This window comes from Pagrus pagrus (genome assembly GCF_965226575.1).
Source record: "Pagrus pagrus genome assembly, chromosome: 16".
NCBI lineage: Eukaryota > Metazoa > Chordata > Actinopteri > Spariformes > Sparidae > Pagrus > Pagrus pagrus.
Genome location: NC_140200.1, coordinates 1,895,365 through 2,036,707, shown reverse-complemented (window position 1 = coordinate 2,036,707; position 141,343 = coordinate 1,895,365). Strand labels below are relative to the sequence as shown.

At 45.0% G+C, this 141,343-nt stretch overlaps 8 protein-coding genes and 1 long non-coding RNA gene across 11 annotated transcripts; 4 read left to right on the top strand and 5 right to left on the bottom strand.

Annotated features, from left to right (window-relative positions):
* Positions 1–20,915: 20,915 nt before the first annotated feature.
* Positions 20,916–29,902, bottom strand: ankef1a (ankyrin repeat and EF-hand domain containing 1a). Of its 2 annotated transcripts, XM_084378211.1 has the most exons (11): positions 29,654–29,902; positions 28,551–28,761; positions 28,117–28,278; positions 25,332–25,531; positions 25,086–25,235; positions 24,840–24,963; positions 23,754–24,579; positions 23,192–23,418; positions 22,878–23,026; positions 21,419–21,574; positions 20,916–21,048 (listed from the first exon to the last, which is right to left on the bottom strand). In XM_084378211.1, the coding sequence occupies exons 2-11, from the start codon at positions 28,738–28,740 to the stop codon at positions 20,938–20,940; spliced, it is 2,295 nt and encodes a 764-aa protein (XP_084234337.1). In that variant the 5' UTR covers positions 28,741–28,761; positions 29,654–29,902; the 3' UTR covers positions 20,916–20,937. The 2 variants fall into 2 exon arrangements, with proteins under 2 accessions (XP_084234337.1, XP_084234336.1); XM_084378210.1 differs by lacking the exons at positions 20,916–21,048; positions 21,419–21,574 and having other exon boundaries at positions 22,795–23,026; positions 28,551–28,758; positions 29,654–29,901.
* A 1,736-nt stretch (positions 29,903–31,638) lies between these two features.
* emilin1a (elastin microfibril interfacer 1a) lies at positions 31,639–55,881 on the bottom strand. Its single transcript, XM_084377812.1, has 12 exons — positions 55,569–55,881; positions 41,626–41,742; positions 39,535–39,740; positions 39,142–39,241; positions 38,592–38,700; positions 38,338–38,511; positions 36,490–37,767; positions 34,677–35,091; positions 34,217–34,342; positions 34,053–34,070; positions 33,819–33,953; positions 31,639–33,357 (listed from the first exon to the last, which is right to left on the bottom strand). Exons 1-12 carry the CDS (start codon positions 55,676–55,678, stop codon positions 33,038–33,040), a joined length of 3,108 nt encoding a protein of 1,035 aa, XP_084233938.1. The 5' UTR covers positions 55,679–55,881; the 3' UTR covers positions 31,639–33,037.
* A 14,250-nt stretch (positions 55,882–70,131) lies between these two features.
* LOC311271496 lies at positions 70,132–71,573 on the bottom strand. Its single transcript, XR_014624426.1, has 3 exons — positions 71,457–71,573; positions 71,010–71,175; positions 70,132–70,749 (listed from the first exon to the last, which is right to left on the bottom strand). It is a non-coding gene; the product is annotated as an uncharacterized lncRNA (long non-coding RNA).
* Positions 71,574–86,249: 14,676 nt separating this feature from the next.
* Positions 86,250–97,436, top strand: stmn4 (stathmin-like 4). Its single transcript, XM_084376667.1, has 6 exons — positions 86,250–86,359; positions 92,259–92,321; positions 92,572–92,667; positions 92,847–93,052; positions 94,413–94,604; positions 95,940–97,436. Exons 2-6 carry the CDS (start codon positions 92,309–92,311, stop codon positions 95,997–95,999), a joined length of 567 nt encoding a protein of 188 aa, XP_084232793.1. The 5' UTR covers positions 86,250–86,359; positions 92,259–92,308; the 3' UTR covers positions 96,000–97,436.
* A 2,016-nt stretch (positions 97,437–99,452) lies between these two features.
* On the bottom strand, positions 99,453–102,037 carry il17a/f3 (interleukin 17a/f3). Its single transcript, XM_084377167.1, has 4 exons — positions 101,822–102,037; positions 101,441–101,646; positions 101,196–101,339; positions 99,453–99,672 (listed from the first exon to the last, which is right to left on the bottom strand). The coding sequence occupies exons 1-4, from the start codon at positions 101,828–101,830 to the stop codon at positions 99,552–99,554; spliced, it is 480 nt and encodes a 159-aa protein (XP_084233293.1). The 5' UTR covers positions 101,831–102,037; the 3' UTR covers positions 99,453–99,551.
* A 4,056-nt stretch (positions 102,038–106,093) lies between these two features.
* mcm3 (minichromosome maintenance complex component 3) lies at positions 106,094–113,523 on the bottom strand. Its single transcript, XM_084377925.1, has 17 exons — positions 113,305–113,523; positions 112,904–113,016; positions 111,956–112,164; positions 111,727–111,857; positions 111,376–111,614; positions 111,186–111,294; positions 110,809–110,962; positions 110,577–110,708; positions 110,075–110,283; positions 109,811–109,985; positions 109,598–109,724; positions 109,289–109,439; positions 108,436–108,576; positions 108,221–108,330; positions 108,012–108,085; positions 106,920–107,016; positions 106,094–106,710 (listed from the first exon to the last, which is right to left on the bottom strand). The coding sequence occupies exons 1-17, from the start codon at positions 113,377–113,379 to the stop codon at positions 106,512–106,514; spliced, it is 2,445 nt and encodes an 814-aa protein (XP_084234051.1). The 5' UTR covers positions 113,380–113,523; the 3' UTR covers positions 106,094–106,511.
* Positions 113,524–114,262: 739 nt separating this feature from the next.
* On the top strand, positions 114,263–117,480 carry paqr8 (progestin and adipoQ receptor family member VIII). The gene is made up of 2 exons (XM_084377055.1): positions 114,263–114,414; positions 115,993–117,480. The coding sequence occupies exon 2, from the start codon at positions 116,054–116,056 to the stop codon at positions 117,131–117,133; it is 1,080 nt and encodes a 359-aa protein (XP_084233181.1). The 5' UTR covers positions 114,263–114,414; positions 115,993–116,053; the 3' UTR covers positions 117,134–117,480.
* Positions 117,481–121,282: 3,802 nt separating this feature from the next.
* On the top strand, positions 121,283–125,978 carry LOC311271419 (uncharacterized protein). Its single transcript, XM_084377063.1, has 6 exons — positions 121,283–121,351; positions 121,431–121,555; positions 121,789–121,928; positions 123,069–123,105; positions 124,248–124,332; positions 124,424–125,978. Exons 3-6 carry the CDS (start codon positions 121,804–121,806, stop codon positions 124,498–124,500), a joined length of 324 nt encoding a protein of 107 aa, XP_084233189.1. The 5' UTR covers positions 121,283–121,351; positions 121,431–121,555; positions 121,789–121,803; the 3' UTR covers positions 124,501–125,978.
* Positions 125,979–129,072: 3,094 nt separating this feature from the next.
* znf395b (zinc finger protein 395b) lies at positions 129,073–140,691 on the top strand. Of its 2 annotated transcripts, none has more exons than XM_084377139.1 (10): positions 129,073–129,355; positions 132,043–132,224; positions 133,571–133,725; positions 133,816–133,928; positions 134,931–135,130; positions 135,247–135,347; positions 135,868–136,159; positions 138,468–138,563; positions 138,741–138,847; positions 139,825–140,691. In XM_084377139.1, exons 2-10 carry the CDS (start codon positions 132,090–132,092, stop codon positions 139,934–139,936), a joined length of 1,311 nt encoding a protein of 436 aa, XP_084233265.1. In that variant the 5' UTR covers positions 129,073–129,355; positions 132,043–132,089; the 3' UTR covers positions 139,937–140,691. The 2 variants fall into 2 exon arrangements, with proteins under 2 accessions (XP_084233265.1, XP_084233264.1); XM_084377138.1 differs by having other exon boundaries at positions 129,075–129,355; positions 135,865–136,159.
* The last annotated feature ends 652 nt before the right edge of the window (positions 140,692–141,343 follow it).

Below are 141,343 nucleotides of genomic sequence, written 5' to 3'. Positions count from 1 at the left end.
AATAACACGGCTACAGCAAATATTTTATAATAAATATATATGTTTATATAACGCCTGTTACATAGTGATGCACATAAGTTACAGAAGTAAAGGCTCGACTCCAAACCAGGCGTTCAACCCACCGTCTTCCTGCAAAAACTTGCTTCTGGTTACAGAAAAGAACTTATAGTTAAACAAAAAGTTCTGTCTCTGTCGGACTCATGGGTGACAAAAACAGGAAGTTTTGTGGACATAACTTTGAGTTGAGTTCAGGATTAAACTGCTCGACCGATCCAAAACTCTTATTAAGTATGAGTCATTTACGTACCAAAACATGTAAACAATACCAGAATTGCCCAACATATAACTTTAAGTGAAGCCTGAACATTTTCCTTTTCTTAACCTTAACCAAGGTGCCTCTGCTGCCCAAACCTAACTACAGTGAACCAGCCGTGAATCCTGGATGTTGTCGGGACAGTCCGGGACGTCACGGTTCATAAATGTGAGTTTGTGTATCATTCAGTCAAAAGAAAGTCGCGTTGAAAGCCACAGAAACAAAATCAAATTTGTGTCTTTGCAGATGAATCCTGTCGATTATATTTTGTGACCAGTTCAGGTAGTGCTGCGACAGTATATTGACATTTCTGTCTAAATGTCAGTGTTGGTGGGGCGGCTGCCATGTAGAACGTGGGTGAAACTGTATTTTAAGCTGAGTGACAAACACAGCCGATTGCCGCTGTGCGAGGTCAGGACGCCCTGTTCTTCTGAATAACAGAGAAAATGTGATGAATGACACGAACGCTGATGTGCAGGAACTGATACGTGCGTCTGTGAAAACCCCATTGAGACGGTCTGAACAATGAGCAGCAGAGCCTTCAAGGATGTGAGATATTTCTGTGATTGTCAACAAACACAATGTAAAGACCAACAGCAACAGTCTGTTGGTCCGTCACCTCCCCGCCATGTCCGTGGCTCTCAGCCTCCATCGCATCGGTTCGTTAACAAGAGGCTACGCATGCACACGTGTACTTTTTAAAAAGTAAATAGTGGATCTGTTGGGGACTGTTTCCAGCTGTGGATTAATCCACATGTGGTGTTACAGAGCAGGACGGTTGATGAGGGACCGACTCAAAACAAACTACATGTTCACTGTAATAAAGAGACATGACGCCCAGCGTGACAGAGTTCACAGCAGAGCTCTGTGGCTCAGAGGAAGAAGATGTTTCAGCTGAATACACACGATACTTCTTAGTGGGATCCGTGTCGGAAAGTAACTGAGTACTGTACTGTAAAATCCTGAGGTACTGCACTTGAGTATTTCCATTCTCTGTTACTTTATTCCTCCACTTCACTACAACTCAGAGGCAAATATTGAACTTGTTTACTAGTTACTGCAGATTTAGTTTAAAAAGACAAAATCTGCATGACTTTCACCGACAACAGTGTTTCTACACTGCTACTTTTACATTATTACAGTATCTGAGCACTTCTTCCACCTCTGGATCAACACATTGTTAGTTCAGGTAATCACTGTAACCAACCTTGTTGTTTAAAACCTCGGTGGTTAAGTTAAGCTGCTGCTGAATATCGATCAGATTTCGTCACCATTTCAGAAACTGCCGTGGAAATGTGTTGAAAATGTTCTGTATAAACAAACATGTAGTATAACAGGTGATTCTGGTGGTCATGCGGTCCATGCCTCACTGTGCGGGTGACGACTGGAGGTTTCGAATTTCCAATCAATTAGTGAGACGAACTCACATAATGAGACCGATGTTTTCTCAACACGTCCACGCTGAATCGTCTGTGGACTCAGCGGCAGCGTGGGAACGTCCTCCCTCCCTCCGTCCCTCCGTCCCCCGGCTCGTCTCCTCAGCCGCTGCCTGGCACTGTAACAAATGTGTCTTCAATTGCTCTGAAGCGAACCTGTCTCCTAAATTAATGATAATGATAACTCTGCATGAAAAATCCATTTTGCAGAGGAGAGCCAGAGGAAAAGGAGAGAGGGAGGAGGGAGTGTGTGAGTGTGTGTGCTGCCTCTGTGTGTGTGTCTGCGATGTGTGTGTTATGTTCAAGATGTGCTCAGATGTGTGTGTGTGTGTGTGTGTGTGTGTGTGTGTGTGTGTGTGTGTGTGTGTGTGTAGAAAGTGAGGAGAATGAATCTACAGGTCGCTCGTTCATTCACTCTCCACTGAAACAATATTGCACAGGTAGAACGAACCACATTAGGAACGGGTGGAAGTGAAGGATTGTGGGTCTTTGTGTAGGAGTAACAGGGGTTTTTCAAACAGGGGTCCTTTAATATTAAAGGGACATTTCACTGCAAAATCTAATATATGTCTCTTTGCTCTCACCTGTTCTGCCAAGAAGAAGGAAGTGAGCGTTACACATGGACAAGAGGTTCAGTGGGATGTAAACACTGATGGCGCCCTCCTTGGCTGACCTGTAATGCTAACTGGCTAAGTTAGCTTAGTTAGCTAGGCTCTGATCCATGAGCAGATGCAAGCTTCCCTCTGCGCAGTGATACTGTTGTCAGGTGTACATCCTACACGAAACTGCTCTGAACGAGGTCTGTAGATCATCCTGAGTGAACGGGTCATGATTTTAGGGGAGAGACGTCGCTGTTTAGTTTTTCAAATGTATCTATTGGCGCTCTAAGGCACCACAAGCCGAGAGAGGGTGGACATCTCCAGAACCTGGCAACTCACACAAAAACAATGTAGATTTATTAATAGCACTGCGGTTAGAGGAACAATGTGTATTTTTGATCTTGGGGTGAACTGCCCCTTTAAACCATGGTTAAGAGCAAAAATGTACTCAAAGAGATTATTGTTTTTTAGCTCACACATTCAGTGAATACTACAGAAATGAAAATGTGTATTTTTGACACACTTGATCAGGGAAGATGTCTTCAGCAGCAGCAACAGTCACAGTGAGCATCTTTTCTACACGTTTAAATAACTAACGAGACTAACAGCCATGCTAGCAGCGCCGCGAGGCTGAGGCACGATGTTGAACATGCTCTCCATCTAACATTTGCTAACCAGCACTAAACAAAGAGCACAGCCACATACAGCCGAGGGGACTGTCACTACAGGCCATAAACCAAGGCTCCATCTAGTTAAAGGATCACCAGTGTTATTATAATTTTATCCCGAGGACGGATTTCATGACGATCAATTCGATATTTGCTGAGATATTTGACCCAGAACCCTGAATGGTGACCTCATGGTGACCTCATGGTGGAAAGGTCACAGGCTCATTTAGATTTCTCCTCTGGGAAATATTTCTACCAGATTTTGGGGCAATCCATCAAATTATTGTTGACATTTTTCAGTCTGATATTATGTTTTTAAATATGTTATTCATTTTGCATTTTTACTATTTTTACTCGACAAAATTACAAGTAGCCAGTGATTCCTATAAAGTTCTATTAATGGGTCGAAAATGCTTTGAAGCCTTAAGATCCTTAAGGGAAACTCAAACTCCTCACTGAAACCCAGACTAATTAAATTATTTATACAGTTAACGGCTCTGTGAACTCCGGCCTTTCCATGAAAAAGTATAAGAAACTCTGGAGTGCATTAACTAAAGAACTGACTGAGAAAAACATAAATAAAGAGGTGACATGTGCAGTAAAGTCCAGTTTTTCATGTTGAATCGGGTCAGAACCATCCGACAGAACTCTTCTCGCTGGAAACGACCCTGTTCACGAACACATCTCAGTGTAAGCACTGATTTTAAATCAGTGACTCAGCAGATTCATCCCAAACATCTCCCTTTTTTTCTACAGATTTGTGAGAGAATATTCCTCAGACCTGATTCAGGTTAATCCCACTTTCAGCGGCGTCATATTAACACTGTGAGAACTTTAAATGAATATTATCTTTTGTGTAACGGGGTTATCAGCAGTCTGAACCAGGCATCGTCAGCTCGCTGCCTGAAACGTCCCCGCGGCTTCTTATCTGTCAGTTCTTATCCTCCACAGAGCCGCTCCAGATTGAACGTGTCGATGAAGTCTTCAAACTGAAGGTTCTCAGTTTTTCCGGCTCGTGGTCTTTGGGGGTAATTTTGGTCACTGTCATTTAGCATTTGGGCCTAATATGATGCCTCAGGATGCTAACATGCTTGTGTACGAATAAAGTGAACGCTGTGATTGAGAGAGTGAAGCCAGAACAACTCGTCCTTTCTTCTTCTTCTCCTCTTGTCCATTAAAGCTCGCTGATTTCTTGCTTTTCGCAGAGATTAAAGAGAATGACTAACTTTTCAGACGAGGCCTTTGAAGTCAGAGGAGGGGTGTGTGTGTGTGTGTGTGTGTGTGTGTGTGTGTGTGTGTGTGTGTGTGTGTCTGGGGAACTGGGGATGGCGAGCTCGGCTTTGGCGGTGCTTCGTCTCACGGTCAAGGAGCAAAACACAGCGAGTGGAGGAGAAGATTAGCCGCAGCATTATCAACCCTGTAGCAGACAAGCTCGTGCACTCTGATCTCCCTCTCCCTCTCTGACTGATTTCGTTCTTAATTAAACTTCACAGGGAAAGGTGGGAGGCTGGCAGGAGGACGAGAGGATGGGGGAGGATGAGCTGTTAAAGAGTGACGAGGCGAAAAAAAAAACACAACAAAACAATAGACACGGGCTTAAAAACAGAAAGAGAGGTGTGAAAGAGCCGGAAAAAGGATGAAATCCACGGGGACAGAAGTATGGCATTAGAGACGAGGAGAGGCAGCGATGGAGCTCTCTCCATGGGATGTACAGAGAGAGAGTGTCTTTGAAGAGAAGGAGGGCAGGATGAGAGATGAAGCCAGTCAGCCAGGCTGTGTGGTTCGGTGTGGGGGAGGGTGCTGCAGCAGCAGCAGCAGCAGCAGCAGCAGCCTCGCTGTGACTCAGCACTAAAATCTGCCTCTCTCTCTCTGCTCTCCCTCAAATATCAGTCCTGAGTCATCGTACCAAAACACACCATCTCAGCTCCATCACAGCTCCATCTCAGCTCCATCTCAGCTCCATCACAGCTCCATCACAGCTCCATCTCAGCTCCATCACAGCTCCATCACAGCTCCATCTCAGCTCCATGTCATCAGCGCTCACAACGGTGCATTTCACATGACTTGGCTGCAGTGTTGAGGTGTCGTCAGGGTTGATTCCACGTGTGCTGTGTCTTCATGTGTTTTTGTTGTAAAGTACATTATTCAAGCACTGCATTACAGTGAATTTGTGTACTTTACTTTTGTACTGCTATTTTATGCTTCAGCTCCAGTATTCAGTTTGAAATGAAGCTTTTAGCTCCACTACATTCATCTGAGATGTTTATCTAACTGCTGAAGCTGCTTCTCCACTGATGATCATCAACACAACACAAATAATCAGCCCTGATATATAATATGTGAGAAGGATTTTAAAGGGGCACAGAGGAGTGTTTGACCACTAGTAGTGCTATGGAGCCATGTTTAAGAGCAGTGCCTGTTTTTTTAGTTTAAAGAGCAAAACAACAACATAAAAACAAAAGTAATACAGAAAGTAGCAGAACACCGTACACTAGATAATTTATGTATTTAAAACAAAACCGTATCGTATCGTATCGAATCGCATCGTATTGTATCGTATCGTATCGAGTCCATTATCAAAGTCTTGGAGGATTGATAGTCATATCCATCGCCAACAAGCAACAGAAGATCTTCAGCCAACATGGAGTTTAATTTACTGTTTGACAATGCATCATAATTACAGTCTTATTATAATGTTTTAAAATCTTAATCTGAAATTTGAGAAAATGCAGAACAATAAAAAAAATCACAGTATTTCCCTCTGAAATGTCGCCAAGTAGAAGTTTTAAGTGGCTTAATATTAAAACACAAAGAAGAACCAGAAGTTAATTTTAGTATACATGAGTAAATGTGCTGCGCCTCAATGATTTATGTACTTAAACACTTACATGTAGCATGTCAATCGGCAGAGTAAACGTTGGCAGTGTGCATTTCTGCAAGTCACTGAAACCAGTTTCATGTTGTGACATCACTGTGTTTATGGTCCGGTTGGGTTTAGGCGCAAAAACACTCGGTCAGGCTTAAAAAAGATCATATTTTGTCTGAAGTAGTTAGAAATATCCAGCGTGTTGCTGCTAGGCAGGTTCAGATAGTGATCTCTGGTGCGGCATGTGTTGTGTTAATGTCAATATGGCATGTACACATCTGAACGTACACATCTGCACGTACACATCTGAACGTACACATCTGCACGTACACATCTGAACGTACACATCTGAACGTACACATCTGGGTTTGCAGAGACGTAAAACGACAACATCTCATGATGGTGACTGGGCTGAATGTACGACATGCCTGCAGGCCCGTCGTGATGTTTTGTCTTTGCAGAGGCACTGAACTGTGAGCGAATCAACAAAGACGTGCGTGAAGAATAGCTTTCAGTCTCATCCAGCCCACTGGGGAGAGCGATATTCAATCAGATAATTGAGGTATTGATAAATTGCGAGTGAGTGGCGACATTGATAAGTGTGGGACTGAAGGTCTCGTATCCGATGGTGAGGATGGTTGTCAGAGGGAGAATCGATCCACATCGACCCGCAGCTCTACACCTCATTGGCCTCTTGTCTTTTCTATCCTTGGCTTTTCTATTTTCTTTCTTCTGTTTACCTTTTTCCTTGCTCACTTTCCTCACACCTCTCCTCTCCTCTCCTCTCCTCTCCTCTTCCTTTTGTCTTTTCCTGCTAGGGCAGCACATATAACAGGCTTTGGTTGATAAGGTGTAAATGTGAATCAACATAAAAGAGGAGCACTGACCAAAATTAGAAGCCTTGTGTGCAAACAGCTGAGCACAACCGTGTAGAGACGAACAGGACAGAACAGGCCGAAGCAGCCGGACAGAACAGAGAAGCAGAGCAGCACATGATGCAACATACGGTTACATAAGTCCTCCAGTGATCCTAATCAAACACAACAAAACATACACAAACCCCAGGTAGTGTTACACAGAGTAACACAAGATAAGCTAAGGTAACATATTGTCACACAAGGTAACGTAGCAAGGTAACGGAGAGCAGAGGGGGAAGAGGAAACAAACAACAGAAGTTGCGAGGGTGCACTGGCCCAGAAGCTAACGTCCCTCCTGGCTAACTCACAGGAAGTGGCACATTACTGCCAACTGAACTCAAAATGTGTGTACTCTCGATCTCCCATATGTGCCTATGCAAAACTCCATATAAATGTGTGTGTGTGTGACTGAACAGCTGAGATTGCCCTGCTGCATCACCAGGCTTGAAATGCCCACTGAGCAGAGAAATGCAATGAGCTCCGTATCAAGATGGGGACAGTAAGACAGTCCTGGGTTTTTTATGGGGAGGGGGAGAGGGAGAGAGAGAGAGAGAGAGAGAGAGTTAAAAATAAATGAATGTTTACCTTCTAAATGTACTTTCTCCTTGAATGCACATAATTACAAACAGTAGGGAACTAAAAGAGCTCGAGAGCATGGCTGCGCTGAAGAAGAAGAAGAAGAAGAAGAAGAATGAAATTTAAAAGCTCTTTCAGTCAATCTTCTACGGACACCGCTCATCTCAGCCTCTCCTACAGAGTAAAAAACTCAGAAGATCTCTAGAGCCTGTGTTTGGTTTCTTTGCTGTAGAAACATGGTGGTGCAACATGGCAGTCACCAAGGCCGGGAGAAGGTTTAAGGAATTTATTTAAAACACTAATAGTAAGTAGAGGACGGTAGCTCGGGCTCGGCAGGTGGAGTAGCGGGCCTCACTGTGGCGTTGACTGAGGCTCTGGTGAGTGAGACACGTGGACTGAAGGCTGGAGGCAGAGGTGCAGGCGGCTGGGTGGCAAAAGAGCTCAGAGGTGGTGAAACTCAGGGGAGAAGTCGAGGAGAAACAAAGGAGGCTTACACAGAGACATGAGAGCAAAAAGTCAGTGTACCATATGGAAGAGTGGAGAGAAGACCAGAGTATTTGAGCTGGTGCTGATGATCAGATGAGCTGCAGGTGTGTGAGAGGCACAGGTAGGCCACGCCCCTGCAGAGCACCTCTGAGAACACACAAGTAAAACAAAAGCAGGAGGCACCGAAAAATACCACACAAAAGTCTGAATCATGACAATAGTTCTGCACTGCGAGCAAAGCAGGGGCAATAGGGAAAATACTGTCATCTACAAAAGGGGCGCCCGACAGAGAACCACTGCTCTGAGCTAACAGAACACAACAATACATGAATGAAAAAATATTAATGTATATTATTTCCCATTTCTGCCCCTAAATCCTCAACACTGGACCTGTAAAGCCACCAAGTACAGAGTTTGGAAATCTCCGCCCCCCAATGGTGACATGAAAAACAGACAAAACAGAATAAAACAGGATATTGGGTAAAAAAACTAGGTGTGTTTATCAGATGTTTCATAATCTGAAAACGGCTTTTATCCGATAAATCATATCACATTGTGCTGTTTACATGAACACTTGAATGATCTGTTAACTCCATGAATCAGATACTGACCGGTTTATTACTGTGCATGTAAACGTGCTCATTGTGAGCATATAAGGACATTAGCATTTAGCTAAAAGCCCCACTGTGCTTGAGTTGTAGCAGCTAGCATGGGTGTAAACATGCATCTTCATCGTCAGCTTCACATGGTGACCCAGTCGGTGCTGGTTTGTTTCAGCCTGTGCTTCAGAGGCCGGCGCCACTCTCTGTTTTGTTGTGCCGTCTAAAGCTTCGCTCACCTCCCTCAACTTTTCCTCCTTCTTCAGCTCCTCCTCTCCTCGTCCTCCCCCCTCAACTCCTTTCCTCACCGCGCAGTAACCCCCCCTCCTCCTCCTCCTCCTCCCTGCCTCCTCCCTCCTCTTCATCATGTATTTCACCCCCAGGGTACGGATCAACACTCCCCCCCTCCCCCGCTATCTCCACTTCTCCTTTAATCTCCCTCTCCTGCCTCATCCCTCACCCCATCCTGTCAACTCCTTCTCATCCTCCTCCCGTCCCTCTGAGTCTTCAATGTGTCAGGCGTTTCCCAGTATGTGTGTGTTGGGTCAGGAAAGGTCGGGATCCTGGCTGGCCAATCACATTTCCTCTCCTCCTGGTACCGTGTTCATGCTGTATGTGTGTGTGTCATGGTGCATGCTCTGCTCAGCACGCCGTTCACCATTCATCTCAGCGTGTGTGTGTGTGTGTTTCCGTGTGTGTACATTAGGCTACTCACACTGTGATGTGCATGCAAATGTTTCACCTCAGCAGATCGAAAAGCCAGATTAGCTCCCAGTGTCTTGCACCTGCCTGTTGCTATGGAAACTGGGTATCCTCTGTGCGTCACCTGTGCCCATGTTTGGTCTGGTTTCCTGCTCGCTCTCTCTCTCTCTCTCATCCTGATTTATTGTCAGTGTCTCTCTACCTCTCTCTGTAGTCCAAACCACGCTTGCTGAAACAGAAACACACACACACACACACACCACACACACACATATATAAAGTACTGGACACAAACTGCAGCCCTGTTAAAAGAGTATTTGCACAAGCTACGCACAAAACCACGATCAACACACACACCACAATAAAACAGAATATAGTGAAATATAATGGAAACACGTGGATCACGAGGAAACATAATGTCGCTCTGGTTCGTTCGTCAACACAGCAAGGCTTTGGTTCAAACAGATGTGTCGTTCTTTATGAATCAGCAGCAGGAGACAGTGTGGCTCACATCATCAGCAGGGCTGTGAGCAGCGACACACACGGACAGTAGGTGTGTTGCAGTTGTATGAGGGGTTATACAACGGACTGTGAGTCTCAGCTGACGGTGAAGAAACAGTCCAGCGCATAAATCCCTGTAACGTTAATGTAAATGAACAAACTCAATTTTTAAAAAGTGTGGAAAATGTTGAACTCTAGTTTAACAAAAACTAGCCAGCTGAATCTGTCACTCTCAAAACTTCTGGTTTCACGGTACAAGCCGGTGCTGACACATTAAAATGCATTTATTTTGAGGCACACGGAGGAAGTGGTGTCGGATCGACAGCACAACGAGTTCCCCAAATGAAATAAGAAAATAGTTATTCGTCCAAGTCCTCTAACACGACACGGTGAAGTTTGGGGCAGGTTTCGCCACACAAAATACTTGGCTTGGTTTCAGGGACCCTCACGCAACAGAAATACATTTCATATATATATAAATCTAATATTTTTGCATTCTAGTTTTTTAGATAGCTCAGAGATTACTTTTAAATTTTTGGGATTAAAAAGTGGATTTATCTTCAGACCTGTTTATCAACCCGACTGCAGCAGAGCTGGCCTCAGTTTTTATGGGTGTTTATGTTCTGTAAGATTGACTGCCGGCTGGAGCTGGAGGGGAAATGTACTTCATGAATGTAACGTTACAGAGAGGAGAGGGGAAGAAGAAGAGAGAGAGGCTCCTATCAGCACAGAGAGGTGTCCTCGGTGTGTGCCGTTGCTGGCTAACATTAGCTCACTGCTAGCGTACAGTAAAGTAAACGGGCTGTTTGGGGCAGATAAACGCTGCATGAGTCGCAAACAAACACAAATGTTCCTGCAGTCGAAGTCGCTTCACTGTCGATGGTTAAACAACCAGCACTGCTGACGACCATCTGATGTGACTCACAATGTTCACAGATGAGCTCGGTACTTTTATTCCTCATGCCAGAAGTAGTGACGGGTAATTTCTCTACACACAACTCAACAACATACATAACAAAGGTCGTCTCTTTGTAGACATTTTAAGGCAAAATTCTTACATATTATATCTTTAAATAACAGATGTTTAAATATATATTACCAATGCATTATCAAAATGTCTTTTTTTATTTTGTAAATATATTCTTAAAGTAAAGTGACAATATATTGACATGAACTGTCGACATACTGTATGTGGACGTCTTCTATGTCCTAAAATGTATTTCTGATACATTCAATTTCATTTTTCAGTATATTTCAGTGTATGCTGGTTCTGTAAGGGGTATAAAAATGTGTTCTGGGTTAAATGTACTGCTTTGTTAAGGTGAGCGGAGCTTAGTCATGATTACAATAATATAAAATGAAAACGACGCTGACTTGCAGTTGGAAACAGGAAACAAACAGCTGTCCAGAGATCACATCTGATGTTTTGTTGACCCATCCATCACTTCACTTCCTCCTTTGCCACCTGACTTCCTCCTTTTTCAGTTGAACCCAAACAAATGTCGTCTTCGGGCTCTTACTGGAACAACAGATGCTGTTGATACCCTTCGTAAACATCACACCCCTGTAAATTTCCTCCCAGACAAACTCTGGAAGAAGTTTTTGTAGAAATTGTGCTAAGTTACTATTTGGCAGACGCTGATGCAGCTAATAAGGAAAAGTGTAGGTCTTGGCTCGCTGTGCAATGCCTGCACTCCTCATCAGAGGTTGCCAGATTAGTTGGGTTTTTTTTTGGACAGCGGGGCGCCAGGTATCAGCCACCGTCTGGAGGGAAATGAGGATAAGGACAGAAAGAGACAGAGAGTCAAGCAAAGACAGACAGACGAGACTCCGGTGAGAATGACAGCAGAGAGGGGGAGAGGGAGAGAGAGGGTCTATCAGTGTGAAGCAAGAGGGGGAGGACAAAAAGGCTCCACTGCAGTGAAACTACCCGACCAGGCTGACCCTCCTCCCCTTTCTCCTTTCCATTCCCCTCCTCTCCTCATCGATTCAGTGGTGCAGCAGCGGCAGCAGCATAACAAATCTCTGGCAAAAAAAAAAAAAAAAGCCCTCCTCACTTTCAGGCTCTGCAGTGGCTGCCCAGCTTTGGGAAACCACCCCTCTTTGTTTTTTTTGTTTTTTGTCCCTTACACTGCTGCGTCCACTCCTCACAGCCCCGACCCAACACCACCACCAACACCACCAACACCACCAACACCACCTCCCAAATCAGAATCACCTCCCTCCCAACTGCGTAGCGATGACAGGCCAGTATTTTACACAATGCACCTCTTCTCCTTTGTTTAATCCACTGGTCTATCCCTGTATCACACACACACACACACACACACACACACACACACACACACACACACACACACACTCTTGACCTACCATAACCCCCATGAAGATGTTTTTTTTCTACCCACCTCACTCTCCTTCTTCTCCACTGTTGCTGAACTTTAACTCTTTATTCCCCTCACAGGGAACAACGCTTCACCCACCGTGACCCTCCTCCTCCTCCACCCTGCAGCACATCTCTATCTTCACATGCACACACGATAACATCAGCAGCGTTATGAATATTCAGTCATGTTTGGTGTTCGGTTAATTGTTTTCTCTCGGCGTTCGCCGCTCCGGCTGTGGCGAACTGCAGCATCATTACCATGCAGCGAGAGAGCACAGTGAGAATGATGAATGTGATGTGCAGAGCTTTAAGGGAAATAATGCTAATGAGAAACTTAATCACAAGTGACAAAAACTCTTCAGACTCCTCGTTAGGCCTCGTGATGTTTTACAAGATAAACGCATCACAGATGGAAAACAACTCTCAGATAATAATCTAAACATTTGACTTCCAAAAGTAAAGAAAATAAATGTCTCGAGAGATTTTAATGTGATTATTGTGATTATTGCTTCTCATGAATGTAGGTTGCTACCAGTCGTGTGTTGATGCACAGAGGATTTCTTAAAGTTGTGCTTCCCCCTTGTCACCCCCTCCCCTTTTACATAACAAGCATCTCCATTATTTATATGCTGATCAGAAAGCCCTGCTGACAATTCCTTATATAACATTCATATTTTATGACTGTTTCCTGGTTGAGGTTTGATTAAAATGTCCTTCTTCTCAGGAAATCCAGCTACTGCTGAGCGATTAGCCACTGAGGAGGCTTTAATCAACAGGGCGAGTGTGTGTGTGTGTGTGTGTGTGTGTGTGTGAGAGAGAGAGAGAGAGAGAGAGAGAGAGCACCCATCTCCCCTTTCTGTTTTTTCTAAAGGACTGAAGCAGTCAGTTTGGGGAGGGTGCAGATGATACTGCAGTACCGAACAGAGCCAAACACTCAGACAAACTGTAACAGCTGTTAAACTTTTTCCAGCACAGCGGGCATGTTGCAGCCTGTGGGAACATCTAATTACATTGCCAGTTAATATTAATTATGAAATTTGGGACTTAAACGCATTAACCTACACCTCGCAGGTTCACCGGCGAGAGCACGCACCACACGTCCGGGCTGAATTCTGACCACAGCAGCCTGTGTCTCTCTACCATCACCATCAATGCAGCAGAGATGTCCAAAACAACAGTCCGATTGTCAGAACATTATACTGACATTGTATGTTTCTGCACAGTTTATGTATCATGCATATTGTAGGAAGATGATTACAGTACCTGTCATATTACGACAGATCCAAGAGCGTTTCTGTGCCTCAGCTCACGACATAAAACTGCAAAATGGACCTGAAGAGACACTGTGACGTGTGGGTGGCAGAAACATTGTCTTAAAGAAAGTTTTTATTTTGTTAATATTGTAAATCCCCTGTCAGCAGTTATAGTACACTGTTGTGTTTCTCTACAGTTCAAGACTTTATTGAATCTAATAGGAAACATGTTCATAACAAATGACGGTTCATAAAAAGGGAGAAGACGCTTCACCTCTCATCCACGAGGTTAGTGCAGTATATAATGAGAATATACATGTAAGACAATGTGACCTGTAATTATTAATGAGTCTATAATATAGAACGAGTCACGTGTACGAAGGTAAGTCCAGTTTTTACTCTCCTGTCATTTGTGGGTTTGTCTCCACCGACTCCTCAGATAAATCTTCTCCTCCTTTAGCTGCTCGACGCGTCGCAGCTCGTTGCTACATTTGTCTGTCTGCTATTTGGTGCTCAGCAGGTAGCATCGTTGTTGTTGTTGTTTTCAGAGCTGTTCCAGCTGTGGACGGACGTTAAACTGACGAGAGCTGAGAGAGTGAAAGAAAACAGTGAAAACAAAGAGCTGACAGAGAGTTAAATGTTAAATGTCTTCCTGCAGAGACTGGGGATGATTTGCTGTGGGCTAGCGCTACACCTTACACCGTTTATCCATTGTTACCAATGTTAATATAAAAAAATAAGTTTAGTGCAGCTTTAATCAAGACACAGAAAGTCATTACAAAAGCAAACACTTGTGGTAGAAGACAAGAGAATAAAGATGTTGTGATCTGTGCAGCAGTCATGAAGGATATCTGGAAATTAAACTTCTGCTGTTGTCTCCCTTAAAACCTGGCTCGTCTACTCACCAGTGTCTAGACTCCATCGGGGGCTTCATCACCTCCCCAAATGTCACTTCATCACGATGGACTTCCTCATTCTCTGTGTACACGTGGCAATAAAATCACGAGTCTGTCCTGACTGAACCATCATAACATCTGTTATTGTCATGTATCAGGTACCATAGGTCACCTGAATACTAGAGTATCAGGATTATTGTTTTCATCTTGACGCTGATGAAATGTCTCACATGAGTCAACACGTACACACTGACCGTTTGTTTCGAAGCAGCAACCTCCAGGTTTGTTTAAAGGTTTCAGTGCTGTATGAGGATATCGCAGACTGAAACAATTTCAATATTCACACTGAAGGCCAAAGTAAAATGAGGCAGAAACGACTGTAGTTTCAGACTAATGGCACCCCTCTGGTTTTCATCATCACTGCCAGCAACACTAACGAGCTGTTTTTTTCAGGGCAGAGGAAACTTCTGTTCGTACAATTTAAAGAAGGGCCGGCAAAGAAAACCCCAGTAATGTCGATGTATCTCTTCCTTAAGCAGCATAATTAATGACGACATCAAAGAGTTCAGTATCTCAAGTATTTCATGACGCTGGCCTGGAAACTGTTTCAAAATCAGCCTCATCTCAGCAGCGTCCACGAGCTCTGATTTCCACTCAGTTACACAACATGTCTACAGTAACTCAGATAAACTGAGATGTTCTTTCTGATCTTTTACAATTAATGCCATTTCATTTCATTTCATTTATTTTACGAAGGAAGTGGAGTCAGTAAAACGCTGCAGCCGTCGTCCATCCTGTGAGATATTTATTGGATCTGCTTTTGGTCTCTTTCCTAGGAATTAGGATTCAGTTTCTCTGAGCCAAGGACTCAGTCCTCTGTTTGCCACCCAGCGTTATTGGTCTCACTATGAAATTCAAATCAATATCCTCATAATAAAAGTCCCAGGCCTGCAGCAAATTGGAATCTATAGCGTTGAGAGCTGAAGAGATCTATGCACTGCCAAAGCTGCACTAACCAATGATGAATCACTGCGACACACACACACACACACACACACACATTACGCAAATACATTCAGTCACTCCTGCACAGGTAACAAACACACATTAACAAACCCACAAAAAAAACGCTAACACACGTCCAGCGTCCACACAGTCAGTCAGACAGTCAGTGACGCTGGTGTGAAACATGACTCCCTCATCAATAATGGATGGTGAACTAGGATCTCTACAACGTGGCCTTTGTTTCACTGTACGCAGCATTTCTATGGCCCTGCTACTGTGTTTACAGTTATCGGCTATTGTGGAAACAGACACCGTGAGCGCTGAGTCCATCTCAGCATGAAATTACACACAATGGATTTTCTCCAGACCTGAAAACTGTGAATGTTTTCTGTCAGCTGACTTCTGAAGTTAAAGACCTGCACTGTGCAATTTCATTACAACGACTGAATCAAAAGCAGAGAAGCTCACCACCACTTACCAAATCAGTGTCACTACTGAGGTACTGAGAATTAACTTAACATACAGTAATGCACAGTGGGGTTGCAGAGCGGTATCATTATCAAAGTATAAAAATGATGATTATTAGGGGTGCAAATCGCAAATTTCATCACGATACAATATCATATCGATTCTTTGTACAATGATACGATATTTGCTGATATCACAGAGTCTGCACGATACGATTTGATTGGATTCGATACAGTGGCCTGCGATCAATATGAGATGACATCATATGTCCATTTAACACAATCAGTTACATTTATATCAACTCGCAAAACAACTAAAATATGATTTGACAGTTTTATGACTTAAATATTATTTCATCAGTGGCTCCAGACATTTAAATGGAAACAATCTGTCGTCTTTAATAAAAACAAAGCTGTTTAGAAAGGAGCTGAGCCTGGAGGGAAACGTGACACAGACGTGCCGTGGGACTTTCAAAATGAAGGCGTATCTTAACGATGGCGGTGATATGGGTCGATGTTTTCACTTTGCATCGATGCTGTTGGATCGTTGATCAGTGAATCAATATATAGATCCGGATTGCTGTATCATTACAGCCTGAATGATGAACATACAGTGTACATTTGCTCATCTATGAAGACATGTTGTGAAATTATAATAAAGCATTTGTTTTATCAAAAAACCTTTGTTTTCTCTGTAATGGATATAATAATAATAATATCAGGGTTCCAAGTCTTTCCAGGACTTTTCCAGGACTTTTGACGATGTAGCTGGTGCGCCAGAGAGGGAGCGCGCCCTTACACTAAATAATGTTCTTTAATTAATACATTTATAACCCCAGTGCCTTTCTCTCTTGTGAGCTGCAGTGTATTATCCACGGCTGCCTGAACTTTAATAACTGAACAGCATGAACACCAGTAACAAAGGCTGCTGGAAGTTTGCTTTCATCAGGAGCAACAGTCAATATAGAAAAGAAAAAAAAAGACAAAACGAACAACTCACTGGTTTCCTTTTAATAAAAATCTACGTTTTTATAATAATATACAGTATTCTGCTAATACTGTGCTGTATTGTGTAGTTCTGGGGAGTTTACTCAACATTTTCCAGGACATTTTGCTTTTTCTCTCATTTGCATGTGTTTTCCATGACAACTGGTGTGAACGCTGATCAATGTTGCACTTCCTTGTTTCTACAGCAGCCCAGAGCGGACAAACCAAACACCGACTCTCCTGCCCCTCACTGCCTGATGCCACTAAATCCAACACACTGGCTCTAATTGATCGAAGGGAAAATAATTGGCAGCTACGTTCAGTTTTTACTTCCTATACTTTATCAGATCCAGTCCAATACAACAGCTCAGCAATAAATCCCACCGCTACGGATAAATCAATGTTTAACTGAACTCTGTCAGCTGATGAACACTGTCTTCCAGTTGTTATTTAATTTATGTTTATTACTGAGACAGTGTTCTGTAGTGGTGCTGAACTGGACTACAGTGTATTAACAAGTGTTTCCTCTGTTAAATGTTCAATCTTTTATTGTGCGTTTGTATTTAATTCAGTGTGTGAGTCCTGCCGTCTGCCTGGACCCTGAGCCTCTAACAAAGTTTGAGCTGAATCTAACTGAGTTAATGTTTGTCTGAGGGATGTTAGAGGAACATTTCAGATATAATGCAGTCCAGTACTACAGCATCACTGACAACCACGGCGATAATAAACATACATCTGAAGTGACGTCTCTCAGAAGGTTTAACTGAACCTGTGTTTGATAAAGGGTGAATATGTGGCAGAGTTGTTGTACTGAAGTATCCAGGGAGAGTAACATCATGATGGAGACAGACGCTGTGCATGAGGACGTCTGTCTGTATCTGCCTGCTCGCCTGCATAAGGTTCGTAATTACTGGATTATATGCATGTGTGAGCACATCTGTGCACGCATACATCCTGTAATAGATCGTAATAATAACGTGGTAAACAAAGACAATATACCAAGTGTGTGTGTGAGTGTGTGTGTGTGTGTGTGTGTGTGTGTGTGTGTCTGTGTGTGTGTGTGTGTCTGTGTGTGTCCCAGTGGGTTGTTTTGAGAAGTGAAGGGCTGGAGTGCTGAGTAAGCGGTGCAGGACCAGAGCTGGGAGACTGCAGTGCTGCTGGCAGCAACGCACATACTGATCTGAGCTCAGACTGATACTCAGCAGAGAGCGAGAGGAGAGGGGGAGAGAGGGGAGGAGACAAGGAGACAAGGAGAGGAGACAAGGAGACAAGGAGAGGAGACAAGGAGAGGAGAGGAGGATGTAAACCTGAATAATGTACCTTTGAACGTACACTATAAACACACATACACATGCCTACTCACACACATATAACACATAGTGCCACTGAGGCGCAGCAGAGCCCGAATGATGTAGACTTAGAAAAAAGGCCTACATACACACACACACACTACTACACACTACTACACACTACTACACACACATACATAAACGTACGATAATATCTGAGTCTTAAATGACACATCATGAATAAAATGAGCATTCCTGTGTGTAAATACAGCCAAATATATATCGGTGTGCCACTGCTGGTACAACAGGAATACATCAACACACACACGCACACACGCACACACGCACACACACACACACAAGCACACATGCTGCAGGACCATATAAGTCCGAGCCCACGCCCTGACAGACACACTGCGTCACGGCCGGCGATCAGAGGCCTGTTTACTCCTCTAACCTGTGTGCCACTTATTGTGCTAGAAAAGCCCTCATCGTCTCCTCTCGCCCACTCCTCCCCCACTCTCCCTCCCCATCCTCTGAGTCACCCTCCGCTGCTCTCTCTCCTCTCCTCTCCTCTCCTCTCCTCGTGTCCTTTTTCCTTCCATTCCCTTCCCCGTCCTTCTTCCTTCTCGCCTCATTATGAATGGCTGCGCTGAAGTTTCTGCTTTCTGTATATCATCACATACGTGCGTGGCTGCCGCCGCCTCCTCGTTCTGCTTTCATTGCTCTCTACTCTACTGCCTCTCTCTGTCATCGCTCTCATGCGCTGCCTCTCCTCTCGTAACGTGGCCGTGTATATTTAAACAATCCAGGCCCTGTGTTTCAAAACCTTAAAGCAAATACCCCCCCCTGCCCCCGCTGCCCGTATATTTGATTATATAACTGCGTCCCCATGGACCTTGAGGACACTGCAATCTAATTTTATCTGGTGGTGGTGGTGGTGGTGATGGGCGTGTGCATCAATGCGACATTTAACACAGATAAAGGAAGTCTATTTTCTCAGATGGATCCTGATAAGGACATCATCAGCTATAAAATAGGACCCACACACTGTTGTCACTGGACACCGGAGTCGTTCATGTGATCAGCTCATCAACAGAACGTGGAGGATGAAGGTGGATTTCGTAACCATCTTATAATAACATCCTCTCTCTATCAGGACTGCGTGTGAAATGCAGTTTCCAGTCGCAAACACTGTGGGAGAACAGTAAACACACACGGCTGCCATTTTGATGTCGTTCAGTGGCTGAAACACTCGAGCTCCCTCCAAGTTTTCTCCTCTCACAGCCTCATAAACAACAAAACCCTGCATTGCTAAATTTTGCCAAACAGCGCCGCACGCAGGTTTCAATGTGGAACTGCAACTGAGCTGGAGCGAGCAGATATTTACTGCCATCAGCTCGATGTGTTGCAGTCAGCTCCACCGACGTGAACGACCACCAGCAGGGAGAACAAGTACAACGGCATTAAAGAGCCACAGTGACACAACACTGAGGATCCGACTGCATTCATCACAGAAGTGGATGGATTTCCACTGTGTGACGTAGCACATGTGTAAATGCTCTTTCACACAGGGAGGAAGGAAGGAAGGAACAAAATAAAGAAGAAAGGAAGGAAAGAGGATTCACAGAGGAATGGAAGGAGAGATAACGAAAGAAAATAAGAGGATGCAAGGAAAAGAGAAAAGAAAGAAAGAAAAAAGGATTCACAGAGGACTGGAAAGAGAGAAAAATTGAAAGAAAGAATGGATGGTTGCAAAGACAAGAAAAGACAGAAAACAAAAGAAAATAAGGGATGAAAGAAAGAAAGAAGAAAGAAAGAAGAAAGAAGAAGAAAGAAAGAAGAAAGAAGAAAGAAGAAACAAAGAAAGAAAGAAAGAAGAAAGAAGAAAGAAAGAAAGAAAGAAAGAAAGAAAGAAGAAGGGGCAGCAGCTTCATTACGAGCAGCTTCCTGACTCTCGGTGTCTCTGACTGCAGCTGGAGCCTCTGCAGAGTCACTATCACTAACTCCCTGACTGCAGTATGTGAACTCACCCCAGGTTTTAATTCAGCTTCATATGATGCCCGTCTAACTGGGCCTACGACTGCTTGGATCATGTGACTCAGTTATGATGAGCAACTGTAATGAAATGAATTTCTGACTTCATCAGAAGAGTAAAAGATTGCCTCCTCCGGTTGGGGGGTGAGCTCCTGCAAGGGGGTTTAAGAGTCTCAGGGTGAAGAGGGAAGTGAGCTGGAAGGCAAAGCTCTCCATTAACCTGTCCATCTACAGTCCAGCGCTCACCTGTGCTCATGAGCTGAGGTTAGTGACCGAAAGAACGGCTCGGACATCCGGAGGAAGCTCAGAGGAGAGCCGCTGCTCCTTCGCATCGAAAGGGGCCAGCTGAGGTGGTCGGCGCCTTCCTCCTGAGGTTTTCCAGGCTCGACCAACTGAGAGAAGACCCCAGGGCAGACCTATAACCTCTGGAGATATTATACATCTCATCTGGCCGGGGGACGCCTCGGATCCCTCAGGAGGAGCTGGAAAGCCACCGCGAATAAGGATACCCCGGATAAGCGGACGGCGATAGATGGATGGATGGACCAAATCATTTTTGTGCAAAATCTTTATATTAAGTACATTTTCCAGTGTACTGACATGTATTTGTGTTTGCTGACACAAACTGTCCCTGCTGTTGTACAGTACTGACTGCTGAGTATACAAGAAATATCTTTACAGAGAAATGTAAGAAGAATTTCATTATTATTAAAAGCAGATTGTACTTTGGTTGGTGATTTCTGACTGTGTTGACACTGCAGGGTCTGATACTAAATGAGAAGGTAAGAAAACAAGAGGTTTAGTAACATGATGTCCAACTCTGTTAGTTAACGCAGCTGTAACAGATCTGATGTTACACGTGGCCGTGAGTATAACTAGAAGTGTCTGTCTCTCTCCGGCTAACCTCCTCTCAGTCTGGTCTTTGTTCTCTCACAGCTCCAGCACTTCCACGTTCTAGCTGAAAGGCATCATGAAGTCGTCGAAGTCCACCTCGAGGGATAAGGGCTCTTTCCGTCTCTCTATCTTTGACATGAGCTGGCCGGTGGTGGGCGGCTTCCCCCAAACCTGAGAGAGACAGACAGGTCACAGAGAGGTGCAGACGGGTCTGATAATTAAAGGTATTTGTTATGGCGGAGCGCTGAGGATGAACTGAGGAGTCTGAGGAGAGAAGCTGCTCTGCAGTCTGGCTGTACTGTAACGTAATATTTAATGCTGGCCTTCCTGTTGGCTTATTATTATGAAGAATTAACATATTATGACCTCTTTAAATATTTGGTTAAACCTGATGATCCCATGCTGCAGTAAAATATCAACAACTTGGTTAAAAATGTCAAAATGTATTTCAACGGTAGTTTATGGAAGATTTCCATTGGCATGCTAAGACAGGAAGTAACAACAGATGCTACATTATAATTAGGCGAGCTACAGTAAATACCGTCTTTGGCACGAAGGTGATGTCCACAGTGTTGGTTTTCCCCGCAGTGATCCTGCTGTTCTCCAGGAGGACGCTCTGTGAATCCTTCTGAGGGGACGTCTTCCCCGCCGTCACAGCTGATGTCTCTGCGTTCACCGCTCCGTCCACAGCGACAGCCTGCGAGGGACACCGAGCTTTTCACATCCGTCTCATTTCATCGAGGATCTTACTACAAATCTTCCCTAACACACACACACACACACACACACACACACACACACACACACACACACACACACACACTCACACACACTCAAACTTCAAGAAACTCCAGTTGTGACAACAGTTATTACTTTCCTTGCCTGTAGGTGGCGCACAGTCAGATGTCTACATCTGCATTTTTATCCTGCCTGGTGAGACTCTCCTGCCTGTAGGTGGTGTCGGTTGGACTGGTTCTGAAGGTCCCCTGCCTCTGCCTCTGGGCCTGGTCTCAGGTGTTTACATTAATGACACCTTTTCCTTGTTTCTAGCTTCAAACGTTCAGCTCTTGGAGCCACAAACTTCGACTTATAGTAAGAGATGTTTATATTAATCAGCTCCACATCGTACCTGTGTGCAGTCCATTCTGTTTATTGGACTTTTCCTGCCCACCAGAGTTGCTGCTTTCAGCTACACTGAACAATGAATACTTGCTACAGCACCAGCTGCTACTCTGTGAGGCCTGCTGACAAAATCAATACATTTCTCCAGGTTTTAACCTGATTATAGGAAATGCAAATTGAAGCTCCAGCATGTCCTCGTTGTAACGTAACACATCTAATTTGCTGCCTTCACACTATCAGAACTTTTCTACAGGCTGAGGGTTCTGCTGCGGAGAGAAGACGCCGGAGTCCACAGATAAAAACCCGGCTGAAAAATAACCTCCAATCAAATGTTGCTTAAGTTTTACTTGAACATGATTTTGAGGTACGTTCAGACGGAGACAGAGACGGTCGACGACTGAAGCTCTGGTAAACACACAGCGTTTTTTATTTTCTGCTGCATTCAGAGTTGAAGAAGACGAATGATATCAGAACATCAGCGTCAAAGTCTTGCATCTTAGTTATACTGTTCACTAACATTTCCTCTATTTTATGATAAAACCCACCATGACTGCAGCAGCTCACTACCTGAAAGCACCAAGAAGTCATATACTGTCGTAACATCTATGTGCAGTATATACACAGTATACTGCTGGATGTACAGGGCTGCTATATCTGCACTGAATGACCTTTTCAGGTTTATGACATCAGATAAAAAGGAAGGCTTTACTTTCACTGTGACTGCCAAGGTGTTGTCTTTTTCTCTGAATGAGCCTGAATGAGTTTTGTGGACAGCGAACAAAGAACAGAGTGACATTTCCATTTCATACGTGAAGCCACGAGACTTTAATCTGTTTGTAGCGGGCTGGTAAGAAGGTTCATCGGAGTCACTTTGGTACCTTTCCTTTAGCAGATTTAGGCTTTTGTGTTTTGCCCCCCTTTGCCTTCGCGGTCTCCTTCGGTTTAGGCAGAGAATCCATCTTGTCTCTGACCAGGTCGATCACCCTGTAGTCCCCAAAAGCTCTGGCGATGTCGAGGCAGTTTTGTTCTGTCGGAAAATAAAGATATGATCAGTCAAATAACCACAGAAGGCGCCGTTTTAATTATTTCCCATAATTCAATTCAGTTATATTTCCAGATGTTTACATTAATCTGTTAACAGTATAATAACAGATATCGTGCACTTTGATGTGTGTCAGATCTGCAGTCGAACCTTTTTTGTTCTCTGCGTTCACGCTGGCGCCCGCCTTGATGAGGAAGTCCACACAGGAGGGGTGCGAGCTCTCGATGGCCCTCATGAGCGGCGTCCCTCCGCCGAGGGCCAGTGCGTCTACGGTGGCCCCGGCCTCAACCAGAAGCTCCATGAGTTCTACTTGACCAGCGTGAGCCGCGTGATGGAGCGGTGTCCAGAAGAACTGGTCGCACATGTTCACATCGGCCCTGTCGGGGGAGAGGTGACGTCACGGTGTCTTTAAAGAGGCCCGGACTGCAGAACTGGATTTGTTACACACTGACAGTAAATCAGAACCACGGACTTCGTCTGCTGTCTGTCTTTAGTTTGCTTTTGGATTTTTGATAATATAAAACATGGAATAATTCTAGTCGCCAAACCAAGGACAGCTTTCAAAATGGCTCCTGCTCATACCATTCACAGTTGTTTCATATAACTGAGATAAAAAATGTAACTAAAAAGCACGTCTGTACTGCTCAAAGTGCTGAAATCTTTGTTTCCAAAGAGTAAGAGCGTGAAGAAAAGAGTATATGGTCTCTCTTACCCCCGACTGAGGAGGTACTGAGCCACCTCGTAGTTGCCACTGGAGCAGGCCGTGGTCAGCGGGGTCTTGTAAAACGGATCCTGAACATCCACAGGAACGCCCTGACTGAAGGCGAGGTCCAGTGACTCCAGGTCTCCACTCTTCACACAGTGGTTGATATCGATGTAGACCTTGTCCGGCTTTTCTATGTACCATCCTGAGTCGTTCATTATGGGATGTTCTGGCGGGTGATCGCGGTCGAATCGAAGCGTGTCCGAGCAGTCGCAGTACATCTCGATCATGAAGTGGGGCGGGCCTCCCTCTGGTCGCCGGGGCATCTGCTCCGGCGGGAGGGTGCAGATGGGCATGGGGACGACAAATTTACCCTTCTTCTTCCCCCCTTTTCCTCCCCTTTCTCCCTTTTTCTTTTTCGGCATGTAAGAGGACAGGAGGAATGGTTTCTTGATGTACTTGACACCTTTGATGAAATCATTAATGCTGATACACCCCTCTCTTCCCTTGCCGTGGGCTGAGACGACCGCATGGAGCCGGTCCAGTTCTACAGGAGCTTTTAGTTCTTCCATCACCGAAATAAACATCTCAGAGGGAACTATGTCTGATTTGTCCCCGAAGGCTTGCCGTAATTCAGCCTCATACTCGTGGGACCAGTCGTGGAGGTTCAGGGCCCAAAGATCCGACGAAAGGCCGCCGCCGCCGCCGGAGGTGTTGCCTTTTCCCTGCTGCTTCTCTGCTTTCCTCAGATCCTTGGCTGCAGCTTTGTGACCGCCATCTTTGGCAATCTGACGCGGGAGCAAGCCGTCCAGGTTCTTCAGTTTGGGGTTACAACCTGAACACAGAGCACAGCTTCAGGAGAAACACCAACACAAGGTGGAATGACCTCATTTCAGTTTGGACTGTGACTGTGAAGACAATTTAATATTCTGGCTCAAAAAGAGATGAACAGAGAAGAGAGACCATCTTGGCCCTGTGATGGCAAATCTTCAACATCAGGAGAAGTTATCAGAGTTATCTTTGACAACCAGAGAAGGATTAAATTCACTGCGTCGATATCAGGACGCCTGTTATTGTTCGACCGTCTCACTGCACCTCTCTGTGCCAGGAACTTGCAGCAGTTAGCATTGCCCGTGGCGGCAGCGTAGTGTAGCGGTGTGCATTCCTCCATGTTGATTACTCCCATGTCTGCTGAGTAGGCAGACAGCACCTGAATCACCTGGACAACAAGAAAACACAGCAGAGAAACACATTACAGAGTCCTACGTCTAACATCAGTGTTGCAGATGGTAAATACTGTAATCTGAGTTAGGGCCATCATCGTGTGACAAGATGCAACACCTCAAAAAAGCCCCCCATGGCGGCGAAGTGTACTGCTGCGAGGCGTTTTTTGTCCAGGGCGTTGGGGTTTCCCCCGGCCCGGAGAATGGCTTTAACGAGCTGCAGGGAGCCGGCCTTCGCTGCCTCCATCAATGCTGTGACGCCGGTTTTCTGAGGACAGAGGAGTTGCAGCATGAAGAGCATCACACCATGTTTGGTGAGTTATTTGTACAGTGCCTCAGCTCCCATCATGCCTCAGTCTTTAACCTGATCTGTTGCGTTGGGGTCGGCCCCTCCGTCCAGCATGATGAGACACATGGGGGTGCACTCCTGAGCCTTTTCACACATCAGCTGGAAGACGTGAGTCCCCTGTGCTGACACGTTGTTGGCATCTGCCTGGCACCGCAGCGCCACCTGCAGGCAGCGGCTGTGACACTTGGTGGGGCGAATACAGTAGAACAGCACACCTAAAGTGAAAGAAAGACAAAGATATATCTATATAAATCCACCTCGACTAAGCAAATGGGAGCTCCCAGTGAATCCTGCCCATTAAGTCATGAGAAAGCTGCCATTCGAGACCGACGGCCACCAGCTGGACGGCAGAGGAGACAGTCCTAAGGTGGTTTTCTTGCCGGGTTCGGCTCCTGGCAAACCGATGCCTAACGTTAGTCAGCTAACAGGGCCGCTAACATTAGCTGCATGACTAAATGAGCAAGATGGACCGTCTAACAAGAGCTGAGCTCTGTGAATCACCTCAGTACTGGATTCTCTGTCGTCAAGCCGATCTCAGAGTTTGTGTTCCCACCTGGCTGTGTTCCCTTCAAACAGTTAGTTTAGCAACAAGTAAAACCATCTGTTCACCAGGAAACTGTGTAAATCACAGAGCGTTCAGGCAGAGCAGCCACAGGACATTACAGAACCAGAAAATATCGTCTCCACTTTTAAAAACCTCTTTCCCTCTGGTTTCCTGCACAGACGTGAGTTCAGTATTGATTTGAGGAGGAGACGGTGTTTGTTACAGGTTGGATGCAGTTGCAAGATGTCACCGCGGCCGGCTAGGAGGCAGGGAGGCCGCGGCTTGGCCCTGCCAGCGTGGCTCGGCTCAACTCGGCTCAGTAAAACTGGTGACGGAAAGGCAAATCAGTGCAGCTCGGTCTGACTGCAAAAACGACACAAGGCTAACGGTGAGGTCGCAGATTGCCCTGGAGGAGAGGGTTCAAATCCCACATCTGACAGCAACTTCCTGATGCCAATCACTCCGACCAACCAGCTTTGTACTCGTGCTTCAGACGGTACTGAATGAATTACCGCTGTGGGGATCAACAGAGGCTTATCTCATCTGACACACACCATGGTTTTAATTCTGTCAATAAGCCTCCGTGTGTTTGGGCCAACAAATCTCTAACTGGCCATGCAGGGTAAACACCCACGTTCACATGCTGATATCCTCTTTTAGCTCTTATTTATCCAGAGAAGCTCCACTGGCAGCGCTTTCTTTTCCTTTCTCGTACTTTTTACACAAGTGTAAGCTGCCCAGAACAACCACAGACTGATCCGCTGGCCACAGAGTAGCTGCTCTGCAGCAGCTGGGGGTTGAACGCTTTGACCAACAGCACTTAAATCACCGTAATGAGGGAGGGGCAGGCGGCGCCCTCTCCCCAGCCGGCCCGCCTTTATAATGCTGAGGATAATACAGTAAACATGTGTGACTGGAGACGTTCGGCCTGCTGAGGAAGAGGCTTCGCTGTAAGTGTTGAGACTGGGCCGCGGTGGGGAGCGCAGCATCGTATCAGGTTACTCAGCGTGCTTCACAGGAGAGGATCACCATTAGTGCTTGATCTGTAATTAGATGTACCCACGTGGGCTGACACACACACACAACGGTGCACACACACACACACACACACACACACACACACACACACACACACCCTCTCTTTGTCTCTCCGCCTCATTCACTCACTCTCAAAAGAGTCCCATTTGAAGTAATTGATGCCTGGACACTCTAACACTGTAATTGGGGTCATTATCACAATCGGTCCTGAAGAAGAACTCAACACTCTCTGATTGGAGTTGTCCGGGAAACCGCCTCCTCATCAATATCTAAACAGAAACGCCATGCATTTTCATGAGTTGTAAGGAAAGGCGTTCAGAAACGATCCCGCCGGTCCAACTTGAAATGGAAAACACCTCCGTTTGAGAAATCGACACTTCAGGCTCAGATGAGAAAACATCAGTGGAGAGGAAGACGCTCCATCGCCCGACACGACTGAAGACATTTTGAAAGAGTTTAACTTAAAGCCAGTTGTGTCATCAGACCTGTCACTCAGTTTGCAATCATGCGTTTGATATTTAGAGGTCGGGCGACGCTCTCTTTCACATCTGGAACATGGATCACGTCTTCAAGGTGAGTCAGTAGAAAACAGACACAACGTCTTGTCGATGGGATCAAACTGGTGTGTGTGACACGGACCACGCTCGTCGTCAAACTCATCCTTTATATTGAACTCAATTACCTGTTGAGTATCATGACTGCATCTTGCACGGCTGCAACAAAATCTGTCCACAGACAGATAAACACTTGTTTCATCACGATACGACATCATATCGATTCTTTGATACGATACGATATTTGCCGATATCACAAAGTCTGCACGATACAAATTCGATTTGATTCGATCTGTTACATTTATATCAACTCACAAAAGCAACTGATTTTTAATTTGACAGTTTTATTACTGAACTCTTCAGTGGAAATATTATTTTATCACTGGGTCCAGACATTTAAATGGAAACAATCTGTTGCACAAAATAAAGGCGTATCTTAACGATGGCGGCGATCTGAATCGATGCTATATTTTATTTATATCATAAATTAATATATAAGTGATATTAAAAAAAACATAACTAATTATCACTTACTCAAAAGTATTCATTGACTTGTGCTTCTGCTTTTTCTCTGCAGACGTTTCGCCTGTTCTCTCTTGCCATTTGAAGATTTAACCTCAGTAAAAGAATAACATCTATCAAACACACATACGACGCTGCTCACCTCTGCCCTCGGTGTCCTGGAGTCTGAAGTCAGCACAGCTCTGGGACAACAGTGTCACTATGGCATCGTGGCCCAGCTCAGCGGCTAACATGACCGGGGTGCGGCCCTTCTTGTCCTGGACGTCAGGCTGCGCTCCCATGCCGATGAGGAAGCTGACCAGGTCTGGATGGAGTCAGGGACGAGGAAGAGACAATCAGCAGGGTGAAGTGACTCTGACACAGGACGTCATGGTGTCTGTGCTCTGCTTGATTTCTCTTGGGTTTAATCTTAGTCTTGTGAACATGCACTCATCACCTAGACAATACTAAGGCTAAAGTAATGAAGCATTATGATATAATCCAAGAATCAGCTCATGTTATGTAGTGAACAGTGAAGTTGTACTGATCATAGTGACTGTCCACTAACAGACGTCTGTATAAGAAGCGGCCCATCACCCTGATTTCGGGCTGAGACTGCCACATGTAGCGCCCCCGTGCCGTCCTGTGGCTCAGTGAGGTTGACGAGGTCTTCCACCCCGAGCTTCACCATCTTCTCTATCTGCACCTTGTCCCCTTGATGGACGCACTGCAGCAGGCGGTAGATCTGCAGGACCTGCAGGCGGCCCTCTGCTGCCCCCCCACTCATTATGGGGTCGGACAGGTGCTGCTGGGAAAACGAAGATGAAGGTGAGCTGTGACTTCAGGTGTGCGTGCTCACGACAGAGGGAGGAAGTAGATTTTTGAAAGACAGAAAAAAAATGTTGGTGTATTTGTATTTGAAGGATCTGATTGTTTTTCAGTGATGATCTAGCTGGTACGACAGACAGGGAGCGCTCATACACCAGTATGCTCTTTAATTAATTAATTAAGTTATAACTAATTTATATAATTACAGTGTTTAATCCACGGCTGCCTGAACTTAAATAACTGAATAGCATGAACATCAGTGACAAAGGGCTGCTGGAAGTTTTACTTTCATCAAGAGCAATAATAAATATATACGAAAGAAAAACTAAGACTCTTAAAACGAACAACTCACTGGTTTACTTTACAGAAACATCTAAGTTTTTATAATAATGCATATTAAACTGGCTTCAGTCACAAAATTACAATAGTTAATTGCACACAAATATGAATGTTACACTTTTATTTCAAACAAAAAAATTCTCCACTTCACCCGGCAAAGCAGGTTGGATCTGTAGGAGCCGGTCCTTGAACAAGAAAGCAGCTAAAGAAATACACTAAAAGTAAATCTCATCTAAAAAATGACAGAAGAGGCCACCTCATGACGTCACACTAAGACGTAGTAAATGCAACTGGGAAACGAGGTCTAATATTTTCACAATAAAATCCACATAACAACAGGAATTTCAAAATATAATAACTGGTTGGAAGTTGATATTTGTCTTCTAGAGCCTGACCCCGGATCAATACATATAACAACTCCTAATAACTCATCATTTCATGTTTATAGTGTTATTTAATTCCGTGTCTTTGTGTGTCCGTCTCGTTGTGTCTGTGTTGTGTTGAGGTCGCTGCAGGCTGACGGATGAACTCACCTGCTCACTGAGGTTGAAGGGAGACACCCAGCGTTTCCTGGTTTGACACGCGCTTCTTCTCACCACGCCGGAGGAAGAAAAAGTCCTTGAAAGTCCTTGAAAGTCCTTGTGCTTTGCTTCTTCACGTGCCTGCCAGCTGCAGTGACCCTGTGTGTGTCCGCGGGCTCCTTCTTCCAGATAAAGCTCGACCTCTCACTTTGTCCGAGCCGGAGGAGGAAAACAAACGGCTCCATGGCAACGGAGCGCGTCGAAATCCCGGGAAGGACGGTCTGGTGCTGCCTTCAGGTGCCGCTGATGGGCTCGGAAATGTGAACATTAGCGCCGAAAATACCACTACAGCGAGGAAAGACGTGTGTAAAGCAGACCTATTCAACCGGCGGCTCGTGGGCCAAATGCGGCCCTTTAACAACCTCATTCCGGCCCTCTGTTTATGTTGTTAGGAGCCCTTTGATTGGTGTTATCTGTCCATAAGCACAGAAATATGGAAGTCCTGAGCGGTCATGTGTCGATGATAACCAGTTCAATCCTATTTGTTTTCTCCAGATCACCAGTTATTTATGTCATTATCACAGAAGATCTGCAAAAGACAAACCTTTTTTAAAATATATATTAATAAATATAATAATAACATGTTTGACTCATGACAGTTCAGGGCTTCAGTGCAGAAATATTGTTATTTCATTTAAAAGTTTTAACCCAGACTGTTTAAGTAAGATGGTATTTACAAAAATCAAACTTTCTTTTTTGTTTTTTTCTTTAGTTTTGTATAATATTTATTTTTTTAATTGTGATCATAAACAAAGTGGAAGAAGAGCGTAAAATAAATAGTGCCGTGTTTTAACGCATTTAAATTCGGAGCTTTGCAGGTCGGGAATGTTTTTAAGTCACACATCACTTTGAAAACGAAGAAAATTGATTGTACCGAACACAGCGATGGAAAAATGTCAACATCCATTTTGTGTGTGTGTGTGTGTGTGACTAGCCGGTCATAGCTAGCTAGTGTTAGCTTACTGTAAAATTGGCTAATTTGTTGATACATGATAATATGTAACGTTACTTTTCCACACAATATGGATAAAACACACCCACACATCAATGTGCAAGTATGCTGTTGAAACATATTAAATATTTTCTGAAGTAAAAGATGAAGATAATTCTTACGAGTGTAGAGTTTGTGAATTTTCATGAAGATATCGCAAGAAACGACCTCACCGGGTCATTTTTGTGCATCGAAGTGTAAAACTGCAGGACAAAAACACACTGAACAGAAGTAAACTGAGTGAATATAAAGAAACGTTACGCCACGTTACTCACTGCAGCAGCACTTTGCTCCCTGAATGTCACATTGCAGCAACATTCAGGTGTCTTGTGTCGCAGCTATAATCCAGTTCACAATCTGAATTTTCTAGAATTGATATCTTTATTATTTATTCTATCATTATCTCCCACAGTGATCCTAAGTCTTCCTGGCACAAGTCCCATCTTATCGTGTGTTCTTACATCCTTAAGCAGCCTAGGTAGTATTACCGGTTCTTTGCCCTTGACCACCAGCATATAGATCATCTTACATTGTTTTTGTTTGTGTGAGTGACAGTGGACTGACAGCTACTGAGTGCAGAGACGCTTATAAAGAGACGTATAATTCCCATTGATAAGTAATGAACGTGCAAAGAATGGAGGACAAGTGATCCTCCCTCCTCCAGCAGTGACATCGCAGCCATGAGGGTAACGACACCGAACACAAGGTGTCGCTGAAGTGCAACACATGAGGCGGCTTTTCAACCGCCGCAGCTCCTTGAAGTGTTCAGCTAAAATTAACCTACTGAAGTCGAGAGAGAGGACATGAGAGAGGTTTGTAAGTAAAGGAGCCAGAAACAAAAGTCAGTCCAGCTGTGTGTATTTGTGAAAGCCAAAAAAGTGCCAGATTAAATAAGTGAAGTCCCGAAGCAGCCTAAACAGTGTGTAACAAAAAAAAAAAACTGGCACACACTCGCTCGTTTAATAAAAGAACACAATCCAGATAAAAGTGAGTTTGTTGACATCGGCTGTGTAACACTGGGTATCTGTATTTCAGGCACGTGGCAAAAACATAAAAGAAATATACAGTACCTGGCAATGTGAAGTGGTAACTCATTAACAAAAAGGGCACAACTGCTGAGGAATATTTACATTCTTTCAAGGTTATATAACGCATAGAAACATATAACATTACATTCCCACTGAACACTGAGGAAACATTTACCATAATGTAAATATGAAGCAACACGTCTGCTGTATTGTCTCTGCAGAAAATGTGCAATGTTCCTTTTATTTAATCCATTCAAGAATATCTACAAACTTCATGCAACATATTTTCTTCTGGGGGACATTTTAATTACATTTCAAAAAGGCAGGAAGTGTGTGTGTTCATGTCGTAGAGATAAGGCTGGTCGAGCTTTAATATTTGTTATTGTTAGCTTTACATAAAAGTAAAGATAGTAACAGCGTCTTAACTTAAAATACTTCATCCTTCACTAAGTTTAGATGCTCCTTATTAGGACGGAGGAAAAAAAGAAAAGAAATCCACACTCTTCCCGTAGGTCGTCCTCCACCTCCCTCTCTGCGTTTCTGGGCATAGCTGATGTCCTAAAATGGTCGTATTGTTTTTGCTGTTGTGTGATTTATATAAAATCCTGTGGCTTCTCCACTGAACTGTCAGTGACTTCATTTGAGCACTTCCTTCTAAAGAGCGGTGGTTTTGGACTGCGTCCCCTCCGCCTACATCACTCTGCTGTTTTTTTCTCCAAAACAATCGTTCGGGGGGTTTTGTTTCTGGGAATTTGCTTTTGTGGTCAAATTGAAACTGAGAGCATGAAGGGAATGAGCGACATTATAAACTCGGACATTTGATTTGCTATGGGTGGATTACACACACACAGACACACACACACACACACACATTCACACAAAACAAAAAACCTCAAATCCTTCAAATTCTTTCGTCCTTTCATTAACACAAGCGAGGCCTGAAGGCTCTCCTCGGTTTAATCAATGAAAGAATTCAAGTTTATAGCACGGTATGAAATGTGGACTTACAAGATAACCCTGCATCATAGAGTAAAAACACAATGGCTCTTTGCTTGAATAGTTTTCTTTAAAGCTGTGAAACACACAAAAAAAATAATTGTGGTTAAAAAAAAAAAGTATGTCTTCCTTCTTTCGGACGTAGAGTAAAATATAAAGTACTTTTCTCCTCGCTGAACGAATCCAGTCCAGTTACTTCAGTCTCTTTGACTGTCCAGCCTGTGGCTCTGTCTCTTACAGTCCAGCAGACAGATTAGACGCTCTCACGCTGAAGGTTTCACCCAGAGAGACTCGAGTACGACGAGACTGCTGCACATTCGATCAGATGGTTTCATACAGCAGCATCCCGCTGAAGATGGTCAAGGGTTCAGAGGAGTAGGCCAGTTTGCCGGTGACGAGGTCGATGCAGACCGTGTCCCCCTTCTCCATCGACAAAATGATGTTAAAGACGGCCAGAGCTCCGGGGATGTGTTTGGCCTCCGCCATGGGCTTCTCCAGGCCTTCAGGCTGATACCCAGCTGAATCCACCCGGGCCACGCCTGTGTTGGACTTGGACAGCACGGCCTCGATCTTTATGTTCTTATGGCCCGTGAGGATGCCGCTGAAGAAGTACTTCCCACTCACTGGAGCTGTGAAATAACCTGGAGGATGGAAATAACAAGGACAAGGACAAGGAAGACTTAATGTTGTATAGTTACTGTGTCAGACTTTCTTATTCCACGATGGAAACATCTGCTTGATACGTTACACTACTTTAAAGGGTCAAGACATCCTAACAAATATGCTTATTGTTTTTACTTATCTCAAGTGGTGCTCACATTATTGAAGTATCCTCGTTCATAATAAATATGTCAATCAGAGGCGTAACTAACACTTGAGACTCGTGCTTCACTGTTAGCTCGTGACCTAGCTAAGTTCGCACGTCAACTTACCGACATATCAACTCTTAAATCAACATATCCTAAACTGTTATCTGATTATGCAGAAGATCCATGTAATTACACCTTATCTAGTGTCTGTTTTAGTTTGGGCAAACTGACCCTTTAAACTAAAGATTTTTATTGCAGGCCCTTTTCCAAACTCAAGTGGATCTGGCACTCACCTGTTCGGGGATTATAGATATTGTTTTCATTGACAAAGACCTCGTTGAACACGATGGTTCCTGCGCTTCTCATCGGTCGAGTCAGCGCAGCCGAGAAAGAAAGGCGCGGCACGTGGGCATCAGAGCCTGCGAGACCTGATCGTGGAGGAGAGACGGAGAGTAGGAGTTAGTCTGAGACCAGGATCAAAGTGTCCTGAGCGCTTTGATCTGGTGTTTAGTAAGAACAACACATACCCTGTTCACCTCTGAGACCTGAGAAGTAAGATGAAAGATAAGAAGGGAGTTAATCATCAAACCGTGTCTTTCATGTCGTTTGTTTTTTCACTCTTATCACAATATATTGACAGTAGATGTAAAGAAGTGTGATCAAATAACAAGACAAAGTCCGATGTCTTTACCTGGAGGTCCAGTTGGTCCCTGCTTGCCCTCTCTGCCTGGAAGTCCCACCCTTCCCGGGGGTCCTACAGGACCCGGAGATCCACGCTCGCCTCTCTCTCCGCGGGGGCCTGTTAGACCAGGCGGACCTGAAGGAGGAGGATGTTTAATGACAGCTGGGAAACACCCTCCTGTTAGTCCTCTGTACCAGTAAGAGCTTAAAACATTCTGAAAACATTCACATGAAGCCAAGAAAGCTTAGACATTTAACCTGGAAGTGCCTTTTACCCTCGTGTTTACAAAACCTCCTCTTTCAGACAGATCGCAGACTTTAACAGGCTCTTTAAGTGAGCGCTTCTCAGGATGACAGCCTGGATTCTTTCTGTGGTCTGTTTTCCCCTCACCCTGACCTCGCCTCCTTTTCAAGAGGACTATCTCTTGTCCAAAAGTCAAATCCCGCGCACCCGTTCCCCGGCGACTCACCCGTGAAGTCCTGCTCGATGAAGCTGTGGAACTCTCTGACCAGGTCTACGACTGAGGAGTTCAGACTGTGGATGTCGGAGTGGACGTTCTCCAGCTGGACGGTCTGGATGTCGTGGATGAGATCTCCTTGAGACGTCACCGTGACATTGAGTTCATTAACGCAGCCCCACAGCCCAGACACATGTCGGTTCAGGCCCTCCTTGATCCTCTCCAGGCTGTCTGAAACAGAGTCGAAGCGTCCGCACAGTCCCTCCAGCTTGGAGAGTCTCCGGTCCAGGCCGTCGCTCGACCGCCGGCACTCACCGACCTCAGTCACAAAGTTGCTCCTTATTATCTGGATCTCTTTGCTCAGACCGCCGAATCGAACCTTCGAGTCGTCGACGTGGTCCGTCAGGTCCATCCGCAGATCTTCCACCTTGTAGAGGATGTAGATTCTTGTTAATGTGTGTACTCTTTGGTTGAGTTTCTTTTGACAAAGTTCGTATAAATATACTTTTTTCCATCTTTGCTCAAATTTATTTTCCTTTGGTATCTCATACACACAAAAATATGTAAGCATATTATCTGAGCCACGTCTGTCAAGAAGACTTCATATGTTTGTAATATGCTCAAATATTTTTCTAACTATAATAATATTATGTGGAAACACTGATGCCAAGATAAGCACGAGGCATGTTTGATTAACTTCTGCTTTTCACAGTCCATAAAGAAAAGTTATTTTTCAGTGTATACAGTTTAATAAAACAACACGTAGATCAGCTCAATTACAATCATCATTATAACAACAGTAGCTGGAGCTTTTCTGTTGGATTCTGCGGGTCAAGGCGGGAGCCACACCAGTAACTTTAGTCCACACTGAAATATATCGACAACTATTGGATGGATTGACATGAACTTTTGTACAGATATTCAGTCTCCGCAGAGGATGAGTCCTACTGATTTTGTTGATCGTCTGACTTTTCATCTCTAGTCCAAACATTCACTTCTCTACTACATGGATTTAGTACCGGCTAAGACCCAAAAACTCAGTTCAGTGTGCAGAGTTGGGGGAGATTAGGGTTGGGCCGATGATATCGTAACATCGTGATTCAAAAGGCTCCTCACCAGAGAGCACAATGAAGTCTCAGAGTTGATGTTGTTTGTGATATGTGGGAGAGGAAATGAAAAGAAGTATGTTGCTGCTCAGTCCAACATGACGTCTCCATGTCCCGTTTATTATTTTATTATTAAACCAGCTCAGTTGTGGCAGCAGTGTTTCTTTTCCCGCGGGCCGCTGTTTCTCTCAGTCGTGATGTTTTTATACAGTTTCCTCGGCTTAGCGTCCTCAGCTAATCAACCAACGTTGTTTTATGCATACGAGGCTGAACAAAGCTAAGTTAGGGACATGTGGTGAGGAGACGAGGACGCTTTTAAACCTGGCACAGCTACAGTGGTGAGCTAATAGGGGGGACGCGCTAACAACGATGTCATCGTCCAACCCCGATGTTTCACTGTAGTCATCGTCATATGCCAATTTTGCATCGCAGACATCGCCCAACCCTGGTGGAGATTGTTATTAGAGTTTAATTAGTTGTGCTGAGTTGTTACCTGCTCCACTGAAGGACAGCACGCCATGCTAACTACCAAAAATGAATGAAAAAAGTAGTATTATAATCCTGACTACGATCCTTTAAAATCTATTCGAACAGTCTGAGAAAGGAAACATCGCCTCAGCTTTAAGAGTAACACAGGCCAAATATAACACACACACAGTCATAGCAACAGCAACATCAGTGCCAGTCGTATCATCTTCATCATCACCACGTTGCCTTACCCCAGAGAGGATGTCGTCCCTGGTGTTGGTCAGATCCGTCAGCCTGTTCCCATGCGTCTGTACAGTCCTTCCCAGGCCCTTCAGAGTGTTGTTGATGGAGTTAAACGTGACCATGACCCCAGCCAGCTCTCCTTGGATGGACTTCACATCCCCTCCTAATCTCCCATTATGGACACTGTGGTCGTTCAGGCGTTTCTTCAGGTCATTGATGTTGACTTTACACTGCCCGGTACACTCCTCCACTTCCTCTCTGAGTCGGCCGACCTCCTCCTGAAGGTTGGAGCACACCTGAGAGCAGACAGATTCTCCTGAGTCCACCTTTCTCCGCAGATCCGTCAGTTCGGTCTGGCACCTGCCGAGGCCGCTCAGGGTGGAGTTGGTGAGCGAGCGTAGGTCCTCCTCCACACTGCTGCAAACAGAACAGTCCTCCAGGTCACGGCCCAGCGTCTCAACCTCCGTGACGATCCGGTTGAAACGCTCTCCGTTCTCCCCGGTCACTTCTTTTATCTTTTTGACATCGTCTACTAGGTTGATCACTTTGTCAAACAGAGTGTCCCCTGACACGGACAAATCCTTTAACCTGGTGTCAAACTTCTGGATCTCCTCCTGGTTGGCTACAACTCTCCACTCCAAGGTTTTCACAGTGTCGTCGGTCTTGCGGCCTTTTCCGTTCGGCCCGCAGGTCTCGTTGCACATTTGTGTGAGAGATGTCAGTCTTTGGTCCAGGAAGGTGGTGATGTTCTCCACCTGACTTAAACGCCGGCTGTGGTCCGTGACTGTATCTCCGAGAACAGACACGTCCAGCTCTATCTTGCCGATCTTGAAGCCGTGATCATCCAGCCGACTGAGCACATTGTTACGCAGCTGTGTGACGTCTCTCTGGACGTTGTCCTTCACGTTGTTCCCGGTGTTCGTACACCTCTGCTCCACCTTTCTCACAGTGTTATTCACCCTCTTCTCCATCTCTCTCAGTCTGCCGTTCAACCGGTCCTCCGTCACCCTCGCCTTCCCTCCACCTGTCCCGGCCAGCTCCTTGTCCAGCCGCCCTTTAATGGTGTCGCACTTGTTAGCTGTGGAGGTGACAAGGACTTCTACATCAGACAATCTCCTCTCCAGCTCAGTGACGGTGTTGCAGCAGGCCTGCGAGCGTTGAGTCTCACTGCGGGAGATGTCCAGGCTCTGCCTCAGGTGCTGATCCATGGAGCTGAGCAGCTTCTCCAGGGCTTGGATCCGCTCTCTGTCCCCTTGCTGCTGGCGCCTCAGGTCCTCCACACCAGCCTACAAAAAAAAAACAGGGATTACAAGAAGTTAGCTTGTATGTCGACTGTTTTATGAAGTTCTTGTGCAAATGTTTCAGCTGATGTTTACTGTGTGAGTACTGAAGGTAAAGTGAGTGTTTAACCATCAACAGAAACAGGCTGGGGGGGTTGTGGTCGGCAGCAGAAAGGGGTCTTTTATGTGTCTGTGCCCTGGAGCCCATGATTGTGCCTGAACATAATTAAAACCTCAATTTATACAAAATCTACCGGCCCTCCGGTTCTTTCTGGCAGATGGTGTTTGGCCTTCTCGCCCATTTTCTTTCTTTAACTTTTTGCAGTGCTGTTTTATTTTTTGTTGGTTTCTTTGAGATCACCGTCTTCTTGAATTATCGCCTGCGTGTGGTAAATATTTTTATTACTGCTTTCAGCAGCAGGAATCACTTACAGAAGCTCACAGAGAACAAATAAAACATTTTACAGCTACGCAAACTGCAGCTAGAAGTACTGTATACAGGGTGACATTCAAACAGCGCTGTAACAACACAGGAGTAACGTTCGTGGCTTGGAGATGTGATGTTTATATGTTCACCTGGCAGGCAGAGCAGGACAGAGTCACCCTTCTCTCCAGCTCCGTCAGTATCTCCTCCTTCAGACTGTTCAGCTGGTTTCCTCCGGTTCCTCCTCCTCTGGCCGCTCCGTCCAGCTCGTTGCCCCCTCCGTTCACCAGGTGGTTGTTGATGGTGAGCAGGGTTTGGTCATGGACCTGAGAAAACAAATGTCCACATTAAGTAAATGCTCTACACTCTACATAAAGACGGGTACAGAGAAACAGACGCTGCGTACCTGCGTCCTGTTGTACAGATGGTCCAGCTTTGTCTGGATGCTGTTGATGGTTTCCTTCATGTGTGGCTGAGCTGAATCAGCAGGGACGATGGCTCCGTTCAGACCAGGCCTGCACAGAAGGTAAGGAAAGATTAGCTTAACACGTTGTAAACACGTTGCTTAATTCTATATATATATATATATATATATATATATATATATATATATATATATATGTATGCAGGAGAGGAAGTGAGGAAACAAAGATTTAGTCTACATTCATCTGATTCTGCCAAACGACACCTTCAGTGTATTTACACAGCATCCCATGATGTTAATGTTGCGTTGAGCTATTTATATGTTCCTACCCCACATGAGCTCTGTATACATGCTAATAAACAAACGTGTCTCAATGACTTTCTACAATAAACATGAAATGATCTACAGTGTAATATACATTACACAGTGAAGCCAGCACATCTAAGTTTCCTGAATGTAAACAGGATTTTTGGAGTGTAGGTGAATGCACTCGCACCACGTAGAGGACGTATTGAAAACAACATTCACGTACAGCCTCTGGTTTATGCCGTGGATGGTGGTCTGCATGCTGTGGAGGTCTTTGGTCAGACCGCGGATGGTTTCCTCCAGCTGCCTGATCTTCTCAGTGTCGCCTGGAGACAAAGAAAAAGATTAACAGACGATATGAAAGTTTGAATTTAAGATTTTATATTTACTGCAGAACAAAAACTCAACGATGTGCAGAAGCTTTAAATGTACAGGTGTGGAGCTTTTCTGTCAATAAACAGAAACATGCTCACATTAAGAAGCAGCGTTAGCAGCCACTCATTCTCACATTAATGGCTGCTAACTGTAGCTGCCATTAGCTAGTTAGCTTAGTTAGCCGTGCAGTGAGCGATCCTATTGTATCCTCTATCCTATAGGTGGAGTGTTGGTATCTTCTCACCATCTCTGCCCTCTCCTCTCTGGCCTCCACCTGTGTTGTGTCCCGTCTGTGTGACGCGGGGTCGCCCACCGTTCACCTGAGTATCCGTGGTTACCTTCGGCCCATCGTGGCAGTCTTCTCCAGAGTAGCCATGGCAACACTTCCACTCCATTTCTGTCACCATCTTGTAAGCTACCTTATACCTCGGCCTCCTGTAGGTCCGGTAGCTGAGGACGACACAGAAATGTCAGATATAAAATGAGATCTGGACTTAAAGCTGCTATAAGAGATATTTTATGTACTAGAATAAGTGTTAAACAGCTGTGTGCTGCAACAGTCATCACTGTTATGCTGCTTTTCTGCCAAAATAAGCGAGTCTATACAGGTTTTTTACCAGTATTGATCACTTCCTGCAGGCAAGGCAGCGCCGCAGAAGATGAATTAGTGCTACTTAACAAATGTTAGCATGCTAGCATCTGAACTAAGGTTGTGAACATGGTGAACATGGTAGTTAAACACCATTTTGAGCATGTCAGCATGCTGATATTACAAAAACATTTAGCTCAAAGTAGAGCTGCACAAATAACCAACGTATTATAGAAACCGAGCCAAAAGCAACATCCAAATCGCAGAAGTTGCATTTTTTTGATAAAGGTAAAGTGTGTGGCAGCATCATAATGACGAACTGTAGTCCTGGACTATGAATATTTGTTCGACAGATGTGAGAAAACATGTTTGTTTTCAGGGAAAATATCTGATAAAATGATTCCAGGAGGATTTTGTGCAGCTCTGGGACAAAATGTCAGCAGACTAACTTGGGATATAAACAAATATGACTTGTGACATATCACAACGCTGACATTTAAAATTTGTAGTGTGATCCTGATAACCAAGTCAAGGACCCAGCAGGGACTCTGAATCCTGTCCCGAATACCACGGCAGCACACTGTTGATATTAATGTGCACTGAGTCATTAATGTCTGGAAATAGCTGCAAATTATCTGCCGATGATGGATGGGATTAAGAGTGCTTTGTAAACTTTAAATGTTATTTTTGTCCCATTTTCCAAAAGAAATCAGCGGCATTCAGCCAGTACTAAATCTTACTCTCTGGCTCGAGGACCATCCTTCTGGAAAAAAACATGAATGTTTTATTTGGATGGCTCTTCTGTAGTCGTATCATTAATGTGTCTTTTAGCTCTGCAGCTGAAGAGAGTCTCGTTACAGTACCGATGCAATAAACGGACCAGAATTGGCCCGGAAGTCTGAGAGTTTCGTGGCAGCGTCACGGGCACATTAACAAGCTCTGACTGAGAAGGTTCTGCACGCTGCCGTCCCGAATGCCAACCCACAAACATTACCGTAGGTATCACGGAGGCTTTTCTGTGCCATAGAAAAGATTTGGTCTTCCAGCTCTCTGCTCCGAGAGCGTGAGAAAAAGGGATTTGACGTACTCTCAGAGGAAAAACAAAAACAGGGCTTGGAGAGATGGCGGGGAGGAGGAGTTAGAGAGGGAGTAAGAAAGGAGGAGAGTCATAAAAAAGACTGAGTAAGAAGAAGAGATTGTTTTTACAGGGCAGGAGACCAGACTGTGGTGCCTGGCTTCATTCTTAGCATAGCCCAGGTTTAGGGCCAAGGCCCCTGGAAAGCAGGGGGATCAAGCAGCCAGGCCCGGGTCGAACAACATGGTGAAAACATCAAAGTAGGGAGAACATCAGGAGCGCTGGATTAATGTTGTCTCAACATCCACATTAGGAAAATATCATTCGATAAATCACATCTTTAATAAATATCATCCAATATCTGTAGTATTAGATGTCCCCAGGCCTGCAACAGGCTCTGCAGCAGACATGAACGTCATGTTTGGGATTAATCAGACAAATACTGAGCTGTAATTATGTCTGCAGTGATGTTCTGGCTACACATGAGCCCAGACACAACCGGACACCTCCTTTCCTCGACTAGACTTTCCTGCGAGAAAACTGAAAATGAGAAAGAGCTGAGTGATTCAGAGTCCACAGACGGGAAACAGGTGGGAACATACGGACAGACAGATGATACAAACGTCTGTGGGACAGGAAGCTGGAGATGTGAGAGAGTAACAGATACTCACGCAACTCTTGGACACTGTCCCCACGTACAGCGCTGATAGTCTGGTTTGATGTACGTCTCCACCCCGTCCTCCATCACACAGCTCACAGTGCGTGTCACCACGTACGCACACCAGTTCCTGTGAAGTTGCACACACAAGCAAAGGGAAATGACAAATGAATAACTGAGTGATGACTGGAGGTTTACTGTAAGTCAGAGTCAGGCGCTGACACAAACAGAGCAGCCCGGCTACACACTCAGCGTTCACTCTGCTGCTGCTGCTCTTTGTTTCGAGGAAAGATTTTGGAAAAATAATAACTTTTTTGGCTCGGCTGCGAGGTTCAAGATAAATATCTCAAACCTCTGACTGATTATTGTTTCTGTACGACATTCAAGAGAAATTGTCTGCTGGTACAAATGTCAGATTAGTTCAAGATAACTGTGTGATTGCAACAATGGCTGCCATTGTACGCCTCCCCGACTCCACACCAACCGACCCACACAAAGACACACACACACACACACACACACACACTTTGAGCAGTCGAGATATTTAACAGGAAATGAGATAGAAGAGTGTTTTTGGATTCGACCACTGGGGTGAAGGAATACTTCAACTTATACGTTTTCAATACTTTTGGGAAATAAGCTGAGTTGCTTTTCTTTCGAGAGTGAGACCAGAACATTAATATCAATTTCAAGTCAGTGTTTTAAAGCTTGGATGTGTTTTCAAGTGAAGGTTTCCCGTCTAAACGTCCAGTGAAGGACAAAGTCTGCAGTCACTAAAGCTAATATGAGATCACAGCCAAATCGAGACGAGTCTTCTGAAAGTCCCTCACTGTGTTTTCCCTGGAAAGTGGAGGGATGGCAACATCAGCGACCACTGCAACAGTAAGAATAAGTGGAGACAGGATGACTTGTTTAGCCTAGCTTAGCACGCAGACTGGAAGCAAAAGCTAGCTTAGAAGAAAAGCCTCCACCCACCAGTACTTCAGAAGAAGGTCTGAGATCATGGGCGTAAATCCCAGGGGGGGACAGGGGGGACACAACCCCCCATCCCGGGAAAAATATGATTTGTTCCCCTCAAAGATATTGATGTAAACTCAATAATATTACCAACACCATTGTTGCCCTCAGCAGTGGCTCATGTTGCAGGTACAGTAGCCGACATGACTGATGTTTTTATTTCAGTCAGGACCAACAGAAACTTTATTTCCATTGCAGTAATATATATCTGGTGCTATGGCTCCGAGGGCACAGAACAGAGAGGCATCGATCACTGGCTGGTCAGACGCAGCATGAACAGGAGGAGCTGGGGTGGAGGCGGGTTGCACAACAGCTTGCAGAGGAAGCAGCGAGGGCAGGCGGGCTGACGCCGGTTGGATAAGGCGCCCTGTGTGAGGGAATCAGTGGATGAACCAGCTGATGCAACAGAAAAAACACGCCGGCCTTTAGCTCGACGATGTCTCATCTTCACTCGTCAAATATTTTACTTTTGCCCGTTAAAAAGACTCTTCAACAATTTCACGTTGATTAACGGAGGATGGGCGAGAACACCTCACATACGTGCAGCTACAAAACCAAACACGTGGCTCAGCAAGGCTGCTCGGCTAATATTCGTTGGATTCACTGATTTTATGAATTATATAACAGCTTCTTCTTTTTCTTCTCATCCAGCAGACACAGAGCAACATTACAGTTATAAGGAGTCGTGTTTCTGGCTGCTTGGCAGCTCTGAGTGGAATATTCTCTCCTGGTAAACTACTTTTTTTGCTTCCTACCGACTCTGTGGGGACGAATCTCATTCACAGCTGCTGGATGTTTCCACTATGTTCACCAGCTAGTTGTCTGTCCCCATTGGCACTGACTGAGCGCTTCAGTGTGTACAGGCTCTTTCTGTACTGAAAACAGCTGCACGCTGCTCCTGAAGCAGCCGTGAAGTCACAACTACAAACATTTTTAATATAAAAGATTAAAGGTTTCCACTTAATCCTGCTCTCAATCTTTACTCAGAGACCGTCCAAAATGATCCCTCATGACAAAAGTCTCCTCATAAACACGTCTTACGACTCGAGCTCGCAGAGACAGGATTACAAGAGACACACACACTCCCACACACTCCCTCTGCCGACACACTGCTCAGTGTGTCCTCGTCCCTCTGACCCGTCCTGACCCTCAGATATCTCCCTCGATAACGACTGCAGAGAGATTTTTAGACACAGACGGTCCTTCAGTCGCTTTCTATCATCATTTTCATATTACCCAGAATCCCCGTCCACTGCTATTTCCCCTGGTGGTCATTATGGCCAATTAGTGTCGCTCTCGGATGCGTCTGAGCCGAACTATGAAGGGTTTACAGATAAAAGTTGGAGCGTACAAGGAGTTCCTTCATGCTGGAAAGTCCATCAGCAGCTCTCCTCTTTCTGTCTGTCCTCATATCTGTCAGTCTGTCTCTGTCTGTCTGTCTTGGTGGACGTCAGTCCTCTCCACGTGTCTCCTGCTGTGGAAACCATTTTATTTTCCATTTCAGGCTCTCCCTGTCCGTGTGGATCACTTTCTCACCGCCGCTGTCTGTTTTAATCCATCCCTCTCCACCTGTACGTCTCTGTTCATTGTCTCCGTCTCATCTTCTCGTACTTGTTGTTGTCTCTGCGCGAGGACACCTCTCCTCTGCTCCCCGCGGACGGCCGTCCTCCTCCTTCATTCCAGAGCTCGGCTGACTGACACAAAGAGTTTATCATGCTGGATCCTCCCCTGCCCCTCCTGACCTCCTGTTCCTGTCACTACCGTACGTGGGAAAGTGAACGGGACTAATTAACTGTCGGGTTTAACTGTAAAGGCTTTTCTCAAGAATCATGAGATACACTAAAAGCCTCTCTGACCCGTACTCCTCGTGGTGTTCAGCCGTACAGAGAGTTCAGGTTTGAAGGAATTTGCTTACATCTGAGCAATTTCTGCAGGTGAACGGATTTAAATCAGTGAAATTAACTTGTTTTAAGACCTATTGGTGGATTATATGAGAGTAATGAGGACTTTGTTTGTGGAAATCAATGTCATCTTCAACTTCTGATGAACCAAATCCACCAAACAGCAACATCCCACCTCCAGTCGGGCTAACTGCTGGTTTCAGTTGAACTCTTGTCTTTGGTCTGTGACAGGTATCTTCAGTCTTCAACATAACATCAGTGAAAGTGTTGTTATTAATAAGATATTAAAGCATTAACGATGCGTTTAACTGACTGAACTGAAGCTTCAACAAGTCACTTTAAAATGTTAAGTCCAGTTTGTCTTGTTCTAAACAACTGATTAAAGTGAAGAGAAATGCAGTCAGTCTCTTTACTTCATGCCTTATGATGGTTACACTAAAAAACTCTTATAGTCTTAAAGTATATTTCTCTGACTTCAAGTGGAAAACTCTCATTACAAGTAAAACAAGACACAACGACCAGGAAACGTTTCACTGAGATGTAGGAACTTCTCTTTAGACAGTTTTTCACATGAAGTTCTCTTTGAGCTCCGACAGACAAGAAGCAGATTTACTTTCTATCAAAGAGCTTGTGCAGAAGTTTTCGCTCTCTTTGTATTTTCACAGTATGTCATGTTGCTTCGAGGTGATTTGAATTGAAAACTCATCTCGGGGGGATTCAGCACCGAATCACTGCATCCAAACACTTCTGTCACTGCCTCTCCACAGATCTGCAGTGATCCCACGGCCTCCGCGTGGCTTTGCATCGACGTATGATACGTGTTTCTTTGCTATTCTGTGGTTTGTTACAGCGTATTTAATGTTTCTATCAGAGCTCCGGTGCCACCAGGCATCTGAAACCAGCCGACACCAGAGCCTCCACACGCAGCTGGCTCTCCCCTCATGTGTTTCCAGACTCTTGCGGTTCATCGCACTGAGCCTTTATTGCGTTATGCTGCGTGGGGTTATCTTGTTCTGCGGCCTGTCACACTGTGCTGTGTATGTTGGACTGAAAAGCTTTTGAGAAACGGGAGTTTGACATCTCCATCAGGAGTTGGACCGACACAGAGCATGTAAAATACAACAGCGGCGATAGATCACAGCAGCTCTGTGTCGTCCTCCTGCAGTGCCACTGTGTTATTTCTTTGTCACTATGATTCAGTGGACCAGCGCCGCCGATCTATTATCCTGACTTACTGACTCAGGGTCACAGACGCAGCAGATAAAGCATAAAGTTGGCAGCGTTCACACCCTATCTTCACTGATGGAGAACAGACACCGTCTCATATAAATAAACCCAACCATCACTCCTTTTTCACTACTGAGCAGACACAGATGTCGACGGATACACGCACTTATTATGCAAACACACAACTCCCGCCGCCTCCACACACCCACATTTACTGTACGCGTCCTCCCTGCTGCTTCGTTTTCCATCTTTCCATCGTGGGCGTCTCACTCCGAGGAAACACACAAGAGGAGGCTTTATATTTGCAGGAGGATGACTAAGCGTTAGTTTTGAGCTGAAAACAGTGTACTTGTGCCGTTTCCCGTTGCAAGGGTGACACCGTCAACAACTGCTCAGCTCCGAACCCTTCGGCCTTCCCTCCTCTGAGCGGTGTGAAGTTAAACATTCCACACATTAATCCAATAAAGTCCCATTAATCCAGATGAAAGTCCACTAACTGCAGCTGGCATCGTTTCAACACGTGCAAAATATAAATTACAAACCTGCACTCACAAGAGACAACGCAGCCAGGAGGACACTCACATGCACACACTAGAGTAATAAGAGCGTGAGTCTAACAGCACTGCAACATAAAAGTGTTTACCGTTATAAACTGACGCAGATTAAACATGAGGATTACAGTTTACAGCCTCATAACTGGAGATCTGTGTGTGTGTTTCCTTCATATCAGCAGCGCAGGAAGCTGCAGCACACAAACAGTCCAGTTCCTGCACGTATCATCACATCAGCATGTATTTGTAGAATGTTTATCAGATAAAGAAAGAAATGTAAAACTACAATGTACAATGGTTTCTTTAAATGTAAACTTTGAGTTGTTCAAGCGTTCGGACCTCGAGGACCCTGAGCTGGACCCGTTATCACAGAGCTGGGCTGGATTTGAAGGCGGCTGTGCTTCACTCTCTAACAGAAGAGGACAAGTTAACGAGACGTGGACCGACAAATCAACAAGTTAGTCCTTGTCTCCTGTAAAGACTGTTCATACACCATGCTACAGCTTAAAGTTGAAAGACTTCAACCAGATGCCAGACGGGTCAGTCAGACCCGATCCTCCATGTGTCCAGATGTGATTTGATTGCTGCAGCCAATAAAGGTGCAATATGTAAAATCATTCTCCAAACAAACGGGGGGCAGAGAACGGCTAACTGCTGCTAACTGTAGCTGCTATTAACTCATTTGCTCAGTTAGCCGTGTAGCTAACAGTCATAGCTAATGCAAACATTCCCAGACTGGGAGCTTTGAGCAATGAAGGGAATGTTGGTGTTAGCATCATTAGCTCAGGAGCCATTTAACGCCAGAGCTAGCTGCTTAGCTCACTTATGCTACGCTAACTTACTGTAGATGTCTCTGCAGCCGACGTTGTTGACATAACGTCAAAACTGATTCGTCTTCACATGTTGATCATTTTTGAATGTTTTAAAGTAAAATTGTGATATTTGACTGTGCTTAGCTAGGTGTAGCTAATAAACTAGCAGCTGAATGTGTATGACATAATCCATATTTACATAATTAATTCATGTAGCAGATACAGAGCACCATGATCCTTCATCTGGAGCTGTGTGAAGGACGTCCTGAGGGAAACATCAGCTGCAGGTTTAACGTCGTCTCTCTGCTCTTTGTAAAACAACAGAACAGGAAAGTTGCGGCCGTAAAACCGAAACAATGAGCTGAAACTCGCTATAAAACTCTTTATCATGAAGGGAAACGGCAGAATGTGGTGACAAGGAACCACTTTCTCATTTTTATAGCCGTGTCACCTGATTGTTGACATGAACACACTGACTGACTCAAGTTACACACACAAAGTAGGATTAGCAGATCAGGAGCTGTTTGATTTCACACATACACATCAGACATAAACACAAACAAGCACCGCACACAAGCCTAAACACACTTACATGCCTGTTAATTAACACAAATACACTTCGTGCTTCGCTGACATGCAAACAGTGTTTTCATTACTTCTGTGCCAGACAGCGAGCGGTGAAACTTCCATTGTACACCTCTTATTTTTATTTATTGAGCCATAACTCGGTGTGAATGGAGCTCCTGCACCTGCCTCAGCATCGATTTATCCCCCAATAAATTTCACCTCCTTATAAAAACAGCAGACAGACACTTCAGGAAGTTGCGGTCTTGACATCTCAACCCACACATACCAGGTTTCATTTTATTCAGCAGCGTCTCTGCGTGAGGCCTACAAAAGAAGAATTGTGGGTAAAAGCAGAATAGCCTGTGACAAAAGTGCCGTGGAGAGTAAGTGGGAGGAAGAAGGAGAGCTGAGGTTTAATACTTAGACAAAGAAATCACTTGGCGGCGCCTTTTGTTGAGGGATCTTTCATTGGGTTTGGAGGGACGGCTCGACAGCGGCCTGAATGAGTGGATGGACGGGGGGGCGTGTCTCACTGTTTGAATTGTGACCCGAAGGTCAAGCACCCCTCCAACGTCCTTGTAAAGGTATACCCCTGAACACACACACCGAAAAGCACACAGGCCGTCAGAGACGACAACACACACACTCCAGTGCACTCACTCACGCCTGAGCGATCGCATGACGACCGACAAACACACACACAAAGGCAGACACGCACATTCTTGCAGGCTATCTGCGCTGTCTTAAAATGCAGTTTTACTCGCACACACACACATTTTCCCTTTGGCCTCATTCCAGCATCAGGGACAGTGTGACTGTGTAAACGTCTCTCTGGTTGTTTAGCCTGGCGGTCACCAAGATATACAGAGGACAACGTGATGCTGCCATTTGCTTTAGCATTATTGCACCGATACGTCAGCGTTCGCAGGTCTGCGGGGGTTTTTTTTTGTGGCTCGCTTGGATTTTAACCATTTATGGAGGCATCGCACTTGAAACATAAGTCTCCTTAAAGCCTTACAATTGCAGTCACCCAAAAATAGTTCAGGTGAGGCTTCATAAGCTGCTCTGAAGCACGCACCAGTGAGTTCAGCAGTGAAATGGATTGTCACGTTGTTCCAGTTATTCTTCATGTCGGGAGGAGATTTAATGTTCATGTGTGGTGGGAACAGATCCAGATCTCTGACAGCGTTCTTTAAGTTGATCTAAACAAGGTGGAGAAAAGCTTGCTCACATGAAATGCATGCTGGGAACTAGGGCAATTAGGTGACAATGGCTGTGACTTGAAAAGTTTCCTTTTCCAACATTTTCATTACCACATATAATGAGATTTGTTTAGTGCCCTAATTAGCTGAAAGCAGAACATCCCACAGATGAGGCGAGTCTGGATGTGTGCCAAGGTTCTGGTCAAGATGAGGACAATCCTCTTACAGTCCACTTGTCTGGCAACAAGGGCCTACTAGTGCATTTTGGTACGCTATCACAACTGTAGTGACGAACTGTGAGAGACATGATGCTGGCAAAGCTACAAAACAAGACTGTGAGCCCACAGCACTGCTAACGATGGTCAGGCCTGTCTACTTGAGTTAAAAGCCAGTCAGCATGCTAACATGCTAACAATGACATTCACGGTACAAGGTTCATGTTTCCGTAGTTTTTCATTGAACAATCGGTCGTACAATAAAATGCTACGTGCAGTTCCTTTATGCACAATTACAACTTGGTGATGTTTATCATGTTCAACAGTTTAGCATGTTAGCATAGCCAGTAAGCACTAAACACAAAGTGAAGCTGAGGCCGTTGGGAAGTCACTAATTTAGCAAGAAGCTGAAAAGAAGAATTGTTGGAATGATATGAAAATACTTATACAATACAATAATTAAATTCACAATATCAACCTGATAATCATCAAAACAAGCTTAAAAACTCTTAAATCGGCTCTAAAACAACCAGGAATCACATATTCTTAAAAAAATAGTCACGATTATCCAGATAATGGATATTTAAGTGGATTGATGTAAATGTAAACGCAGTGTTTTCCAGTGCGAGTCGTGAGAAAGTCTTAGTGCCCATATTGTTTCGGGTGGTTGAATCAGTGCCCTGAAATGCAGACAGACCTCCAGTCCAGCCAGCGTTGGTTCTCGACCTGCAGGATCAGTTTCATGAACTCTTCCTCGGCTGTTATTTTAACTCACACGTTTAAATCGACGGGCCTGAATCGAGTGATAAAATATATAAATAGAAAGCTGAAAACTGGCAGCAGAAGACTCGATCTCTCCTCTGTGTCTTGAGATAATGCTCAGGTGTGACTGTTCCCTTGTGATAGACACGTTTATATGCACGGTAACTGACCCCATCAGGCTTCTGCATGCAACGAAGCCTGAACTCTGTGTTACCACAACAGCAGACTGTGAGCTGCAGTCTGCTTCTGCTGCACTGGAGCCGCTGGGGTCAATCAGCTTGCTCCGGGGGCAGTTATTAACAGAAGCTTCATTACAGACAATTATTCTTTTCTCCGTGCCAAGACTGTCTAATCCTACAAGGGTAACTCCTCAGACACTCCATCACCATTAGAGTATATGAATTGCTGACATCCTCCCTACTACAAAGCACAGAAGAGGCAGACATATCCGTCACAGTCAGTAAAAGAGTCAAAGAGAAGTCGTGTAGCTTTGTTGTACTTGGTGAGCGAGTAAAGAGTCCCGGCCCATCTTTGGTTTCACATGGCTCGCGTCCTCTCTAATGGAAAAAGATGTTTTTAGTGACTTTACAGCCACCTGATGTCGGTTTTCCTGAAGCTTAGAAGATTTTCTACGATCTGGTGAGGTTTTCGTGTAGTTTAGTGCCAAATATTAATCTGAAATCTGAATCTAAAATGTGTAATTCCAGGAGATATCCAAGCAGGATTCACAGTGTACATCAAGGCCAGTCTGGCACTAGACTTTTGGGCGATACAGTGTGTGAGGGTGTGGGCGAGGGTGAGGGCAAGGGCGAGGGTGAGAGTGAGGGCGAGGGTGAGGGTGAGGGTGAGGTCACAGCTCAGTGCGGTTCAGTCAACTTGGGAAAAGTTTTTCTTATCTGCTCGGCTTTGTTCACAGTTGCATTGTCACTCTGAAACAGGAAAAGGCCTTCCCCAAACTGTTTCCTTAATGTTGGAAGGACACTGTTATATACATGCTGCAGCATTGATTCATGGTACGAGGCCCTCGCCCACATCGTGACTACATGAATGTTCATATAGTGTGCATGCATTAGTGCGTTAAAGGGCTCAGATCTTATGTTTTTCAGAATGAATCAACTCTTCAGCTCTCCTGTTCTCAGTCCACTCAACAGAAGGCCGTGAAATCAGCTACTTACAGACATAAAAACAGTCCATGTCAGCACAACATCTGGGACTCCAGACACTCGGGTCTGCTGCTTTTTAAAGATACCGACCAAATTTCATCGGCACTGCTGAGTGCCAATTCATGTTAAATCAATCAGTGCCACATGTCGGTGGCTGAGAGCACGTTAGAGAGAGAAAAGAGAGAAAGTGAGACATCACCGCTGCAACAAGTTACTGCGAGACAGCACAACACTGGCTGCAGTATTTGTAATGTAAAATACAAAGCTGAGCAGGGAAACATGTCGAACCTGAGGCTGCACCTCTTCACCGAGAGTTGAGCCGTCCTACATGAACGACGAGGCGTCAGCATCCTCATCAGCATCTTTATGTAATCAGTTAGCTTGGTTGGAGAAGTTGTTGGAGATAACTTCAGTTATCTTTAGTTAGTTCAGTTACGTTAGCATTTTTACTAGCGTTAGCCAAAACTCGGCCACTGGCTGCGTCTGAAATTCCTCACCAACAACCTCTGCAGTACGCTCAAACAGTATCTGATATTTTAATGTCCGAAACCTTGTTGTGACAACAACATCACAGACAATGGGACTCCCTGAAACCTTCCTGGATGGACGTGGTTTTGCAGGACGTAGCAGTGCATGCTTCAGAGAGCTCGGTGTCCGTCCAGTCCACGTAGAATGAGGGAAACACTTTTCTGTCAGAGTTTGCGTCCCGTGTAGTTTTGTTTTATGGTTTCTGACTGTGAGACTCAGTGAATTTACTTTTGGTTTCACATGAAGCAGCAAGGATCATCAAAAATAAAAATCATCTCTGTGTGACGTTAAAAGTGACGAGTCAGGCAGTCGTGTATTAGACAGACAACAGTGTGTGACGGAGGACGCTGGTGTTTCTTCACCTTCGCTGGCTGAGGTAGATTAAACGCTGCAGTGGCTTATTGCTGCTTGTTATTAATGTTCCTTTCACAGTTACTTGATTGTTTATAACTATACACTCGTTAGTTTCTTCACTTCACTCCAGTTATCCGGTTTGAGTGAACTGTCTGTTGTATTTAAAGTGTTTACACCTGATATTAAAGTGTTGTTACTGCAGAGAGAGTACAGTAAGGTAGCATTAGGTGGCGGTGCCAGAGGTACCAGGCACCAGTACCGGTATCAGTACTGGTTCATCCCTACCAGTGACTGAATAAGAGTAAAGTGTGTGCTTATCTTCATGGCCTCTGCATCCACTCACTAATGTAAAGAGAACAGAAGAAGGAGGAAGTTTAAGTCAGATTAATGAGAGAGCGGGTCAGTTATCACCTCCCTGCTCCCCTCCAGTGGTGATGCAACGTCTTGTCTTTCAGAACCGTACACGAGCCTGAACGGATCAACAGTCCAGACACGCCGCTTCTTCCTTCCTCCTCCGTCGATGTCTGGAGCTGACGTGCAGCTCTTGACATTTTGGCAGGAGATGTGTCGGACAGCTCGGGGTCCTCCTGAGCCCTCGCTAAGACCCCTGCTGGACGTCCTGCGTTCATTCAGCAGCCTTTACCACTTATGGAATACTTCACACATCTGTCAAAACAGATCAATTGAGTTCAAACAGATGTCAGAGGGGCAAACCACACTGCCACGGGCCAACGCATTCCTCTCCCTGACGCGTCACTTTGTGTGTGTGTGTGTGTGTGTGTGTGTGTGTGTCTGTGGTTTGTATGTGTGTGTGTGTGTGTCACAGGGCAGCCATGCTGACTCCTTCATAGCCTACTGGTTTCAGCAGGGGGATTGCATTAAAGGATCCAGGTCTCCTGTCTTTTCTCTAGTCGAGTTGCTCCTCCTCGTCTTTTTCTTGCTCTTTCATCCTCAGCCGTCACGGCTGCTTGGGTTCTCTCTCTGCGCTCCAGAGCTTCTTTTTTCTTTGACCGTCTTGCCAGTTTTCCACATCTTTGTTCTTCTTGTCCTCTTCTCACTTATCTAATCTGTTTCCCTCTTCTACTCTCTACCTGTCCTTGTCTTGACTTCCACTCAGTTCAGTTCAGCTTCATCATACTGAGGCATCTCATGACTCAGGCAGCTGCAGCAGCAGCAGCCGCAGCCGCAGCAGCAGCAGCCGCAGCCGCAGCAGCTACAGCAGCGGCAGCAGCCGCAGCCGCAGCAGCTACAGCAGCCGCAGCAGCTACAGCAGCGGCAGCAGCCGCAGCCGCAGCAGCTACAGCCGCCGCCGCCGCAGCAGCAGCAGCAGCCGCTACAGCTACAGCAGCAGCAGCAGCCGCAGCAGCTACAGCCGCCGCCGCCGCAGCAGCAGCAGCAGCCGCTACAGCTACAGCAGCAGCAGCAGCCGCAGCAGCTACAGCAGCAGCAGCAGCAGCAGCACACTGGACTCTGATGTGGACAGAAACCTGATAGAAGCTCATATTGCAGGAGCTCAAATCTCCCAGAAGCCTGGCCTGCCTCGCATAAACACACACACATGCACACACGCTAAGTACAAACACACGCAGGCACGCACACACACACACACACACACACACACACACCACATGTGAGAGCCTCCATCATTCATTCACTCAGTCGTTCTGTTGTGACTGCGTTTATTCACACACACGTTATGACTCGGTCAGTTTGCCAAAACATCCTCATTCATTAATCGAAACACACACAAACAACACACACACACACACACACACACACACACACACACGTAGATCTGTCCACAGAGGGGGGGGGCCCTCAGGCAGAAGCTCAATTACATGCTAATAACACACTATGGGGCTGCAACAGCACAATAAAAACATACATGTGTTGGCTCAGTGACAGCAGTGACAGCTTTACAAGCGAGGGCCATCGCTGATTTATGAGCGACTATTAATCAACGGTCGCTAAGATCTAAATGATTTCCTCATCGTCCCATAAAAGAGGGCAGGATGGCAGTTTGGCAATCCTAACTCTAGATTACACATCGTTACTTTACATTATCGTTCTTCGTCCAGGTTCAGCTCAGTATCCTGCGACTTGTCACTCCCCCACAGAGCCCATTTGTCTCTCCTCTGCTGGAAGATGCTGTTAGGCCAGAATGATGAACTCCTTCTCCGACAACACTGCATTCTGGGGCCCCCTGAAGAACGTTTCACGTGGGGCCCTGAAACAGTAAATATCTATAATCCCAGTAAGCCCTCTCCGGCTCTGGGCCCCCTGAATCATCGCAACCCTTCCCACGTACCCATCACCCCCCATTCAAGGAGGGCCCCAACGCTGAGAGACGGACGACCAATGAGATGTTTCCACTAGAAACAAGAATTTACAGCATCTTTACTCCTGCACGGGTTACTCAGGTGATATTTCAAGTTCATTGAGAAAATGATGATATGGCTGGAGGGATTTTATCAGAGTTTGACCCAAATAGGAGGATTTTCAGGTTGTTGTTGAAATTATAGGCAAAGACATGAGGGACAAAACCAAGTAATCAAGTGATTAATGAAGTAATTATTTAGACCACCAGTGTCCGAACCTGAGACGACGTCTTCAAATAGCATTTCCTGTCTTACCAACAGTCCAAAACACAAGATGTACATGTTACTGTTCTGTTTACAGTCACATAACGCTGAGAGGAGTTTTCAGTCTGGAACGTTCAATCAATCGATTAATCAATGAATCAGTTAATCGCTCAATCGTTTCAGCCCATAACTAGAGATGCTCTGATACCATATTTTTCTTCCCGATACGATTCCAACCCCTGGGCTTTGGCGTGACGCGTCTTCCGATGCTTTATAAGGTTGCTGGTGTTGAAACTGGCAACACTTGCTGTTGTACCGGTGAAGTTATCCAGAGTCAAATATTGTCGAATAGCTGACATGTTGAGGACCTGCCACTTCCAAGTTGCGCCATTAGCTCTGCTTAACGTCAAACGCCGGATATCAACTTCTTCTTCTTCTGAAAACAGTCGTTTCCAGGGGGCAGCACGGCACAACTTCCTGTGTTGGCTTTCAGAGCAGCAGAAGAAGAATTGATTTCCGGTGTGTAACATTAAGCAGAGCTAACAGAGCTAACAGAGCTAACGGAGCTAACTGGGAAGTAGCAGGGTCCCGTTTCTAATCAGGTGGTATCAGATCGGTGCACAGACTCACGTACTCACTGATACCAACACCTGCATTTCAGCAGTATCGGCTGCATCGACCAGGAACGACCGATGAAAGCAGAAGTTTTCAAACTATTAAAATTAAAAAATTAAAGATCCGCAAACTGAAACAAATTAAACCCTGGACCCACATTTCATAACCTCATGACCAGAACAATCATTACTTCATCATGTTACTCATCAACAGCAGTTGAGTAAAAAATACATATTCCCCTGTTTTTAATGGGACCCCAGGAGCCCTCTCAGGGACCTCTGGGGGTCCCCGGACCTCACTTTGAGAACCACATGACAGGAGCAGGTAGGAGACCCTCACCACCGATCATACATCTTAAATCAACAGTTTTCCAAAGCAGGTTTTGAACTGCAGCCCTGCAGCTCTGCTCTGGCTCTCTGACAGTGGCCGAGCCACAGGTGACCACATGAACAACACGTACCTGTGTCTGCTGGCTGCTCTCTGGCCCGACTGGATACTGGACTCCGAGTACCCGAGACCCGAGCTGACCCGGGCCAACGCGAAGGCGAGCAGGTAAAACAGCGTCTCCATCCTTCACGTCCGGCGGGTTAACAGCGACAAACTGTCACTTAGTCCCAAAGTTTATCCTCAAAAGTGTCGTTATCTTCAGTGACGCGCTGGCGGGGAAAGAAGATGGAGAGCCATGACCGGGTGACTGGGTCAGAACCTCCACGGTCCAGTCAAGTGCATCTCAGATGGTAAACTGGAGCGGTGAAGTCTGACTGCTGAGGACCCGAGCGAGCCCAGGAAAGTTTCCTGTCAGAGCTCCAGCAGCCTGCTGCCCTCAGCGCCCTCCTCCTCCTCCTCCTCCTCCTCCTGCCCGCTCCTCCTCCTCCTCCTCCTCCTCCCCTCAGCGCCCTCCTCCTCCTCCTGCCCGCTCCTCCTCCTCCTCCTGCCCCTCAGCGCCCTCCTCCTCCTCCTGCCCCTCAGCGCCCTCCTCCTCCTCAGCGCCCTCCTCCTCCTCCTGCCCCTCAGCGCCCTCCTCCTCCTCCTCCTCCTCCTTATTTCAGTACCATTCAGCTCAATCTGCCTCCTCGGCACTGTGAGCTCATGTGGACCTTCCCAAAGAAGAATAACAGAAGAAGAAGGTCCAACAGAAACTCAGAAAGCTTTCAAGCCCCTCAAACATTAGAGTTCACCAACAGGTGGGACTGATAACGATCCGGTTCTGTGTTCAGTATTGGATCAGTCCACATATTTCATACTTGAGCCAGCTGTCCACTTGTGGTGTAAGGACAAGGTGCTGCCAGAGAAAAGCCTGTTTGATATTTTCTCTGTGGCCGTGGATTCTCATAACGAGAGTTTTCAAAAACATTATAAATGTTTTATTTGGGGAGATTTCAGGTCTCATATAACCCATCGAGGTGTTTTTGACTCCAGCTCTGGGACTGAATATCGAGATATCGTCGTCCTTCCTCCTTCGATACAAATATCGATATAAAATTAAAATTAAAAATATTCTCTGAACAGATTTTCCTGCAGGTTTGACTCCAGCGTCGCTGCTTCATGGCTCCTCCTGGTGGTTAAACTGGCAGAAGAAGGAGGAAGTTTCCAGCAGGATAATTGTTTCACTGTATTTATTTAATCGATTATTTCCTTGACCGTTGCCAGTTTGTCATCGGTTAATGATTCAGCACAGAGAAAACCAGGATCCCTTCAAGTGCCTGAAGCAGCAGCAGCGTATTTACATCCAGCAGATAGAGCAGTGTGTGTGTGTGTGTGTGTGTGTGTGTCCTTTGCCTCCTTCTTCATAATCACAGCCAGTTTGAACACGATCAGTCCGTCTGCCCTGTTTCCTTGTGATCAGTGCAACAGATTCAGATCTGAGCGCTCGGCTCGGAGGAGCGGCGGACACGCAGCACGTAGCAGCAGCTTCTTATCCGCTGGATAAGGAGGCTGTTGTCGAGGTGTGATTGATGCTGCTGCTGTACTCCTGCAGCCAAGAGACGGTTTGACTCCTCGCCACGATTAACTCTGCGCTTCATTTCCCCTTCCACCTCTTTCCTCTCATAATCTGCATCCACATTTAGCACACATGCCAACAAGTCAAGAATAGACTCGTGCAATCTCAGCAGTTCTCCATCCAAACATACAGTAATCCACAAGTCAGTTTAACTTCCTGTTTTATTCCAGTTAATTTGCAGGACAGTGTTGTATTTCACATTAAATATATATTATGAAACGTTTCTGCATTAAAATGAGCGCTCATCAGTGCAGCAGCCTGCTCCGTGCCCGACTCTTTAAGTCTGAGTAACTTTCATACATCACCTCGTCCTCGTCACGTGGACAGACTTTCACAGCCGTGAGCCGACGTTACTTCTGTCTTTCGTTTTGTTTTTAATCGCGTACAGTAAAGATTACATACTGCGTCTTTAAACCACATTTGCCGAACTCTGAGGAGAGAGTAGATTTTGTAGCTCTGTTCATGTTCACAGAGGCTGAAGCACTTTTTTTCCCCTCTCATGACCAATCCTTGTGAGACCTCTCGTTGGGAGTTATTTTATTTTCCTGGACTTATTAATACATTTTTTACCCAAACGAAAGCCGTGGATCTCCTCCGCTGTTGCCACAGAGGAATGCCCGGCTCAGCAACCCTCCCATCGCCCCACTAATGAGATCAGCTCTCCCAGCTGCTCTGTCACAGACTCTGTGACTCCCTACTGAGAGGCGAGCCAGGCGTTCAGAGGAGGATGAGACCTTTACATACAGCCACTACTTACAATCTGATGTAAACCAGATACTGCTAATCTGGCACCTCATTCCAGTGTTCATCGACTCTACAGACTCAAGACATACGTCACATAAACTGGACTGAAGTTGTCGAAAGTCGCGTTGTGGCACATTTGTTGAGTTGGTGGTTTCTGTTGACCATCCATCACTATAACTCAGACTGACTGAGGCACACATGAAGTTACTGCGACTCCTGTTAAACAGATTTCCAGTACAAGGAACCTCTGAACTTTTTAGGTCCGTGCAAAAACAATGTAATAAAATACTTGCCAAGCAAAGGTTGGAGCATATTAAGCAGATTGTGAAGTGGTGACCTCTGGTTGGTGATGGGAGGCCCGACTGTACTTTGTTTCAAAAGGCTTACGGCTCATTAGCTGCAGCTACAGGCCTCAACTTGGCTACAGCACCTTTCAAATGAGCTGCGGCTGCTGCGAGAGGCTGCCCAGGCTGCAGGGTGAGTGATAAGACTGAGAATAAGACGAGAGGCCTCGCGAACCACGTGATCCGAGACACAAACCAGATATAAGGAGAGCGCTAACGGGGGGGCGAGTTGAAAGGAAGGGTTGAAGGCTGTAAAGAAGGATGACACAGTCTGTTAAAAACATGCCATTTATTTCTCCAATTCCCCCGTCGTTTAGTATAAATCTTCATCCGGACAGACACACACAGACAGTCACACCCTGTTACACTTCAGCCAAATTCCTCTCTGAAATTACTTCCTCCTCCGAAGCCAAAGGTTGCCAAGATAAACGAGTAACATCTGATGTGGAAATTAGCACCGCTTGGTTCTGTTATGAGCCCGTGTGCCATTTAGAGACAGGTGTCACCAGCTTATCTGCTGCACCTTTCAAACAAACTGAAGTCCTTTTCACTTCTGAGTGCTGTGACGGTCCGACAGAGTGTGTGGAGGACTTTTTAAAGCTTTTTCAGTTTAATATTCAGTTCCCTTTACCATGAAAGAGGAACACGACAGTGGCTGTAATAAGACTGCCTGGAAAGTATTCATGGAAATCACCTTTCACAAACGGACAAAATATGAACTGGAGAAATGTACAGAAACACAAAACTCTCTGAATCCTCTGAATGTTTATACATTTTCACCCTTTATGAGCAGAAATCCTCACTGCAGCTGCTAAACTAGGCTGGACTAGCGTTGAAGGTGCTGAGTAGGTGATGACTGAAGTCTCATTTTTGGACGAACTGTTCCTTTAAGGTGATCATCTTAGTTCATTGTGTTAGCAGACTCACATTTGATACCTGGCCCTTGATAACACAAAGTACAGGTGAGACTGACGGGAATGTCATCAGGCGACTTGTGCAGGTGTTTGATTTCTCTCTGAAGCATCGGACAGGTGTGGAGGTTGACCTGATGGAGGTGCTCGTTGAAAAGTTGTTGGATCAAAGTGTTACTGTTCATCATATTTCACTAAAGGCCACAACCTCAAAATCAACCTCACAGACGAAAAGCTCAGGATGTGTGAGGTCAGTTTTTGCCTCTGGAGACCATGAACATGTAAACAAAAGTGTGATACAGTCCTTCAGTAGTTTCTGCTGCTTCAGACGTCTGAGAGCATCGCATGTTAGTGTTACTGGAGGTTTCCATGTTGTCTTTAAGGGTCCACGCAGCTCGACCCCTCCTCCGGTCCCCGAGCCGTGATAACATTCACGCTGAAGACACCCGGGAGCTGGTGTCCAGTGGGAGCTCAGTGTGACGGGCCATTTCTTTCACTTTATGTACTGTTAACTGTTATTTTCTCTTGCAGATGCTGCAGGGTGAAACTTGCTGATGACTTTCTTCTGCTTTCCCTCACCACAGTTTGCCTCAATTCACTGGAATCTCTGGCTCCTTCACCGGTTTATGTGGTTTCACTGTGAGGCTCTTTTGAGAGTGAAAGAATTCAGCTGGACAGCGTTTCTTTTCCTTTACTGTGGCTTTAGATGGATCGCATCTTCCTTAAAGAGACAACTTGGATGCTGGGATGTACTCGGATCGACCCCGTCAGCTTTGTGGCGCTGAGCGGCTGGGCCACTGGACTCTTGACCAAAGTCCTCGGGAAGATTAACATTCCTGCGGGGCCGGAGGGGGGCGGGGGGGTTATAACTGTTTCTCTGTTATAAATAGGCTGGATTAGGACATACAACCAAACAAACAACAAGGCTTTCTGTTGCAGCAACACACACGATGTGTTGGTGAGGGCACCGGCCCTCTGAACAGGCAGTCTATACGTCTGAATGGTGTCTACATTGAAAACCTTGAATTCTCTGCCCGTCTATTGTCCCCATTGTCCCCCTGTCCTTTTATATCTGCTCCCACTGCTTCCTCTGCACCCTTTATCTAGACTCTCTGTGTGTGTGGTGTTTGACCGGCGCATGTTTCCGATGCCTTGCGGCTGCCATGTTGACATTCTTTGAGGCTTGGCCTGCATTTCACATTTGTGCAGGTCAGGGTGTTTTGTTTGCTTTAACTATTATGGGAGACCCCCAGTTGTTATTTCGCACTTTGGAGGAACCTTTAAAATGCCTCTGCTGGTGCAGCGTGCTCTGCTGCACAGAAAAGCCTCCGGCCTCGGGGGAGGTGTCTGCAGAGGGCAGCTCTGTCAGGCTCCAGTCGAGCTGTGGACTCACTGACTGATTTAATTCTTCTGAGGCTCGAGATGCCCGGGCCACATGTACTTACAAGACAGCCTACATTCACGAGTCACACTGCAGTGTGTGTGTGCAGCAAACATACAGTAGTCCTACACACAAAGTACCTTCATGCCTCTCCAGACTTTGCACACACAGCAGGAGCCACAGTTCCTGAAACGTATCTCCACTCTTTTATAGTCCTGCAAGAACAAGTGACTTCACTTTAAAGCCTCGTCAGACAAAGATAAGCAAATATTAAAGTTAGACGCGACTGTGGGGCGCAGGTTTTAAATGCCTTCATTGCCAATAATCAGAGTTCACTGTTACGAGTAAAAGGCTGAAGTTTCATAGGAAGTAATTAAGAAAGGCTCGTTCACATTCCAATAAAGGTAAATACATTCAATCTGACAGCAACGCCACCCTCACACAACACAAGTTCATTAACCTCCGCTGCCAGACGTCTCCTCCTCTGTGTTGCTGTCTCAGGGACATTGAGGAGATCCGTGACTTATACCCACAGAAACAATCCACATCCTGCGCTGTGTTCTTGGACCGTGATCAAGGTGTTACCACACTATTAGGATGATGAATGCTGCGTCTCATTTCTTTTATCTCCATTCAGCTGCAGTTGGTGGTCTGACGTTTTCTGGTAACTCTGAGCAATAAAACCACTCATGATTTCATCTCCTACTAATGCTACCACTACTTTCTCGTCTGATAACACTTTCTGAAGTAAAGTTAAAGTTGTGTTGCCCTGTTCAGCCACTTGGGACAAACACAACACTGACATATTATCACCTCATAAAGTTTAAGGGACGAACCAGCCAGCAAACATGACCATCGTGTTTAAACGCAGACCAGATGAAGAGCAACACTGGCATTAATTTGAATTGTTTCTGTTTTATTTTTAGCTCTGTTTGAGTTTCCATCAGCTCTTCAGAGAAACATGAAGCTCTTAAGCTGCTGACACAGTGTTGGCAGATTGAGAAGGATAGGAAAACCTCTCGTTCGTCTGACTTTGGAGTGGTTGTGCATGACTCCAAACCTCACTGATAGCCTTGTAGTCACACCATTTAAACTGCATTAACTAGATACAAACATCTACAGATCCTTCAGTTGTTTAAGTGGTGCCATTGGATTTGGTTTAGATGAAGGTGAAGTGACGGCTTTGCGGTCATTTTGCTTCATGTTTGTAGATATTTAAGACCTTATTTTCACCCAATAGGCGACGTGGTGGCTGTCAAAAACACATCATCATGCTATTTTTCATACTCTTATTTAAGGTTTGGAAAAGGTTGATATGATGTAATGCCCAAAAAAACACATCATTTTTCTCACACTGTCTGTCGCTGCAGCACCATATTTACCTTCTGTCTGACATTTACCTCAGTCCTCCTTAAACCCTCCTCTTGAACAGCCCAGTCTGCTCTGATTGGTCAGCTCACACTCACCTGAGCCAGCGCCGCTCACCATATCTCCAGTCAGCTCTGCTGGGTTTTAAGCCTCCAGTTAGCTGTATTTTTACCCCGAATATCACCACAAGGACTTTTTCAGTGTCCACACAAATCAACTCCTACAGTCTGACCATTTCTTTCACACACAGTGTCATTATTCTCTGGGCACGTCCATCAAGTAAATGTAATGCAACAACAACACACACACACACACACACATACCGGTGAGCAAAACAGGCTCTGTATCACAACAAAGCTAATGCTAGCTGAGCTAGTGCTGCAGTGAAAAAACCCACCAACATGAAACAGCCCCAGTAACACCAACAGGTAAACCTGCAGAATAAAACATAACTCTGGGTTTTTCACTCGAGCGGCCCCTGTGACATCACACACAGTCATCTGAATGTTAACTAGGTTGTGAATTATTGTTCCAGCCTTTGAAACCAAAAAACTGAAGTAAAGATTAATTATTGTACTTCCACTTTAAAAGCTTGTCAAACCCGGTCCCCTCAAACACTAACACACAGCGGCTTCCGCTTATTTTCCCAAGATAACGTCTCATCACTATCACATGTGGAAATAAATACCCAGACCTGCGTGTCAGCCCTCTCCATCTGTTCTGCACGGTTGATGCTGGTGTCCCAGGGATGCCGGGCGGGGCCAAAAGGAAACAATTTCCCTATCATTGAAGTCATTACCCCTCGGTCTTATCATCACGGATGTTTGTCTAAGAAAAGCATTTGTTCAGTCCTCGCGAGGGTGATGCTGGTATTATCTCTCATGAGGATGAAGACTGAACTGATTAGTCAGCTAAACTATATATTTATTTGTCGTTGTTGATTCGTAAGACTGCTGCAAATCTTATCAAATCGTCTCACATCGTCCTCGTAGAGCAGGGAGGTGATAATTAGGGAAGTCCTGCAGTGCAAACAGAAAAGAGAAGCAGGATTTAGGCCACCAATTAACTCAAACTGCCACATGCTTCTATTAAAGCAATAATCTTAAAAGAAAAGGTTTGTTTTTACTCATTGCTGATGTGTTTTTGTTCCTTTTATTTTGGTGTTTTTTTGTCCCTTGTATTTTATGGCGCTCTTTTGTTCCTTTTATTTTGCTGCACTTTGTACGCTCCTTAATAGCTGCCAGTGACGGCCCCGCTGTGTGAATGATGCGATGCCTTTTAGCTGTGAATCCTCTGTCTTCATACGAGATGAAGCCGACCTCCTGTGTGGGCCTTTGTTTGAAGAAGCTGAGCTCATAAACAAACCACGAGGGAGTTGCAGCAGGATGTTTATGGGGATGTTAGGTAGAATGAATTAGGAACCGCAGGGGTTTGAGCACCGGGGCCGTTGCCACACACACTTATATATTCACGTTCATTCACATATGTATACACATGCACACACCACGCAAACACGAGACCTTCTGCAGCGCCATATATCCTACAGATGCACTCAAAGTCCAGTAAAAGTAGAAACCGCTGCTTAACTTGAGCAGCACCACTTTTTATATTCAGTAAAATAACCTTAACAAGTTTTGTTTAATTCGGTGTGCTCGGTAACTGAGCTATAAAACTCATTTTCTCACAGTGCCTGCAGGAGAGGCCAGATGGGGAGGCTCTGCACGGGAGAAACAGAAACTAAATCTGTCAGAGAGTCCATCAATCCAGTGCCCATCTGCAAAGTTTTAAGCCTGCATTCAAAAACCACAAGTCCAGCGCTGTAACTCGCACAGTGCGTGAATACGTGAATTAAAAACAACAGATTTGCACAATTTCTCCGTTTATGAGCGTTGGACTTGCTTCATAATGTTTACCATGTGTCCGCAGCAACTGCACGCATCTTGCCGCGGCTGCTTTGTCGTTGTGTTGCTCTCCCATGGGAAAAAAACCCATAAGCTTTACTCTTGTTTGCCACAAAGTAGCCTTTGTTATCTGTTCCCAGCTATTTTGTCCATTAAGGTGCATTTTCAGTGCAGCAGCCCGTCGTTTGAACTTTCACTCTGAGGCTGGTACTCCGGGGAGAACATTAGTCCGGGCTCAGAACAACAGCTACATTTCACGCAGTAACAGCCAGTTCTGACATTTACGCTATCTTCCACTCACCAAAGGATTATTGGTGCTTTGTTGGCTGTGCTGATAAATGGAAATGGAAGGTCAAAAGTTTGAGTATTGAACAAGAAAAAAGAGATAAGACTTGTTGTCTCGTCTCCCAGTTTTGCATTTACTCTTCAACAGTGAGTGGCAGAGACGTCTTGTTTGTTCTTCAGTCAGATAATGTGCATCTGTCCTGCACATGTGTCCCTGAGCTCAAGACGTAAGGAATTATAATCATTACATCTGCAGGGAGGTTTTCACCACTGTTTGTTTGTTGGTGGGTTGGTTGGTTGTTGTTGTTTTTTGGTTGGTTGTTTGGTTGGTTGGTTGTTTTTTTTTGGTTTGTTGGTTGGTTGGTTGGTTGGTTGGTTGGTTGGTGGGTTGTTGTTTTTTTGGTTGGTTGGTTGTTTTTTTGGTTTGTTGGTTGGTTTGTTGGTTGTGTTGTTGGTTGGTTGTTTTTTTTGGTTGGTTGGTTGGTTGGTTGTTTGGTTGTTTGGTTGTTTGGTTGGTGGGTTGGTTGTTTGGTTGGTTGGTTGGTTGTTTTTTTTTGGTTTGTTGGTTGGTTTGTTGGTTGGTTAGTTGGTTGGTTGGTTGGTTGGTTGGTTGGTGGGTTGTTGTTTTTTTGGTTGGTTGGTTGTTTTTTTAGTTTGTTGGTTGGTTTGTTGGTTGTGTTGTTGGTTGGTTGTTTTTTTTTTGGTTGGTTGGTTGGTTGGTTGGTTGGTTGGTTGTTTGGTTGTTTGGTTGGTTGTTTGGTTGGTGAGTTGGTTGTTTGGTTGGTTGTTTGGTTGGTTGTTTGGTTGTTTGGTTGGTTGGTTGGTTGGTTGTTTGGTTGGTTGTTTGGTTGGTTGGTTGGTTGGTTGGTTGGTTGTTTGGTTGGTTGGTTGGTTGGTTGGTTTGACAGCAGGATTACTGAAAACTACTGAACAGATTTTGACAACACTTGGATGGAGGATGGGTCTCGGCCCAGAAAAGATCCCATTTTGATGCGGATCCAGCTGAAGGGAAAGATCCAGAAATTTTTAACATAACAAGATTTTTTTGTTTTTTGACATATTTGTAAATTTCTCAGGGTTTTTTTGGGGGGGCTGGTCCCCTTTTGTGGGACTTGGCAAGAGAGAGGCGCTCTACTGAGTGCCATTCTAGTTATTAAGCAATAACCTGTGACCTTGAAATACACTACTCTCTTTTGCTAACTCATTTTACACAGCAGCTGTGTTTCCAACCATGTCCAGTTCATGAAAACATCTACGCTGTTGTTCCAAAATCTGGTGTCAGGTTGGTGTTTCTCAGGAAGAAATCCCCACAGGAAGTCATATGTTTTATGTTTCCAGCAGCAACAACAGGGGCCCCCATGGGATAATTAGAAGAATATGGCAAAGTATTGATAGTTATTATGGCGAGGGTTAAGGTTCGAGTTAGGGAAGAGGAAACGAAAATATAAAAGATATACAAGATAATGACGTGAAATCTTCCCTGTGTCATGACACCAGAGATGTCACCAAAGTGAGTTATCATAAGAATCATAATCCTATTTTAAAATGGCAAAATTTAATACTGAAGTGATCCAAAACCTTCGTCTCTAAACTCCCTAGAGGGACACATGCAGCCTTCAGGATTTAGGGTCTTCTGGGGCCAAACACATGCCTGACTGCAGAATAAGAGTCAAAACAGCAGAGGTGAAGAAAGCCATCCTTTGTGTGTGTGTGTGTGTGTGTGTGTGTGTATGTGTGTGAGAGAAAGACAGAAAGAAAACACGCTGAAATGTGTTTCTGCGTGTGCATGTTTGTGTTTGTGGGAGTCGACCATCTTATAAACCGCCACCTACGCCACCCGTTGCCCTCAGCAGCAGGTTCAGCCGCAGAGGCAGCAGCGTAACAGTGAAACTCCATCCAAAGCAAACACAGCATTACCTCTGTTTCACTTTGGATTCCCGCTACTTGGAATTTTTGTTGCCTAAAAGGCGCTCTTTGTCCCCGCTGGCCGCGTATTGATCTGGTGAGGCACGTGGGAGTCCACCCTCACTTAAAACTGGCCCAGGAGGGCTGTTTATCTGAAACAGATCCAGCCACCTGAATATGCACGCTGACGATTAGTAGCAAAGTTGAGTATTGGCCCTCGCAGAGCTGACATGAGACCTTTCTGCACTCCCCACATCTCCTCCTCTGCCTCCCTTCCTGTAAATTTCCCCCTGAAAACAAGAGGCCCGAGGCTTTCACCAGTGAAATGTAACTCTGTTGCCTGTACCTCCAATTGCAACAACATATTTTTTAATTTAAGCTACAACTCTCCCAGCTCCTCCCTGCACTTTGATGTGAGTGAGCTCAACAAAACCCTCATAAGCGTCGGTCTGTGAACGTTCAGATTCCATATTAAAAGTGAGGTTTTTATTCACCACGAGTAAGGCGAACCCTGTGCTTTTTTTCCCTCTCACGCCTCCACCTAAATGGTAAGACTAGAGGTGATCGCAGCCCACACATGCCCGCGTACAAAGCCCGGCATTCATACATCCATCCAGCCATCCTCGACGCCCACTGTTCTGACAGCATACAGAGAGCAGCAGCCAACAGGACGGAGAGGAACGTAGAGCCGATATTTCATGGAAAAGGGAAAAACATGAATAGCACTGAATGAATGGCGCCCTCAACACACCGGCAGTTTTCGGCATTGACTTCTGAAGGGGCAGTGTTAGAGGACAACACACCAGTGTTTCAAGCTCAACCACTTTTCATTTTTTTAAAAAAGCAAAGGTGTAACTGCTGCTACAGTACATCTCAGGAGGGGGGTGTTGTTTACACTGTAGAGAATAGTGTGAGAGAGACCGGCTGTGGATTTTGGTTTGAGACATTTATGCTGGGTACTTGATCCTTCAGAGCTCAGAGGAGCAGAAAGCCACTGAAAGGTGTTTTCCATACATCAATGTGAGAATCAAGTCTATTATGCACAGTCCACTTTCACACCATGACCTCCTCAGGCTCTGAACTGAGCGCTTTGAATCAAGTCCAGCAGTTTACAGCAGCTTTACAGGTAAAACCAGAGTCATATAGTTAATATATATATGGCTGTAAGTCATGCTAACTTATGACATCAGCTTTTAAAGAAACAAGTACTTAGCAGGCGTAGCGAGCCTCCTCCTTCTTAAATAAACACACTTGTCTCTGAGTCCAAACTAATGTGAATACAGAGAGTTGGCAGGATTAACTATTGTAGCTTATTACATAGGAATTTGCAACCAGCGACTGAGTAGGCTGATTGCCAGCGACTCCCAAAAGCATAAAACATCCTTCACAAAACAAAATGACCGTTGCACTGACAAGCAAACTGGACCTTGGTCATGTGCTCGAAGCTTGGTTAGCTTAAAGCAAGAAAAGTAGTTGGTTAGGTTCAGGGAAACAACCCTGTACATTACGTACATAACTTCAGTTATGTAATGACGTAACTACTTCAGTAAGTTAAAATAACTCACTGTAGACTTTCACTTTCACACTTGACACACACAGCGGCCTCCTGGATGAAGGTCCTGTGCCTTTTGACCCGAGCATCCATCCAGGACTCCTCTCTATGCAGAGTTGTTGCTCTTTATACTGTTGTCGCCTGACTTCCTCCTTTGCTGCTCAACCTGGGGTTCAGGACCTCCAGGGGGGTCGAGAGTTACTGTCCAGGGTTTGCCAGATTGTGGTGGAGAAAGAAATAAAATAATATATTCAAGACTGGGAAATGAGTTTGTTTGTTTCTTTCACATTACATTGCCGGTAACTGTGATATCATTTGCCTTGAAATAGATTCAGTGTTTTGTGAGTGTCGAAGTGTGCGTGCATGAGTCCTGAGTGGACACACAAAAATCCCCTCTTTTTTCATTTTGACAATTTCAGGATGTTGTCAGTGAAGCGTCCCAGAGCTGGGAGGTGAACAGCAACCTGATTTTTCAGGGGGATAACAGGAAAGGGAAGAGAAAGTGTCATGCAGCTGGTGATGCGGTGAACTATTTCAAGGACGATGGTGAGTCTTCCCTCTGCTCAGATACGAACCAGTGTGCACAGGTGAGGAGGTAATCACGTGGAAGAGGAAGGTTGTGTTGCTGTGGTCACTGCTCCTCACTGAGGGAGAACTGCAAAGAGTCGTTTAGATCAGACTTGGAATGAAGTTTATTAGGAAAGCTACTGTATGAGAGGCGTACATTTCTTCTCTCTATGAGTAGTGGCTCGGTGTCATGAACCCACTGTAGATCTGGATACGGTGGCGCCACAGAGACTTTCTTCCCCTGTGGCCACTCGAGGTACTGAAGCAAAACATTCCCCCAAAAAACATTTTCCCCAAAGACGTCTGTTAAACTGCTGACAGGACACCTCTCAACTCTTTCTATTATGAGTTTTTGATCCATGGTAATATATTTGTGAAACTTTCTTTGAGCTGAAAAATAGGACTTTAATTCGATGTAAGTCTGTGGGCGGAGCAGGAAGTCGCGGGCGGGACCAGCTAAAGAAGCTCTGCAGGGCTTCAGAACCAGAAACTAAACCTGGAAGCTTGAAAACTGTTTCCATATTTGCACCAGAGCAATTCTTGTTAGACTAAATGGGCGTCGTCTCAATTCAGCCAAAAAATTATAGGTGATAAATCAACAGAACGAGCGTAAGTAACAAAATATGATAACAACTGATGCACCGTTTGCTTGCGTCAGGCTCAGGAAGTGGGCTAAATATAGTGGTAGTGTTGCTAGTAATTGCTTTTAAGAATGAGGATTATCGACCTGGTCGCTGGTTCTGGTTGGGACAGGACGCACCGGTTTTGGTGATTGTTTTTAAACGCTGACCTCGACTACCCAGATTGGAAAAGTACCAGAATTTTTCCTTTCATGAGCGAGCCAGTAAACTTTGTCCGGTGCAGAACGCTGTGTGTGTGCCAGCTGTGTGGGAAGGCCCGTCACCTCGACCTCAGCATCGAGCCAGAGATAGGCGGTGCTCACAGATCTGTGGACAAGATTTCCTTTTATCTCTGAAAACTGGCAGGCAGACAGTTCAAGTTATCAAGGCCCGCTCTCATGCCCCGCCATGACATCACCGCCTGTGAATCATCAAACATCCGACACTTTTCAAATGAATTTTATCCGACGGGGTTCAAGTGGACTCAAAATGGTTCAACACCTTGTAAATTTGACTTCAGATGATTTATTAATACAGTTTCCAGTTTTAACTTTCGTGCCCTCGTTTGTTCTTCGTTGTCGAGCGACTCCATTATCTTCATGCTTCGCTGGATTTTGGGAAATACACACACTGAGTCAGCACCTCCTTCACGGGCCTCATGTTGTGGTGAAAACATTCCTGTGACATTACCTTATTTCTCTTTCTAATTTCACAGTGCACTTTGGGAATCTCCCTTTTCACCATCAGCAGCACAGGGGCCAGCTGACGAACGTTTGCCAAGAGCTGGAGGTGTGTGTGTGTGTGTGTGTGTGTGTGTGTGTGTGTGTGTGTTGGAGAGAAGGTGCTTTATGGCCTTCGTGTCCAAACATCTTTGTGTTACTAATATATTAGCAAAAAGGCAACAAATAATATACAACAAGGTAACAGGTTTCTGTTCAGTACGGCTGATAGTAAAGTGTGAATTAAATGTGTTTTTGCACATATAGTATCAGTGACAGAACCTGTTATGGTTCCAGAGGCCCGGTAGCTGAGCGGATCAGCAGCAGGTGGCCAACGACCGACTGTTTGGGGAGCTGAAGGAATCCAGCTGACGTGTTGACTTGACCCTGACTTGCCACGAGTTGCTCGTGAACTACAGTGAGACTGTTTACGGGGGAATTTAATCTGTTGGAGTTATTAACTTCTGCCACCACCGTTGTTTCGCGGACTTATTCTGGATCATGAGAAGCGGTTCAGTCAGTGGACAACTGCTGAAAACAAAAACTGAAGTCACCTCCGGTCACTAGTGAAGACTGAGGTATGGCTGACAGCTCTACAAGAAGCTGTGAGGTGGATTTTTTTTGTCAAATTGTTATTTCAACCCGTCAAATACAGAACCAGCGTCTTCAAACTGAGACAAAGAAATGAAATGTGTCAACATCGTACTCTTGATGAATCCTCAGCTTACTGACGTTTATTCATTACAGTTTATAAAACATGTTCAGTCCTCTCACTCTGACTTCAACATTTCTTTAGCTGTGTGCTCCACTATGTTCAACAGCTCGTTGCTAACTGTCTGCTGTTTGCTGGCGTGCTGATGAGAGCAGGATACGTTGAGATGGAGCCAAAATGATGTCCATGTAAATATCATCACGAGTGAGTAACTTGTGTCTACAAACCTGAAGTGTCCCTTCATCTATTTGATTACACAAACCAGCCTGGACCACAGACACACAGCCGTCACTGAGGACACCTCATGCTGTCACTATGTTGTGTCTACGTCTCGTCTTTATACCTCTGATGCTCCAGCTGTGGGTGATTATCATCAGCGTCTGAGTTTATCACACGTCTGTAGGGGCTAATTTTAAAAACTGACCGCACTGTTTCACATCAGCTCCGTGCTAATACTGCCAGACTGTTTGTTATCACGGCGTCGTCATGGGGGTTGCTCACAGGAGCCGGTTCATGGAGTCCAGCTTGGTTTTCATCCAGGTCTGTGCTGCTGTGAAGAGTCCCACTGACTCATGTCATGATCACAGCCGGGAGGTTGTGGAGGAGGACAGCTGCTGTCTCAGGCGACGGCTGAGGTACACAGACAGAGATAAGATCAGCGATGACCGCCTGTGTTAGGGATGCCACAACTAAAGAAGTAAAGAGATCACTGAAATAATCCACAGATGTTTTACTGAGGACACACAAGTGAACGCAATGCTTATATCCTTCCAGGAAATTCAGATATTTGCAATAATTCCCATATTAAAATCACCTACAAAGACATAGCTCACAGTTTGAAACAATGCAATTTAAAGTTGTAATGAAATGTAATGAAATCCGAACAGAACCTCTTCTGTCGGCCCGTTAAAGTGTGTGACTGCAGCCTCAGTGGCTGCTTCTCCCTGCGGCGCCGAGAGGAGGAGTCCTGCTGGTCTGGGATCAGAAGCTGGAGGCTGTCGACTGCGGAGGTCAGCAGCAGCAGGGAGAGGCTGTCATGTCCGTTCAGCCCCGAGACTAAAGGAAGGAGACAGAAGTTAATTTACCACGCGCACACACACACACACACACACACACACACACACACACACACACACACACACACACACACACTTCACACTGTCCTCCCGGAGCCTCTCCCCAGTGAAGTACCCCACCACACACACTAATCACTGCACACTTCCTCTGAGCTGCCTGGTGACAGTTGGAAAAACAGCCATATTCCTGTGTTTTGGGGGCAGTGGTCACTTGATAGTTGCTGTGAGGGGGAAACCTTGAAGAAGTCTTCAGTAAGTCACTTGTTCAGGATCTGAGAATAGCAGCGTTGTCTTAGAGGCTGGATTCAGACCAGATCCAGAGGTGTATCACTAATTGTGCACACATGCATACAAAAACGTATGGATCTGAGTCTGACCGTTACTCTGGATTAAACTTGTTAAATGTGTTAAAAATCAAATGACAGAATTCATTTGTTCACTGTAGATAAGGCAAACAATGTGGGGTTTCCATCCTCATGCAAACTAACGAGGGGATGAGGTGCAGGTGGAGAAACACAGGTGAGGGGTAATGAGTGGAAAACACTGGGACAGGGACGAAGGACAGAGGACGGAGGACGGGGGACGGGGCTGATGAAAGAGCTGCAGTGCAACATCACAAAAACATAAAACACAAATCAACTGAAACAACAGGACCGTGACAGTTTCAGAAAGTCTAATATGGACCTCGTTCTTCCGTTACGTGAGACTGAAGTCTGAACATGAGACGCTGTAACTTGCAGAAGCACTCTGAAGCAATATGATTGATAATTTCTGCTCCTCTGAAGCTGCAGGACATGCCCCTGCTGACTTCCTGCTTCAAAGCCGTTTTGATTGAGCGTTTGGAGGGAGCTAATCTTTCAAGCACATTGTGCACGGTGAGATCACAGTAACTGTAACTCTAATGTAACTGAAGATGGAGAGTCTACTGGCATGCTACAGCGGCTCGGGGAGATTGTATATGGAAACAGCAGTGCTTTGAACTAAATACTAACATCAGCATGCTAACATGCTCACAGTGACAGTGTGAGCTGATGTTTGCATGCACTGTTTGACAGCTTGACACTGGATTTATAGTCCTGCGTTAAGAGGCACCGTGGCACAGCAAGAACTGCGAGACGTTAGCGTGGGCACCTCGTGTTTTCTCCTCCGAGCTCCACAGTCGGCTGTGATTGTTAAAACATTCAGGAAACTGAGGGACGGCTCAGCATCAGTCACATTTTTCAATAACCACCTCTCTGTTTCTACTGTCAGTGAAGGAACATACAGACAGGACGGTAGCATGGCAGTAGTCTCCTACTCAGAAATGAGACAAGGTGAAAGGAGCCCATGAGTTACCTGGATCTCTGGGGACCATGTGAGCCATCCATCAGACAGTTGTCGACATGTGAGTCTGGACCAAAGTGCTGAACTCGCCACATTTCCATCAGAATAAAACTCATTAATCTCTTTCTAAAACCACATGATAGATTCAGTAAAAGATCCTGGCTCCTGTTTCTTAAGGGCCCCGAATACCCAGTCTGCTCTCATTGGTCAGCTCACACATGCCTGAGCCTGCACTGCCGTGTTTTCACACCATCACACGTGACGTGACGAATTAAATCAGTCAATCTTTATTTGTATCGAGCCAATCCACACCAGAGTCATCTCATGACACTTTCCAAACTGAGCAAACCAAACTCCTTTAATTTATTTGCAGAGATTCAACATTTCCTCCATGAGCGAGCACCTCGAGCAGAACCGGACTCGATGGTGGGCCGAACATCTGCCTCGACCGGTTGAGGCACTAAAACTGACGAGGTGTTTCAGGCACTTCAAGAAAAGGAGAGAGGAGCTCCTGTCGGCGTGGACTTTGGCCTTTTTGACTTTCAAGAACCTAAAAAATACACTGAAGGAAAGGGAAAACACTAAGAGACATAAAGGTCACTCACCTTTACACTCGTACCTCGATCGTCTCAATGCTGGTTTAGATCAGTTACTCTTCTTCTTCAACTCATCGGTGCTGCAGTCGCCTTAACGTTGGACTGAATCCAAATAAAACTGTCAGTGGTGTTAAAATGTCAGTGCGCTTATCAGTCTGTCTGAAGTTTACTGTAACGCTTCATGCACACTCACACACACACACACACACACACACACACGTCTGCAGTGCTGCTCCCGTACTAACTGATTGCCGTCTCTGTCCTGACACATTTAACCGCCTGCTGAAAGGAAGCAGCGATTTGAAAATGAAATTATCAGCCTTTAAAAACAAAAAGCAGCGAGGCAGATATGAGGACGCCTCGGAGGAGAAGTTCAGGGGAGGAAGCGGTGCCGTGTTTCTGAAGGTGATTCAAACCAGACGTGGGTCAAACAGCACTTGCCAGTAACGTCCCTAATGTTTTTCTCGTGCTCCACGGACAACCAGATGGGACGGCTTATCAGAGAAATTATAGATTATATCAGATACACAAACTTGTTGTGTGCTCATATCTGGCTCCTGATTAAAATATGTGCACGACTGAGCCTCAGATTAAGATAATATCCGGACTTCCTACCTTTAAAAAGCTTTATTGCAACTTAAGAAGTGTAGCTGAGACACTATTTGAAGGGGGGATCAGTAAACAGGCCTCCTCACGTTTGCCCTTTTCCCCCTGCACGTGCCCGAGTCGGAGGGGGTGGTCATTAGTTCAGGGTATCAATCCATCCATCCCTCATGTATTCATTCATCTGTATCTGTCCTGTCTCAGCTCCCAGCAGCCTGACGCTGCCTCATACACGTCAGAGCTGCAGTGTTTTATGTTCCCCTCTGCCCCCTGCAGGTCCTGCTGCTGTGATTTAAAGCAGAGGAGCAGGAGACAAGAACCGAGGCCCGGGATGGAGGAAGGCCTCCATCGCTTCCTGCGTCTGAACGGCACCGCTGGGGAAACACCAGCCGGGGCCTGTAAAGGTAAGAGCTGACACATTGGGGGGTTTTCTGAGAAAAGTCAAAGTGGGGTCAGACTTTTTAAAGGTTTCATGATGAATGTTGTTCACTTGATGATGGTAAATCTTCAAACACAGATGTAATTCAACAATTTACTGATATTTTGTAAAAATTTGTGGACAGAACAAGCTTCACACACAATCACTGATCAGGATCCAATCCATATTCAGCACAAAGTTTAACCACATTTCCAGCAAATCAACAAAAATGGAAATTAATATGTTTCCCACCACAGCTGTTATACCAGGAGTCAGGTCATTGTGATAAACAGCTCGTGGTGCTAATGAAACAACACTGAGCATCATATCACCGGGGTAACTGCTAACTGCTGCTAACTGTAGCTGCCGTTAGCTGGTTAGCTCGGTCAGCCATTCATCTAGCGGTCAGAACTGGGTTTATTTTGCATATGCATTTTCTGTCGGCCTCTACCAAACGGCAGATGAGCTTCCAAAGTCAATACTTGTTTGTAGGTCAGAGCTTTTGTGTTGGCAAAGGAAAACTAAGAAATATGAACTTCTTCTAAGAAAACACTGATGCAACGCGCGAGGAATGCAGCGGATCATCAGATCTCTGAGTGCCCCTTTAAAGCGGTGATAAATGTGAAGCACTTCTTCAAGGTGTAAGGTGATCAAAGGCGTGGCAGAGGTCTGGCCTTGGTTTACGAGCGTGTGGTGGTCAGCTGACGGGCCCCCGGGATCAGAGGAGGGGGATTCACTTTTCCACAAGAACACATCTGTGTTTGGCCGCCGTGAATGGGCTGAACTAATCGCAGCGCGGTGTGTTCAGATGCCCAGTTCCTCTGTGAAATAACCGCTCATGATCCTCAGCACGCTTCTGTTATCAGTGACACGGCTAATTGTTTTTACCGTCTCCATAAAATATCATTACTGTCCAGAAGAAACCTTTTCTTTCAAAGGACGCTAACAACTGTAGGTAGGCTTGGCTCGGCCACACGTGACAATATGAAGCCATAAAGCACGCGTTTGTCGACTGTTCAGCGTCGGTGCTGCGTGTGTGTTTTTCTCACAGAGGCCAAATTCAGTAGATTTATCGCCGAGCGGCAGAAAATCAGGTTGGCCAGACTTCAGCATCATGAAAGAAAAGTCTGATACATGTATGTTTCTGTAGCTCGACGCTGTAGTTTAGCCAGCAGCGACAGAAGTGTGATGGATTCAAACCACATGTCAAATCCGAAATGAAATATTTCGCCCTGTGTAAGAAAAGCAGCGCGAGTGGATTTTGGCAGATAAATTGAGGTATGGATTTTATTTCTTTTTACAGAATTGGTTAATTGATGGAAATGTAATTATATGCAGAATAAAGTCCAGACCCCGACTGACGGACGGAGCGGAGGAATGTCTGAGGTTGAAGTTTACTCGGCTGGCAGATAATTGAAAAGGAGCCCAGACGCTGGAAACGTTTATACCGTTATTGTAGATCCAAAATTCCCAGCATTCACTTCTGGACCACTGAGAACACAATATGTTTTAGAGCAGACATGATGAGTATAAAGAGCAGAAACAGACACAGAGGGAAACTGTCTGGTTTCTTTTGTTCTCCTCTCTTCTCGTGCTGGTTTTACATTAATACTCAACATTTAGTTTTTAACTTAACTAAATCAGCAGAGTATTAAACTGTCTGTTTCTGTTCTCTGCTGTTCACTACAAGCAAAAGCTCAAACAGTCTCTGATTTAATGCTACAAGTGTGTGGTGTGTCATCACTCAGCAGCCGGAGTCTGAGCTACTCTGCTGTCTTTCTTAAACCTACATGTGTTTTTATTGACCACCTGGGGGCGGTGCAACAATGTATTGTTGTATTTTAATGGACATAACAGGGACGTGATACAGCAGACTGGGTGAGTTTGTGGTTCACTGCAGGAGTCTCTCAGTGTGCGCTCATGCTACACACAACAGATCAATCCCAGTAAGAAAACGAGTTCAGGCTAATGCTAATAATACGATGATCAGTCAAGTTAAACACAGAAGTGACTAATATTAAATGTAAACTGCAGTGAAAATGCCTCATTAGCAAACTGTTGCTTATTACACATCCGGTGGACACAGAGCCAGCAGCATTAGTCCAGTCTGTCTTTAAGCCCAGTAATTACTTTGTTTCTGACTCCACTACGTTCACAAGCTAGTCGCTAACTTTGTCTGCCGTCCAAACAAAACAGCTTTCTGCTGCTGCTGCTGCTGGAAATAACACTGATGATGGCTGAAACCAAATCACTGAGCAGAAAGAAGCTTCACATCTCCGTCGAGCAGGTGAAAACTCTCTGTGGGTTCATCACTGCACACCTCATGTTCGTGTAGCTGTTGCATATATGGATTCATGCAGCTGTAACACATCTTATAACAGTGAGTCCTCACACAAGATACCCGCTGACTTTTTTATAGTGAGCCCAAATCCCCGAATGTCTCCTCAGTTGACTGTTAATGTTTAGAGACTCCTCCGAGGCCACAGCTGAGGTCCAGCAGCAGCGTTCCCTCACAGCCTCGAGGCGAGGGGTGAACAGTAGCTGTAAACGGAGGGTAAATTTAGTTAAATGAGCCTCGACGGCAGCTCCCCTGAACACATGCTCGCTCTCAGGGAGAAAAGACCTGGTGCATCCCCTGGAGAAAATGTTAAACCTATTTGCCAGAAGGGTCAAAGGTCAACCCTGCGTGACCCCGACTCTTTGTTTGTTCAGCGGGTCACCACCTGGATCTGTTTCTAATTGTGGACGCTGACTTGAAATATGCCTTTGTTACAGTCGGGGGAAGTCGGAGTCGTTTATTAAACAGGTGGGAGGGAAACAAGTTGACAGGCCGGTTTGGTGTGTTTGTGTGTGTGTGTGTGTGTGTGTGTGTGTGTGTGTGTGTGTGTGTGTGTGTGTGTGTGTGTGTGGAGGATTTAATATCACTTACATCACCTCTGTTTCTCTTTCTGTCTCTGAGTGTCTGTGTCTCTTGCTCTGTCCGTGAGCCATTATGCCTTTCATTCTCCGTCTTTTTTGTCTTTCCTTCTGTCTTTTTGTCTTCCTGTCTCTCCCCCTGCTGCTCGGAGGTCACTCTTCCTGTTGAGTTGTCTTTTGGTTTTGAAGAGCGGAGAACAAAGATGAGTGTTGGGGAGGCGTCCGTCTGTGAGCCTTTCACCGCTCTGCTCGCTTTGCACCTTTTAAAAACACATCACAAACCTCTGGCGACACACTGAAGGAGGCTCGTTCACCTCCTGACTGATTAGCCTCATTGATTAGCCTACAATACATGTGTAGTTATCGCAAAACAAACAGACAAAAAACACTAAAATAACAGTTAGTTAGGGGATGACTATTAAATAGTGTGTTAATTTATTGGATTAAAGCTGCACAAGTCAGGATTATTGTACCAACAATGGATGAAGCTGCTGTAAATAATGTGTCACGGGTCACAAAACTACTTCATTATCATCCGACTGTGAAGTTTCTCTCAGCTACAGAAGGTTTTAGTGTCTTTCAGCTCATTGTTTTTGTTTTTATGGCCCATCTTAATTGTTTTGGTTCTGCATGGTGTCCAGCGTGCAGCTCCTTCTTTTTTAGTTTAAAGCTGCGATTAACACACTGTCTACTAAACAGCACTAAACAGCTGACAAACACATTTAGCAACTAGCTTGTGAACATAGCATTACATTGTGTCAGCATCACTATTCGATGGCATCGTCCGTCAGCCCCGGTACAAGGTGCTGAGCTGTGCATGGCGCCAAAATCATTCGACATCATGTACAACATTACCCAGATGTTCAGCACGCACACTCAAGACTTCCACCTGTCAAGCTAGCTAACTTCCAGTTTAGTCCCCGGCTAACTCGCATTAGGATAAACGTCGTCATCACAGCGCTTCCAGACGTCCCAGTGGATCAAAGTCTAAATGTGAAACAAGTTACTTCAGGGGGGGTTTACAGCCACATCTTCCACAATGTAGGCTCATAGAAAAAAGTCATTTTGGGCCCTTTTCATTAAGTTACGTTGTGATTGCACAGTTTTGGTCATTATGTCAAATTGTCTTCAAAGCCTGTCGCTCTTTCTGGGGTCTTAGGTCACAGCTTTGTTTTTGTTAAACACACCTGTCAGTGTTGACAGGTGGGAGCCAGTGAGACGTCGTGAGCTGCTGACGGCTCTTGAACCTGCAGAGGAGACGGACAGGCTCTTCAATGGCAGGTGAAAGAAGGCAGCTGGAGACGTAATGTGGTTTGAGAGTTAATCCTAAAAAGGTCCAGTCTGCAGGATTCAGCCACTTCCACTGAAGAGAGGGCCTTCTGCATGCAGAGGAGGGGTGTTCAGTTGGTTACAATCAGCCACTTCACCACTCTAAATCCTACAGACCAGACCTTTAACACTGTTGCGTGACTTTGAGTTTTATATATATTTTTTACTTGTTTGGACTCGAGCTTATCCAAAAATCCTATCCATGTGTTTCTCTTTCAAAATAAAAAGAAATGCTTCGCCTGCGGGAACATTAATACTCTGAGGAGAAGACATCACGTGGCTCTGGATATAAATAGATTCGGTCAGGTCTCCTCCTCTGGCAGTGAAGAGCATGATATGTTGATGTATGTGTGAGTACATCAGAGAGCCTGGATCCATGTGGTATCCATATGGATGTGATGATGGTGCAATGCAAGGTAAGTGGGTCAGCGCTCCAGCGGGCCCAGGACTACTTTAAATTGAAAACATGTCTGCAAAGCACGAGGCCCCTCGATGTTTTCATGTGGAGACAACTTGTGGGCACACCGGAGTGGAAAAGCACTTAGTTTGATTTAATTTAACAAGTCAAGTTTGGATTTGATTGGCAAGTCGATGCCTCAATTAGTTTTACATTTCCTTTCAGGTTCATCCGAAGCACTCGGAGGGGGCTGAATATTTAAGATAATTAGGGCCCGAGGACGAATCTCGTGCGAGGCCCTATTGAATTTGCTCGGATTATTAGTTAGGGCCCAAGCAGGGAACCTGCAAGGACCCTATTGTTTTTGGAGTGATTATGATTATTTTTAGGCCAAAATGATCGTATTTTTCACTGCCTGAACCCCAAAACTCACCAAACTTGAAATATATGTCACACCTGGCGAAAAATTTTATCATCTGTTGTCATAATTTCCACCACTAGGTGGCGCTATAATCAAGAAAAGTGCGTTTAACTACACTGGCTGCACGAGATACACCTTTTGTTTTTACATTTTCCATCTTTAAATATTTTTTATTAATTTTTATTAATTTTTATATGTAAATATTAGCATGTTAGCTCAATAGCTTCCAGGTCATGTGATCAATTGACTCAAAATCGGTGTGGGATCATGTAACTACACTGGCTGCATGAGAAACACCTCTTGTTTTTACATTTTACATCTCTAAATATTTTTTATATGTAAATATTAGCATGTTAGCTCATATTTACATTATTTTTATTTATTATTCTTGTATCTGTAAGGATTGTTATTATTATTCTTTTTATTCCCCAGATCACAGGTTTGGCAGCTTTATCATCCCCAAAACTCACCAAACTTGGAACATACGTCACATGTGGTGAAAAAACTCCTTTAACCAACAGATAGATGTTGTTAGGTCATCATGATCATGTGGGACATTTTGTTTTGTCGATGGCTATAAAAGTCTTCCCACTAACACATCCCTGCACCACCGAGCGTCAACAGTCAGACTTTCACAGAGCAGCTTCTTCCTGTCGAGGGTCACATTCCTTGTTTAAATGTCCAGTATCATCATTAATGACACCAGTGGTGGGAAATCATCATCACATCAGGAAACACGTTCCTGCAGTCGATGCCGTCACTGCGGTGGGGAAGTTCAGAGCATGATGAAGTCAGCTGTGGCGAGTGGAAGATGGAGTCATCCATTTTTACAGGCAGCAGAGGGTGACAGAGCGCCGCAGCCATTATACAGTGATACATGTTCAGAAACACTGGACACAGAACGAGCTCAGGCAGCAGCAGTGTTACTTTACACAATTAACTCAAGAGGGAAAGAAAATGTGTTCTTCTGATATTTAAACTCATCTGTATGCATTGACAAAAAAAACAAAAGTGGAATAAAAACTATTTAACTGACTGACTCTGCAAAGAGACTTGTTGTTGCACACACTTTTAAAAAGATAATTCATTTATTCACCTAACAAATGATCACCCCAGTGATGGGATGTGATGTGATTGATTATTAGTGCACCCACTGATGGACAGTTACACATTCAGTCACTGTGACATCAGCACGTCTCTCCTTCCTCTCCACGTGACAGATACTAATTTGCGGATGCAGCGGTGGCATCAGTCAGGCTCCGCTGAGAGCTGCAGGTAGATGTTTCTTATGCTCCATGAAACAACACAAAGTGAACATTACTGTCGTTCTCCACTTCACAACAAGCGGTCTGAAGACACGGCAGGTCTCAACGTTCACGGAAAAACATTAAATCAACATCGTCTTTGAGGAATGCGTCGTCCTCCTTGACCCACGCATCACGTCCATCACACAGGAGACTCATAACTGTCGTACTGACCCATCACCCTCTGACCCCTGCTGCACACACACACACACACACACACACACACACACACACACACACACACACACACACACACACACACACACACACACACACACACACACACACACACACACACACACACACACACACAGGAAAATATACCTGGAGCACCTCAGTGTTGACCTCCACTGCCCCCGGCACCAGAAGGATTTTGGAGAGCGACGGGTAGACAAATGAAATCTGATATATTCAAACCGTGCAGGATGTCATCATCAAAGGTCCGATCGGTGTGAGTCTTCTGTGTGCAGCGCTCCACCTACAGTAGCACGACTGTGACGGGCCTGAAGATGGCACCAACACTAGAAACTGAGAGCAGGAAAAGAGAAACGCTGCCGTTTCCTCCTGTCAGACATCAGCCGGTGTGGCATGGTTTCCCCACAGAGCTCGCAGGGTTCCCATGTTCAGTCCTCTTGTTTAATCGCTGCCCACATGACAGGTACTGTCTTTGTTCACACGTCCTCACAGCGTCTTCAGAGTTTTTTATAAATAACCTCGGCTGCAGGGACGGTGTAATCAGATACTAATTAGAGCAGCTCATGCTCGACCACAATAAAAGGTTGTCTGGCTCTGATTCATGTCGCTTTGTTTCTTGGAAAAAGTCTTAAAGGTTGATGGTGAGACTGGCCTGGCTTTTACAGTAGACCAATAAAAGTGTTTATAGGGTGTGTGTGTTCTGTGCTGCCGGGTCGTGTTTGGACCTTGAAGGAGAACCCTTCTGATATCTCTCTTGCATGACGGAGGCTTCAGGTACATCCTGTCACGGTCCAACACTTCTCCAGTTCTGTCTTCTTGTGCTGCTCAGCAGCCTGATCTTCCCTCCACACCTGTGTTTGATCTGATTAATTACCTGACCCTGCACACCTGCACCGCATCTCCCTCATTAGTCGTTCCCTCCTGCCAGTGTTTTCCAGCCGCTTCCCTGTTTCTGGTGTTTCTCCGCCTCGCTCCATCAGCTCCTCTTATCCTGTGTTCCTGTGTCTTTCCCCGGTCCTCTTGTGCTCCCTGTGTTCATCTTAGATTCATGGTTTGTTCTTGTGTTACTGTTGTCTGGATTCCCTTCATGTGCCAGCCTTTGTGTTCCCCGTCTGTTTGCTTATCTTCTTTTAGGATTTTGGATTCTTTGGACTAAAATGCAGACTAATGCGTCTGCATTTGCGTCCTGTTAGTCAGTTATAACTTATACACTCTATCGTGTTTTATCTCCCGCGGGGGATCCAAGAGAGCAATGAAACCCACGATGACGTCACCTACGTGTTTGTGGACGACTGTTTGAAGCCTCAAGTTTGGCATTACAGCCATCGCCATCTTGTTTTTTTAGAGCCAGAAATGACAATATTTAGACAGGAGGGTGGAGCTGGGAGTCGTAGGTACTTGTCAATCACAAGGGAGCCACGCCCCCAAAGCATATCCTTTATCATCTCTTTTACTCTGAATGGGACCATCATTTACTAATACAACATCATATTGTGTTGAAGGAGACTAAAAACTAGCGATTGAGACCCTAAACTCATTAGGAAACTGTTTACTGAGGTAGTAAATCAAGTGAGAAGTGGGGTCATTTTCTCATAAGCTTACATAAAATTCTGACTTCTATTTGCAACCAGTGGAGTCGGCAGGCGTGGGGAGTAAAGTTACAGAAAAAGGACATAATTAGTAGTCGCCCCCTGCTGGCTGTAAGAAAGAATGCAGCCATCAGTGTTTTAAATAGTCAATGGTCTGAATCACTAAACCTAGTTTAGGCTGCTTCAAGCCATCATTTGATGATAATAAAAAGTGCTGATGTTGTGTGTTAAGTGTGCGACAGTGAGTTACAGGACACATCGACGGTTCAGATGATGTGAAATCTTACAAGCTACAAAATGGCTGCACGCGTCTGGATATCTTGATATAATTAGTTATAACTGCAACAGCCTCCACTTCCACACCTCCCCTCCAAGTACAAAGTGGTAAAATATACATTTACATCAAATTTTAAAAATGCTTCAGACTCTGCACGTACACACTCATGTGAACACACACGTTTCCTGTCTTTCACTGATTTCTCTCTCGCTGTACTTTTCAGTTCCTCGTTCCCATGGTAACAGACTGTTGCGGACAGGCTGTCCTTTGACGAGAGTAACATGAAGAAGAAGAAGAAGAAGAAGAAGAAGTCTGCACAGTAAAAAGGAGGTCAAGACAACTTTACATTACTTCAATGGAAAATAAATCTGTTGTGGGAGCCGTTGTGTTTTTGTGGATCAGGATCAAACTGTTAACTCTACGTGGGCTCTGCCATGGTTGCGTTCGATGTAGCATTAATGCAGGCTACATCATGCAGGGTGTGTGTTCCTGCTTTGTTTCCCCCTCGATACCAGTGCGAAGCCTCGCTGTCAATATCAATGCTGGTAAAAGCCCTTCAACTTCGATTAGATCACTCTGCAGAGTATTTTACCTCTAATCTAATTGTCCTGCAGTGACACCTGCACACACACACACACACACACATGTACACACTGAGCATGAGCATGTCCACTCTAATTCAGAAAACACATTCTCACACACACACACACACACACACACACACTTTGAGGAGAGTGAGTAAGCCCAGTGAGAAGGTATGATCTCATCCTGAGACACTGAGCGATGATGTCAGCCTCCAGATCAGGACTGCCGCTAAGCTACTGTAACTGTTTATGTTTTAACAGGCCACGAGGGCTCGCAGTGCAGGAGTGTGTGTGTGTGTGTGTGTGTGTGTACTTCATGTACAGACCCAAATGCAAAAGCACCCAGGAGGCAGGCAGGTTAGAGAAACAAAAGGTGAGCTTTATTAACAAAATATGAAATAATCTAAAAAACAAGAAGTGCAAAACACCAAAATAACAAAGTAGGACTCAGTAAAAACACGAGGGACAGAAACCAGGAACAAACCACAGAGAGGCTGAGGTGACGGACGAAGACATGAGGGAGCACACAGACTCAACACACACCAGGTGCTGATTACAGACAACACACAGGTGGACACAGAAACAAAGGGCGGGAAGGTCAAACAAAGGGAGGAACTGAAAAACACACAGGACACATGAGGGTAAAACTTTTCAAAATAAAACAGGAAACCACAGAAGAACAAACACTTCACAGCTTTAAGGATCTTTTAATTGAGGATGTGAGTGATTCTGTTGTAAATCAAAATAAAATTTAAAAAAAGATATCTGGACTTATAAATGGATTAAAAGGAAGATAATCTAACCGGGCCATCTGCTAATCTGCATCTGTTTCCTTGTTTTTATTCATATCTGTGTTTGGAAGTCTATTTCTTTCCTCGGTGTTGTGGCTCTGCAGAGATTTGAGATGCTTCCCCTCCAGATGGAGGGACGAGGCTCGTCTGTTTCTCTCCCTCGTCCCAACGCTCGGCTACTTTCATGTTCTGTAAAACGTGTGATTCCTCGTCCTCCGTCCCCAGAGCGCTCGTTTTCTACTCATCCAAGCTGCTCCCAAGGGTGTTCCCAGTAAGCTCCCTCTGTTTCCTCTGCTCTGGTCCTCCCTCTTATCTTCCTCTCCCAGCATCACTGAAATAATCTGTTTGATCTTATTTCCTCCTCCTCCTCCTCCTCCTCCTCCTCCTCCTCCTCCTCCTCCACCTCCTCCTCCTCCTCCACCTCCCCCTCCTCCTCTCACTCTTCCTCTCTCCCTAGTGATCTCATTTCCAGGATGTGTGTGATGTCTAATGTCACCCATGTGCTTACTGTCAGTGGTGGCTGGTGAAGAGAGGAGAGGAGAGGAGAGGAGAGGAGAGGAGGAGGGGAGAGGAGAGGAGAGGAGAGGAGAGGAGAGGAGAGGAGGACACACCCTAATGTGACCTCATGCGTCTCCTCCGGTCTTGTGAACAGCGCGGTGACATCATGTTGGTTGTGTGAGCTGAATACGAGATCAAAGGGCGGCGACAACACATACGTCACCGTCCTCACCGTCTGTCCTCCGTCCTCCAGCCCTCTGTATGTCTTTACCTGCCGTTTCATCATTTTACATTATTTTGATGTAATTTATTGAGGAAAAAGGATTGTAATGATTTATTTATGAGCAGTGGCGTGTCAGTGTTACTGCCAACAGTAATGAAAAGTATTACTAAAAACTCTGAACAGGGTGCTGACTTCAACTTCTGCAAAAACTTTGTGAGCAACAGCAGGACGGTGCAAAGAAGAGTCAGGGCTGAACATGAAAAAGGCCACCTCTGCATGTTGGATCACACACGGGACGATCCGGCTGCAGAATAAATCATATCCCAGTTAAAAATGTCTGACCGTCTGTTTTTTTTTACCACATTAAAATACTTAAAATGACACAAGACGTCTCCGACTTCACTGTAAAGTCCACTCTCAGTGTTTGTGAGCTCAAGTTTCCACCTCACACTGGTGTCGGCTGAATATTGGAGCAGGTTTGACATCAGAACCGTTTGTAATGTCAGCAATCATGCTCATAGGCCCGCCTCTTAAAATCAGATTAAACATTAATGCTAATATTGCATTATTAAGTCCAGTATTGTCTCTCTTTTAGCTCCCTGCTCACAGCTGAAAGCTTCACTTTATTACACCAGCTAGTCTCAACCTGGACCTATCTGCTGTCTGGCGCTGTGCGCTGTGCGGTGGGTTTCTGGAGTGTTGGTGGCTGATGAGAGCTGTGAGAGTGAAATGAACGAGTATAGTTGTGCACCAGAGAACCAAAACAATGAGCTAAAAAGCAGTAAAACAGTCTGCAGAGCTCAGTGGACCTGCAGAGTCTGGTGAAGTTATTATGTGATCAATTGTTAACATGAAAGTATTGATTATTGCTGCTTTTCAAACACTCAACATTCAAAATCAGATCATAAACTGAAAACTATGACTCATACTGTGATGTTACAGTCAACATGTGAACCTGAGCTGTACGTTTGATGGTAATAATAATCTGTAGTGATAAATATGAACAGCTGAGGGTTGTAAACGTACAAGTTGTCCTCACAGTCGGAACAAATATCCATACGACGAGCTGCATGTGCTTCACACTGCAAAAGGTTTTCCACTTGTTCTCATATTTACACTTAAGATCTAAATTATTTAGTGTCTTGCGTGCTTCCTGGCTGGGTCCCCCGCTGAGATGCACACACACACACACACACACACACACACACACACACACACACACGCACACACACACACACACACACACACACACACACACACACACACACACGCACACACACACACACACACACATAGACTACCTACCTTCACTCATTTCTCACTCTACTTCACTCAAATCTCCCCTCACGGTTAATATGCATACAAACTCTCTCTCACACACACACACACACACACACACACACACACACACACTCCTGCACCATACACGATAAAGCAGAGATTTTTACCACCCACCCTGCGGTACGACACAAAGAGCTGACAGCCCTCCCCCCCATCCTTCCTCTCGCCTCTCATTGGCTGGGAGGCCTGGATGCTGGCAGTGTCTCAGACCAATAAGACGTCTCCAAGGTGATGTCATGGAGGCAGCGTTGATGCTGTTGCTGATGCTGTTGCCCGGCGCCTGTATCCGTGCAGCCAGACGGGGGTAACTGTAGTCACCGGTCCACCATCAGCAGCAGAGAAGACAGGGACAGAGGGGGGTGAGTCTGCTTCATGGAAACACACATCTGCACTGCACTGGTGCCACTGTGGCCTCTCATGGTGAAGTTTTGTTGCAGGAATGAAAGCTGCCTGTGTGTCTGTGTTTTGCAGTGGTGGGGTGTAGCGGGGCGAGGGTGAGGTTAGCGATGATGCAGTGGTTCCTGCTGACAGGAGGGGGGAGAGAACTCGCTGTACCCTCAAACTGTATGGTGTGTAACCTGTGTCATTCATTATTCATCCTCCATATGTGCACATGCAGCTTTGTGTCTGCTATTTGGGAGGAGAGCGAGGGAGAGTGGAGGTGCAGGAGGAAAATAAGGGGGTTTGAATGTGCTTATGTGGGGAGAAGGTGTGTGTTCGTGTTAGGGTGTGGAGGAAAGAAGACAGAGACGTATGACACAAGGTTTTTTTTTATATGTGACAAATAGTTTAGAAAAGTTCCCATCGAGCTCGTGTTTTTGTGTCTCGTCTTATGTGTTAATTTCACCTTTAGCTGCATCATGTTTCAGGTGGTACTGATGCCTTTTTAATGCTGATAGTAGACAAGAAAGAAGAGAAAACAACAAGCTCTGTGAGAACCTGTCAAACCAACCGCCTGAGTCAAAATGCCTCATAAAAATGTCAGATGACGAAGGGTGTTGATGGGTGGTGATGGGTGTTGATGGGTGTTGATGGGTGGTTTGGGCCGAATTTAACAAATGTTGATGTTCTCTGGAGAGAATAACTAACGAGAAGCAGTTTGTGAAGTTGTGGTGTGTTCACCTGCTCCTCCAGAATATTCTGAGAAATAACCAGAAGAAGTAAAATATCACAGAATTTAAATTAAGGATGAATGTAAATGTAATATTCATAATGTTCTGTTTATTATTCATGCATGAATATGAAAATGTATAAAAGTAGCACATCAATCACTGAGCTAATGGTAACAGTAACATCTTGACGTCCTGGCAGCTCCGAAGGTTGAAAAATGAAAATGAGACATTTAATGTCAGGAAACTTGTTATCTGTTTCGGCAAAACCGCTGCTGGCTCTGCAGAAGGTGAAGAGTGAGTGTCTTCAAAGACCTGAGTATCATCAAAACACAGGTTATTTAAAAACATGACGAGATATTTAAGATGTTTTATCTTGTCTGTGTCGTCTTACAGGGTTATGTGCTGGTCAAACTAACTATAACATGTTAATACGTGAGCTATAGAGATGCACATTCTGTTGCCTCTGAACAGAACCAGGCTAGCTCTTTCCACCCGTTTCCAGTCTTGATGCTAAGCTAAGCTAACTGCTAGATGTAGCTAAATATTTAGCCTAAAGACATAAGAGTGGTGTCAGTCTTGTCATCAAACTGTGGGTGAGAAAGTGAATATTTCCCAAAACGTTCAACTTTTCCTTTAAGATTAGATGTTTAAAGTAACAAAATAGACATGAGTACGCACGATAATAATAATAAAGATCAGGCTTCTGTGTGCAGTGGGAATGTGCTCACTCTGCATTCACACCCGGGTCAGTTGACTCTGGTGTAGACCCGGGTTTTTATCACCTCGGCTCGACTTTGATCTAAACGTAAGACCCTCTATTAAGGAGGTTTTATTACTGGACACAGTGTTGGAGGTGGACGTTCATTCCTGAAAGCTGCTCAGGTGAAAATACCTGGACCGCCAGCGAGCCGGCTAACTTCCGGTTTAGCGCCCGGCTAGCTTGAATGGGGATAAAACAATTTAATCGTGCGGCTCTTCTACACTTTCCAAATGTTATTGGTCCAAATGGCTCAAATTCTGACGGTGAAACGAGTCATGTCTCTGGGGTTGTGATGCTCAAAATAATTTATCCACCGTTTGACAGACGCTTCTTTCACAAATGGTCTGTTGTTGTTTTCTCTTCTGTTGACGTACAGTGTGACGCTTCAGATAAAAATCACAGATGGAAGTGAGAATTGGGTCAATAGACAATTTTTGCGGGTGTACTCGAGTTTAAAAAACCTGTGTAGACCCGCTAGTTTATGCAGAAAAGCTGCATAAGACAAATCATTTGCTTTGGTTTTTATTATTTTAATATGCAGACCCGAGCTATTACTTCCTGTTCTGTTAACCATCATAAACTTTAATAACGTTTTGTATTAGCCCAATTTTTTTAGAGACCATAAAGGAGAAATATTACCTTCAGCAGACGCAGAGGACGGTGATCTCACGGGACAAAATTACCATGAATATCATAAAATAGTATAATGAAAAGCATCACTATGATTTGACTGTCAGCAAATTTCCCATCGGCGTGACCCAAATGTTCCCCCTGAGTACCAAGACCGGTCCAGGCTCCTCTCTGCCTCTCTCTCTGCAGTGACACACACCAAACGGAGAGCTCTCACTCCTGCAGGAAGCCGGCATTGATCTGCAACCTGGGTGGTTTCATCAAATGAGAAGCAGCTGTGTGTGTGTGTGTGTGTGTGTGTGCAGTCCAACAGTGCAGCAAAGTACATCTCCTGCCTGATTGGTATGTGTGCACACAACTGTGTATTTGAAGGTATCTGTACATGTATGTTGCATGTGTGTTTATATGCGTGACCTTGTGTGTGTGCGTCCCACTAGGAACGCTGTCAGGTGAGCGTGTGATCTGCACTGTAACGAGACGTCTCTCCTTGTCTGTGTCGTACGCCGTCTCATTAGTACACTTGTCTTACTCCCCTGGAGCTCATTAGTCTTCAGGATGGATGGATAGACGCACATAGTGCACTAAGCATTGCCTACAATATTAAGAATCCTGCGTCGGTAGCTAGCTAGCAAGCCTAATTAGCTTAACATGGGTTGTGGAAGGTAGGCCTAGTTCATACTACATACTTAAATTTTCAAAAAACACCTTATTTTTCTCATATGGTGCATCGCCGCAGCACTCCTTTTCACTTGAACGCTCAGTTTTAGCTACAAAGTGAGACATTTCGTCTCTGTTCAATCTTTGGTGAGAGTTGCACATGCGTTACTTAACGGGCAGGATGTAGCCAATCAGAGGCAGAGTAGGGCGGGTCATGCCGAGCAAGGTAGTGTGATCTAAAATAACGCCGCTACAGCAGCAGTGACTGTTTGTCAGCTGACTATATTTTATAATAAATGTTTAAAAATATGTATTTATATAAACGTCTGTTACATAGTGACACACATACGTCACAGGAGTAAAGGCTCGACTCTGAACTTTTTCAGCTTTTTCACTGTGCAGACCTTTTACATGCACAAAAAAGCTTCATAACACAATAAAGGAAAGGCAGAAACCCCCAAAAGCAGAATATGACCTCTTTAAGATATGGTATTATATAACCCGCTTGCCTAGGTGTTTGGCCTAGCTTAGCATAAAGACTTGTGAAGCTGGGAGAAACAGCTAGCATGTCTCTCTGAGGTTCAGCAGAAGCAGAGTCGGTGTTTCTGGCACAACTTCATCTTCCTCCGAGGAGCCTGGAGAAGGGAAGGAAGTCCAGCAACACTTCACAGCTAAAGCTAAAGATAAAGCTTGCTGCCTCTTGAGTAGCTCTCAGGTAGCCTCAATTCAGCTACTTATAAAATCATATACTAACGAACGCTGAGCTGTTTTTTTCAGTAGGGTTGTGCTTTTGGACGAGAGTCAGGAGATGATGAACTGAAAGACCAGGAGCAGGGAAACAGGAAACAGCTAGCAAGCTACAGGGTTCAATCACTGCTAATACCTCTAAAAGATGCTAATTAGGCTGCAGCGTTGGGGAGCAGCAACACTACAAGCTTATACAAACGCATTTACTGTTTAAACCTAAAAGAAAAGTAAATATTGTCTCTCATGTTCTGTGAATGTGGAATAATAAACAAACACTTCATTAAAAAGTGTTTATTCTTTGCATGTAGCGCACGCTACCTTTGAAATCCTGTGATGAACATACATTATTCATCAGCGTATATTCCTGTGTGAACGCTGTGCGAGCTGCTCGGATGAACATCTATGTAGAAACCTGTTTCAGCAGATGAAAGAGGAGGCAGATGAGAGCAGCTGATCACAGGTGAGTGATGAAAGGAGGCACCAGCGTGTCTCAGCCTGTAGTAGAAATGTGTGTTATGAAGTTCAAGCCTTCATTTACTCTCTGATATTATTACTTATTACTGTTTTCTTCAACAGCCAGTTGGTGCAGGTGAGAGTGTTTATGAACTTAATGAGTGCGTTCAGGTGTGAAGAGGTCGGTGAGCTCTGCAGGCTGCTGCTGGACTCACATGACAACATCCTCACATTATCTGAACTCGTGTGTTCAAGTCTTTTTGTTCATGTAATTATGAGCAATAGCGTCGATAGTTCAGTTTATTTTCTATCAACTTGATCAAGCTGAGGATGTGTTTGCTTCAGTGGTGCAAGTCTTAGTCATTGAACTGAATCAGAGGTTGAGGGTGAAACTAAATAAACACGTGTATTTATGTCAGTAGCTCGTTTGCTCCATTTAAAGCTTCAGTGTACTGAGCATGAGAGAGACTGATCTTTATCTATTCAGTGTTAATGAGACCATCTGACAGACAGACAGACAGTGATAGCAGGTGGTCGGAGGTCTGGTGAGACACTTTGCTTCTCTGCGGCCTCTCTTATTGAATCAGTCGGTTTGAGTTCATTCAAAATATCATAGAATAATTATTGATTTCCATTCTCTGCTCAGCCTCGTGCTATCAATGAGTAGTATCACTGTGTCAGTGTCACAGAGACAGATCTGCTCTGATCACATTGTGCTTCACTGTTTAAAGGTTTGAAGAACGTCTTCAGCAGGTGGTGGTTATTTATACCTTCCTCTTCCTTTGTTGCATCTTCTCAAACATTTACAGCTGTAACACAGTAACACAGTAACACAGTAACACACAGTAACACAGTAACAGTGTTACACACAGTAACGCAGTAACACTGTTACACAGAGTAACAGTGTATCACAGAGGGCTGGGAGGAGAGAACAACGATCAAACCTTAAAGCTCCCCTCCGCTCAAAACTTGATTTGTTCATTATAACTTCAGTGTTTGAGTCTCAGTGTGCAGAGTTTGACACTGAAGGTTTGTTTTCACGTTCAGCGACTGAAAGAGGAAAGTTTTAAGGTTAAGGCGGGTCCATGGCCCAGAATGCATTTTGCACAATTGTGAAAAAACAGACTTAGTCTCAGTTTGTTTCAGTCCATCTATTTTTTATGCACATTTTCAATTTGTATTTGAAGAAAAACAGAGTGGAAACAACAGTAACTCAGTAATTCTTCAAGAATAACAGAAACAGACTTAAGGAATAAATCATGACTGTGACCTGAATGTCCACTGAAGCTTCCCCTCCAACGACGAGCAGTAGCAATTACATTTGGTGGGCGCCCAAAGATGTCGAGCGGCCCCAACACATGAAACATTTCTGGGGGCGCCCCTGGTGGTGAGACCACAAACTGTAACTGATAAAAACATTAAATCTGTGAGGAGAGATGAGGAGACAGAAGAGTGGACATGGCATCCTTCCACTGAAGGAGCTTCAGAGCACTTGTGTGTCCACTGTGTTTGCTGAAGTCTCCTATTAAAGGAGCGACGGGACATTTTCGTCCACATGTGAACAAGACGATGGCGTCTGATGACGACCTCGGGTCAAGTGTTACATGTTAGTACGTCTTGTTTCGTATTCGCTCTCTTGCTGAGGCCTCTGGTTTGGTTCTCAGCCTGTCGAGGGAGTGAAGCTGACAAACTCCTCTGGCCCGGCCGATATTTATTTTCTCATGCGGAGCTGTTCTCTCATTGGCTGAATTAAACCTCAGTGGGAGGTGCTTACACGAGTGCTCTGCAGTCTCGTTCGTTCCCTCCTCACAAACTGCTCGTCACAGTCGTTATACGACCTTTAAAGCCGCTTCATTCAGTCCTTCCTCTCTGTCTTGCATGTGTCTCTCTCCCCGACAGACTGAGAAGGATCTTCAGCATCCCTGAAGAGTTACGCACACGGTGACAACATGACTCTGGCAGGTAAATGCAGCCACAGCACAAAGTCCAACCTCCTCCCTGTTACTGTACACACTGCGTACGAGTCTAACGAGCATTTTCTCAGCCACATATCTGTGCATAGACATCATGAAGGTTATAATAACATAATGGGAGTGGTTAGGCACTGCCACTGGAGCAGGAGAGTAACATCAGCAGTCCTTGAATGCCTATTCATCATTTATTTTGAGTCAACACAATGTGTGTGTGTGTGTGTGTGTGTGTGTGTCCTCAGCCTACAAAGAGAAGGTCAAAGAGCTCCCCCTGGTGTCTCTGTTCTGTGCCTGCCTGAACCCACAGACTGCAGAAAAACCTACGTACAAGGCAGAAGGTAAAAATAAACCAGTCACACACACACACACCAACGATACAGGGAGAGTATACAGTGTTATAGCCACTGTGCATTCAACTGACTGAGACATGTAGACTGTAGACTGTATGGAAACCACAAACCACACCATGCACCAGAAGTCACATGCTGATGGTAACGTGTACGATCCCACACCACAGATGCGGTGGACCTCGGCTGGTGCGTCATCAAAGACGTGGAGGTGATCGAGCTGAACAAGCGGGCATCCGGCCAGGCCTTCGAGGTCATCCTCAAGCCTCCGTCCTTCGACGGCGTGCCAGACCTGAACACCTCCATGCCGCAGCGCCGCGACCCGTCTCTGGAGGAGATCCAGAAGAAGCTGGAGGCCGCAGAGGAGAGGCGGAAGGTGAGGGGAGGAGCTTCCACAACGAGAAACCCGATTGGACAGAGCCTAACCTGTAAACCTAACCCATAACCCTAACCCGAGCTATTTGTAGCGCATTGGAGCATTGTCAAACATCTGACAGGACTCTTTGTGAGCAGCCTGATTTATCAACTCTGGGGAGAAAAGGGTGGAAACGCATGAAAGGAAGGAGTTGATGGAAAGGAAGGGAGGAAACCCGAGCAGAGGGAGGCGGGAGGATGAAAAGAGGGGACATGAGAGTACAAGGACAATCACACAAGGACACTCACAATGGCTCATATTCATCAAGCAGAGAGTGTGGTGGAGAGAGAGGGGGAGGAAAGGTGAGAGGCGAGCTGGCACGGAGGAAATGTGTCCTGCAACAGGACGTTCAGCGGACGTCTGCAACGTCACGCTTCCATCAGCGGCCGTTCGTTTATTGAGCCGCTGGAATAATAATAATGTCTCTTCCTGCTAAAGTCAAAACTTCATGTAGTTGTTTCAGATCAGTTTCCTGTTTCTTCCTGCTTTTGTTGGTTTGAAGTGGGCGGGGCTTAGTTTGATATAAGAGAGGTCGTGCACCAATCAGGATTTAGCAGCATTTTGAATCAGATCAGCGACCCGACACAGGCACAGTGAGATAGCGCACATCTATGATCTGACATCACGAAGTGTTAAACTGTGAGAGTTGTCTGTAAATAAGCAGCCTTTAATAACGTCTTATATTTTTATATTCATGTATCTTTTGCATCTCAGATCTTAGTGTGAAAACTTTGGTTAGTCGGTCGTTTCTAGTCTCTTATCAGCGTATTATTGTAAATTGCGACGACGATACGATATCTGCAGATATCACAAAGATACGACTTTGATTCGGTTCGATACAGCTTCCTGCGATCGATCAGAGACGACATCATCAGCCCGTTTAACACAATCGGTTACATTTACATCAACTCCGATTTCTCTGACATCCAAAATATTTCCACACTGCCGACTTATTCCCCAGTGGGGAGTAAAAAATAGTCCTCATAGTCTTTTTCTCCGTCTTTTTCTTGGCCACTTGCCATTTTCATCATACGAATGACACACGCCAAAGAGACGAGTAAACAAAAACACAACGTCACACACACACAGTGTCTCCAGGGCCGGTGTCAGAGAGACTGAACATCTGAACCCATCTGAACATGACCCTCTGTTAATGCTGCCTGTCAGGTGTTCAGGTCCAGGTGGTCCAGTGCATATCCTGCCCCTTGTCTTGCCTCAAAGACCTCCCTGGTCGTGGCTGATATCCTCGTTCTCATCTGCAGTTAAACGGAGGTGAATATTTCCTGTTGATTTACCGTCAGTGCTCTCTGTCCCCCTCCAGTGCCAGGAGGCTGAGCTGCTGAAGCACCTGGCGGAGAAGAGGGAGCACGAGCGCGAGGTGATCCAGAAGGCCTTCGAGGAGAACAACAACTTCATCAAGCACGCCAAGGAGAAGCTCAAGCAGAAGATGGAGGCCAACAAGGAGAACAGGGAGGCCCTGCTGGCCGCCATGCTGGAGAGGCTGCAGGAGAAGGTACGGTCCAGTCTCTAACCCTCGCAGAGAGCTTGTACGAGGCGTATTGAACTATTGACGTTATTGAAAGAATAGTTTGACATTTTGAGAAATATCCAAAATAAATGGGGACAACAAAACTTTTAGTCTGGTGTCACGGTTTCAGTGCGCTGACAAGTTATAACACTTTAAAACTGCTACAAAGACGTGCAGCTCGAGAGATGAGTGCACGCCAGGCGCTCTGCAGGTAAACAGTGGTTTTGCTGGTGATGTGATGTAGCACTTTTGTGAAAGTGTGCCTCCAGGTGTGTGACAGAAGCACCAGCACATTGTCTCAGCAGCAGAGACACTCAGGATTACTGAAGTTACATTAGTGAGTCATAAAGTGTCCAGATGAGACCGACTGTCTCTCACGTCCCTGAGCTGAGAGGATACAACCTGAAACTAGAGAAGGCTCGTCAGGAATTAACTTGGCATTACACTGCACACACAGTTGTGTTGTTATGTTGTATAAACTACTTCGACATAAGTCCTCGGTGTTATTCATAGTAGAGGAGCCAACTGTCAGACTGTGACAAGTTAGCGACCAGCTACGAGCGAGGCAGGAGTGTAAAACCAGAGGCCTCTCAACTAAATCTGGAAAGAGCCACAAAACTAGAAAAAGTAACGTGCACGATCACGTGAATCACTGACTTCACCGACAGAGTAACAACAGGTAAAGCAGCAGCTGTGGATCAAATGATTGGTTGTTTAACACAGGGACGCTCCCTGCGCCTGCAGCTTGTAGTAGTGTTAATAACTGAAACTCACACAGAGAAGCATCGCGACATGACCTACATTTCTGTCCCCGATCCAATGTTGAACCCAAGTCGTCGCCATTGGTTTTCATATTGGTACGCTAGCAGCAAGCTAATGTAGCCCAGCACACAGAGCCCGGCTACCATCATCTCCAAGCTCACAGATTAATACATTATGTCGTTGTTTTGTCCATCACCAACACATACAAAGTTTCAGGCATGCCAGATTTGAACGGCAGCTTGTTGTTTATCAGATCTGAATTTCTGCTCTTCCTTTAGTCAGCAACGTTTTTATTGAGTCCAAATGTTCGAGTGTTTTCTTGAGTGCAAGTGAGGCGAGCCTCGTAATAAACTGGGCTTCTATTTTAACACTTGATCAGCGATCATGAATAATATATGAGGAGGAAAAGAGTTGTTAGCTCTCGATCATTCCCCCGTTCACATCTTTACGAGCTGCTGCTGAGCCGCTGCCTCGTCCTGCCAGCATCTCCCCTCCCTCATCAATGCTAATGTATTCATGAATGCTAATGAGTCTGGTGCTGCTGTGTGTGTCTTGCAGGACAAACATGCAGAGGAAGTGAGGAAGAACAAGGAGCTGAAGGAGGAAGCCTGCCGGTAGATGAGCAGAGAAGAAGGAGCGAGTCTGGGAGTTTTCTGAGTCGGTAACACAAAAAAAAACAAAAAATGAAATGAAAACAGTGCAGAAAAAAAGAACTCAAAAGCAACTCGAACAAAAGGGGAAAGACCAGTTTTCATATTTGATGTACGCTGTAGCGGTTCTGACAAAGCTGTACAAAGTTTAGCAACTCTTGATGTTGAAATTCAAAAAGGATCTTTTTTTCTAAGGGAACGTGGGCGGGGGGGCGGCTACAAAACACACTATTACAAATGTCAAAAGAGAAAGTGGCTGTTTGTCGAATGAAAGGAGGCGAACGTTTAAATCGTAGCTCTCTCGTGTCTTCAGTCAGAGAAGCAGGAGTTTATTCCCTGCGTGACGTTTCAGCAGCGTCACCTGAGCTGTTCACAGAAACTGTCACTGATTGAAGCCAATTTGGCAGCAGAACAACCAATCACACTGTTTCTGTCCAACAGACTGTGACTGTAGAGGAGGGAGCTGCGATCTGAAGTCTCACCTTGTTAAAAAATAAATAATAACAATAATAATAATAATAAGTGCGATGTGCTTGAAAAAAACTGGACACAGATGTAGTTTAGGAGTCAGTCACAACCAGGACAAGTGAGAGTGAGTCCCAGTCTTCTCCAGTCTTTGATTTACAGGATATTTCCCAGTCGATACACATAAACAGAACACAACACACGAGCTGCTGCTGGACTCAAAGTAAAGTTGATTTCCCTGGGTCCGCCGCTCTCATGCTAATTCTTCACTGCACCGGTTTGTGGGGGGATTGTTGGGTTCACCGGGGACGTCTGCGTCTGCTAAACTCTGGTTCATGAATATAAAAATGAGGCTTTTGTTTCCTTACAGTGCTCTCCGGGAGAAAAAAGAAAGACGCTCTGCTGTTTTCTGCCACTTTCAGGCTCTTTGTGAAACTTTAGCTGTAGTGTAGTCGTAGAACAGTGACATGCATTCGAGTCTCTTTAGATTTAGAGCACTGACTGCACTCTTATTTCATTAAGCACAACTCAAAAGCACATATGCATACATGCAGGGCAGTGAGTATATACAGCATTAACAATAATAACATCACAACTGGTAGCAAACGATAGAAGTAGTTCAGAATTTGGACACGTTTGGGTTTGAAGCGATGAGTTTTGGAGGTGAGCAGTCGACGTCTCCCTTTGCTTTGGCATGTGTCGCTGTGCTCTGATTGTCAGTTTATTATTGAAACTAAAAGAGTCAAACAGATGAGATCTGCTCGAGTTGTTGAGTCATACTGACTTGATTGGGATGTCTAAAACATTTGCACTGTACCGGGGGAGTCGTGAAACTTTGGGGTTTGTACTTGCTGTAACTGTGTGTCGCTGTGTGTCTTCGAGGCTGGATTGATTGTATCTATTTGGCATGGTCAGTAAAAACAGCTTGACTGAAATCACACTTGTGCTCTCGTTCTCGTCATTGATCATTTGTCGACTGTTAACTTTCCTTCAGCTTCTTTAATCAGCGTGAGCGTTTACATCCACCTCCGTGCTCACAACACTGTCGCACACCTGACTCCACCGTTACACCTCAACCTGTCCCCCTGCAAACAACAGCAGGTAGGAACCAATATTCTCTCCAAGCAAGAGGACGTGAAACGTAACTTAAATAGTAATTAAAGTGCCATATATGAAAGCCTTAGTAATTATGTCTTCAACCTAAAGTACAAAATAATGCAGTGTGAATAACTCCTTCTTAAATAGTGTAATTCACCACAGTGTACTTAAATAACAATAAGATAATATCCTGTGTACAGTCACTGCTGTTATACAAGTGGTAAAAGGCTTTTTTGCCCTCAGTCTGGCCTCTCAGGTTACATACTGCACAGGCTGAAATACAAACCTGCAGTGACAGCTCGGCCTGTTTGGTTCTGTACTAAAGACACACTAGAACTGAACATCAGTCCAGATGAAGACAGTGAAGCACAGTTAGATGATCTGTGCACAGTGGAGCCCTCTACAGGAGATGTTAGTCTTTGTCAGTCACAAAACATCACAATGAGGCCACACATGCCATAAATATCTATAAACGGGGGAATCAGAGCCGCTGCAGCTGCTCAGAGCCGGTCAGCTCTGCAGGAGAGAGTCCGGTACGGATCCAGAACTTCTGGTCTGATCCGGAGACGTTTACCGACCGGAGGAGAGCTCAGAGATTACTTTTTAACTTCTGGGATTAAAAAGAGGGTTTATCTTCACTCCTGTTCATCGACCTGACTGCAGGTGACCTCCGTTATCTGGTGTTAATGTTCTGTGATGTTCAGCTAATAGTGAGTTCTGGATTAACTGGGTTGACCTGAGTTTAAACAGTGAACTGTAATCTGGCTGTTTGGGGCAGATAAAGGACGCGTGAGTAACACAACTAACACAAATGAAACACAAATCCTGCAGTCAGACTCACTTTACTGGTGATATAAATACACATTTAACCAACCAGCACTGCAGATACAAATATAGCTGACATGACTCAGGCACAGTTGTGAGAGTGTGTAGTGATTTTTATCTCCGTCACACCGAGAAAGTGATTCACGTCTCTCGGCTCTGGTTTGTGTGCTGATGTTCAGACAGCAGGGTATCAGTATCGCACTGATGTTACCAGCCTGGGTTTTACTTGGTACTGGATCGGAAAAGAAATCAGCGGTATCGCACACAACTAGTAAAAACGTGAATATCCAGCGTGGCCTTTAAAAGGACACAGATGCAGTATTTTATTATTCACTGCATCTAAAGCTCCAAACATAAACGTACATTAGACAATAAAAAATGTTTTATTCAACAAGAGTTAATATTTCACAGTTAGACTTCAAAGTTTGGATAAAAAACTTTAATAAAACCTTCTGATATTGTTCACAATGTAATAACAGGGTCATGATGAAATGTGAAGTGAAACAGCGATTAAACCTGAAAGAAATGAAAATAAGACACAACATTAAAACACACACACACACACACACACACACACATTAACATATCAAATACAAATCTAATCTATTATCTCTAATATAACACCCGAGCATGAGTCAGCTGTCCTGAGAAAACACATCGAGAAAATATTTTGAATTAATCATACTACTACTACTACTACTAATAATAATAATAATAATTAACAGCTTAATACATCACTTTCTAAAAGAAAGTGCTTTATATGGCTGAAACATTTAATCTGCAATGAAACCAATAAAATCAAGAAAATTGAAAATAGTACAAAAACAAAATAGAGCAGAACACATAATAATAATAATAATAATGATAATAATGATAATAACTAATAATAATGATAAAGCCATGAATCAACACTATGATTCATTCATTAGGTGTCTTAATAACACAGTTATTATTGTTAATAAGTCACTAAACGAACACTAGTCCTCGTGGTCGACAGCTGAGGATGACCTGAAGGGTCCCACTGAGGCCGCTCTGTCCTCTTCTGTCCACAGGGGGGCACCGCAACCAACACAAGTTCCTTTAAACTGTAAAAGTACAGTGACCCTGTCGCTGACCTCAGACCTGTGGTGTGTCACTGCTGTAGGACGCTGGGCCTCACGCAGGTGCAGCCCACTGCGATCGTCTCCGTCCCCAGCAGGAAGGTGTACTTCTTCCTCGCCTTCCTCCCTCTTCTGTTACCGGGCCTCAGGACTCTGCAGCGGGACGGCACAATTAATGAGGACTGAATACACACAAATACATGAGACATGATGACATAGATCATTATAAGACTAGTGTTTGATCATCTCGCTCTCAACAAACAAGGACAAATTGTGAGAAGTCTGTTAATGACTCATGTTTGATAGCTAACGTGCTAGTGCTAACCACTAATTTCGTAGCAGCCAAACTAACATTGAGAGAAAAGCGTCTGTAAAACGGTGGATACGAGACACGACTCGTTTCACTGTCAGGATTTGAGCCATTCGGTCCAATAACATTTGGAAAGTCTAGAAGAGCCGCACGATTAAATGATTTCATCCCTGTTCAAGTTAGCCGGGCGCTAAACCGGAAGTTAGCCAGCTCGGTCGGAGGACATCTCCAGTGTGCTCGCTCTGTCGGCCATTTTGGCTTCATGTGCCACTGAGCAGCTTTCATAGAAATGAACGGGACTTCACCTCTGTGGCTGTGTCCAGGTACAATTATAATGCATTTGGTGCTAACGTGCACTAGTGTACATTTGCAACGTTTGCTAGTGCACAAATTGGCAAAACACAGGACGTAAGTACTGTGGGATTATGGGAGTTGTTGTCTTCAGTGTGAGAAAACCAACGCTGCTGATGAAAATCTATCTGAGGTGACGCAGACGGCAGAAATGTTCACGGAGGAGTTAATGTTTGAAACTTTGATCCACGTCATGTTCAGTCTCTGTGTCCTGGACGTCATCAGGCAACATCTGGATTTCTCACCGTTTGAACATTGTAAGTAGACAACTCGACAAAATATTCTATATATTATAATATATTTTTACATTTAAATGCAGAAATGTTACATATTATATCTTTAAGTACAGTGAATGCATCATCTGTTAGAAATGCCAAACCCGTTGTACTGCCTCTCAACAGGGAGGTCAGTCAGGAAGGAACTGGCACCACTGTCTCTAACATTAATATTTAAAAGCGTCTGAGTTTTCTTTTCTTTTCATGCGTCGTGTCCTCGACACTCTGTGATAAGTCTTGCGGCGGTGCAGAGTCTGACCTCAGTGTTCCTCTCTTGTACATAATAAACATCAGATTACTTTTAGTTTTCAGATTCTCGCTGCTTCAAGCCGTAATAGAAGTGAAGTGATTTATCAGCCATGTGTCTCATAATATACACTCACACACTGTTCACCTCCTGGGAAACACTGATCTGCTGTCAACCTCGCCGGGAGGTTTACATTAAAACAATCTGGTGAAAAAGAAACGCAGATCTTTGACACGATACTGAGCCTCTGCCTCTGAATACTAACTTCCTTTGTCTGCCTCATTGATAAACCATCAGTTTACACTGCTGAGTGGCGCCTGCCCTTGTTATGTCCCACCCTGCAGTTTGTTTCAACAGGAAATGCATCAGATAGAGAGATAAGTGCTCATCAAATTACAATTCATGGTATTATTTAGGTTGGCTCGACATCACTTGTAGCACTAGAAACAAAAGCAGAGGCAGAAACTGCATCATTAAGACCACGGTGGCTGACCTGTGGAGGACCAGGCCCTGGTAGTAGATGGGTTTAGCCTCCAGGGCTGCATCCTCTCCTCCACCCTGCAGGCTCAGACAGCCGGAGGTCAGGCACTGAGCGTGAGAGATCTTCTGCGGCAGGCGAGACGGCACAAAGGATTCTCTAGAGAGGGAAGGAAGACACGTTAATGATTCAGATTACAGGCTTCAAAAGTTTAAAACTTTGGCACAAACTGTAAAGAGATGAAATAAAAAACGCCTCACCTGTACGTCCAGGGCGACAGAGACATGTTGGCGATGTCTGAGGTGGACACGCCGCCGATCTGAATGTGCACCGAGGGATCCAGGTGCAGTCTCACCGTCCTGCCCTTCAGTCCGGTTCCCCGCCCCAACTCCACCGAGACCGTCTGGCCTTTCCTGGTGGCGTGCAGCAGCGTGGCCAGGCCTAGCACCAGCAGAGCTCTCAAAACCTAAACAGGAGAACCCCGAGGACGGGCAGAGGACAAACAAACAGACAGCAGCTGTCGAGAAGTGGCTGAAAGTTTTCAGTCCATTGATAAATGTGTGAGTGCTCCGATGGTGTTATTGCACACACTCTAACATTTAAAGGCAAATGAGGGCGATGAATGAAAGACACAAACTCACCAGCTGCATGACCGAGTCGTCTCACCTGCCTCCACCAGCGCCGCTCTGCTGTCTGCTGACGACTACACGCTCTGTGTTTATATGCAGCCACACTGTGTTTGTGTGTGTTGGCAAGATGTGCGCTGCATTTCCGCTATGACATGTCGATCTGCAAACCAGATAAGATTTTTTTTGGTCAGCAGTTTTTTTCTTTGTGGTGCCTATTTTAGATCCACCTGTGCGGGCGTATGTTTCATTGTCTTGGCTTCTGTCATTACAGTACCTGACACCACACATTTCAGACACAGAGAGAAGAAACAGATTTGAAAAAGCATTCTTGCATTTAAATAGAAACTTTGTACTTCTCTTAAACTTTTTTTTTTCTCATGAAGTCACAGTTGATCGAGAATTTCAAACTCTGATGAGCGAGGTGACACCTTCATATCTGAGCCGTCAAAAGGTGTGAAAACTTTTTTCACGTCGCTGCGAAATCAGAACGCTGCATCGTGCTTTCACGGCAAAAAAGATGGTTTTGAGCTGGAAGGAAACGAGCCGGCGATGTGAAACTCCAACTGAAACATATTTCACCAGTGGCCAAACCAAACCAGAGGGGATTTCTTCAACCCAAGTTAAAACAATCAAACAACTATTTGTGATGTCCTCAGTTTAAAAATAGGCCTGCAAGAGATACGGTTTGAAATCCCACGACATTTCATAACTATCCTCAGTGGTGGTCTCCGGATGATTGAGGGGGCGAAAAAATAAAAAGGGCACCAGCTGCGTGCGGCGGGGCACCAGCGTTCAGAAAGTCGTGACACATTTATAGTAAAACGGTCACAAACCCCGGCTGAGATTTACATTTTTTATCACGTGATTATAACTGCAGCTCCGTGATAAACATGTTTTACTGGGAGGGCACGTTACCATGTTTTATCTCAGAGGGCATCACTTTGTTACGTCCTCAGAGACAAATCAGTGTGAACTTCAATCTGAGTTACATAAAACACATCACTAGTAGCTCCACCTACTCACTGCCATCCCACGCCAAACGATGTAGGTCAAGTGACCTGACCTGAAAGTCGTCTGGTTCTGGGAATAAATCAGCATAACGACTAACGAGCAGCGTGATAACATCTTCTCTCCGTGTCTCGACTCAAAGGAGCCTGCTAACTGGAGCACAGCCCGACTGGATGTTAAGAGAAATGGTTTCAGAACATGTTGAAGCTGCGTCACGACGTTACAATCAAACTATTAAAGAAAATGATCGACAATGAATGACCAAGATAGATCAACGTGAAGATAGACATTTCATAACTGGAGTTTTTATGAAGCAGCACACGAGCAGCCTCACCATCAAACACAATACTGCAGGTTGCACTGTATGGAGGCCAATTTAAAGGTGCACTCCGTCACACGAGGATCCAACGAGGGTCGTGTGATACATTTATTTTGTCTCATCATTATGATTGAGTTTAATCAACATAAAAACAAATAGTTTAATGTCACTGTAACATTTATATTCCCTGCACAAATTCTTTTGTTGTGTGGTTAATGTGACACACTTTGTTTTGTGTCCGTTGTATTCGTACTTTATTCCACTGACCTAAAAAAATTTAAGTTGAGCGAGCAAGTTTTAATCACGTTCACGAGTGTGAAGGTCCACGTGACGTGACTGTGTACACAGGCTCTGAGCGAACATCCACCTACGTCTAATAACAGCAGCACCACGACGCTGTGATGGAAAACCAAGATGGACGATGAATTTGAAGACGGGCTGTGTGAAGACGTCTGTCACTGCCTGCCACCTCCCTTCTTCTTTGTGATTGTTTGAAACACACAGCAGCTCTTCTTTTTCATTTAGGATGTTTTTGATTTGATGCACATGTGAGGAACACAACGATCTACTGACCTGAACTACTAACGTCCATGGTGGAGTATAATCCAGGCCTGAATCTGAATAATGTCTTTCCAATGTCTGATAAAATAACCCTGCTGACGTCACTCTGCTTTTAGCTCTATTTTGGTCTTTACCGACACTCAATGGGAAAAAAAACTTCTTCTGTGGCGGCTAAATGTCACTGTATCTACCAGCTGCCAGGTTGCTATCTCAGTCTGTGTGCTGCTGCTGGGCAGCTGGCGTACAGTGGGTTCATCAATACTTCAGACATATAAACAACATGCTGAAAGATGCTGCCCTGCAGAGCTGAGGGGAGCTGCAGAGACAGACTCTGTGGGTTTGTTGCTGCCAGTCAGCACTTTCCCATTACAGGTTATTTATTTAAAAATATTAATTAGTGCAGCTCTGAAGATGACGCTCCTTAATTCAGAGCACAAGTATGTGGAAACAAAACTGGCTGATTGGCGGCACAATTTGGCTTTTAGGTTTTACATGCAGGAGGCCTGTTTTAGTTTCCAGAGGTTTTACCACGATGAGCAGAGCTGCAGCTCTTTCCCTCTTTTCGTAATGTTTCTATCTTCTGTTGCCGAACAGAACTTCCTCTTTCTCCAAATTATTCCCAGTGAAGTGCTCCGACAAGCCAGTCAACTAGTTCGGTCGGTTATATAACACTGAGCCGCTTTATTTCCCAAAGGCTCGACACCAAGTGACGGCGTCAAGTTCAAGATCATTTATTCATGTTGCCGCTCGTTGCGAGTGGAGTCGAAGCTTTTACATCCAGCCAATCAATAATCAATCACAGGACGAAATGAACAACAGATGAAAGGGAGAGAAGAGAGCGAAGTTCAAGACAGAATATTAATGCAGAGCCGCCGGTTTTATATCCACAAAGAGCGATGAGATGATCTGGGATCAACTTTAAGAGGAAAGTGTTGGTTAGGTGGAGCTGTGGTCAGAAATGAGATGGGAGAAATAAACTGCTGCTGAAGTGAGTTCAGTGTCCCACAGTTCATGTTGGTCCCGGTGCAGCTCAGATGAAGACAGGTGGCCGGAAAAAACGACTTTCACCTCATCTGATGCGTTTCTACTGAAGAGCATGAAAGGAAGATGAATATCAACGACTTCCTCACTGAACTCACTATAAAATCCCCCTCATCAGTCTGTACAGCTCAGTGAGTTTCTGCAGATGCTGACACTGTCGTGAACTGCTTCTGATGCATCTGCAGTTCTCTCGGCCTGCTGAAGTAGCCTACTCAGTCTGGACCTTACTGAAAGGATCAGCAGTTCTGATTACACTGAAATGAGGGAAAGTAACGAGAGAGAAAGGTAAATGTTTGAATGTAGTGCAGCTTCAGTTCTTCCCCTCTTGTTGGAAAACTTCCAGGGAATGAAGAAAACGTTTGCACACGTTGGACGAGATCATTTTTCTCAGTCAGATTTATTCGTTGTCTTGAAGTGACATTTCAGGAGTTATTTATGTGAACCTCAACTAGGAAGCTAAGGCCAGCAGCCGGTTAGCTTAGCGTAGCATAGAGACTGGAAATGGAGGGGAAACAATTAGTCTCGCTCTGTTGGAAGGAAGCAAAACCTTCATGAGAACACAACTTGTTTTTATTCTCTTTCTCTAAGCTAAGAGCTGCTTGTAGCTCTGTATGTACCAGACATGTGAACGTGATAGCGATCATCTCATCTATGCACCATAGCAAGTAAGTATGTTTACCAAAATGTTGATCTAAACTATAACTAAAGAGAAAAGAACAAGCCGTCACTGGTAATTCGGTAATTTTGAGTCTGACGAGCAGCTGCAAAAGAAACTAAAACTAAAGACCTGGCTGAGGGGAAAGACGCGAGGCTGTAGCTTTTGATACAGTTTGTGATATGAGTCAGCCGTGGGTGTTGCAGAGAGGTCGTCGCCTCGTGTCCTGGATGATGGTGGCAGCAGGTGCAAGCTCATCATGTGTGTTCGGTGCACTGAAACACAGTTGGGTAACGTTACGGGGCCCAGAGAGTGGGTGCAGCGACGCTCTGCAGCCCCACCGCCTCAACCAACATCTGCGTCATGGTGAACCTGATCAGTGTTAATGGGGTGAAGCAGAGCAGTGATTTTCTCAGCCGTGCACCGTACAGACCTGCAGGGCCCGCCTCCCACACAGAGCAGGGTCTGGATTCACTTGGGGGCTGTCAGACGATGTTTCTTGTAAACACGCTGCTAAGGAAGCAGAAAGAGGTTTAATGATTTGAGAACAGCTCTTCTGGGAAATCATAAAGTCCCCGAGCGTAACAGAAGCATTTTCTCCAGAAAATTGTATTTACTTAAAAGAACACAGCACAAAATGACCAACATTAGCTGAGCAGTGACGCTCCTGGAGATGCAGAGGTAGATACTGTACACAAAGCTGTTTCCAAAGCATTACATTTTATTTTTTAATACACAACTACACTTACATTTCAAAACTCGTCGTTATCTATTTACAAATGCAGACAGCAGAAGTGTTGGTGGAGCTACTTAATGACGTCCTCACAGGCTTCACTGCTGGATCCTGCCTCTGTCAGATGAGCTGAGCTGCTCAGTTACAGTAACAAGGACATTAGAAAGTATCACGACCACGATGGAACAGAACTGAAGTGCAGAGAGGATTTAAACTGGACCCGTCTCCACTGCTCCTGCTGGCAAACACACAAGCTGATGAACAATAATGGATCCAAATCCATCGATAACTGAATACAAACGAGGCGTCCAGTATTTACATCTGAATATAAACCACTGCTTCTTCCAGAGTCCATGAAATCAAACCGTCCTCTTCCTCCCCTCGCTCAGATGAGGAAGATGATGTCATCGGCCACCATGACCTGGTTGTCGTCCTGCATGCGGGTCAGAGCGGATCGGACCTCTGGCTCCGAGAATCGGTTCTCGCGCCCCTTGTTGATGTCGTCCATCAGTGTCTTCATCTTCACCGACTGAGCGTGAGCCGACTGGAAGACTGCGAACAGGGACGACTTGAACTCCTTCAGCCTGGAGGAGACGAGCAGCGGACCGGTTACATGTCATGAAGCACGTCGTTAGTTTTCTGCTCAAACTTAACACAACATTGAATTTATAGACTTTCCTCATTTCAAGCCCTCATCATCTGTTCTGATTGATGACACAGATCATGAAATATGATCATTTATTGAGCGTTTGCACTTCACACTGTTACTAAGCGGTTTGAATCAGTCACCCACCTCTCTGCAGAGACGTCGGAAGCTTCAGCCTGTGGCGTGGCATCCATCGCCTCCTCCTCCTGACGTGGCTTGGCTGGTTTCTGGGTGCCGGCCTGAACTGAAAATGAGAATAAAAACCAGTGTGAGAACTGAAACCCATTTCCCAAAGTGAGTCTCATTCACAAGATCCTGATTGGTTATTGATTTACAGTTATAAGACCAACTTTGCTCCGACATGAAACAACTTCTGAGAGAATTAATGCTGAAATTTTTTACCATGAACCCTTAAAAAAAAAAAAATCTGAATGTTTACATTAAGAATTCACAGTTTCAGAGATTTGTGGTTAAAATCTGCCAACTGAAAAAATTTAGTATCCAGTTACTAAACATGCTGACAAGAGAACAAGAAGGTTATGACAGATGTGAATGTGTGTTTCAACAGAAGTAGAAACTTGCTATTAAAACATTGCAGGTACAGGATTTTAAAAGCCCCTGGAAACTGTTTAAAATCCTAAAAATGTAATAATACGCTCAGGACCAACAGGTCTTAGCTGGATGTGCCATATTTAGTTATTTTTCAGCGCAGGTGGAAGAGTCGTTCAAATCCTGCCTCAAGAATATTTCTTCACGCTACACAAGTATCATCAGCAACTTGAACATGAAGTATCAAAAGAAAACATTTGTTGTGAAGCAGAATGGACCCTGAGTTTTATATATTACAGTGTATCTGGTCAAGGCTGCAGGACTTTAAGCATCTGAATATACGATTTTGTGTTTTATGTAAAATGTTAAGCTGTAAAACTGACAAGTGAACACAGCTGTCAGACGCAAGAAGAGCAAAACACCCCTCGAACGTGTGGTGGAGTAGAAGTAGCAGAAAAGTATCTCAAATGTAAACGTACACCATCACCGTCCTCTGAATGAGCTGGGACATACGTCTGCATGCAAGTTGTACTACGCTGTATTATGTCATTGTGTATATACGCTGCGATGGACAGAACAGAACAAAGGTCAGAACTGGACCATGGGAAGAAGTAAACTGTGTCTGTGTGTTGACTGATGAGTCACTGAGACGGTGAAGGCAGCCGGCTGCAGTCTGTACGTTACACTTACTCTCTGGGACGTTCTGCTCCTCACTGAAGTCATACGGGCTGTAGGGCTCGCTGCCCTGAGAGCCACGCCGCCCCCTGCAGGACACACATGGTACCGTTATTAAAGACTGACAACAACAACCGTTTGTTTTTTATATATTTAACTTGCAGCCATCCGTGTGTACACTGGGAGATTCAGAGTGAGACTAGAACATGTCAGTGAGTGTGTACCTCTTCCTTGCAGTCTTCTGTGAAGGCTCAGTGGCCGACACCTCCTCCTCGTCCTCCTCTGAACCAGAGTCCCTCTCTTTTCTCGAACGTTTCTTCTCTTTCTCCAGAACCTGCAGAACACACCACAAGCCTCAGACATGAGCTTCATTCACATTACTTCACCCTGGAGTCTGGGGAGGAAACACATCATCGTTCTGTCCGTCAGCAGCACAGACCTTTTTGAAGTAGGCAAACTGGACGAGCTCCACAGCCACCTCCGAGTCCTCCAGCTCAACGGCTTTGCTCATTCGGGCCTTGGCATGTGCCGTGGACAGACGGATCAGAGTCTCCAGCGTACGGGCCGTCACAGGAGAGGTCTGAGGAGGAAGGAGGTCAGAGTGTGATCATGTTGTCCCAGCACATCAGGTAGCAGGTAGAGTGATTCTTTTAAACCGTCACCAGGAGCCACAGATCATTTGTTCAGCCTGCTAAAATAACTAGTCTACATACGTTGTCACTGTGGGCTGTGACTACACACTAATTACACTCAGTTTGATGCCGTTTTGAAATTAGTACATATCATTTTGTTCTCTACAAAAATTAAATATGTAACATTAATTGTTGAAGCTGCTCCAAGACGCTCAGCTTGCCTCTGGCGGTGTCTCGGGATAAAAGTGAAACAGAGTCTCACTTTGTTTTGCCGCCGTCGTACTGACAGACGACAGAGCATCTTTCCACGGCTGTGACGCCTCGTCAGCGGTCCACCATGAAAAAATACGTTTTAATTTTTCAGAATCCATGATACAGATTCTGGTTTCTGCTGTATTGATTGTGATAACGTATCAATGAGACCAACAGTTGTAGGTTTCAGGTATTGTTGATGCCGGCTCACTGGGACATTTACATACAACTGAACCACTGTTAATGTTAGAAGTGTTATAACCTTTTCCTTCCATGAAAACAAATCAAAAGACCTCTGGCAGAGGACGCTGGGAGGAAGGTGAGCTCCAAAACCATGTGTACTGACGAGTGTGTGTGTTTATCAATAACCTGTCTTCATATAAAAGGTGTGTGTGGGTTCCTGCTCACCCTGGCGATATCAGCACCCATCTGCTCCTGGCCCCTCAGCCTTGAGTACTCTTCTGCGATGTGATTGGCTGCCTCCTCTGTCAGCACGGGTGTCACAGCTTTGGCGATGTGGATGTACTTCCTCATGAACTCCTTACTCACGATCTTATCCCTGAAACACAGGAAACATTGAGTTATTCACTTAAATACAGTAACCTCACTGTTTATTGTTCTTTACTAAACTAGCTCATCTGTTAGAAAACTAAACGTAGGTTGTTGTTGTTGTTGTTGTTGTTTTTCCATGCCGTGGCAGATAGTGTGCATGCGTACTTCTTTCTCTTGCTTCCATGCAGCAGGTTGTTGTGTTTCTCGTAGATCTGCAGCTCTTCGTGCTCTTCTGCAATTGCGTCTGGGTCATCTGTGGCCAGGATGTCGACTGTCCCGCCCAGAGCCATGGCTGGAAAACCAAGAAAACACAGTTAGACTCTTTTTTTAAACAAATACTGGACAAACAAAGTGTTAAAAAGTCCTGAGGGACAGTACCTGCTCCCTCCTGCTCACGGGGGTCACGGTAGCGGTGCATCCTCAGCACGTGATCTGAGATCTCGCGGTCCTGCTCGGGATCCATCTGATCCAGCACGATGAACAGGAGGTCAAAACGGGACAGCAGGGAGTCCTGGAGGCCGATGTTCTCCATGGGGGTTTTGTACTGGTCGTACTGCAGAGACAGAGCAGGTTTTTAACTAAAGCTCAGAGTTGAGCAACATGTTGGCATCTGAAGGTCAAACACGTTGGCGGATCACTCACTCTGCCGTAGACGGGGTTGGCAGCCGCCAGCACGGAGCAGCGGGCGTTGAGGCGGGCGTGGATGCCGGCCTTGGCGATGGTGACCCGGCCCTGCTCCATCACCTCGTGGATGGCCGTGCGGTCCATGTCGGACATTTTGTCGAACTCGTCGATGCACACCACGCCACGGTCAGCCAGCACCATGGCACCTGCCTCCAGACGACGCTCGCCTTCGGGAGAAAAAAATAATAAAAACACAGAGTGAGCAGGATCAACTCAGAAAACTGACGTGTCAGACACAGTCAACAATTATTTTCAACCCATCAATCAGTTGTTTGGTTTATAACATCAGAAATTAGTGAAAGATATTCAGTTTACTGTCATAAAGGAGGAAATAACATAAAATATTCACATTCATGAAGCTGGAATCACAAATTTAGACAACCAAGCTGCCAATTAATGAAATTGTTGATGGCTAAATCAAGTTATCGTTGCAGTGTACAGATGTAAGTGTGTGTCATACCGGTCTCCTGGTCAGTGGTGACTGCAGCAGTCAGACCCACTCCGGACGAGCCTCGCCCTGTGGTGGGGATGGCCCTGGGCGCCGTGTGGAGCACGTAACGCAGCAGCTGGGACTTTGCTACCGACGGATCACCTGGTGAAGAAGAAAACATGGCGAGAGATCTCATTAACCACAACGTCCTCAACACGTGTCCTGGCTGAACAAGTACGTTAGCAGCAAAAAACTCTGGTACCGATGAGCAGGATGTTGATGTCTCCTCTGATACGTGATCCGTTCTCCAGCACCTTCTCCACGCCGCCCAGCAACATGCAGAGGATGGCCTTCTTTATGTACTCGTGGCCGTGGATACTGGGAGCCAGTGAGCGAGACAGCTGGTCAAACACATCCTGAGGGAAAACAGTTCAAGTTAAAAGAATGGAAGAGCTCCCAGTCCCTACCGCTAGCTGCACAGCTAACTGAGCTAACTGAAAAAGCCTGGTGATATATGTTGCCCACCTCCATTTGTTTCAAGTAGCCTATGAATTTGACAGGTGGCCAAATCTTACAAACTGCACCTTTAAGTTGAAGTGACAACAATTTCACGAAAGCTTGGACCGCTGCGAGCCTCACCATGGAGCGAGTCCTGCTGAAGTTCCTGATTTTGGCGACGTCGTCCGCTGAGAAGTAAGGAGACACTTCCTTGCTCATCTGTTTCACGTGGCAGGCGATCATGATGGTTCTACGTCGACAGAAGGTGACAGATTAATAACAGCACGTGGATAAACTCAGCAGCTCCGGTGCATGTTTTACTCCAGCTCACCTGAACGTGCCAGAGGTGAACCCTCCCTTCTTTCCGGGCAGGCAGCGGTACGTTCCGATGACCTGGACTCTGTCTCCGGGTTTGACCACGTCCACCAGGTCGTTGTCCAGGATGATGTCCACAGAGCGAGGCAGCTGTCCAGCGGGGGCTTTCTCTGGCATCTCCTGCACCGTAATGGTCTGGTGGTCCTTGTAGATGGAGAGCCCAAACTCCGTCTCCAGAGGGTTGTTCTCCTCGTCCTGTCGAGAGAGGAGGAGGAAGTAAAGTTAAGACCATCGCTGTTAATCAATCTACAACAGAATACCTGCAAGTATCTGAAAAGTAAACAGAAACATCTTCTTCTGCAGTTACCTTGGTGGGGTAGATGGCGCTGGAGGGAAATGCATCCAGCGAGGTCATGTCGGTGTATTTCCTTTCCATCGTCTTCTTGGTGGCTGGACAGTAGTGGACGCTGCGCACGACTTTAGGACGCACCAGAGAGCCTGAAGAAGAACGAGAAGAGGAAAATCATATCCAAGTTCTTAACGTTGCCTTCGAAGGGAAACATTTTGAAACAAGCGATCAACAACAATCGACTCACATTTGGTGATGATGCCCTCCACACACACCATGCTGCCCAGCAGGCGGGAGGTCAGGGTGCGGGGGGTGACGTGCTTGGTGCCGAAGCTGCCCTCCAGGCCGATGTAGAACTCCTCGTACTGCTTGGCGTAGGTGGCGTCCACCGAGGCCACCAGGTCCTTCAGAGCCCGCTGGAAGGCCAGCAGCTCCTCAAAGGCATTGCCCATCAGCCTGACGGAGACAAGGAAACATTTGAGTCCTGGATGAAATGACAGCTTTTACTTTGACTCTGGGTCAAACACGTGTGTCATGGTTTTCAAATTCATGCCGTCTTCCTCGTGTGACAATAATGCTCGCAATAAACGCCTGCCAACAACAACACGTGAAACCAAAGTAAAACTTTACATCTGTGGTACGGAAAAATGGCGTCCTCTGATCCAGCAGCACCCTTGGACGATTTAGTAACAAAGAAAGGCGACACTTCAGTAATATGGAAGTATTTCAGCTTCAAAGAGACAAAACTATTCAAAACCTGTATATCAAATATGGTAAAGCTCCACCACATCCATTACAGTGAATACTGAGCTGAAGTTCGACTTTTAACAAAATAAATAAATCTCAAATCTAAATCAGATTTTCTTTTTTCCCCCAAATCAAAAATCATCTGAAGTAAAAGATGGCGATAACACTCACATGTAAAGTGTGTTATCTACAATAAATACATTGCCGACAGCCAAAAACTACCATTTCTTCAAATGTTTCAAAACATGAGCTCAAATTTTAAATGTCATGACATCAAAAACATTGAATATGAACGAGAACAACTTTTCACCATGAACATATTTACATGTTTGTATATTTTTGACCACCTTATGCATCTAAGGGTTAAAAGAAGTGTGTGTTATTTAATCTGTTTTTACATTCATGTCAGAGTTTACACACACACACACACACAGGCTCCCCTCCTTACTTGGCAGCCCGGGCCTCGTTCCTCCTCCTCAGGTCGTTGATGTTGACGATGAGTCGAGCCTTGTTCTCACCGATCATGTCCCGGACTTTGCTCTGGTAAACCCCCTGGTCTTGCTGCAGCACATGAACAAAACATTCGTGTTGTTTTTATTCATTCTCGACCCAAATAACCTGCTAACAGTTTCACTCGGCTTCAGCAGAAAGTGGCGAAAACATTAAATAAGTCTCCACACAGACTTCACTCTGACAACAAGATGAATTACACCGTGTCGCTTTTGTAAAACTGATGTTTTAAAGTGATTTCTTTAGACGAATTAATCAAATGGGAGCTTGTGTCTTTTGTTGTGGCCGCATGGTTTCTCTCATTTTCGCCTCATAAAAGAAGGAAAAGTCGGGACTTACGTCGTCGTCCAGGAAGTCCAGGTAATCCCTCTGAGCCTCCCTCATCTCCCGGTCATCTACCACGTCGGTTGCCATTATTACCGATCAGTTATTAGTCGTTAAAACGTTAAAATATTGAACGGAGTCTGGTGGGGACGTGTTGCTCTGCTGCCGTCAAACCACACGACTGAGAGGTTTTCGCGCCACTTCGTTCCCGGCACAAGTCGAGCGTGAGACCCGATTGGTCAACTCGGCACGTACTCATCTGCATGGTCGGCGGGTGAACGTGCGGCTGTCCAATAGAATCCACGGTTGACACCACGTGACCCCGCCCCTTCGAAGAACTCGCGCGAAAACGGAGCAGGAAGGGGCGGGGCTGTGAGGAAGGCGGAAGAGCCGAGTGTAGCTGACGTAAACAGTCTGTCCAGCAGGTGGCGCCGTGCACATCAAATCAGCTGTTACAACGTGCTTTAAACACAGACTGTCAGCTCTGTGTTCATTCGTTTATAATGAACACATGATTCAAACAACACACAAATGATTTAAATGGTTTTAAAGTCGAATTAATGTCATTTTTTAAAATATATATCTTGAATACCTTTTGGGTTTAATGGCAGCATGCACTGCACTCCAGCCGGTGTGCTTGTGCAAAACATGGTGACTCATGTTATTTACAGGTTACTGCAGATGTAAAAACAGCCAGGGCGTTATAGTTTTAAAAATAAATAAATGCATGCACTGTATCACAGCAGACAGCAGATGGAGACACATACAAAATGTACGATACACTTTATTTTTTTATTATTTATTTTTCTATAGTGTTTCATCCTTAATAAGGTTTTGTCATAATGTAATTAACTATAATTTTCTATCATTTGTTGATGCTGATGATGACTGCACTTCGGTGGTGGTGGGGGGGCGTTTCCGGTCATTTAAGCCCCGCCCACACTCTCCACTGTGTTTTCAGCCTGCACCTCCCTGCAGCCTCTGAAACACCTCTCTACCTCAACATGCTGTAGTGTGCTGGGTCTGCTCACCTTCCACAGAGGAAACTCTGCAGCAGAGTCAGCCTGTTTATTCTACTGAGACTGCAGCAGAGGAGCAACAGGTGTTCAGTGGCGACACAAGCAGGTGAGGTGGTGTTTCTTCTCCTCTGAACACTTCTATCTGACTGTGTGTTTGTTTGGACAGGCTCCATTTTGACCGTGTAAATCATTTCTACTTTGATTTGTGTGAGCTGTTTTGTTTCTGTGTTGACATGGAAAGGATGAAGTGAAGTTTCTTTGTGGCAACATCAAGGTGAATTAAAGGAAAAGAGCACTTTATTTGGTATTTCTTCATGGGCTCAGATGCACATGCAGCAGGTGGAGACGTCACTTTGTTGGTGTATCATGAAAACCTTCATTTAAACTTGTTAGATTTAAGTATGTGCAGATGTTTCAGGTCAGGTGAGCAGAGTTTCTGAGGGGGGATGGTCGTGGAGGGGGTACAGCGGCTGTTTTCTGCAGCAGTCTATCCTCAGATGGGTGTTTGTTTGTGTGGTTGCCTCAGTAGGTGCTCGTTTACCTTGGAGACAGCAGTCGTCTACATTCTTCCCTGTGTGTTCGTAGCTGGTTGTTGCAGGTTTGACTTCATACCTGCTCCTCATGCACATGACTCATACGGAGAGGAATGTCTGTCATGCATGCTCTCATGTTCTGCGTATTTGTTTTTTTGTCTAATAACCCAGACTGTGGCTGAAAACGAGATAAACATGTTAAATCTGCACCGTCAGATGAGACACTGAAAGAAGTGTGGCGCCAGGACTCAGAAACATCCTGCTGATGTTTCACAGCATGTGTTCGTGGCTGGATGTGTGAAGTTTCAGAAAACTTCCTCTCCCAGTTTTAATCCCCCAGATTGAGTTCAGACGTTACTTTCTTTTCACCTTCTGTTCTTATATCCCGCCTTCATACACAATTAATCAAAATATGATCAGAGTCACAGTATTGTCAATATCCAAAGTCACAACGTGCCACTATAAACCTTATATTTTTATTATTTATTAACTTGAATAATATATTCTGTGTGTGTATTTTGTGTTTGTGATGTACTGCTCTGTGTTACTGTGTTATGTTCATTATAGTTTATTTTTGTTCATTTTTGTCTATAACTATGTGAAGTTTTAATTATGACCTGCCAAGATGTAAATTAGCTCTAAGCTAACTCTGGTACAATGCATCAGATGGCAACATTTATGTTTAATATTGTACATAGTCTGTCTACAAATAAAATAAATTAAATTAAATTCAATGAAGGACGTGTCATACTTTAGTAAAAGTAAAGATGTTGTGTCAAAACAATATGAGTAGTTCTGAGTAAAAGTCTGAAAGTGAATGATATGAAATGTACTTAAAGGTGTGTGAGAACCTGTCAAATTCATATTCAGGACAAGGAAGGTGCAGCAAATCACCTGAGTAACTGCTAACTGCTGCTAACTGCTGCTAACGAGAGCTGCTGTTATCTATGCCGTTTGTCCAGCAGCACTTTTGGCCGTCAAACCGAACCGCGCTGATTTGCTTTTCCATCAGTTTCTAAACTCGTGTCTGTGCAGGAAACCTGAGAGGAAGACGTTTTTGTCCTCTCAGTACTTTTGTAGCTTCTAACTGAATCTCTTTCGTGTCTCTCGTCCTGTTGTTTACTGTCTCTTTTACATTTTGTCTCCGTCAGGCTGTTCTCTCCTCGGCCTTCATTCCACCTCCTCTTCCTCTCCTCCACCCGTCATCCAGCTATGTCGGGCGACATCCTGCAGCGGCTCAGCCCTTTGACCCTGAGCATCAAGCACCTCGTCCACCTGCCGCGCTTCACAGACCTCATCCCGTCTTCCTCCCTTCCATCGCCCAGCCCCACCGTCGCTGCCGCCCAGGTCCCCAGCCTGTTCAGAGAGCCCTACATCCTGTCGGGTTACCGCCCCATCCAGCAGGACTGGCGCTGCTACCTCCTCAGCCTCTTCCAGAGACACAATGAATCCCTGAACGTGTGGACCCACTTGCTGGCGGGCCCTGTGCTGCTGCTCCGCTGGTGGGCCAACGTAGACGCCCTGGGGTACACCCTGGACGCAGCCTCTCTACCTCTGACTGTGTTCCTGGTGTCCTCCCTCACCTATCTGTTCTTCAGTGTGGCAGCTCACCTCCTGCAGTCTCGCTCTGAACATGCGCACTACTCCGTCTTCTTCATGGACTATGTGGGTGTGGCTGTGTATCAGTACGGTTGCTCGCTCGGACATTACTTCTACACGTCAGAGCCGGCGTGGAGAGACAGCTGCATCGGGCAGCTGTTTCTGCCCGGAGCTGCCTTCTTCGGGTGGCTCTCCTGTGCGGGCTGCTGTTTTGCTAAGTTCAGGTACCGGCGGCCTTATCCATTGCAGCGTAAAGTCTGCCAGCTGATCCCCACCACCCTGGCATACGTGCTGGACATCAGCCCCGTAGCCCATCGCCTGGTCACCGTCTCCTGGACACAGGAACCCTCGCTGCCCTTCCACGCCCTCCAGATCATCTCCTTCCTGCTGTCCGCACTCTTCTTCTCCTGTCCCATCCCCGAGCGCTTCTTCCCGGGCCGCTGCGACTTTGTGGGTCAGGGTCACCAGATCTTCCACGTGTTCTTGTCTCTGTGCACCATGTTCCAGCTGGAGGCTCTGTTCAGGGACTACGCCAGGCGGAGGGACACTGTGGTGGGAGTATTTGGAGAAAGGCAGCTGTGGTGGGCCTGTGCGTCCTTCCCCGTCCTGTTCCTGTGCTGCCTCCTGACGGCACTCTTCACAATGACGCGCGTGAAGAAGTGCTTGCAGGATAAAGACGAGAGAGACGAGTGACAAGTGTGTGTGTGTGTGTGTGTGTTTGTGTGTTTGTGTGTCTGTGTGAGAGAAAGAGGGTTTACGTTTAAATGTACCAAATTATCTCATAAATAATAATGAAATCCAGCCATCTTTAAATGTTTTTGTTTGTGAAATAAATAAATAAATGTGGTTTCTTCGGAAAGTATTTGAGCAATAAAATAATGTGAAGGAGCTTCTTGTCTCGTACAATCAACGTGTCTAAAATGTCTGAAGAGTTTAACTGCTGATTCAACTTTATGTCTCAGTGAAGCATCCTCCCTTTAAATGCTCACGTCAGAGTCAGTTCATTGGTATGAAACACACCAGGAGTAAACCTCGTGGTGTCTGTTGTTTATATTGTTCTTCATATACTATGATCATAAGGCCTTTTATTGTAAATACCTGTAGAGAAGATGCATTTTCTTTCTTTCTTTCTTTTTTCTTTCTGTTGTCGCTCCTCCAAACCTGGTGATGTGAGCAGCAGCGCCAACATGGAAGAGACAAGACAAGCCTGAGAGAGCAAAGCTGGATCATTTGGTTTCACCAAGAAGTGGGCCGAAAGATCCGGTCACCGCGCAGCGTCTGGGTGGGTGGGTTAGATATGAGGACAGTCGGACATCACCACGGCAACAACTGCGTGGTTTCTGCGTGGAAAGCGATAAAATGGTTTTGATTGGCAGGAGTGGAAGCAGATGACATACCAGCTTATCTCCACATGAGGACCTGATGATATCGAGTGGACTCCACAGCAGACAGATACTCAGCGAGGCCGAACACTGTGAACGCATCAGATAACGCTGAAATAAATGGACACTGATGTCAACACAAAGATATATTGTGTTGTTTGTTCATACGCAGGAAACTGAGTCACTGTCGGTGTGTCCCTGTGGTTCTGCCCGTTGTGCTTCAGTCATTGAGCTGGTTACCACTCCTTTTGTCTCTATGGAGTGAACTCCCTCAGGACCAGGCGGCCCGGTATCAGTGCATGACTCAGTGCTCAGGCTTCACGTTATAGGAACAGTTGAGCGTTTTAAAAATGTGCACACTCGCTATTTTTAACGAGAATTAAATGAGAGGATCGACACCACTCTCATATCTCTGCTAGCTTAGCTTAGCTTAGCGTTAAGACTGAATGCAGAGGCCGACAGCCAGCCTGGTTCTGTTCAGACGTACACAGACCAACCAGAACTTCTAAACCTTAATAAACACTGTTTATCTTTAATCTGCAGACAGGAAGACAAGAAGTTGTGGTTTATTTATATCAAACATCTCATTTATCTCTTCACAAGATGACAAGACAAGATGAAGTCGTCAGCACGGAGGAGTAATATTTAAAGTGTATTTAAAGGATAACTTCAGTCATTATCTACTCAACCTCCTGACGGTAGAGAGTCCACAAAACATTTCTGGAGCTTCACAGCACAAAAACGTTGCAGCACTCAGGTAACAAAACAATTGAAAAAAGAAAAACTACATATAATTTCTCCATACAGCTCGTCGTGATCCGAGTCTGAATGTCCAAGGATCACAAATTGATTTAAAAGGTGTGTTAAACTATTTTGAAGATGAAATCTTCACTGTAGCTGCTGCTGAGTTAAAAGTGTTTGGTCTGAAGCAGGTCGACCACTCCACCATGTGTCAACGGTTTAAACGCTGTCAACCTGTAAACCACTTGGGGATCTCTGTTTCCAGAGACTTGGATCACACCAGACAAGCTGTGTGGAGCCACTTTGTGTTTATTTCTGTTTTAAAACAAGTCTCCAGCTACTTCATTGTTTAGGAGAAACGCTGCGACTGTTTTTCTGTGAAGCTCCAGAAATGTTTTGTGGACGACGACACTTCACCTGAATCCTGTGAGAACAGATGCCACAGTCACTTACATTAGTGTCATGTGTATTATTGTATGAGTGAAGCCTGTGCTGGCGTTGTTACATCGATCTGTCCTCGTGCACAGGCCCACGATCCTCTGCAGGGTTACACTCACATCAGGAAGGTTATTTATTTTCCCATTTGCCCACAAATACAGATTATTTGTTGTATGAGTAAATTGTGCTGTCAGGATTATGTCGCAAATATTTGACACTGCTATGATCCCTGCAGGCTTCCTCTTCTCGCCCGCTGTGACGGCGTGGATATTGATTTTGCTTCGTGCCTCTGAGCAGATCTCACACAGATCAGACAAAGGGAACAAATGAACACTGCTGAGAGTTATAGATCAGCTGCTCTGCAGGGCTTCAGGAGATGATTAAGACCGAATGGAGCTGTTAAACAAGTAATGGGCGTCAAAGAGATGTGTGTGTGTGTATGTGTGTGTGTGTGTGTGTGTGTGTGTGTGTGTGTGTTTGTCAGGGTAAATCAGTGGAAATCGTTCTCTACCTTCTTGTTTCTGCATCTACAAAACTTTGTATTAGAAATGATGTTATTAAAGGAAAAGTTACATTTTTGTGAAATACACTAATTCACCTTGTTCAGAGAGTTGGATGAGAAGATTGATATTAGGGGTGTAAATCACAAGTTTCATCATGATACGATATTAAATCGATTCTTTGGATCCACACGATATTTGCTGATATCACAAAGTCTGCACGATACGATTTCTGATAATGTTCGGATTCGATTCAGACATTTAAATGGAAACAATCTGTTGTCTTTGATAAAACGAAGCAGTAAGGGTTAACAGTGAGCCTTGCTGTGCCCAAAGGTTAGACAAAAGGATTATAAGGATCAAACAAACTAACTTTACAATTATCTCGTTTGTTTAATTGAGATAATTCTCATGAGCTAGGTCAGCTGTGTGCTAAGCTAACAGTCTCCTGGCGCTAACGAGCTTCATATTCGGCAGACAGACGTGAGATTTATCGTCTTTTCATCCAACTTTCAGCAAGAAAGACACATTTATCCGTAAATGTCTTAAAAGTCCAGTTTATGAGACAGTGGATTGTTGAGTATCATTCCCAACTCATCACATTCACAAACACTCAAGATGCGATGAGCGCTAACGTTTGTAGCTCAGCGGCTGCAGGGAAGATTTCAGCTTAAATAAAGGTGCAAATATATAATATGTCTTTTCAGTTCAGCCAGTGTGTGATCTCTGGGCTTCTGGAGCCATTTTGTGTGTTTTTCTGTTGTATTCTCTGTTTAGGAAAAAGCCTCGACACTGTTTTGCCTCAGCTGACTTCCCATCAGCACAGAGGTGAGCAGAGAACGCCTGGACTCTGTACTTATGCTTTAATTATTCTTTTAAAGTGTTTTTGAAGACAAAGTCCTGCTTCCTTTTTCCTGAAAATGTAAAAAAAAATACAGCAGGACTGCAGCATTACAACACCGGTTTACTGCCCTGACACTGAAGGCATCATTTCACTAGTCAAACAGTCAAAGAGGCTCTCAGGCTGATAGTATTATCATGCAGGTGTGGCTGTAAACATTAAAACACACACACACACACACACATTGTACACCATGATGATATACCCTCCTCCTTCACCCAGAGATGAAGTTTATCCTGATGTGCTGGTGTTTCCTCTTGTTTTTAAGCTTTCTACTTTTCTTTATCGTTTACATGATCCCCCTAATTTCACCACCGGCCCCTCTGCCTTTTTCAAAGCGATTAGCCAAAATGTTGTTCGAACAGCACAGTAATCCATCTACACTGGACCGGGTCCGCTCTGCGCTAGAACAATGATCCCTTTTTCCTGTAATACCTGCCTTGTGAGCATGATTTCAGTAGTTTCAGTGCTTAGTACAGAGACCAAGAGGGAGTGTTTCAACAGCAGTGTGTTTTCTAGTGTCACCGACTTCATATTTAAAATATCTCCATCTGCTTTCCAAAGGGGAATTAAAAGTATAAATGTCAGTGACTCTGTGAGACCCTGGAGTCTGTGTAGCCGCTTTATCATCAGAAATACTGTATAAAAGGTGAGTTGTGATAAATACTGCGAACGTCAGACACAACTAAATGCCTGCATATTTCAAATGTGAACGTATCGGAGTATGAAAACGCCCCATACCTGTAAACAGCTGCCAATCTTTTGCAGTCATGTAAACTGCTGCTAGGGGGAGGTGTTGTGTGAATGTGTGTGTCAGCCCACACCACACACATGAACCAACACCAGCGTTGTTGTTTGTTTTAATCACCGTCTTTCTAAGTTTCAGTCATTTTGGCAAAACACATGCCTTCCTGGAAGCCACGGGCGTGTCAGGTGTCGAGGAGATCAGGTACGGCTGTAGTTCAGCGACGAGGACAAACAATGGGCTGTTTATGGGCTTGTGTCAACACCTCCTTTATAACACACAGACAGGACACAAATGAAGCGAGTCCCTCCCTCAAAGTCGTCTGCCTGCCGTGAGCCACATAAAGTGAAGGCAGCTGAATGACTGGCAGCAGTTTCTGACAGAGCTCCAGTCGAGTCAAGCAGCAACGTAAGTACTGAGCCCTGTGTTTTTTGTTATACTGTGTATCATTATGGTTCATTTGTTCATTTGAATTCCAGTTTGTGCGACGCTGTTTGTTCACTGGACGTCATCACATTTCTATCTAATGGAGAAAAGTGATTGTAAAAGATTTAACAGCCTTTTTTCCCACGACCCGCTACCTGGTTGTTCAGGAACAACGTGCACCAAACTTTCATTGACACTTTCGTCGTTCTTCACAGAGCACCAGAACAACGATGGCTCCAGTGGGCATGGGTGACATGTTGGGTTGGTTCTCTTCCCCAGAGGTGGGCATCATCTCCCTCGTCGTCTTCCTCGTCCTTAGCATCACTCTCGTCGGCCTTTGTGCCAGATGTCACAGGTGAGGGGAACATTATAATTTAAAGTGAGGTTATTTTTAGTATCTATCTATAAAATATAAGCTGCCTCAGGTCATTTGCGCTCCTGACTGCTGTCACTCAGCGGGATTTAAAGGTATTAAGAACAGTGTCACCTCATGTGTGAGTAATCGTGATCAACACTGCCACCCAGTACAGGACAAGTCGTCTCCTGTTCGGAGCTGATTCACTTTCCTGTTTTGCTATTAATCACTTTTTCACGGACTTGTTCGACTCGATAGGTGGTTTTTGGTGAAGGGTGTTTCCTGGTTGAGGAGGAGGCAGAGACGTATGATCATAAAACTTCGTTTTAAGGCCACTGTAGTTGAGCAAAGAAAAGGGCTGGGCTTGGAAAACATTAGCCTTGGACAGTTGTAATCAGATCTTTGTGCGTGTTTTTGTGTGTAGGTGGATTAACACACACAAATATGCATGCATGTGTATGTTTACACACCCATTGATGCATTACTGTCACATGAAACATACCAGCGACGGTGACACAGAGGCACCGGGGGGTGAGACAATAGTCTTATCTTCTGCAATATATCTCTGCACATTCCTGGGCTTGGTACTCACATAGAGGTATGAAACCTGAATGGGACAGTCGTGATAGATGGCAATCATAACTCACAACTCAGAAAATATGTGTATATTAAAAGGAGGGGAACACGCCTCGTGCCATGGTATGTTGATCGAGTTTAGACAAAGATTATCTGGAGGAAGGATCGAATAATACCTGGGAGACGTGTGATCTCTCAAAATCAACCGACAAGTTTCAAAATCTTTGTGTATTATATTTTAAAGTGCTGAGGGAGGTCTTTTATTATGTGTAACTTCGGGGGCAAATGCACCAGAGCTCGAGTCTTTTGAGTAAATCAAGTCCTGCTCAAGTCAAGAGTCAAGTCACATGTCTTCATCAGAGGAAGTCCAAATCTAGTCTTGTCTCAAGTCTTTTGAAATAAAGTCAAAGTCAAGTCTAAAATCTCATTAAGAAAATCCCAGGTTTTGTCTCGAGTCTTGATAAAACGAGTCAAAGTCAAGTCTCAAGTCTTGGATAAGCGACTGGCTGACCATCACAACACTGAATCTAAAATGAATCTAACTTTCTTTGTTGTCATCCGCAGGAACACCACCAACGCGTATGACGTGAGCGGCATAACGGTATGAACTCCCTCTTTCTTCACTCCATTCATGCAACATCACCTTGAATATCTTAATGTAGCGTGTGGTATCTATTGGAGTCCATTAGCTGCCAATTAGGAGCAATAAGTGTCTGATTGTCAGCACTCAGCGGGACAGTAGGGCTTTGATATTGTAGCTGTTATTGGCCTCATTAGAGTCAAACCGTGCAGACCCATTAGACAAATGAAAATAAAGTCGACTGTCAATGAAAATGTCTAATTATGTAACAAATAGTATAAGGAAGAATATTGTTGGTGCACCATAACTCTGAATATGACTAATATTAACAATACTGACAAAAGCTTTGGGTGTTAAATAAAGAATCAGTAATAAAAATGCTATGTTGTAATTTTAATGTTTCTAATGGAAATCCATAATGTAAACATGTATATGCAAAGACAAAATAACAAAGTCTGTTTTTTAATCAATTATGTCTATAAATAACAATTAAAGAGATAGTCTGTCTATAAAATCAATAGGAAGCTACCCCCAGCAGCCAGTTAGCTTAGCTTAGCACAAAGACTGGAAACAGGAAAACAGCTCTGTCCAAAGACGAGATGATGGTTAGCTGTTACCCTGTTTCCAGTCTTTGTGCTAAGCTAAGCTAACTGGCTGCTAGCTCTATATCGACCATATGAGCGTATTATTCTGTATTTGAATTAATTGTGAACCATGTAAAAAGTTAATCAACTTCTTTTTGTTAAATTAAATGTGTAGCAGTAAAAAGCTAATGCTAGGCTACAAACAGACGACATCACGGTCACATGACTCAAACGTCTCCACCACTGAGCGTCTGACTGCACAATTACTATCCAGGTTTCTATAAACTGATCAATGTACAAGTTGTAAAGTCAGAGTGAGAACAGTGTGTAACTAAAGTGGGCCTGTAAAGACGGACTAGTGAGGAGACGAGTCTCCGTGTTCGCTGTGAGGACGTTTAATGTCCCCGACAACCTCTGTAGTCTCATTTAGACACTTGTTAGCAACCGCTAACCGTTTTTATCACACGGAGGAGCTTTATAATTAAACTGTGGGACACCACTCTGTACTTTGGCTGATAATAAGGTGAATATTGTACTTACATTATGTCCTCACTGTCCATCTGTCTCTCTCTACGACAGATTGACGGAGCAGGAGGAGCAGGAGGTGCAGGAGGAGCAGGAGGAGCCAATGGGGTCGCTGGCACGAAGACAGGAGATACCACCGGTGAGCTGATCTGATCTGACAAACACAAAAACAACTTCTCAATAAAACGTTTGCATTTCACTCACGTTTTTCATTTCATCTCCACTCCCAGACGCCTCCATAGGTTGGAGGAGCCACAGAGACATGCCCGCCAGCACGCTCGACCGAAGTCGTACGGAGACCAACTAACCAGCCAGTCGCGGCCCTGAACACTAACCCCCACCGCCCCCGACACAATCAAGAAGCAGGAAAAGAGGACGAATCAAACTCGAGAACCCCAGTTTTCCACATTAACATTGTTTCAAATGGACAGATGAATGGAAAAGGAGAGGTAGGAGGAAACATTGGATCTTTCTTCTGCCAGTCTGAGCCACCATCCACACCTGGACCTCGTGACAGCCTTCACTGATCTGGATACAAGCAGGAGTCCTGAATTAATCCGACCAGAGACCTTCACATTAAGACTTTCTGTCAACTAGCTCAATTAAAGTTTGTATGTTCTTCTGTTGTTTCTCTGTCATCACACAGGACCTGTTCTCATTCACAGTCTCTCATCATTCACGTTAAACTCTGGAGATATTTGGACCTGAGATATTAAGAGGTGTTGATTTCAGGCGTATTTGTCCAGTTTTTGAGGGCTGCCACTAAACTGTTCAGGTGTCAGGTCACCTCCGACGTGTGCTCACTCACAATGCATTTTTAACACTGGTGACTTTGTCGTCCTGCTCAGGGAAAAGACTAGTTTCCACTATTAAGTGAACCCAGTACAGTTTTGTCATGAAGCTAGCATAAAGTGGAGGACAACAGTCTCCAGTGAAACTTCTAGCTCAGACTGTGGTTTAATTATTAGTTTAACAGGCGGGTTACACAGTGTAACTATTTCTTGGCCAGACCGGTGACTTCCTGCAGTCCTGTCATCACCACGAGCTTGACAAGGAAGTCACTGCACCCAGCCAAGAAAAAGTATGTCTCAGTTTTTTTGCTTTTTGGTCTTGGTACGAATTAAAGAAATGACACATGACTTTGTAATGTTAACTTGTCAGCTTTAAAAGGTGCTGGTCGATGGACTTCTAGCTGTTTCCCCATTGTCATTCTAAGCTAAGCTAAGCTAAGCTAAACTGATTTATGCTGCATGGAAACTAATGAAATCAACAGCAGGGTTGTATGTGGGATGAAACTTTAAAATCATATTTATTCATCTGCTGCCGTTGTTGTGCTGGACGGGACAATAGAGGGAGTGACTTTTTCTTATGTAGGGATTTTTTAAGTTTCGGTGCATTTTCACTGTCAGTTAAGGGATTAACTTTATGTTTGTATTTTGTATTTTTCCATTTGTTCCAGTGTTTGTCAGTCTGCCGCTGACTGTATCTGCAGCTGCTGCAGAAAACACGTCTGGTATTCATGATACTCGGTTGGTTCTATTGTGTTCTGGACTCAAAGACGGTTTTAAAGCCATCCTTTCCACCCCATCCTGGCTGAATGTGATGGGATGGGAGTGGCACCCGGCCTCGCTGAGCATTCAAACCAAAGGTCACACAGCAGGGTGGAGTCGTCATTCCTGTAATGCCAGTTGTCGCTCCATTAATCCGCCGAACTGTCCAAATAAAACACACCCAAGTGTGACAACACAGATGTCAGCGGTACTGCCTCTCTCTTGCCACTCTACATTAAAGGCCTTGAAAACCTATTTCCTCTCTTTCTTATGAGCAATGTGGTCCGCCTAAAGGGACAGTTCACCACAAAATCTAAATGTTTTCCCTCTTGCCTGTAGTCTACCTATAGTTTTGGTGAGAGTAGCTGATTTTTAGAGATATCAGGCCACAGAGACGAGAGATCTCTGTCTTTGTGTTTGGGCGGGGCAGCGGGACGTCCCACATCTCAGTAATGTCAGAACATCTGCTGGGTTGTTTGGTCGCCGTCAATCAAACTGCACCCACACAGTCCTGGTAGAGCTGATAAGCTGAGTGACTGAGAGTTAAACTTTTCCTTTAAATTGAGTTTTTATGGTGTTTAAGTCCGTCATATGAAAGGCACTGAAAGTTCAATCATTCCCTTGTGATCAACAGTATTTGAGCTCTTTGAATTTAGATTTGGATGAAATATGAAACAAGCACCTGTTAATATTCTCCTCAGTAATTAGCTGGTAGACACACAACAGACAGGCGTTACCTTTAACTAGTCCTGTGACTCAAAGGATGGTCGTGCCAGTCGGTCCAGCACTTTGGTCCAGACTGAAATATCTCAACAACTATTGGATGGATTACTGTGTAATCCTCTGACCCACTGCTCCCCTGATGTTTCCTCTGGCGCCACCATGAGGTTGAGAGTTGTTTATAGTCTGGTCAGAATATAGATGTTCATGATACAAGATGATGAATGGTACTGACTTCAATGATCCCCTGACTTTTCCTCTGGTGCCACCATTTATTTATTTATTTGAATGAAATGAGGTTAATATTTGTGGTTTGGATTGAAAAGCCTCAACAACTGTTTCATGGATTGTCATGAAACATTCATGTTCCCCTTCAGCAGGGTCATCACAGCAACAACACTTTGGTTTATGACTAAATACATTCAACACCGATGACACTCAGCCTCGGCTGTGCTTTGCTTCTGTGCTAATCTGCAAAGGTAAACATTTAACCTGCTCAGATTAGCATGTTAGCAATGCCATCCTCTAGTGTGGCTGCAGACTCTGTGTCCTGTTTAAGAGCAGATGAGCCTTTATTTCTAACTGAGGGTATCTCATTTTGTAATGACCTAAAACTGGACTGCAGCCAATAAGCATCCACCCAAAATGTCGGCAACACCCCCCGTCCAGACCTCGACCGCACCACCCTTAAAATCATCCCTGCCTGTTATATAACAACATTAATGTCTCGTTGAAATCTTCTGTCTAGCTTTTGTAAATTCATTGTCTTCACGTCAGGCCGTCTACCCGGTCAAAGCTGTCGCCATACGGCCTGTGGAGTTAACACGGCAGCATTAATGAACGAGGCTGGAGGAGAAGGAAGTCTGTCTGGTTTGGGAATCAGATTGGGACTAGGATTGAGTTTCTGTGTCTCTCTCTGTGTCACTGCTCAGACCCTAAAATCCCTGCTGACTGGATGTCTGGTGGAGAGGGTGCAGACAGCCGACACTAATCCGGTCTCTCAAACACACACACACACGCACACACACACACACACACACACACACTCACACACACAGACTGGAAGCACACATGCAAGCAGTGTTTGATCTCAATTCAGGGGATGTGTCACGTGATGTTGGGGGTTGATATGCTGTGTGTGACGGTATCAGCAGGTTTTTTTTTAAGTGTTGAGTTATTGATTAAAACTGATCATTGATCTTTGTTTTGTTTCAGCGCTGTAACCTGAATATGTTCACAATATCCCTCAATAAACGTCACTATCATGATGTACAGTGATGACTGGATGAGTTCATGGTACATCTGATAAATGTTTGCATTGTGTCTATAAACGATGTTACATAAATCTTATTTGCATTGATAACTGTGTCACATCTTCTGCTGGCACAACCACAAACAGGAAACTCTGCAGACAGAGGGCTGTTTTTCTATCTGCTGCTGGGTTTTGCAATATTTTGTTAAAGGAGACATATTATGTTCATTTTCAGGTTCATAGTTTCATTCTGGGTTACTATGAGAACAGGTTTATATGATCTAATGTTCATAAAACACATCAGTGCTCTCTTTCTGTCCAGTGCTGCAGCTCCGTCTTCCCCCTCCGTCTGAAACGCTCTGTTTTCTGCTCCTGTCTCTTTAAGGCCCCGACCCCCCGAATACCCAGTCTTCTCTGATTGGTCAGCTCGCACACGCCTGAGCCAACATCCCTAACATGCAACAGAGCAGCTGTGCTAAATTAATTCTCAGGAGCCAACTAGCCGCTAGGATAAAATTATGACATGGTGACGTACTGTGATGTCACAAAGTTACAGGATTAAAGGCGGGACTACTGACGAGGCGTTCAGGAGCAGAGATAGATAGATAGATAGAGAAAATATTAACTTAGATAAAACCTTTGCAAATAAATAAATAAATAAATAGATAAATACTGTAAGAACCTAATAAACAGCAGCATCTGAATGAAGGCTGTGCAGAATGAAACGAGTCTGTTGGCATCAAGAGTCCAGGTGCAAAAAAGAAACGTGTGAAGAGACGTGCAGTCAAATGTTAAAAATGCTGTAAGACCGGTTTCAAAGACTCATCAGGCCTCAGTCTGTCTGCCTGTAAACTCTGTTTTTACAGGTATCTTATATTATTATATTGCATATTATATATAAAGGTGTACTAGGACCTTTCTCTCCCTCTATGTCTCGCTGTGTTTTATTATTTTGTGGTGTTTTATGTCCATATGTGCGTGTATGTGTGAAGATGTTCGTTGGAGTTGTGTTATTGCACTTTATTTGTTAAAAAGACAAAAAATACAGTTTAATTTTTTTTTATTTTTAAAGAAAATACATTTCTCTGTGTTATTTATTCATTTATTATAGGGACAGAAGCTCATGTGACTCAGTAACATCAGATAATAAACGTTAATGGTCTATTTGTATGAGCTTCAGACAGACAGGCAGGCAGACAGGCAGTCAGACAGACAGACAGGCAGACAGGCGGGCAGACAGACAGGCAGACAGACAGATAGTCAGTCAGTCAGACAGACAGACAGACAGTCAGGCAGACAGACAGTCATACAGACAGTCAGACAGGCAGACAGACAGACAGTCAGTCAGACAGGCAGACAGACAGGCAGTGAGGATGCTGCTGCTCCGGTAACCCCTCACCTACATCATCCTTTGTGCGGCTGCAGGTCGGTGTCTCTGCGCTCCGTCCAGCTGTCACCGCCCGCATTGGTTCAGCAGGCAGACGCACGTAGGCGCGTATCCGACCGAGCCGCCCCCCTCCTCCTCCTCCTCTCCCCGGCCAGACTGAAGAGCCGGCGAGCGGCGGGACAGCCAGGCAGAGACGAGCCGAGCCGAGCCGACCCGCTGCTGCAGCAGCTCCGACGGGACGGACCGGACCGAGGTGAGCGCGACGTGGACGTGTTGTGCTGTGTTGTGTTCACGGGCTTTTTGTTGTTGTTGTTGTTTTTGTGCATGGCGGATAGAAATGTTTCCCTGTGAGCCGCTGAGGGGGGGAGGGACGCGGCTGGTTCTGCTGGGTGGAGATCCGGATGGTTAAACTATCACTTCTGCAGCGTTGTTACGCTCCAACACGTCAGAACCACCAGGACAAAGGACGTTCGTGTGATATGTGCTCGGGGAAAGTGCTGGTTCTGGACTCGGAGGCGGTACCACCGTGTGCAACATGGACTCTCAGGGATTTCACCGCCTCGCGTCAGACTGTGTGTGAGCCGTGCGCGTGTCTCCACTGCGCTGCTGGGGGATGACGTGATTGTTGTGTGTTTGTCACAGACACACACACACACACACACACACACCTTCAGCCCTCCGCTCACACATCAGTCACGTGTTGCGTTTGGACCGTTAAAGTGTGTGTTTCCGCGCGCTCCGCTCAGCAGACGGTTGTTTGCAGCAGCAGCGGCCCGCGAGCCCCCGGTCCGGCCCGGTCCCTCCCGGCGAAACTCGTGTCCGAACACGTTGTGAGAAAGGGGGTGTGTGTCCGACAAATCTGCGCTCAGCCAATCAGCGGCGGCTCCCTGCCTACACTGCGCCGCTTGTTTACTACCGAAGCTGCGCGCTGATTGGACGAAAGGTGGGGGGAAATCGGGCTTTATGCTGCGTTCGGGTGCAGGGGAAAAAATGGGAGAGGTGAGTTTTATCAATGGAAACTCAGTGTTGACCCGCACTTCTGTATGGAAAATCAGTAATTATGGTACAAAACATGTCAAAGATATTAATTTAAAATTATTAAATATTTTGGAAACTATTCACTTTGTGATGAAGCCACAATTTATACAATTGTACACAGTATAAAGGAGTGGCAGCTTATTGTGCTGTTATGTACTTTTAATAACACTACTACTAATTATAATAATCATAAAACACAATCCATGTCAAACATTTTGCACTCCCTCTTCTACGTATTGTTCTACTGTTTTTTCTATGTTTATATTTTTGTCCATTCATGTGTTATTGTCTGTATTTCTCTATTTTTCATCTCCATTTATATCTTTCAATTATTTCTAGTGTTGTTTGTTTTGCACAGACAGACCACAGCAAATTCCTCGTATGTGAAAACTTATATGGTGAAAAAAAGATTCTGATAATAATAATGGAAACCAACAAATAATCATTGTGTTGTAAAAATTATTGGAATCGGTGTTTCCTTTTCTTTTATCCGATTGTCAATAAAATAATGTAATTTGAAATTGCACTACTCTAATGCAGCATGTAATCTGCAAAGTAATCAAATAAATGTAGTGGAGTGGAAGCAGCAGATAAAAGGAAACACTCAAGTGAAGTACAAGTAGGCTGCCTCAAAACTGTACTTGAGTAAATGTAATTAGTTACATTTCATCACTGATCATCATCATCACAACAAAAACAAACCCTGTTGGATACAAAAATACGTCTGCATCATTTCAGGAAGTAGTGAAGAATGCTGACGTCTTAAAATTGTTTTGTGAATTTAAACAAAAAAGTATTTTTTTAAAGTATTAAATTCTTCCACAGTAGTGTTATTAGGAAAACATATATTTTAAGTTTAAATCCAGTTTCATGTCCGTCAGGACCTAATATTTTGTGTTTGTTGAACATTAAACCACTTTGTTTTCATTCCTTTAAGGGTCATTATAACTGATAATGATAATAATAATACCTCTGTGATACCGTATACCGTGATACTGTGAAACAATATTTTATCAGCTGGTTATGAGTCTTAAAGTCTTGCACCGTTCCAACCTCAAGCTTAATTCCCACGTGCCCCTGAATGCAGCGTTGCCCCCATTTTGCCACTCTGGGCCACAGTGAACGCACCCAGACGTCAGATTACGTCTGCGGGAAGCACGTTATCAGTCACGTCCTCCGGTGGAGGAGGCAACAAAACTACAGCGAGATTTTGGTCCAAGTCCACCCGAGTCTGTGTTCCCTTCAGGGTCCTGCTCGTTTCAAACCCTCTGTGGTTGTTTCTCGCTCTGCACCGTCAGGCAGAGAGATGCAGTGTTTGCCAACACGCTGCCTTCTGTTTGGATCACAGAGCACAATATTTATTCTCTGTGAGCACATTCGTCTTAGTTGGATCGTTCCTTCTTCGCTTCATGCTTTTTAAAAGGAAGCCGTCTAGATGTTACGACAAAAGTTGATTAGAGACATTCATGGTGAATATTATGCTGTAGAAATGGGATTTGAATGCATCATTTAAAGGGGCACTCCACCTGTCAGGAGGAGAACCTGATGATGTCATTTATCCTCCACCAGAGACACGGTGTAGGCGTTTAGGAGGCGGGGGGCGTTGAATGAAAGGTATTATTGGCTGTGCATTATGGGAAATGTAGGATCCAGTGTTTTTGAAGCTAGATTTGTAAATTTGAGGATGCCTTGACCTCTGCTCCTTCGATTATAATCATTCTCTCTGGGATTCGTCTCTCTTGAGTTCTGGAAGTGCGACGCTGATCTGCTGTTTCGCTCCTTCTCCTTCTTCCTGTTTAGCGGATTGTAGGAATGTTGCTCTGCTGCAGAGTTGTTGGCAAACGCAGTGAGATATTTTGGTCGGTTCAAAGCTCATGGCGGTCCCCGGTGTCTTGTCTGCAGGGAGGTGTGACACTGTGCTGAGTCCCCTCACTGTGTGCAGCAGCACCATGGCAGCTATGGGACCTGAGGACAGAGCTGGAGCGGGGCCAGGCGGGACGGCTGTCTGCCCGTCGGGACCCCGGGCCTGCGTCTCTACAACGACGCGCAGCGGCAACGGGCCAGACGGGCCGCAGCACACTCTGGTGAGTAGATGGAGAGAGACGAGGCTGACATGATGAATGTTTGTTTTATATCCAGCGTGGGGCAAGTTACTCTCACAATGCAATGTAATATATTACTGAGATATTATTAGTAACGTGTTAGATTACTGCAACGTGTTACTTTCTCTGTCTACACTGTTAAACGTCCAGGCTTTCTGTCTTTCAGTCATCTGGGCAGTTTGGGTTCACACGTGAATAAACTTATACTCTGCAATATTCAGTCTTGCATGGCATTATGGGTAAATTTAGATGATAGGATGAATATTAAGTAAAAGTTTAGAGCCATTGAGAAAAAGGAAGTGGATTATTATCTTCTCCCCGTGTGTTGGACATAATGAAGTACGTGGTCGTGTACGGAGGGCTTTAAGGGCTGAAACTAAAAATATAAATACAAAAATAAATAAATGAAAATGTAAAGAAATATAATTAAACATGCATCAACAGTGTTTTATTAGATTATTATTTTTTTACACTCAAAGATTTTCATCCACGTATGTTATGTGTTTAATATGCAACTAGAATAGCACACAGTAGAGCGCATACCTCCGCCAAGACCCAACAGTCCCCGCAAATAAAACATATTTAAACCTGCTCGATCCAGATTTTTATTTGGATCCACATCAGATTATAGTCGCTCAAACCAGCCTCCTAAACGCAGCTGATTTTTGATCCATGTATTACTCCCTGGGGAAGGAAAGAAAATGTTGAATGTCACATGTTAAAGAAAGTGAGAAAGAAAACACCAGAAGTTAATGAGGTCTAATTTTGGGCCAACACACATCCTCTATCCAAGGTTTGTGAAAGGTTTCAGCACTCTGTGTCATTCTGCTGACAAACCAACCGACAGAACAAAGACAATAAAACGGACAGCAGTCGATATGTATCGTCCTCAAAGTAATTTAATTTATTCATTCTGACTCGATGTGACAGAAAAACTTTGCTTTAAATGTGACCACTTACATCGAACTTGTGTAATATATATATACCAACATATATGTAATAAAATTAGATGGAAAATAATACAGAATACATATTTTTTATTTTTTATTTATTGCATTTTAGTTTCGGCCTTTAAAACCTTCCATAGTCGGTGGCTGGCACCCACGTCCTCCTCATACAGTCATCCTGGCAGGTCGTGCTGTCTGCAGGCAGGACACCACAGATGGACAGGAAATACTTTAACTGCTTTAATCGCGGCAGCAGAGAGATTCGGTTTCAGGGCAACAAAGACTCACGTAAACAAGTCGTCCTAACAGAGATCGTCCGTGTCAGTTTCCATACATTCACTGACCGAACGGGGATTCATTTCTCTGTTAATGTGTCTGAAGGTGTTTGCAGGCAGCTGTGTCCAGGCTCAGAAAGCATTCATGGAGAGCGGGCATCACAAGAACAAGACGTCAGTTCACCTGCCGCAAGGGTTACAAACTGTGGGACCCACAATGCACCTCGGCAACACGTCCGCTACCAGAGAGGCACCGTACAGGTGAGTGACACGTAGCAGTGTGTCTTTGAGAGCGCGAGGCGGGTCGTCATCGTGCTCCAGGCTGAGGATGTTCCTGTGTCTCATCTCCAGTTTCCGCAGTCCGGAGTCGGTGGAGATGGATGAGATCATGGCAGCCATGGTTCTGACCAGTCTGTCCTGCAGCCCCGTGGTGCAGAGTCCTCCACAAACAGATCCTGGACCAGGTTTGTCTCAGCTCAGCAGCACACAGTCTCACCAGTGTCCCTGCTGCTGCTTCCATAAACACGTTCTCACACAGCGTCCTCGGCTGGTGGTTAATCTTTCTAACAGTGCAGTCATGAATAAACTGTCATGAACTTTTATTGGTTTGTCACTATTTATATCTTATAGTTGTAAAGACATTGTTTAAAACTTCTAAACACTTTATGACTTATTAGAAAGTGTTGATTTAAAAATTCAGTCTGCAGCTGTCGACTGCAGAAATCTGATTCAGACCAGGATCTGTAGACAGCCTGTTTCATATGTTAAAGAAAAACATGCACTGAGTAACAAGAAGTATTTTCTTTAAATTAAATTATTATATAAAAGACTATTTGTGAGGCTATTACATGCAGTAAAATCAACAGTGGGACTAAAGCAAATATCCACATCCAAGCTTTCTGCTCAGTTAGTAAAATATATTGAACTGCAGATTCATTGAGTGAAATCACGTCAGACAGCTTTAATATCAGATGCGTATCTCTCTGCTGTTGTAGCATCTTTATGGATCCCGCTGCTTTTCTTGGAAACACCCGTCACCCTGTCCCTGACCAATCGTCTGACCAAGTTACGCTTTACGTAGCAGAGTTCATTAACTCAAAACAGTTTATGGAAACGCACCAGACTCATTATGGAAACATGGCTCATATGTCTGACTGAGGAAACTCACAGGACTCATGACAGCAGCAGCAGCAACTACTCGGTCTACTTTCCCTGTCACACATCCTTGTCACCGCTGTGGTCACCTGCTGCTCTCTGTAGGATGGACGCAGAGCAGAGCAGCAGTCTGACATGCATGAGTCTGTTTTAACAGACCATTTGATATCTAAACCATGAGGTATATGTTCCCTGTGAACTCTCTGACAGCTACGACAGAACAACCAGGATGGCACGTTGACAGCATCGAGAGAAAATAGTTCATGTGGAACTCGTTTGAAAACTAACTTCTGAATCTTCCTGTTCTCCAGCCGGCTCGTCGTCACCGGCCGACATGGAGTGTGGCGGCGGCGAGCTCTCCGACAGCGGCAGCAGCGGCTACTGGAGCTGGGACCACGGCAATGTGAGTCCCGCCCCCTCGCCGTCCGTCACCGAGCTGGACAGCAGTCCTGATGAAGGCCTGCACATGGAACTGGAGCAGGGAGACGAGCTTAATGCCAAAAAGCCAAAGGTGCGTAGCTCGATATGTTCAGCACCATGTGGTCTCTGTCTTTACTGTGTGTCTCTGCGTTGTGTCTGTCCCGGCCTGTCTCCTGGACCTTACCTGTGCTGTGTTCTCTCTCACAGAGCTCGTTCAGAGGTGTGTACAGGTGTCTCTGGCCCAGTTGTGGCAAGGTGCTAACGTCTTCAGTTGGAATAAAAAGACATATCCGTGTGCTGCATCTGGGGTTAGTTAAAAACTTCTGATTTAACATGAACAATCAGTTGTGTTGGATTTTTCTTGAAATATGTAAAGAAAGGCAGAGGCCCCCTTTTGTTTTCAGGCAGTTATATGTGGTGTTACTGACAAACCCACTCGTTTGTATTTTCTAGAATATAAAGGAAATATCGAGTGACAGTTTTTTTTAACAGTTTCAGCTTCAGAGCAGACCTCCATTGTTGTCTGGCTGCGTGAGGCGGAGGGAAACGCAGACAGTTTAGCCCCGTCGAACATTTCAGAGCTGAAAAACAACATTAAAAAAACAGGAGGGAATAAAATTTTCAGGTTGTGAAAGAGCTCTGACTTAGTTACAGGATGTGATGAAACATTTTGGGGATTTTTATATCTGGGCCACAGTGCAGGCTGCGTTCAGCGAAAACAAACAACTCACACTTTTTCCTCTGTGTCTCCTCTGGTCCACACACACACACACACACACACACACACACACACACACACACACACACACACACACACACACACAGCAGTGGGTCCGATCAGTCCCAGAGAGAAGAGGACTTCTACTACACCAAGATCTCCTGTGACACCGTGGACGCCAGCTCCACTCCAGCTCCCCCCCAGCAGGCTCTGGGCCAGGCCTCGTCCTCTCATCTCAGCTGGGCCTCCTGCGGTTCTCCTCCGGCCTCGGGGCTCCAGATTCCCCCAGCGCACAGGCCCAGGTCCAACTCCAGCTCCGGGCCCGGCCTGAGCAGGCCCAGTCCGCTCAGCCAGTCGGCACCCAGCAGCTTCTGGCAGATCCACACAGAGCATCTCTATCAGGTGGGTGCAGCAGTGTTGCTCTCTGTCTCCGAGGAGGTTCGGGCCTGCTCACTGTAGCTTCAGTCACCCGGACAATAATTATTTAATTCTGCTGAAATCATTCTGATCACAGATTATTAAATGTAGTGCGCGTGCGGTTTCCCCCCGTGGAGATCAGTAAAGTCATTCTGATTCAAAGTAAACAGTGTTTACATTCCCCAAAGCATCTTATATCATATAATATAAATATATGAGCTGCTTCCCTGCCGGGACGCAGCTCATATATTTATATTATATGATATAAGATTATAGCATCGATTAGCACAGAAAGAGCTGACAGAGAAACGATCACTTTAATGAAACTTCAGCTGTGTCAGAGATGAAGATGAAGCGTCTCAGAGGAGCCTCCGCTGGATGGAAAGGCTTGTGGCAACAGAAACAGATGATATTTAATGTTGTACGTGACGCTTGGATTTGGGATTCACACTGGACTTGTGTATTTTTGACACTGCAGATCCCCGTTTGTCTTTAAATAACTGTTGGAGCAGTCGAGTTCCCGTCTGAAAGCAGGCGGCGTGTTTTTGGGAAGCTGAAATTGTCTGAGAGCGATGAAAAGAGACAGCGCAGCCCTTGTTAGCATGAATTATTAAATGTCGTAGATTTTACTGTGTGAACGCAGGAATTTACCTTCCAAACATCCCAGTTTCCTGTTGCCCAAATTCAACCATTTCCCCATGAAATCAGCCTGTAATCAGACTGTTTCCACTGCGTATCTCAGAGGACGGTATCTACATGTAACCACAGTGCCTGTGCTGCGGTCTCATGTTACACGGCTGCAGCGCTGTGAAGGTCCTCCTCACCCGGCGCCCCCACACCGATAACCCTCTAACGAGCCAATGAGCTACAACTTTGTTTATGCATCACAAAGCAGCACATTTCACTGGTGACCTGCATTTACCCCGTACCGCCGAGCCTGTAAATGGATGCTTTGTGACAGTGAGAGAGTGCGCTCGCCCGTTCCCCCGAAGGAGGCGAGACTCTCAGCAGCCTACAAAGGGCAGAATAATAAAATAAAATCCCGGTGTGTGTGGGACTGGATGTCCACGTATCTGTGTCTCATTCAGACTCATTCTTTCTACAAGTTTTCTGGAAAATGTCATAAAAAATAAGCATTTTTTCTGATGATACAGGTGTTGGAGAATGTGTCCGTCTCCTGCCACATTTGTCTTTTGTCTTCCTCGTGGCTGCAGAAATCTAACGGTGACCCGCTCAGTGGGAGTGTGGGTTGAAGTGTGGGTCAGTGCTGCTGGTGGAGCAGTGCTCAGTGTTTGCAGTGTGTGTCATGGCTGCCGGCGGCTTGTGGCTCGAAAACGCCCGGCCGCGGCGTTGAACTCACATTAGCACGTTTCTTTCCGGTCCGTGCGCTCTCACTGTAACTCCAGGGTTAACGCAGCGAACACTCACCCTCGTTATGTTCTGCTGTGTGGATATTAATGTGCTTTGGACCAGTTTCTCTCCGTCTACACGGTGGGATGGGCTGGCAGGAGAGTTCAGGGCTGCACAGGGAGCAGAAACAGGACGGAGGCAACGGGAACAACTTGGCAGGAAGAGATAATTTAATGTGTGGCATTTTGGATGCTCTCTGTTTGTTGCAGCAACTGGACAGAATCAGAAGCCATAAACGGATTAGTCAAAACAATTTGGCAAATCATCTGAGGCAAGAAGGACTAAATCAATGTTTGAAGTTAGGAATGTGTGTGCTGGAGTCGAGCTGCTGGGACAGGGAGCCAGTCTAAACTGGTTAGCATGGGAATAATATGTTCTTACATCTCGGTGCTTGTTACAGATGGAGCAGCAGTCTCGTGTGATCATTTCAGCTTTAAACGCTTCACGATTCAAGAAGCTCTGTGGAGCTTCTGTGGTTTGTTTCCCCCACAGTTACTGAACGTTTTAGTGTCTTTGAGCTCATTGCTTTTGTTTGATGTCACAGACGTTAACCAATCAACTGAGATCTGCTGGTCCAGCAGCAAACAAGACAGACAGAGCGAGCAGCTAGCTTGTGAAACTAGCGATAGTCGGAAACATGACTTCAAATGAATGCTGATGGTTCTCCGTGTCTGCTGGATGTTAGCTAACATGGACGCCTTATCTACGTGTTGATAATATCTTATTTCTGCTGCCCTCAAGTGGCCAGAAAATCAGTGAAAGCGCGTTGAAATATCTTTAGTCCAGAACCAAAAATGAAACTTGATGACTTGTCATATGAAACAGGCTGCGTCCTGCAGATATAATGAATCATGTGCTGTCTCCTCTCTCCTGCTGCCTTCAGGCCTGTAGCCCCGTCCAGGTATCTGTGGCCTCCAGGAGCCCCGGCTGCCAGGCTTGGACCCCCTCCACCTCCATCTCTGGCCACAGTAACACTCCGGTGGGTCTCCTGTCCGTGTCTGTTTGTTTACCTGCCTAACAGACTGTCTGTCGTCCAGTGTTTTATTTCACATTTTAACATTATAACCTGCAGGAACACAATCTGAATGTACTTATATACTGTACATACTGTACTTAGTCTCCATTGTACTCAGTCTGTGGCTGTGTGTCTCTTCAGATGGTGAAACCTCGCTGCCGGTCCGTCAGTGTCGGCGAACAGTGGCTCCAACAGAACCGGCTACAGCCCATGAGTGCGTCGCCCTCCCGCACTCACTGTTCCTTCAGGTGAGGCATCGTCCACAGTCATGCTAGCGGTTGTGCTTTGAGTTGTGCTAGCATGTGAGCAGGTAATATTTATGTCACATTATAGTAATAAACACAAAATATAGCCGAGGCTGATTGGAACGATGGCCATTTTGCAGATATTTAGTCAGAAACCAACGTATTGGGCAAATTAAAGGGACAGTTCACCCCCAAACAGACGGGACTTCATCAGTCGACCGTATCAATGCACAGAAGGAAACGTGCACCTTCTCAGAGACATGAGGCTCGTGCTCGTGTCAGCACAGGATGTAAACGTTAATGTCGTCGTCCACGGCTGACCTTTAATGTTGCCTAGCTTTGTTAGCTCAGTTAGCTCGGCTCTGACGCCCTCTGTATAACATTACAAACTGTCTCATGTTTTTCTGAAATGAGAATGTTGGTGTTCCACAACTGATCGAACTGAGAAGTTAGATACATGTAACTCAGAAAATCATGCTCCTGCTCGTCTCGAGGTGATGTCATCAGATTTCTTGTCTTGTCTGACTCACTTTCAAAAATCTAAAGAGAAAAACAGCAAATCACCACAATTAAAAAGTTGGAACGAGGGAATGTTTGTGGAGTATTAATCGGTTACAGTTGCCTGTTCCTGGGTTGAAGTTTAATGGTAAAGCGAGGCTGTTATAGTGTTTGAATGCAGATCAGTATCAGAAAAGTGAAAAAGATTAACAATTAAAGCAGAACTGATCATTTTGCTGCTGTTGTCTGCGTTGCTTCCACCGTCTTTCTCCTCCAGGTCGTCAGTTTGTGTTCCACTTCGCTGCCTCTGTAATATCACATTTTCCACAGCTCAGCCAGGAAAGATAAAACTGATTCAATTACGTCTTCATTTGCCATCAGTTTATTTCTCTCAGCCTCACTTTTATAGAGACTGATGTGGTGCACTCTCTGCCATCTCGCATCGCTTCTCATCCACACCGCTTGTGTCTTCTGATCTGCAGGAAGGGTCGCGGGGAGGCCAAGAAGTGCCGCAAGGTGTACGGAGTGGAGCGCAAGGATCAGTGGTGCACCGCCTGCCGCTGGAAAAAAGCCTGCCAGCGCTTCCCCGACTAAAAAACAACAAGCTGCGCGATGGAGAGAGTGTGAGAGACAGAGAGGTGGATGGATGAATGAGCGATAAAAGAGACTTTTATCAAAAACAGGATATAAATCAGGGCCCGAGAGCCGTCACGAAAAACAACTGTTCTCTTACATGTTTTCTTTTTTTACTTTCAACCAGTTTTTTTGTTTCTTTCCTAAAGAAATGCAAATGAAGTTTTTCTGTATCTTTGTAACTTGATCCTTACGAACTGAAGTCGGCGATGACTCCGACCATGTGATGTGCTAAGCCTACAATACTCTCCTACGTTATCCAAAGGTCATATTACTGCCCCTGTAGCTCCGATGTATTAGACCGCTACTTGGCTGTTTTTCTTTCTTCCAACCCTCTTCTCTTCTTCCAGTGGTTACACAGTGGTTATGATGTACATGATATTGTGCGCTTTGAGTTACATACGAGTATTTTATACCTTTTTTTTTTTTTTTTAATCGTCTCGTTCAGCCCGCGTATTTGGGCAGATTTAATGTTTTTTGGCACTTTGTTGGAATATAAACTCACATGAATAAGCTACATTTGGTTTGACTCAACCAAGTTCCTATTTCCTTCCTGCCCACGTGTTGGCATACGACCAGTGTTAATGGTTTTATCCGTGAAGCTATGGAGTCGTGGCGATGGGATTAGCATTAGGGGAATGAGTTTGTAATAGCAATAAAAAAAAAAAGAGGAAATATATTGTCAAACACAAATTAAAAAGCACTGAGAATTTGAAGCGGTTGTTTTTTCTTGTCTTTTCTTGTGCATGACAGTCCACAAAACAAATAGCAAACTATTTTATTGTCGTTTTTCTCTATACACATTTTGTATGACACTCAGAACAAATGGTATAATGTTAGAAATGTGCTCTGAAATGTACACCGTATTCACAACTTCCTTTTTTTTTTGGTGTGTTGAATTGACAGGGAACACACACATGCACGTGCACACTCACACTCTGCAATCACACACACACACTCATGTGCATACATCGTTACATCTCGTAATTAAAACACTATTACGATGCAGAAGGAACGATGTGACCTGCTCGACGAGGAAAATATCAAGATGACGTAAACAAACAAATTTTTTTTTTTTCCCACCCGAGCAGAAACATCTCGTGTGACCACAGCGACACACAGCTCATTTCATCCCTCTGCTCTGGACCAGAGTCAGACTTCCTCTCTCATCCGGCCACTTTCCAGCTTCATGCACTTAAGTACAATTAGACGAAAGTGACCATGAGCAGCTCTGCAGAGAGCCCAGAGTGGAGTGATGCTTGAGAACTGACTGGGGATCAGTTTTAACTCGCTGTTGCTTTGAATTATTGCTCCTCCTCTCTACAACTGCACGCTGAGTTAGGGACTGTATGGAAACCATCAGAGGGG

Excerpts from the sequence above, each read along its gene's own strand:
- mcm3 (XM_084377925.1), bottom strand. The coding sequence starts at position 113,379 with ATGGCAACCGACGTGGTAGATGACCGGGAGATGAGGGAGGCTCAGAGG. Across the intron at positions 111,295-111,375 it reads TTCACCTCTGGCACGTTCAG|AACCATCATGATCGCCTGCC; the intron begins GTGAGCTGGAGT and ends CTGTCGACGTAG. Across the intron at positions 109,986-110,074 it reads CCAACCCCGTCTACGGCAGA|TACGACCAGTACAAAACCCC; the intron begins GTGAGTGATCCG and ends CTGTCTCTGCAG.
- emilin1a (XM_084377812.1), bottom strand. The coding sequence starts at position 55,678 with ATGGAGACGCTGTTTTACCTGCTCGCCTTCGCGTTGGCCCGGGTCAGC. Across the intron at positions 37,768-38,337 it reads TGTCCTGCTCTGCCTGCCAG|GCTGGTGTGGAGGACCTGAG; the intron begins GTGAACATATAA and ends TTTTTTTTGTAG. Across the intron at positions 34,343-34,676 it reads CATCGAGCAGGACTTCACGG|GTCCGCCTGGTCTAACAGGC; the intron begins GTGAGTCGCCGG and ends CTCCTCCTTCAG.
- ankef1a (XM_084378211.1), bottom strand. The coding sequence starts at position 28,740 with ATGAGTGGGGGGGCAGCAGAGGGCCGCCTGCAGGTCCTGCAGATCTAC. Across the intron at positions 25,532-28,116 it reads CCAGGACACCGAGGGCAGAG|GTGTGCTGTTCTACTGTATT; the intron begins GTGAGCAGCGTC and ends CTTTCACTTTAG. Across the intron at positions 24,580-24,839 it reads CAAGTTCCTGGCACAGAGAG|GTTGTAACCCCAAACTGAAG; the intron begins GTGCAGTGAGAC and ends CTCTGTGTTCAG.
- LOC311271419 (XM_084377063.1), top strand. The coding sequence starts at position 121,804 with ATGGCTCCAGTGGGCATGGGTGACATGTTGGGTTGGTTCTCTTCCCCA. Across the intron at positions 121,929-123,068 it reads CTTTGTGCCAGATGTCACAG|GAACACCACCAACGCGTATG; the intron begins GTGAGGGGAACA and ends TGTCATCCGCAG. Across the intron at positions 124,333-124,423 it reads GAAGACAGGAGATACCACCG|ACGCCTCCATAGGTTGGAGG; the intron begins GTGAGCTGATCT and ends CTCCACTCCCAG.
- paqr8 (XM_084377055.1), top strand. The coding sequence starts at position 116,054 with ATGTCGGGCGACATCCTGCAGCGGCTCAGCCCTTTGACCCTGAGCATC.
- il17a/f3 (XM_084377167.1), bottom strand. Across the intron at positions 101,340-101,440 it reads CTGTCGCCCTGGACGTACAG|AGAATCCTTTGTGCCGTCTC; the intron begins GTGAGGCGTTTT and ends TTCCCTCTCTAG. Across the intron at positions 99,673-101,195 it reads CAGGGCCTGGTCCTCCACAG|AGTCCTGAGGCCCGGTAACA; the intron begins GTCAGCCACCGT and ends GTCCCGCTGCAG.
- stmn4 (XM_084376667.1), top strand. Across the intron at positions 92,668-92,846 it reads ACCTACGTACAAGGCAGAAG|ATGCGGTGGACCTCGGCTGG; the intron begins GTAAAAATAAAC and ends CCCACACCACAG. Across the intron at positions 93,053-94,412 it reads CCGCAGAGGAGAGGCGGAAG|TGCCAGGAGGCTGAGCTGCT; the intron begins GTGAGGGGAGGA and ends GTCCCCCTCCAG.
- znf395b (XM_084377138.1), top strand. The coding sequence starts at position 132,090 with ATGGCAGCTATGGGACCTGAGGACAGAGCTGGAGCGGGGCCAGGCGGG. Across the intron at positions 135,348-135,864 it reads ATCCGTGTGCTGCATCTGGG|CAGTGGGTCCGATCAGTCCC; the intron begins GTTAGTTAAAAA and ends ACACACACACAG. Across the intron at positions 136,160-138,467 it reads ACACAGAGCATCTCTATCAG|GCCTGTAGCCCCGTCCAGGT; the intron begins GTGGGTGCAGCA and ends TGCTGCCTTCAG.